Source organism: Pholcus phalangioides, unplaced genomic scaffold, assembly GCF_987345545.1.
Source record: "Pholcus phalangioides strain wild (caught in Gottingen) unplaced genomic scaffold, Ppha-v1.0 ptg000002l_1, whole genome shotgun sequence".
NCBI lineage: Eukaryota > Metazoa > Arthropoda > Arachnida > Araneae > Pholcidae > Pholcus > Pholcus phalangioides.
Window position 1 is genome coordinate 6206410 of NW_028301595.1, and position 144179 is coordinate 6350588.

The 144179-nt window shown below is 40.8% G+C and overlaps 3 protein-coding genes across 3 annotated transcripts; 2 read left to right on the plus strand and 1 right to left on the minus strand.

The window, feature by feature from the left end:
• Positions 1–1591: 1591 nt before the first annotated feature.
• On the plus strand, positions 1592–84699 carry LOC149089142 (prostaglandin E2 receptor EP3 subtype-like). Its single transcript, XM_089237476.1, has 4 exons — positions 1592–2447; positions 72442–72858; positions 80316–80544; positions 82943–84699. Exons 1-4 carry the CDS (start codon positions 1956–1958, stop codon positions 83134–83136), a joined length of 1332 nt encoding a protein of 443 aa, XP_089093602.1. The 5' UTR covers positions 1592–1955; the 3' UTR covers positions 83137–84699.
• An 11949-nt stretch (positions 84700–96648) lies between these two features.
• LOC149089143 (renalase-like) lies at positions 96649–106884 on the minus strand. Its single transcript, XM_089237487.1, has 7 exons — positions 106719–106884; positions 104705–104810; positions 104343–104488; positions 100492–100659; positions 100189–100353; positions 99005–99180; positions 96649–97867 (listed from the first exon to the last, which is right to left on the minus strand). Exons 1-7 carry the CDS (start codon positions 106834–106836, stop codon positions 97712–97714), a joined length of 1035 nt encoding a protein of 344 aa, XP_089093613.1. The 5' UTR covers positions 106837–106884; the 3' UTR covers positions 96649–97711.
• A 418-nt stretch (positions 106885–107302) lies between these two features.
• Positions 107303–111054, plus strand: LOC149089144 (GDP-fucose protein O-fucosyltransferase 4-like). Its single transcript, XM_089237498.1, has 2 exons — positions 107303–108522; positions 110745–111054. The coding sequence occupies exons 1-2, from the start codon at positions 107369–107371 to the stop codon at positions 110881–110883; spliced, it is 1293 nt and encodes a 430-aa protein (XP_089093624.1). The 5' UTR covers positions 107303–107368; the 3' UTR covers positions 110884–111054.
• The last annotated feature ends 33125 nt before the right edge of the window (positions 111055–144179 follow it).

Below are 144179 nucleotides of genomic sequence, written 5' to 3' on the forward strand. Positions count from 1 at the left end.
AAAATAATGAAGGAAATAATTTCAGAATGAAAAAAACAATCAAAAATAATGAAGGAAATAATTTCAGAATGAAAATAATTCAAAAATAATGAAGGAAATAATTTCAGAATGAAAATAATTCAAAAATAATGAAGGAAATAATTTCAGAATGAAAATAATTCAAAAATAATGAAAGAAATAATTCAAAAATAATGAAAGAAATAATTTCAGAATGAAAAAAGATCATAAATAATGAAGGAAATAATTTCAGAATGAAAAAAAATCTGAAATAATGAAAGAAATATTTTCAGAATAAAAAAAATTCAAAATAATGAAAGAAATAGTTTCAGAATGAAAATAATTCAAAAATAATGAAAGAAATAATTTCAGAATGATAAGAAAATTCAGAAAAAAAGATCATAAATAATGAAGGAAATAATTTCAGAATGAAAAAAAAATTTGAAAAACTTTCAGAATGAAAAAAGATCAGAAATAATGAAAGAAATAGTTTCAGAATGAAAAAAAAATTTGAAAAACTTTCAGAATGAAAAAAGATCAGAAATAATGAAGGAAATAATTTCAGAATGAAAAAAAATCAGAAATAATGAAAGAAATATTTTCAGAATAAAAAAGAATTCAAATACAACGCCACAACAGGCAAATTGCCCAACGAGGTGGCTGACTTGAGAACATCATGGATCCCCGAGCCCCTACCTACTACTGCTACACCACACATGCACCCCCCCCCCCAACGAATCGGTACATGCGGGACGTGTAGTGCAACCTGACGTAAAGTTTGTTTTTTGTGTAATGTTTGTTATGTGTAGTGCTGTCATCTGCCCCCAGTTTTACTAACTATGAGTGAAGTGTTATGGTTGAATGATTTACCGTTGTAGGACTGTTGCTCTCTGTGGCGAGACTTTTTAACGGGGAGATCGGCTCGCATTTGCGCCTTGAAGTTGGGAACCACAGAAAACCAACTTCAGCCGACCACCACTGTGGGGTTCGAACCCGGATCCTCGCATCACGAGTCCGGCACTATAACCACTCGACCACCACAGCGGCAATTCAAAATAATGAAAGAAATAGTTTCAGAATGAAAAAAAAAATCCGAAAAAAAAGTTTCAGAATGAAAAATTCGGAATGGAGAAAATTCAGAAATAATGAAAGAAAAACTTTCAGAATGGAAAACAATTCCGAATTAATGAGCACCTTTCAGATAGAAAAAATCCGGCATCGATGAAAAATATACTTTCAGAATGAAAAAATTCGGAATCACGAGAGAGATAATTTCAGAACGAAAAAAAAAAACCTTGATCAATGAAAGAAACGATTTCAGAACGAAAGAGAATTCAGAATTAATGAATTAGAAATGAAATTGACGCGAGAGAGAAAAATGAAAGGATGCCCGAGATCAAAAAGTTCTAAAAGACGCGCCAGAGGAAAGATACCGATTTCGCCCTTTCTCCCCCCCCCCCCCTCTCATCCACATTGAAAATACATTGAACACGGCGCCATCTGGTGGTTTTTTCAAGAAGCCTAGTGATATTTTTATTTCGAGAAACGAGATGAAGTGGTTGCGTGAAGAGAAAGTTATATTGGCGAAGAGATTTCGATGAGACCGCGACGCCTGTTGCTCTCCGGTTCATTCTGTTCCTGGATCTTCTGTTCCTCATCTTAATCCGCAGGATATATCCGTATAATAATTTCCCACGGGATCTCTTTGAAAGCAGAGATGAAATTTATGTGATTGAAAATAGTTTAAATCTTCAGAGAATACTATTTTCTTTAATACATATCTGGAGATAAGTACAAGATCACTAGACCCTAGAAGTTGTTGACCAATAACTCGTGATGGTTCCCCTGGATGTAGCCGTCGTTTAGTATGAGGAACCTACGTGAAGTAATGGATACCTACAACCAAAGAGTCTTCAAGGATACTTAGAGTATCACAACAGAGAGAAAGAAAAACCATCATGGCTTATCCAAACGCGTTGTTCAACACCACCGACATCAGCGGGCTCCTATCAGAAGGAGACATGACCATAGAAGTCGAGCTGAACGGATCCTTGGTGGCTCCTAGTGACGTCATAGCCGACATGCAGGCCAGGGGTGGTTCGACGAGACACGTAGGACTCGGGTTCCAAGCCATAATAACATTCGCGTACCTATTCGGGATCAGCGCCAACATATGTTCGCTGGTGCTACTCGCTAAAGGCGAAACGGTACGCAACAGGAAACAGACTCTCATGGTAAGGTGCTTGGCCTGGAACGATTTGGTCGCCCTGCTGGGGTCGTTCATGCTGATGTACATGCAGCTTTACATGGGCGAACCTTTGGTGAGCAGTCGGTGGTTCTGTGCCATAAGAGTGATCCTGAGGACATTCGGGCTCTCTTCCGGTTGCGTCGCGGTCGTTATGGCCGTCGAGAGATGGATGGCGCTCACTAGGCCGTTCCTCTACCAGAAGGTAAGGTTATATTCATTTCTTACTAATAATACTTAATAATTAATGATTACTTCATAATTAATGATTAATTAATAGTTAAAACTAACGGTGTCTTTATTTATACTTATGTGAAAAATACCCAATACGTGCTGGTCACAGTGTTGCCAATTTTTTAATGAAATTTTTGCTTTGATACACAGAAATTTGTAAGTATTGGTTTTTACATTTATTTATCTCAACGATACAGTTCGTTGAAAAAATACGCCGATGGTTAACTGTGTCGTTTGAAAAAGGAATTTCTGGTTACTGTGCCGTTTTGAAAAACAATTTTCAGTTGCTATGTCATTTGAAAAAGCAATATTTGGTGTTTAAAATCTCTGTTGTTTAAAAAATCGATTGCTAATTACTGCGCCGTTTTTTTTAAAAAAAAAAGATTTTTGGTTACTGTGCCGTTTGGAAAATCGAATTTTTGTTGCAGTCGTTTGAAAAAGCAATTTCTAGTTACTGTGCCGTTTTGAAAATCATTTTTTGGTTATAGCGTCTTTGAAAAAGCAATTTTTTGGTTACTGTGCCGTTTGAAAGAGGTTTAGGTTGGTTACTCTGTCGTTTGGAAAAACGATTGCTAGTTACTGCGTCGTTTAAAAAAGTGATTTTATGTTATATTCAGAAAATCGAATTTTGGTTATTACACAGTTTTAAGAAAAAACAAAAAAATTTTTTGCTAATGTGCCGTTTGAAAAAAGCAATTTCTGGTTGCTATGCCATTTCAAAACAACGACAACAATGTCTGGTTATTGTGCCGTTTTGAGAAAACAACTGTTGGTTAGTGTGTCATTTGTAATCACAATTTTTGGTTCTTGAATTTTTTGAAAATACGATTTCTTGTTGCTGTTCCGTTTCAAAAAACAATTTTTGGTTACCGTGTCTTTCGCGAAAAAAAAATAGTAGTCATTGGTTGCTATGTCGTTTCAAAAGCAATTTGTGGTAACTGTGACGATTTACGAAACGATTTTTGGTTTTTGCGCCATTTGAAAAAGCTGCGAAGAAGCGACTGCTAATTATTGCGTCGCTTAGAGGAGCGATTTTTGGTCACTGTGCTGTTTAAAAGAAAAAAAACTATTGTTGACCACTACTGTTCTGAAATTCGAATTTTTTTTTACAAAAGAAATTTTTGGGTCCTGTATCGTTTGAAAAAACAATTTCTTGTTGCTGCGCTGTTTCCAAAAGACAATTTTTGGTTATCGTACCATTTGGAAAAAAATCGTCGTTGGTTACTGTGTCGTTTGAAGAAGCAATCTCTATAGTTACTGTAGCAATTAAAAACAATTCCTAGTCACTGTGACGTTCAAAACACAGCTGGTGTGAAAAGTGATTTCTGGTTACTCTGCCGTTTGAAGAAACGATTGCTAGTTACTGTGTCGTTTTAAGAAATGATTTTTGATTACTTTGCTGTTTTTGAAAAAAAAAAGAAGAAAGAAACGATGGTTTTAAAAAAAGCAATTTTTCTGGTTACTGTGCTGTTAAAAAAAACAGTTTTTGGACGCTATGCCATTTGAAAAGCAATTATTTGTTTTTCTGAGTTACTGTGCCATTTGTAAAACCGAATTTCGGTTATTGTTCCGTTAAAAAAAAAAATATTGTTGATTACTGCTCCGTTTGATAAAAACAAACAAACAGTTGTTGAGATTACTGTGCCGTTTGAGAAAGAAAACGGTTGGTGATTCCTGTGCCGCTTGAAAAAAGTTGATTACGTGTCGTTCGGGAAAAACGGTTGTTGATTACTGTACCAACGGTTGTTGCCTACTGCCCGCCGTTTGAAACAACAAACGGTTGTTGAGATTACTGTGCCGTTTGAAAAAGAAAACGGTTGGTGATTACTTGAACTACCAGACAGATACCCACGTTAATATTCCTTACGTAAAGGGTATCTGTTGGAAAAGTAGCAACACCTTCCCCAGCCCATCAAATCCATCCACCCTACCCGATCAAACATGAGAACACTTTTTCAAAGTACGTGGGGGGAATTAAAATATATATAGTAACCACAAAGTAATGTGAAAATTAAACATTTGTGGAAGCACAATGCACGTCACAGTCCAGGCACATATGTATGAAAAGGGTGGGGGAAAACATCAGTTATATATGCTATGTATCAGTTATATAACACTGGAAAACACAGAACAATGAAAAATAAACATCTGTGGTAAGCACAATGCAGGTCACAGTCCGAGAGAAAAAAAAAAACGGGGAACAACAGAAATGCAAATATGAAGAACACGAAAATGCAAATATTTACCATATTTGCAAGAAATATTCAAATCTTAAGCATCTGTGGTAAGCACAATGCACGTCACAGTCCGTCCAAGTACATATGTATAAGAGGAATAGAAAATAAACATCAGTCAAATCACTATGGGAAACACAAAAAAAATGTGAAAATTAAACATCTATGGTAAGCACAATGCACGTCACAGTCCGAGAGAAGGAAAAAAAATGTGAACACATTTTTTGATGGTGACACATTTTGGTTGGTGATTGGTTCTTGTACAGTTTGGAAACATAGTTTCTGGTTACTATGCGGTTTGAAAAAAGCCAACTTGTTTACTGTGACGTTTGAAAAAGGCCATCACTAGTTGTTGCGCCATTCGAATGCCCAAATCTTTGTAAAATCATTGGTGAGCTGAGTCAGCTGAGACTAATTCTACAGTTTTCCGTGAATCAGTGAAAAATTCTTGATGAGTGGTAACACAGGGATTCTTAACTATAGGTCCCGACTGAAACTTGATTTTCCCAGAGGCTTTCGAGAAGGGTTGTTTAAGTACACCAACAGCCGGGGTCTCTTGAGATATGGGTCCCCCACTTCTAACTTGATTCGCAGGGGGCTTCCAACGAAGGTCGTACGTTTACAGCCAGGGACTTTTAAATGAGATGTCTCCTCGCATTCACGCCTTGTAGTTGTGAAAACCGTACCGTAGCCCGACCACTATTGTGTGTCAACGGAGTTCAAAGCTGGATCTTCACGATGAGAGTCCACCACAATGCCCACACGACCGCACAGCAGTTTTTGAGCAGTGAATCGCTACTCAATCTTGATCCACAGGGGCTTCTAAAATGGGTCGTACAAATCCATTTACATCCAAGGACTCTTGAGATATAGGGTCCTGACCCAAAATTGATTCACAGGGGGTTTCCGAGATGGGTCGTACAAATCAACTTACAGCCTCCGACTCTTGATCCATATATCACGAGCCAAACTTGATTCGTATGAGCTTCTTAGACGAGTCGTACACTTACAGTCCTGTTGTAAATGCTCTCATTGCGTCACTGGTTTCACTAATTTCGAAGAATAGACAGTCCCACGAGTCGCAAAGCTGATCTTGTTGTTGATTTTGGGTCGCGGCTGAGAAAGTTTAAGAATCTCTTGGTGGGACGATGGTGAATATAAGTTCCTATTTTCATTCCAGCTGGCGGAACCTATGACGTTGGCAGTCGATTGATTTCGACTGCATGAAATTGACCAACGAATGTGACACATGCATTCAGGGAAGGAAAAATTACATACTGTCATCTATCCCTCATAAAAGAAGACAATCAAGTTGCGGATCGTGCCACCCTTATGTGCATTGAAGCCGCGGTCATTTATAATTGATTGGACTTTATTGGAGAATCTTCTTCCGGGGTCTGGTGCGGTCGTAAGAGACGGAATTACATGGGAATTCCTATGATGTTTGTTTTTCTTTATTCCGCAATTAATGATTGCTGAACGAATTCTACCCGTCAGTGCTCGATAGCTACCCCGTTTCAATATAGCAAATACTTAGGATTGCTGACAGGATGGATTAATTGGTTTCAAAGCGTCCGATCGGGCACAAAATACCGAAACCCATCAGACCATTGACCCATCTTCGTAATTGTTTTCGACATTCCGTACTCTCTCCGTACCTCCATACTACTTCAAAGCTGTTTCCCGAAATGTGGGTCGTAGACATCATAAAACTCCCGAAACATTAAAATTTAAATTCGCAGTTATTTTAAATTAGTAATATCACAGAATAGATGAACGAGAGAGAGAGAGAAGTAATTTCAGATTGGATGAAGGAAATAATTTTATAATGAATGAAAACTCTTAATTAATGAAAGAAATATTTCAGAAGGATGTGTGAAAGAAATGATTACGGATTAGATGGAAAAAGAAATAATTTTAGAGTGAATGAAAATTCCGATTTAATGAAAGAGATAATTTCAGGATGGATGAAAAAAATAGTTTTAGAATGGATGAAAATTCGGAATTAGTGAAAGAAATAATTTCTTGATGGATGAAAGAAATAACTTAGAAATAGTTTCAGAATGGATGAACGAAGTAATTTCTTAATGGATGAAAGAAATAATTTAGAGATAGTTTCAGAATGGATGAAAGAAATAATTTAGAGATAGTTTCAGAATGGATGAAAGAAATAATTTAGAGATAGTTTCAGAATGGATGAAAGAAATAATTTAGAGATAGTTTCAGAATGGATGAAAGAAATAATTTAGAGATAGTTTCAGAATGGATGAAAGAAATAATTTAGAGATAGTTTCAGAATGGATGAAAGAAATAATTTCAGTTAGGATGAACGAAATAATTTCTTAATTTGAATTTAATGAAATAATTTCTTAATTTGAATTTAATGAAATAATTTCTTAATTTGAATTTAATGAAATAATTTCTTAATTTGAATTTAATGAAATAATTTCTTAATTTGAATTTAATGAAATAATTTCTTAATTTGAATTTAATGAAATAATTTCTTAATTTGAATTTAATGAAATAATTTCTTAATTTGAATTTAATGAAATAATTTCTTAATTTGAATTTAATGAAATAATTTCTTAATTTGAATTTAATGAAATAATTTCTTAATTTGAATTTAATGAAGTAATTTCAGTTAGAATTGAATGAAATAATTTCAGTTAGAATTGAATGAAATAATTTCGTAATGAATGAAGGAAATAATTTCAGTTAAGATGAAAGAAATAATTTCTTAATGGATGAACGAAGTAATTTCAGTTAAGATGAAAGAAATAATTTCTTAATGGATGAACGAAGTAATTTCAGAACGAATAAAATAAATTTCGGAATGGATAAAAGGAGTTTCAGAATTTGCTAAAAATTGGGTCCCAAAAAGGAAAAGGGGGGGGGGGTGTTTTTTATGCATATTGATATTATTATAGATATACTACCTTAATACGTACAGAAAACTGGCAGCATTGATGTTTCAAGAGAGAAAAATTCATCTCTGTTCTCACGGGAACTCGAACCCCGGTCTCTCGTATGTCGGACGATACGACAGACCGGGGGTCCCCGTGAGGGCAGAGATGAATTTTCCTTTCCTAATATATTCCCGTATATACTGTATATTGTGTTAACAAGGCAGAGGACGTCTTTTTCCACATATAGATACGTATATATTTTTCAACCTTTTTTTCCAAATTTTGAGCCCAAAAAATTAGAGGGGGGCGGGGGGGGGCGGGGTTGTTCATACACGTTAGAATGCGGTAGATTTCGAATCACACAATGAAAAATCGAATTTATTTAGCCATTCATTCGATCGAAAAAATCTCTCCGTCTCTCTTGGACATCTGGTCTAAAGCTCCTTGAAGTTATGAGTGACGATGACATCGTACACTTGCAGTCCAAGAACCCTTTTAGTCTACGGCAAGCGATTCATCAACCTTTATATTATCATAACTGCGCAATTTGTCACCGATATCATCATTTGGTCATCTCGACTCGAAACATGATACGTGGTCGAGTATGGATCATGTTCTCTCTGTTGCGAGACCGGAGTTTCTAAGACACTTTGTAACTTCGGGGGAATGATATTATATTCTAGCGGTTATTATTTTCAATTACGCGCTCTTTTCGACGGATTCCGTTTATTAGCATCGTTACAGATAGTACTTATATGCAATTCGAGAGCTGTTTGGGGCTAAGCGGTTTCGTATACTTCCCGTTCCCAATCATTGCTTGCCCAATGGTCTCACGATGCAATGTCCTTTCATCCTAAGACGGGTAGGGGGGGCTTTAACGGATTGTCCCGTGGGCCACATTTGGCCCTCGGAGCTTTTTTGGCGTTGTCCACCGACCATTTGAAGAAAATGCCTAAAACCATTGAAAGACGATTTTGGCCGGCATTACAATATAAAAGTTTGATAAAATATCGTTTACAAAACTTAAAAAAAAATCCAACCAATAAGCCTATTGGTTACAGGCCGTTCAAGTATTACGTAAGCAAATTTTTAGCCATTTTTGACCCTCTCCCCCCCCCCCCCCTCTGTCAACAAAATTTCGTCATCAGCTCTGCCCCCCTGAATCCTAACGCTTATTGGTGGAATCAGAGACGTACACGGGGAGCATAGGGGCCCGTGCCCCCTCCCCCGGACTATCAAAAATTTATTGTTTTAATGCAAAAAAATATTTTTCAATTGAAATTTCGGAAGAAAATACCTTCATATGTTATTATAATCAATTTCTGTTAATTTCAATGTTATTTGAAGGGCTGTGAACTCAAAATTTATCTTTAATAAATTCATTGCGACCAGGTCCTCTACGCCATATAATGATAAGGCCCATGGACCAAATATGGCCCTGGGGGTTATCTGATGCAGCCTGCCCTCCTCAAACCTAATTTTGTCAAAATCAACTAAGCGGCACATTTACAAATCACTTAAATGACCCGTGGCACAATTCCAGAGCATTTAAGTGGCCCGTGGCACATTTTCAGATCACTGAAGTAGTCCTCAAAGATCACTTAAGTAACCCGCGCTACAGTTCCAAAACACTTAAACGATCCGTGGCACATTTAGAGATCCCTTGAGTGACACGTGGCACAGTTTTAGAGCACTTAAGCGGCCCCCAGTGCGGTTCTACATCCACTGAAGTTACCGTGGCACATTCCCAGATTACTTAAGTGATCCGTGGCACAGTTCCAGAGAACTTAAATGCCACGGACACATTTCCAGAGCACTTGAATTATCCGTGAAACATTTAGAGATCACTAATGTGGCTCTGTAGGGGGCTTATCAATAGGGAGAATGTTAGTTCAGGTGCCCAATAACTATCGACAGGGTTTTTTTTCTCGTTTTTGGCGCACCGAATAAGTTGCCATTAAGAATATTTCATATTTTCATAAAGGATGGTTGATGACGTAAGCATCATCCAACCCCCCCCCCACCATCGATGCTGACGTAATACTTGAATGACCCCCAAACGACACGCCACCGTCTTTCAGACGTCATTCCAAAGACAAGCATTTCGCCCCGACATTTGCATATATACATACACTCGAGACAAATTTTCCGGTAAAATATGGCTTTTCGGAGAGCAACTAATAAGATGGTTGTGGAATAATCAGAGGTGTTTAAAATTAAACCATTTCCTATTTCAAAATAAATGAAACACATTACATCAGAGGAAGAAATGGCTTCGCTGGGAATTGGAATCCGAAATTCGTCGGAATCGGTGGAAATTCATCTCACGACCAACCTTTTAAAAATAGAAAGGATAGACCGAAACACCATCATCCGAGTAGTAGTTACTTTCCAAGAAGACACTCAGCGACACGTGGGCGAGTGACTATATTTCCATGAGGGATTGGATGGTGGGGGATGTCCAAGATGGTCGTGGACATTTCAGGAGGAGGAGGAGGAGGAAGGGGTAACTTCCGAATTCAGGGTGGCGACAGGAAACTTAATGTCATCGCGAGCCGATGATGATGGCACAGGAGAATGTTCCGAGCATGACACGGGACAGGAAAAAAAATATATACTGTGTGTGTGTGTGCAAATATGGGACAGTCGACGATGCAGACGATTCCACGGTGAGATTACATTACCGAGCATCCGAGATTCCGCTTATTCGACGCGATTCTTCCTTGCCCTTTTTCGTTTTATTTCTTTGCAAAGTACCAGAAGCAGCAGCCCATTTGGTTTAAAGTTTCTTAGGATATCGAGTGTCAAAACATATGCCTAATTATGCGCTTGTGAGACCGACCGTCCAGATGTCTCTCGAGATTTATGGCTCGTTTCGTGGCGATTTATATCTCGATGCGTAGCGCAATGAACCGCGAGGTGATTGATCTCGAGAACCAGCACCTATTTTGCATGTCCAGTTGCAGATGACCGGGGGAAAATTGCCGTTATTCACCGACTAGGAAATTGCTGAAGAGAGATTTTCAGATTTTTTGAGCTGAAAATTGTGATGGAACAGTACGTATACAGGGTGATTACTTGGTTCCCCCTTGCCGCATTTTGCCGGGGATCCGTTGATATCAATACGTCATTCACGTTGCAAGGGGTTGTATAGTTATCAAAATAGCCGCTGCGGTGATCGAATGGTCATGTGTCGTTTCGCGAGGATCCGGGTTCGGTCGCCACAGTGGTGGTCGGCTGAAGTTGGTTTACTGCGGTTCCCGCAGTAAACCAACTAACAGTATGGCTAAAGTCTCGCCATAGAGTGAGCAAAGGTACAATTATTCAATCATTGCACTTAACCAGTTCGTTAGATGTTCAGCCGAGGAATGTGTACGAGGGGCGCACGTACGGTTAAGTAGTAGCAGTAGTAGTTATCAAAAATTTAAAAAAAAAAGTTAAAAATTTTTCTATATACGGGTAAACTGTCCTCAAAAACAAAATTAGGAAGTTTCTGCCCGAATTCAATGAAAAAATTCAATGTTTCCAAGTTTTTGAATTTAGTAGATATTGGAATTTAAGAAGAAAAAGGAAAAAGGAAGAAAGTTGGGAAAAAACAGCATTAGAAAAATGAGGGAAAGAAGCAGTTGTCCGTTAGTTTATGCTGTTTTATTTGAATTCAAACATCTCTACGGATATTGCCTTAGAAAAGTGAAGGGTTATTTTGTTGGCCTGAAGAAAGACAAAGCAACAACTTTCTAATTGGATTTTTTAAGATAAGGTGTCCATATGAAAAGTTAATTTTTTTTCTTATTTCGTTAACTATACAGCCTCTTGTAACATGAATGACGTATCTGAAGTCCATACGTTATTTGGATACTTTTTCTAATTGGAAGCATGCCTCTAGAACGAACGGCTCACCGTCAAACCGAAAGATACCCAGGCCACATCGCCATATGGCAATATCGGCTCATTGTCCACACGGACTGGATACCTAGGGCAATTTATTCATAAAAAAGCATACATTACAATCATAACAACTATAAAATCATAATCTAAGTGTGAAATCATAATCTAAGTATAAAATCAATTGCGAGATCACAAATCTACGTATACAATCGGAAATCAAGCATATAATCCTATATATTCCATATTAAATCTTAATTCGAGTTTAATGTCCTAAATCACATATTGAAATCAATAATAAAAATCAGATAAAATTCATAATCGATTTCATCCTCAATTTAAATCGTTCGATTTCCATGACATTATTACTAGTCTTGTGCTATCAGTCAGTCTTCTTTGTAGTTGATCAGTTTCTTTCTCTCTTTGTGAGCGGCGAGGTGGTGCAGTTTGTACTTGTGCCATAGGCTGATAAGGCGTCCGTGGGATCACTTTGTCTTCTATCCATCTAATTATTTTCTTGACTTTATTTATTCTACTTTTGTTTTTAAAAATATCGCATGTACGAAACATCATTGAACTGGAACAGTTGCTGCCACCTATCAAATAAAAAATACAACTGCCGTGTGATTCTTTTTATTGAAATCGATGACCGGTTTTTGATTGATGTGCCTCATAGAAAAATTCAATATAGAATATGATATTGACAAATATTTTTTAAGCAATAATATTACTTGAATTCTACAATTTCCTTCATACGCACTCCTCTTTCCATTCATACGTAGTCCCCGAGGCTGCAGTGTTTAAGCCCGCAGATGGCCAGGCCCAGGAAGAAGAATTTAATTCTGGTCTGGTCTGACTATGTCCGATTTTGGTTCATATTTTTTACGATTATAATTACGAAACGGACGTAACATATGTACAGGAAGATTAGGAAAGTAACCTAGGCCACATTTTACTCAACGGCCTCTATAGAGGTATACTTCGAATTAGAAATAACATTCAAATATCATGTAGACCTCAGGTATGTCATTAATGTTTCACGGGGTTGTATAGTTATTAAAAATTAACTTTTTATACGGACACCGTGTTCTTAAAAACCCAATTAGAAAGCTGTCCTCCTGTATCTCCCGAGGCGAACAAAAAATATTTCACGTTTCCAAGCGCAATATTTGTCGAGATATTTAAATTCAAAAACCTGAGGAGAGTCGGGAAAGAACAGCAAAAAACTAACGGGGAAACGCTTCTTTCCCTTAACTTCATTAACAAAAGAAGCACTATCATTCTACAGTGGAGCCTCCCGCAACGGACACTGCTGTTAGCGGACAACTCCACTGACGGACACCATTTCGAAATTACATCGATGGGATTCGTTGCGTCTTACTATCCATTAACGGACACTTTTCGTTTGCGGACAAGATTTCCGGTCCCATGGGTGTCCGTTATCGAGAGATGAAAAATACCGAAGCGTATGAAAAACATGAACATGTTCCCTATTGATAGAAATTACGAACTTTACATCGTAATTTACATCGAGGACGCGGGTTCAAACCCCACCGTCACCACAGTAGTGGTCGGCTGAAGTTGGTTTTTTGCGGTTCCCAACTTTGAGGCACAAATGTGAGCCGATGTCCCCCGTTAAAAAGTCTCGCTGCAGAAAGCGATAGGCCTACAACGCTTATTCAATCATTACACTTCATGCATAGTTAGAAAAACTGACGGCAGATGACAGCACTACACATAACAAATATTGCACAGAAACAAACTTCCACGGAAGGTTCACTACACGCACACACCCAAACATTCCAATACGTACCGATTCGTTAGAAGTTCCGCAGAAGGAATATGGACGCGGCGCATGTCTAGTTTAGTAGTAAAAGTCCCTTTATATTAACAGGTTGTTGCCTCGAAGTGGCGGCAAACTCAGAGGGAGTGACATTAGGCATCAAGAGGACCAAAAATTGCCCTGGAAGAACATGGTATCGCAAACCACGTTTAGATACTTATGAAGGGTGTGACGTCGAGTGGGACAAAAAAGCCAATAGTAAGTAGAAAAAACATTTACTTGACAGTATGAGTGCAACGCAGCCTGTGCAATGTCAGAAAGTAGACGAAGGGAAATGATTAGGGGTCATTCAAGTATTACGTCAGCATCGGGGGGGGGGGTTTCGGATTTGCTGACTTTTTATGACAGGGGGAGGGGGGGTTTGAAGGTTGCTTACGTCATCAACCACCCCTTTTTGAAGATATGAAATATTTTAAGCTGCTGACGAAATTTTGCTGACGGGGGGAGGGGGGTGTCAGTGTTTTGCTGACTTTTGCTGACAAGGGGAGGGGAGGGGGTCAAAAATGGCTGAAAATATGCTTACGTAATACTTGAATGGCCCCTTACAGGAGTTTTACATATGAAGATGGACGCTTTTTTCTCAGACCAAGATATCAAGGAAACATATTTTCTGGATATTACGCCGACGTGAATTCGGGAAGAAAAGTCATCTCGTCTCCGACGGGACTCGAACCCAGGCGGCCCTCTTGCATACCGGGAAAGCACGCTACCATCTACACCACTGGAGACACGACCCTGCCTTCCTTATTTCACGCAACTGTGGCGTGAGGCGTTGAAGTAGAGACAGTAGTAGTTTCTCGTAATTCCAGTTAAAGTTAAGAGTGTGGTGTAGATGGTAGCATGCCTCCCCGGTATGGTGCGCGCGCGTACGTGCGTGTGTGACATCACACACTTCAACACTTCATAAGTATTTTTGTGATTTTCATCGACTAAACATAGTTCGTGATACCTTCATTCTATGGCAATTTTTGTTCCTCTCGAAAGGGCCGCTACTAGGGGGAGCAGGCGAGTATAGTGCCCCGGGCGCTGAACCGGAAGGGGTCACCGAATTGACCCTTTAACTGCTTCTTCTACATCACAAGGGCCGTCAAATTGTCGACTTGCCCCGGGTGACAAAATATCTTATTGCGGCCCTGCCTCTTGATGCCTAATATCACCCCTCCGAGTTTGTCGCCACTTCGAGACAACACCCTGTATGTAGATTTTAGTTTTTATATAATTGCACTTTTTAATTGTGTGTTGCCGTATTTTATAGAAACATATGGCATCCATATTAGTTATGGGCATCTTTTTTTCCTCGGCCACCTCGTTGGGCATTTTGCCTGTTGTGACCTTGTATTTGTACATGAAAGTGAGCTCCTCGATTGCTATGTTATGACTTCCAAGACGAGGTGCGTGTGTGTTTTCAATTCCCTGCCACCGATTTTTCTTTTTTATCGTTGGAAGGTATCAACGGTGACCTTGTGGAATTGCGCATTTCCCCTGTATTTTCCAGAAGGAAAAAAAATATCCCCCCACTTTGGGAATTTTCCGTTTCCGTCAATTTTCCCCTCTGGTGACAGCCGGCCAACAAATCGGTGATAGTTTGTACGAAATTTATGTCCCTTCCCAATGGGCTCTCTCTCTGTATGGGGTATCCAAGTCGTAAACATTGCGAACACGAAGAGAACATCCGGAGCGTAGTTTCGTGGATCTCGGTATAATAACGAGAGTTTTGGGCGTGGAACCCGCCTTGGTGGTCAATTAGGCAGCTCATCTTTCAACCTTGTATACATAGAGTATGTAGAGCCTTAAAAAAAAAAAACAGGCCTGAAATAAAGCGTCAACTAATTTCAGTAATGGCTCTCGGTTCTCTTCTCTTTTGCCGATTGAATCATCAAACGAGTATATTTGAATGTTAAGGGGGACGCGCGTTAACGTTCCTTCCTCAGCGGGGAAATGATTTTGATTTTACAGTGATTTACGTTCACGGCGGATTTTGTTGAATAATTACACTGCTGGCCGAAATTATAAACCAAAATAGATACTATACTACTTTGTTGGGCCGCATTTAATTGCGAACAACAGCAAATAAGGCTCACAGTAATGGTTTTTATGAGATCACTAGCTGATACCCGGTGACGTTGCCCGCCCCGTAAAAAATTTATACACGTACAGCTTATTAATTATTTCTTAATCGAAAAAATTTCGGCATCAAGTAAGAAAAAATTGCTTTCATTTTTAAATATTTTAATTAAAATCGTTTGTGGATACACAATGTTTTTTGTTTTTCCATCTGGTGTGTAGATGTACAAATTTTTAGGATTACCAACACGTGAACTGTCCGTGTGAAAAACAGGGCTCAAGTACGTTGATACCTTCCACTGCTAACGACTGGCCTTGCGCTTTGTTGATTGTCATGGCAAAAGTTAAACGAATCGGGAACTAACTACAATCGCTTGAAAGCGAATGGCATTTCTTCTGTGATAATTGGGATACGTGGAATGTGAAGACGTCTTCTCCTTTGGCACATCCAGTTAGAATCGTTACTTCAATGATGTAATTGTGCAATTTCTTCGCGTAGAGTCTGGTGCCATTGCAGTCTCGGTGTCTCTAAATTTCTTAAAAGCATTATAGGTGCTCCGACTTTGAGGGTCAAGTTGTGTGGTGGCACACCCGAAATATCTAAAGAGTTCAGAAATTCTGCAGGATAGAGAACTGTCTGCACAGAGTCTGTACATTTCGGAACGTAATCAGTCCAGTGTTTGGGTCTACGGGAATTCTTCCATTGCCAAGTTTGATCAACTGATGTGAAAATGATAGCAGTGCTGAGTCATGTCTGAAACGCATTGTTGGAACCCACGGTAACCAAAGTAAACGTTCCGAAAGTAATTGTTGAGGCCCCAAAACCATTGTTGCCCGACAGTTCTTCGCCGATTTCGGACATTTGCCCAGCTTTGGGTCATTCTTTTGGTCATTAACATTCGTTGTACACAATTTTGGTCACATATGTTTGTATTCGTTATAGCCCACTCTTTTGGTTGTTCAATGACCTGGTCCCTTGCTATCGTGGTCGTTCTTTTGGCCACCCACATGCTTCCATACGTTGTAGGTACCTCCTGCGGGCTATACAAATTTTACTGCGCCCTTCTTCTTCCATTCTATTAGTCTCTTGACCTGCCCATCCGAACTTGCCACCCTGGGGCTATAGTCAGCCGAGCCTCCCCGTGTTAATATGCCTCTGCACGCGCGCACACACACACACACACACTAAAAGAGATTTGAAAGAGATTTGAAAGCAGAATCGTTAAAATAACGGATCCAGAACGAAGTAGAAACGTCCACGAGATACAACATTAGATCAACACAAACACGTCAAATGAAACACGTGTGATATGGAGGAAGGGACGCGTCGGGAAAAACAAACACACAAACACTTTACTGGGAAATGAAATAGATGCTGAAAACAAGACACGTGTTCGTTCGCGGTGTGAAAAAAAAAACAGAATATATATATAAGAGATCTCCATATTCCTATATTTATCAACTTCGCGGATCTTCTTTCTCACAATTTTCTCAAACCGTTATTCAGTTTAAGTGAAATCTGACGAGAGAGAAATGCCCCGTGTGTTTTTCTTACAATAAATCAGCGTCTCCATTGAGGAGAAAAGTGCTCTCTCTCTCTCTCTCTCTCTCTATATATATATATATATATATATATATATATATATATGCGTATGTCTCTGTATGTGTGTGTGTATATAAGATGCGACTTCTCTAAAAAGCCACTTAATAACGTTTCTCTTCCGTGATCTCTCTATTTCTTTCGGCCATTTTAAGAACATCTTGATTGAAGAGTCTTTTGTGAGAGAGAGGAAAAAACTCACCTCAATGAATGGAGGGAGCAACCGCGAGACACCCAGGTTCTTTCGCAAGAAGTAACATAAGCAATTCGACCCCCCAGGTGGACACGGCCGTCTCTCGCAAACCCAGAAGTTGGCGAGGTGTCGAAAGAATACATGCGTAGTGCATCGTTATGAAAACGATGAAAATCGAAGGGAATCGTGTAAAAAAAATCGAAGTGTGCGACGAACATCTATAACAGATAAGTATAGAAAAATGTATAAAAAAACCGACCCAGGCCGCGGATCCCACCGCATACTTTGTGCGTGCGTCTAAGGTATTTATGTCGTCAGAGTTATGCTTGTTTCGTTCTCTTGCTCGTGCTGTCATCTGCCTTTCATATTTTGAAGTGAAGATGGTAAATGCTTTGAGTTTTAAAGCGGAAGAATGACTTTAGGAGAACGCGAATAGACCTTTCCGAAAATGAGACCAAGCATTCTATTCGTTTTTTTGACCACCGCTGAACAAAGTTTAGAAAACCTAAGCCGCTCGTCAATGAGAATTCCCAAATCGGTGACCCTAGTTGCATCCGAGATAGTGACACCATTCAACTCGTAAGAGAACCGTGGGTTGTTGGAATCAAAATGAGCGACCATGCACTTATCAACGCTAAACGTCATGCTCCATTCATTTGCCCATGCTGCAATCCTGTTTAAGTTGGTCTGGAGCGACTCCCTATCGCTTTGATTCTCGATTACCCCCATTAGCTTCACATCATCTGCAAATTTGCTAGTAATCCCATCGATAACCTGATCGAGTTTATCGATAAAAAGTGAAAAAAGTATGGGGACGAGGACACTTCCTTGAGGAACTCCACTTGTGACGTCTGTCCAACCAGAGAATTCCCCGTTCACCATAACTCGTTGCGACCTACCTCTTAACCACTATTCTATACTTGCCGCCAATTCCAATCTCATGTAAATGCTTCAAGAGTTTGCCATGTTGGACCCGATCGAATGCCTTCTGGAAATCAAGGTAAACAACATCTACAGTTTTGCTTTTACCTAAAGCCTTGGTCACGTGATCACAGAAGCAAAGGAGGTTAGTTACACATGATTTCCCCTTTCTGAACACATGATGATTATCCGACAATACATTATTCTCGTCTATCCACTTCACAAACTGCCTTTTGATGATAATTTAAATCCTTAACCAATCTATGTTAATCTCTTATACAAAAAGTGTGACTACAGTTTAAAACATGTCGGGGAATACGGCCCTTGGAGAGTTACAGAGAGATAACAGATGTACAGTACCATGCTTTTTCGCCCTCATCTACGTGCTTTCTTTCTCACTTCCATGTGCAGTATATATTAAATTATTATACATCAACCAAAATCTTTTCAGGATTAGTTCTGAGAAAGACACGTTATATGTGGGAGGGGGGAATGCCGTGGAGAACGAGAAGGGGGAAGAAGCTGAGGGAAACAGATGGGGGGGGGGGGGGGAGGAACACACAACTTTGTTTCATAGGACTACAATAAAGCTTCGCGATGAGTCAAAAAAAGAGGTTGAATAAACAGTCAGCTGGATTGAATTTATTCCACTGGCATTTGGACGCAACATTACGTCCCTGATCATAAAGGGGGTTAAATTGCTCTATTAGCCAAGCACAGAAAAAGACTGCAGGTGATCATCTATTTTGCTGCTCTATTAGCCAAACACAGAAAAAAGACTGCAGGTGATCAACTATTAGGCCCCCTCATGGCCAAGACTAAAAAAAAGACTGCAGGTGATCAGCCACCAAAAGCTGCTCTCTATTAGTTAAGACCAATTTCATTGATTCGCATAAGATAAATATAACAACGGGAGAACGAGATTATGTCACGAGGCTTTGAACACCTAGGGCTGTTACGTTACGACCCTCTTGACGAGAAATAACAAAAAGTGAGGGGGAGAAAAAAAAAACCGCATTTTGTAAATCATTAAAGCCGGGCCGATTTATTTTGCTTCCAGCATCGTCGAAGCATAACGTCTTACTACACTGAAGGGGGGGAAGGAGACCGCGAGGGTATAACCTCTATTTTTAAACACTTATTATCTAAATAGTGTTATTTTATGAGCTCGTGGCATTTTTTCCGACCTCTCACGCACTCAATATACGTAAAACAACCAATTTGTTAGTCAATATAACACTTGAAGGAAAAAGTAAAAAGGAATCCACACAAAGTCTGAGTCATCGGCTGTTCCATTCAAGACCAAGGGAATGGTGAATCCCATTCACAAAAATGCTTCATGAACTTTCGAAGAGTTGCCAGTTTGAAAGTAAAACAGTAAAATACCTCGTTTACACTTAGGCCTATTCAAATTCCTTTCCAATAAACCCAATATTATTACAGTCGACGCTCGTTATAACGACTCCCCCCTTCGTCCCACGGAAAAAGGTCGTTATATCAAACGTTTTCAAAAAAATCGTAAAAATTCCGCTTCTTTGCTTTTCTCCAACCGTTGGAGTTTCCGTTCCCGTGATCGACTTCGCGGAGAAGGAAACCCCCCAACTCTTCTGCTTTCATAATTTGAATCACGGTTTTTTAATTATTGTGAATTCAATGATTTAGCTATTTTGGCTTTCGATGTCATTTTCTAGTCATCTTCCACCGGAAATTTCAATTTGAGGTCTACCGTTCCCCCCCCCCCCCCCACTCTCTCCCTCATTGGCATGCCGCCAAATACGAGGAACCTCTAGATTTTTTAATGTTGGGGGGCGTGGTCCGTTCCCGACACGCCGGAAAAATCGAGGTTACGTGAGGATCACATTTTGCATTCAGCGGTTTCAATTGATTTTTATCATAAAGATATTTAAGAATTTTTCAGAATCTGTGATTCGAATTTCCCGGCATGCCGGGTAATGCGGAGGAATACGGTAAAGCTGTAGCGCTCCGTTTATTTCGGACAGCCATATCGAATGAACAGTTTTCAGAATGGAGAAATAAATTCAGTTACCAGTATATTCTTAAATTGAGAAATTAAGTAAAATTGTGCGAAAAATCAACCATGTGGGAAGTGAGCCACCATGTGAGAAAATTATGTGTATGGTGGGGGGGGGGCATCAACATCATCCAGTCGACTCACCCTGTTTCCAGTGAGAGAGCTACTTAACTACAGGGTATTCTGTGGAAGTGATAATGCCCTTCATTGTTCCCAATCGAAGCATCACAGTTCAAGGTCAAACACGATCAACGACGGATTTCGTCCATTTCTTTGAAAAAAAAAACCAACAAAAACTGGGAGGCTGAGCTGAGATCGGTCGCTATATTGGATAAAAATAACATGGCAGAAATAGGAAAAAATTCGGAACCTGTCGTTACGGTCGTTATAACGAGCGTCGACTGAACTACTTTTAAGTCCTGATAACTTTTTTTAAATCGGTAGACTATTTTTACAGGGTGGTTATACAATTGAACCCCTATTAACGGTCACCCTCTCTTTTACTGAAGGATTTTTTTGTCCCACCGGTGTCCGCAAAAGAAAGGTTTTACTGTAAATAAAACTGACACTACTCAGACGTATGCAGCGCCCATTCTGACGGAGGTATTTTGATGTAACTTGGTGTATAGGATATATCATATCATAATAGTAACGTGGGAGTGTGTCTGATTTTTCCTGGTATAAATAGAATATATGGACCATGGGGGGGGGGGGGGGAAGAACGATTCAATATATATAAAAAAGTGAAATCTTTGACCACCAGGTGAAAAAATGGCATTTTTTTTATTGCAGTTGCCTTTTTGCCATGGCCTAAATAACGTATTGTTCCGGATAACGCCTCTCACAAGCACTCGAGATGAGAAAACACGATGCAATTCCTTGACAGCATAAGAGTGGGAAATGTTCCTTGTGACAGAAAAATTTGGGAAGCGGTTTTCCCAAATTTTGCCATAATCCCCATACCACACGTTTCTGCTAGTAAATTGAGAATTAGCTTAAAATTTTCTTACTGGAATGGAAACGGAGGGAGGAGCGTAGATGGCGGAACACCCCTCCTAAGGGATTCGGGTCACTTGAGCCCCTAAGAATTTCTATGAAATTCCCTCAATAATTCATGATTATACAAAGCAAATGCGCGTATTCTTCCCCGTGTGTTTCATTGAATTCCTCGTATACAGAGAGAAGTCTGGCATCCCTGGTAAAACTTCGTTATTTTGCCTTATCGGAACCCATAAGTAGGAGGGGGAGGGGGTCAATCCGTTGTCCAACTTATGTTTCGAAATTTTGAAATCAATGCGTAATATAAATTTGAAGAACACATAAACATAGTATTTTTCACGGGGTCGGGGGTGTCCATTAGGGTGGAACGAAAAAAAAAATTCGAAATTGTCATCGTAATAGAATTTAAAATATGCCTTTATGTGAAGAAATGCCATTCCTAATTTTTCTCCCCAAAATTCAAACTTCTTGAGGTTCCTCATCGCCCCTAAAGTTTTACGCACGTGTGAAATTCTGTAACATGACAACACGGAGGAGGCTTTCCTATTCCCCTCAACATGTGATTCGTTCACTCAACTGTATGTTTTTCCCTTGTTTTCAGTATTCATCTGCAATCTTACCCCTTAACTGAGAGAGTGCATAGCGGTCAAAATGACGACCAGAAGCTTTTATTGTTGAGACATTTTAGGAAATCCCAAAGTGTTGGATTCTCGGATCTCGTCCACCTATGGCGATGTTATGCTTTGTTATTTGCTGACTCAACGCAATATGAAGGCACAACAATCAAGAAGAGATCCAGCTATTGCAGACATTTTTGACATTATCGTGCCAAAGATAGAAAATATTTGGAAAATTGCTTCAATTCCTACCGTTTCTCACCAACGGATATGCAAAATTTTCAAAGACTTTTACTGTAAATACAAGAATCTTCAGAAAAATATGAAAGCAAGAAAAGATTCTCAAACTTTCAAGTTGAACTTGGAATCTTTTCAGTGCGAATCACGGAAATAATTCGGCATTACAGCATGCAAATGTGATTTTGAAAACTGTAAGTGTGACAAGTTGAGAAAGATCCCAAATTTAGAGCGAGATTTCTTGCAAGATCAAAGAAGTACACGCAAGATGGCCATTGGTCGAGTAGATATCCTAACAACGAAGAAACTGAAAAACAATGAACAAATGAAAATGAAAATGGTATCCCATTTGAAGTCATCTCAAGAAGAAACTGCGGAAACTAGTTCATCAACCACTGAAAACTCATCTATATCCAACGATTCTGAGGAAAGTGATCTATATGAGCCAGAACACAGTTTACCGTTGAAGTTTACATTTCCATCTACCAGTACTAAATCTGGTCCATCACATCAATCGGTGCAGAAGCAAGTACTTCATTTGCTTTTGAAGTTCCACCATCATCCTCTCAGATGAGAACTAAATTACCAAATGTTCCTCTTGCTTGTGAGAGAACTGGTGCGTGTGATGGATCAGCCACAATTATTGCGAATGCTGTGCTGGAAGATGTTGGGTTATTGACGAAAGAGAAGCCAAATATGGCAATAGACCCGATGAAAATAAGGCGTGAGAGAGCATCACAGAGAGTTCTTTTGCAAGGTAAAATTCCTAGAACAAATGTGCGAGGAATATATTTTGATGGTCAAAAAGACAAAACCTTAGCTAATGCCGAAGAAGGTGATTCTTTCCATCGAAAAACCATATCTGAAGAACATATAACCATATTGCAGGAACCCTGGTCAATTTATCTCGGTCACACAACTCCAAGAAGCAGTAGAGCAAGGGATATAAAGTCATCAAATCCTAGACTTTTCGAAGCAAGATTTTGATACGAAGGAACTGATGGCGATCGGATGCGACGGAACTGTTACCAATACTGGTTATAAAAAGTTATAAAAAGATATCGGAAAAAGTTTGGAAAATTGTGAAAGATTACCTATTGTGAAATTTAAACCAATCTCTAATAACCTCCCGATAATGGACAGTGACAACAGTGATTTAAATGCAGATCAGAGATATATTGTGGAAATAGTATGGGCAAAGAACTGGGAAAAAAATAGAATTCTAAAAATTAGAAAAATATGAGGGATTATCAGAAGCAGAAATCCACACATTTTTGATGTTCCGAAAATAAACTTTTCTGCTAAGCACTATTCGGAACTAATTGCGTGGGATCAAGTGCGAGTGATCAAAAAGCTGTTGAACGGTGCGTACGACTCGTAATTGAAGCATCTCTGGCTGTATCAACAACCGAGAGTCGTTCCAGCCAGAATAAAATCAAGGAGTACTCTTCCATCGCTCGTAAAAAAGTTGACTATTTTGCACAAAAGTGAAATGTAATAACAGAGGAAGCAATGGAGGCACCTTCTCCTGACACCTATATCGTCAAACTGTGGTGTTTCTTTTTTATAATTTGGAATATGGTTATAGTTTCGTCTTTACCCCCCCCCCCCCCATCCCACAAAAAGGGTTTATTATATATATATATAATGTTTAAAAAGATTTTCATAATGTGCACTTAGAAAAGTCTTTTTGCTCGATCTTTAGGGTCCGTGAGGAACCTCAAGATATTAAAATATTTTCCCAGGTTTTGGTATAACGTATTAAAACCTTGAAAGGTATCTTTTGAATACTAAGGCAGCATCAATTTCCAAAAAAATGTGAAAAAAACACCCTTTTTCGTTCCACCCTAGAGTCCATGTCTCCCAGAAATGTCATATGATAATATTTCAAGACAGGAAACCCTAATTTTTATGGTACTAGTTTTAATTTAAAAATAAATGCACATTTACAATTTGTATCAGGTATATGTTACTGCCAAAACCCGAAATTGGCTAATTCGCGACGGGGCCGGCCACTTCGCGAATCGCGCAGTTCCGTTAAATATTAATCCGGCCGGTTCACGAAGTTGCCGGCGATCCCTCCTGGCCAAAGTCCGATAACAAGAGACGCGATTCGGGATCATGGTCAGGTTGGCGCATTTTTTCGTGAATAATCATGTCCACGTTAGTTATGGCAACCCATCAAACCGCAGTCACGATGTGGTAATTATTTTTTACTCCAAACATTTTGCAGAAAAATCTATACATTTATATAATTGCTTTTCCTCTATCGTCAGCTAATCCAATACAGCTGCTATATATAGACATGTATCACACGTTGGCGATTTGCTTATTTGGATTTGGCTCGTACCGAGCCGTCTTACGTAAGCGCATCGAGCTCTCGCCAGGAATCTCCTGCCACTTCGCGAAATGGCTGGCCAAAGTCCGAATCATTGCTGCAATTCGAAATTTGGCCAATTCGCGAAATGGCCGCACTTAGGGGGCTTTGGCGGTATCTTAAGCTCTAAGTTCTAGTGTTACAAGTTTTGGAGAGGGGTAAAAAATTGCTATTTCACAATTACAGTCGAATCCCGTTTTAACGAATACCGTTATAGCGAAAATCTCGTTTTAACGAGCACTTTTTTAATCCCCCAAATAAGTTTACATAAGAACAATGCTAGGTAACCTAGAATTCCTTTATAACGAAATTTCGTTTTAACGAAGTGATTCCTCCGGTCTCTTGGCGTTCGTTATAACGGAATTCGACTGTACTTTTTTCAGATAACGCTTGAGTTCGACCGTAGCTGGTGCCTCAACGTCAAGGCTTTCTGGATTGTTCTAGAAATAATAATAAACACTCAATCCGTTCACTGTGAAAGCCCAAAATCTAACAATTAGGAAACTAAGCATCATGAACATTAAAGTGCGGGGGGGGGGTTTTCTTGGCTTCGGGTAATAAATGCATAAATAGGGAGGCTGGAGTAGGGGGAAGGGGCGTCTTCCGAACCTATAATGAAAAAAGGGGATCTTTCTTCGGCAATCCGAGCAATTTTTTTTGTTTCTGTTTTGCACCCGTCGTTGGTCTCCCTCTGGTTTGTGTCAAACGGCAGCATACAATGAACGGACATTGTGTTATGTTATACATAAAATAAATAGCTCTCTCTCTCTCTCGGCTTCTTTTTGTTTTTCCTCCTTCGTAATAAACGAAGAGTCTGACAGAGAGCTCTGCTGTTTAGTTTAGTTAACGCGAACGTATAACTTTCTTCGGTTTTGCTTACTTTCAAGTACCCACCCGTACGAGCTATTACCTCTCATTGGACCAATTATAAGGTCAATACAATAATTGGATTCATCTACATCCTAAATGTATATTATTGTCCTATCTGTATATTATTGATCTTTCAAAGAGGGAATATGAACTTGATACCATTGTGGGGTTTTGAGCTACCGTTGGGCCGCCCAACGCGCCAAATTTTCAACTTGAGAGCGGTAAGTGTTTTTTTTATTCGTGTGTGTGTCACGCCAAAGCGATGCCTCACCCAACGTTACTCGATCATTGAGAACGCATTGTAACTGGATTTCAATGTGACGGAAACGAGATAACTAGCTTACGGGGTGCACAATCTTTTTCGGTCCGCGTGCCACCGCTGTGGAGGTCGAGTGGTCATAGTGACGGACTCGCATCACGAGGACCCGAAACCTATCGGTCGAAAGTGGTGGTCAGCTGAAGTTGGTTTTCTGTCGTTCGAGGAGCGAATGCGAGCCGTCTTCCCATTAAAAAGTCTCGCCACAGAGTGTAACAGGTCTACAATGGTACAAATATTCAATCATTACACCACTCGCTTCACTTCTGAAATATAGATGGCGACACTGAAAAATCAGACACAACACTAGATACGCACTCAGACTGTTAGGTACATACACTCACAGTTCCGGCGCAACTCGGTAGTAAATTGCCCATGGCGATAGACTGGAGTTAAGCTTGGTTTGAAAGAAAGAAAGTACAAATATACGATATTTCGAAAGTTCGCAGGTCAGAAGCTGCTATACAGGGTGATTCAGAAAAGATAGGAAAAACTTTAAGAGGTGATAGTACACACCAATACAAACAAATGCCATGAAAGAATGCATGGGTCTAACATGACACGCAAACGCACTGGCACAGTTCGAAATGGCCGCTCCGCATACGTTAAAACGGCATTCCTGTTGAAAATGTATCGGGAGAAAAAGAACACCATGCATGCAAATGTAACCTGGCTAAGAAAAAGAAACCGTATGCATGTCTGCTTTTTCAATATTACTAAAGTGCGCCATTATCAAGTACGTTACTATTACTAGAACGGTTGCACGCTTGAATAACTTCACAGGGCTGGCGTCCGCGCCTTTTATTCACTGTGACGCAGATTTGCATACGATTTCTTCTTCATCCTCAGGTTACATTTGCATGCATGGTGTTCTTTTTCTCCCGATAAATTCCAACGGGAATGCCGTTTTAACATTTGCGGAGCGCTGTTTCGAAACACGCTAGCGCGTTTGCGTTTGATGTTAGACTATGCATTCTTGCATGAGAATTGCTTGTATTGTAGTGTACTATCACCTCTTAAAGTTTTTCCTCATCTTTTCTAAATCACCCTGTATATGGAGTGACCGTACATGGTGATTCTAAATTCATGGGACAAACTTTGAGAAGTGATATAAGGCACCTAAACAAGCATTTTTGATCATAGAATGTGCTTGCAATAATAAAAAGGCAGTAGAGGGTGTTTTCAGAGAATGTACAACAGCACCTCACCAAAAAAATCAAATATCATATTTGCTGCAATATGTGCTACCAACCATTCGAGGGTGCAGATGCATCTTCGGATTGGACTGGAGTTTGCTTTTTTTATTGGTGCAAGGGCCATCAAGGTTATGCTGCGCCAAACAACGATCAAGCGGTGAAATGACTTGTAGAATTTGCGTTAACCAGGTCGCATCATGAGGAAAGCCTATTGCATTACAGTACTCTGCACACCTTCGGATGGTTGATTTCACTTCCTATTGCGGCAACCCGTCAGAGAAATATGATATTTGCCTTCAGTGAGGTGCTCTCTAGAAACACCCTCTACCACCTAGGACCAAAAGTTCTTCTTAGATAGGGTGACCATACATCCTGCATTTCCCGGGACAGTCCCGTTATTTTTTGTTTTTCTGGCCGTCCCGACTTTTTGACAAATGTGTCCCGGTTTCTTCCGTTTTTTACACGAAGCCTACTTGCATTTTTATTCCTTATTGAAGTCAAAGATTGAAATTATTTTTCAATTCATAAATTATATTATGATAATTACAACTATAAATAAGAATATTAATCTCCCACATTTGTCTTGGTGAACTTTTTTATCGTGGAATTCATTTTCATCCATTGTAATTTGCATTAATGCTTCATTTTCCGCCATTGTGTGATTTTTCCGTAATTTCACAAATATTTGGCAACTTTGTTTAGTGTCGGCGTCATTTTTGGCGATAATTCCCGTATTTTCCCGTATTTGGAGTCCCAATTTCCCGTATTTCAGCCTATTCTTAGGTGACTTATATCACCTCTCAAAGTTTATCCCATGAATTTAGAATCACCCTGTATATGACCCTGTTATTTACGGGATGTTGCTGTAATTTTAGTGACTTGTTTCCAACGGACCGTATTTGAATTTTTATTCTTTTCCGAAATCGAAGATTATTTTCATAACTTATAAATTTTTTGATAATTATGTTTATAGATATAATAATAAATTATACAATACGAAAAAGTAGTAGTTCATAGTGGAGACAATATATTTTGGTCTTGCCTTTTCGAAAGCTCCAATCAAACTCAATTTGAAATTATCAGTTTTCATTGAATCGAATTTGATCAAAATATTGATCCAAATATTTTTCTAAAAAATATTCTGTATATAGAGCAGGCATCTTCAGCCCGTTACTCGCTAGCACCACGGTGCTTTCTGAAATACCCAAAGTGCTCGATGCTCGTGTCCGTTTTTGTGTTCTTGAGCACTTGATCAACGTTCCAATTAAACACATTGTACAAATTGTATTCAAGGATTGACAATCAAATCATCTTGATTGTATGCATTCGTACGCATTCAAACTTGCCATGATGCACCCACCACGGTGCTCTTCTTTTGAGGATTAGTAGTATAGGCAGTGCTCGCGAGACTGGGAAAGGGTTGAGGAACTTTGGTATAGAGCAGTGATTCCCAACGTGGGCATTAACGCCCCCCGGGGGCGGTAGAAGCTACGAGTATAACATAGGATTCTATGGGTTAGATTGCGTTGGGGGCGATGGGAGAAAAACTTTCTGAAGAAGGGGGTAATGGGAGAAAAATGGTATAGAGCAAACTTTGGTATAGAGCATGATTTATAAGACATCTAATCGGTTTTTTCAAACAAATCAAGTCGATTCACAAACTTTTAAAAGCGATTTTAATCGAATCGATCGAGTCGATCAACTCAACTAAACATTTTTAACTGCAATCACCAATCGATCGACTAATCGGACCAACCCTAATAGGAACCAATTACGACCAAAGCCACATAAAGGTGAAAGTCGTGTATAAACGAGGTCCCACCGTATATTGTGCCTCCCCGGTTAGCGGACAAAACTTTTGGTTTTACGGGTGTCCGTTATCGAGAGGTTCTACTGTAGTAGTAGCCAATGATAAATCGATTGTAGACGACTTAATTGTAGCTAAAATAAATTGAATATCCCCGAAGGATGTATTTCTGTTCGCGTGTTGCTCTATTGAATCCTATATTTAAGGCGTCTTCAGAAGGCGGAGCTGGTCGCGAGAATTCCGCTATAAAGAAATAAATAAATGGTGAAAAGGATAGAGAGAGGCCTGTGCGCCCTGTCCACATACACGAGCCTGCGTGTGTGTCTCTTTTAAAACAGTTGTTGTATTTTTAGTGACTGAGCGGAAGAAGCCGTTGTTTATGATCAAGAACTTCCGCTAAAACGAGATTTCGCTTCTTTTTTTCTTTCTCGCTTACAACGTTTTTTTTTTCTTCAAGAAGAAGAATTTATTTATTGCCATTTATAAGTTTTGTGCCTTATCAAAAGACGTTCCACAGACGGACTGTTTTTTTCACAGAGACCGCCACTAACAAAAAACCGAAGGTCGCTATATTTAATCACGATCATGGGTGTGGATGGGTCTCTGACAGAAATTTTTTGGGAGAAAGGTCGTCATAAATTGGTTTCGGACTTGATTTAACCCATCGAAACAGAGGCGTATTTGCAGGAGGAGGCTTTTAGCGGGCTATTACCCAGGGCGGGGAGTTCAGAGAGGCAGAAAACTTGAGGGATGCATCAAGTATTACGTCAGCATCGAGGGGGAGGGGGGGGTTTCGGATTTGCTGACTTTTGATGACAAGGGGGGGGGGAGGGGGGTTCGAAGGTTGCTTACGTCATCAACCACCCTTTTCGAAGACATGAAATATTCTAAGCTGCTGACGAAATTTTGCTGACGGGGGAGGAGGTCAGTGTTTTGCTGACAACGGGGGGGGGGGGGGTCAAAATGGCTGAAAATCTGCTTACGTAATACTTGAATGGCCCCTAACCCTCAATAAATCCGCCTCTGCGCAGACCAGAAGAGTGACCTGGAGAGTTTGTTTGCAAGCCCGTTAACACGGGGGAGATACGGGGTGGGGGCATTGCCCCCCAGCGTCAGAGGTGGAGTCGACTGATCTAATGTACATATCTGAATTGACATCATCATCATCATCGTGCCGCCGCCCCCCCCAGCAATAATGACCGTGCCCCCCCCCCTCCCAGACCTCCAAGTCTATCTCCGCCCATGCCCGTGAATGACCAAAACAATGAAATTGTGTGGCGAGACTATTCAATGACCGTTATAGCGAAAAAATCTCGTTTTAACGAACACTTTTCTAATCACCCCTTATAACGAAGTGATTTCTCCGGTCTCTCTTGGAGTTTGTTACAACAGGATTCAACTGTATTTTGAAAATTTGTGCTTTTGAATTTATTGCCATTTTCATCTTGTGCTTAAACTATTCAGACGGACTACAGTTATGACAGGCAGGGCAGCAACTATATACTTTCTCGGCCGGGGCAAGAACGCATTTTGGCGCCCATATGTAATGTAGAAGAAGCAGTTGAAGGGTGCATTCGGCGCCCCCTTCCATATCGCGCCATGGGCAAAAGACCCGCCTGCGCCCCCCTAGTGGCGGCCCTGACGACAGGCACAAAGCAGCAATTTCTGTACTTCATCAGAGACATCCTTGATAATGCGACAGATTCAATACTACTCGAGTGACCCCCCTTTCCACATCCAAAATCGTCATTGCGGCGAGTTCCGTTGTAACATTAGCCAATAAGACAAGGAAACTAATATACTTTAGTACTGAACCTTTATGGTATCGATCTTCCAAGATTCCCGCCCCCGTGTTGATACAGTACTATCAAGGCAAGTAGGCCCTCCAGCAGAGATGCTCGCTCGAGGAAAGGTTCCCCCATCTGTCGGAGGTCTTCTAAAATAGGAGGCAATTAAAGGAATATTCTGTAGTTCGTGGCTATTCCGGGATTGCCATTCACCTATTATTAGAATGGTTCTCTCTCTCTCTCTCTCCATGGGTGGACACACACACAACGAGATCAATGACCCTGTACCGAAACCCCACCCTGAGCACGATTTTACTTAATGGCGATCGTAACATTAATCACACGATTGGCCGAGGTCGCCATTCCACACTCCTCCCAACACCTTCTTGCACATTTTTGCGCCTGTTGCTTTAACAGGATCGAAAACTCTGGTACGTATTTGTTGAATCTCGGGGCAAGGAAAGAATCGATTCATCAGAACGATGAATGAATGGACGGGAGTAGCGTACACACACACACACACACACACACACACAACGGAACAATTAATAATGCTATTGTCATTGTGCTCGGTCTTGTCGACCACGATTCATGGATTTTCAGAAGAATTTAGTCTCTTTTACCAGTGCATATAAACGACGTTTCCATGAATGGAAATAAGGTTCAACGAACCAATCGGTGACAAAAAAAAAACCTTACAAATTTCACTTTCGATATAAATTCTCTTTGTTTCAAAGCGAGCACAACTCTGGTCTATTGCCAATGGGCAATTTACTATCGATTGAGTTGTGCTGGATGTGTGTATTTGCAGGGCCTCAACTGGGAAGGGGGGGGGTGATGAGCAGACGGGTCTGTGGTACTCCGAGAACCTCTCGATAACGGACACCCATAAAACCAAAAGTTTTGTCCGCTAACCGGGAAGGCACGATATACAGCGGGACCTCGTTTATACACGACTTTCACCTTTATGCGACGCTTAGCTTTGGTCGTAATTGGTTCCTATTAGGGCTGGTTCGATTAATCGATCAATTGCTGATCGCTGTTAAAAAGTTTTAGTTGAGTTAATCGACTCGATCGATACGATTAAAATCGCTTTTAAAAGTTTGGGAATCGACTTGATTTGTCTGAGAAAACCGATTAGATGTCTTATAAATCATTCCCTATACCAAAGTTCTTCAACGTTTTTCCAGTCTCGCTCTAGCATTGCCTATACTAATCCTCAAAAGAAGAGCACCGTGATGGGTGCATCATGGCAAGTTTGACATACGAATGCATACAATCAGGATGATTTTCAATCCTTGAATGCAATTCCGAGAGGGGGAGCAAATTTCCCCCTTTCATCTTCCCCTCAACATTACGGGGGGGGGGCTCCGAAATGCGTGCTTGCCCCATTTGACCAGGCATTTAGTTGCATGTATACCTAACAATCTGACAGAGCCGCCCTAAAGACCGCCACACACTACTCTGGTTGAACGGCAATTTACTACCTAGTGAGTTGTGCCGGAAGTGTGTTTGTGCCTAACAGTCTGAGTGCTATCTAGTGTTGTGTATAATTTTTCAGTGCTGCCATCTATATCTCAGAAGTTAAGTGAGTGATGTGTAGTGACTGAATATTTGTACTGTTTGTAGGACTGCTGTTCTCTGTGGCGAGACTTTTTAACTGGGAGATCGGCTCGCATTTGCACTGCGAATCCGTCACTATGACCACTCGACCACCACAGCGGCGCATTTATAACCCTGTTGGAGAAAAACTCCCTGCGGCACAACAACCTGGAAAAAATTATCCCCTCAATAATGGGAACTGGTGTCCCATTTGAAAGATGGCGTAACAATATTTCTCACGATCCATCATATCAATCCCATTGAAAATCTTAAATACTCCAATCGTATCTCCAAGAGCCTTCGTTGTTCCGAAGAGAAAACACATTAAATTAATCAAAATCTCTCTTCATAGCTCAAGCCTTGCATATGCTAGGCTCTTCTTTACACCCCTTTCAATCAAGTCTACAGCCTTCTGAAGATAGGGTGTCCCTCCAGAACGAGCGCTACATTTGTCTGAGCAGTGGTAGTATTCTGAAACTACTCAGACCTATGTAGCACCCGTTCTGATAGGCATATTCCATTGAAACTTAGTAAACCGTCGTAGGCACCCATCGTTACTTATGGCCAGATATGACTGGTTATAAACAAATTTTGAGATTTTAAGTGTGTGGTAACTGCACGTCATTCGAAATTTTTTTCATAACTGGAAGTATGTTTCCCGAAGTCAACTGTGTTTTCAGAGATATCCGCTGTGCAAACAATTTGGGACAGTGTGTGTGTTGCGGAAATTCGGTTCTGTGTGTGTAGGCGTTCATATTTCGACTAAAGAAAGTAAAATAAATGCCACGTTGAGGTGAACTCGATTTGTTTTCGAACTGTATGAACTTGGAAAATACGATTCTCCTTAAAGATTTTAAAACGGGAATCATCACGAAACGGAATCTCTTCACGGGAACGGAAGGAGATTTTTAATGGAAAGAACATTCTCGAGAACACACGTCAATCGATGGGAAAAATGGAGAGAGATTTCTCAATGATACAACAATAAATCTCCCCATAATGGAGGGGGGTCTAAGAGCTTTACGAACTGGAAAATGAGCCGCGATCTCGGAACAGCAACAATCACATCGAAGTGGGAATCAAAAATCCTAATTCAGAAACTTATACGATATTTTTAACCACCCACCGGCTCGGGTATCCATGAATCCGATTTGTACTCATAATTATTGTTTACAAATCCATCGTAATGGGTTTGAAGGGCCGCGGTGTCGAAACGTTTTGGGGAGTAACATAGACCCTGGGTTTTATCTGTTTTTTGGTTTTTTTTTGAGGAAGGGGGGAAATTGATATATACATGGAGGTCATAACATATAAAGGTGCGTATACATTAGCGCGTGGGTCATGCATGCAATGAAAGCATTCGCAATTGGTTGTTTAGTAATTTGCACGGTGTTGTGAACGATTCTTGAGCTGTTTGAACTAGACCAGTGATTCTCAACGTGGGCGTTAACGCCCCCGGCGATGGAATGTTCCAGGGGGGGCGGTAGAAGCTACGAGTATAACATAGGATTTTACGGGTTAGATTGCGTTTGGGGGCGCTGGGAGAAAAAAATTTCTGAAGAAGGGGGCGATTGGACAAAAAAGGTTGGGAAACTATGAACTAGACCCTGCTGAGATCGGTTTTTTCAACAAACACAAAAGGAAAGAAAGAAAAAAAAAACAAAGTACAAAGAAAGTTTGTGCACCCCCTCGAATAGGGGGGGGGGGCGGAGTCGTACGTTGCAAAATCGGCGCTAATATAACGCGCCTTAACATTGCCGATATTCGAACCCCTAGCGGCCGTATATCGGCAATGTTAAGGAGCATTAATTGTTATCCCCTGGATGAAGTTATCTCGCGAGCACGAAATTGGTCACGAGCATTGAGCACTCTTGATGTTTCCCGGAGCACCATGGTGCCCGTGAGCAACAGGTTGATGACTGGTCTATATGGAGTCGATCAACACCTCGCGAGTACGGAATCAAGTATCAGCATTGCATTACATTGCTCGTGAGCGACGACACATTGAAGATGGCGGCTAATGTAATGGAATCATAGTACTACTGAGAATTACGATTGCAAATGATTGCGCGTTGTGAAGACAAGGATCAAAGGAACGCGTCGTTGTGAACAGGGTGTATAAATACGATACGAAACATGGAATGTCGGGTGAGGTCTTGCACATGCAAGCAGGCATGCTCGACTTATCGTTGGGGAGGAAGTCCTTTTGAAGGAGACCGACCGACCGCCGAAGTCAATGTCGGCGTTTAAGTGCTCTTGGCAGCTTTATCTCTCGTCGTTTCTCATTTGTTTACCGGTGTTATTTTTTTGTGAATAAATGGAATTCCTTCACTGAATCTTCGGGAAAAACTGTGCCAACGTTAAGTCTTGGCGAAAAATGCGTAACACATATACAGGGTGATTCTAAATTCGTTGGACAAACTTGAAGGGGTGATAAAAGCGTTTTCGGTCACAGATTGCGTGGCCGAATCACAATAGCAAAGGCGATAGAAGCACGAACTCGTGACGTCACTGAAGAAGGCCATTTCACCTATTGCAAGCTGACGCATGCGATATCTTTACCTTTTTTTTTTGCAGTATATCCAATGGCTGGAGATGAAACGGTCTTCTTCAGTGACGTCGCAAGCTTCGTGCGGAGGCCTTCTCCTATAAGATGGTGCTTTTATAATGAATGCACGACAGCACTTCAAAGGAAAATATATTTTTCCGACGTATTTGCAGTGATATATGCCATCAGTCATTCGAGGGTGCAGGGGAGTCGTAATGTGGTAGGCCTCCTCGTGGTGGAAACGTGGGTAACGCAAAATTTGGGTAGTTTTGTGTGTAAATCTAGGTAACACAAAATGTAACCTATGTCTATGACAGGGGTGACCTACCTTTTTCCCAAGCCGTGCCACAATCAAGATTATTTTCAAGGAGAGTGCCACGAATTTTAAACACACAGACCATACGTCCCGTTTTTACGGGACACAAGAATTTTTTTCCCCGTTGTTGCAAAATATCGCCCGGCTGTGTCCTGTTATTTTTGTAAAAATGTTCAGTTTATCACTCTCTTGAGGTCTAAATTGTTTTTATTTTCAAGTCATAGATTTGATTATCGCAATGGAGATTGTGTACGTAGGTATATTGGTGAAGTTCACTACACCTTGCTGACATAGACACCGAAACCCCCCCCCCCCATGACTGTCAGGGCACTTAGGTCCCCCAATATACTTTATAAAAGGGCTTACTCCCCCAAAGAATTCATTTAGATATACACTGTAATTTGCATTATACAATGCATGCCCCGCCCCCCATGCAGACGATTCTGGATCTCGTACACACGGTAAGTCCAGCAACTATGCGCAAAGATGAAAAACCGAACAGAAACGTATTGAATAAAGTCATCGCATAATTATTATTTTAAGAGTACCCCTACCACATACTAAATTTTTGTTTGGCAGCCTAAAATCATTCATAAGAAAAGGATTGTCTAGAACAACGATTGTCAACCTATGGTCCTGTCATGGTTTGTCAACCTATGACGTAGATCGGTCCGCAAGCAGACTTGATAAAATTATTCAACCGTTGTAAATTGATGTTAGTACTTAGTAATACCCATATTTTTGGGTTAAAATAAAAGTACATCTTTATACTTAGGTTCTTCACCATCCATCAGCGAGAAGAATGCATTAAATTGCTATTCTGAATTCGGGATACCACTAAATTTCGCCAAAAATAGAAATTTATTGCTTTGAAACGCAATTTGCCAATTACATTCAAATGCTCTGATGACCATATTTCATTGAGAAAAATGGTAAACTTGGTAAACTTGGATATTAAATATTAATCTGCAAAACACCGCCCTTTGAAGACCGGGCACACTCCGCTTCCCATCTCAGACAGACATCGAAGGCGTTCCCGAAGGATGGGTGCATCCGGAAAGTTTTATTGTAAACAACGAAACATTGTCGCCTCAGACGAAGGCAACAAAATATGAAAACAATCGTCAATTCTGAAATCATATGACAGATAATTAAAATCCAAACAACAAACGCCAATCGGCAATCAAAATTATAAACAAGATTATGAGATGATGGCATATAGTCCCTCCCCCATAAAGGATCTAGTAATCGTCAGTTAATCGAATGATTGTCAATAATGACTATAAAATTTTGAATCGCAGTGGATCAGCTAATCACAGTCATCCATGTTTTTACGTTGTCCAGCTTCCACATCAGTTCGATTGTCGGCATCGGTTTTCAGTAGTCATAGGTCCACCGTCGTCTAGGCCGCAATTTGCATGGCCTCGCCTGATTGATGCACTCTCGCGGGGGGCGGGTATGGGGCGTCAGTAACTCCTCTCAGTCTTGACCGCAAGTCGCACTTCCTCACCTGACTGCAGCACTCCCTTAGACGGTACGTACGTCGGGTCGGTGCCTCCTATCGGTTCGCATGCTTCCCCTGGTTTTGTCGTGCATTTTATGCAAGTTGTGCTCCAGAAACCTGACAAGACCTATCAGGCGGCGGAAGTTGGTAGGACTACGAAGGGTCCTTATCTTTCAGGCTAAGGTATGAGACTGGCATCTTACCAAAGTGGAACTGGGCTGTCTTTGGACACTACTACTAAACCAGACATGCATCTCGTCCATATTCCTCTGCGGAACTTCTAATGAATTGGTACATGTTGGAATGTGTGTGTACGTGTAGTGAACCTTCTCCGTCAAGTTTGTTTCTGTGAAATGTTTGTTATGTGTTGGTGCTGCCATCTGCCGTCAATTTTTCTAACTATGCATGAAGTGTAATGATTGAATAGTATACCGTTGCTCTCTCTGTCGCGAGACTTTGGACACTGCGTTGCATAGTGCGAAGGGATCCAGAAGCTCGACAATTACAAGCAGAGTGAGTACAGCACCTAAACCGTTTTAAATACACCGGAAATGGGCCGTGCTCTGTGACCCACCATTATCTTTTCTCTGAGCCAAACATGATGGTGCCACCGGACCCGTCTTTGGACTTTATAGGTGCTTTTGGCCGCATTGGAATTCCAACTACATTGCCACGTCTTTAACAGATCCTCGCGCAATAAGCTTTGGCCAAAGCTCGTTGGCCATGGTTGTTCATCTGGAGTTTGAAGATTTGGCTTTCTTAGCAAGTTGGCCAGCTTGATCGTTGCCAGCTATTCCCAAGTTTGCCTTCACCCAAGCCAGCCGTATTCTTGGATTTCCACAGAGGATGCGGCGAATCTCTCTGACATTGTAATACGATGAACGTGGATTTTTTATTGCCCAAAAACAGACTCGATGCACTACCTGAAAATACGAGCACTGGATATGCTGTTCGGATTGCGCCCATTGTAACCAGAAAATCATTGCCAAAAGTAGGCACGAGCACACCGATCGTAATCAAAATCATTGAAAAATTACGGGAAAAAAAATTTGAACCTGACAAATATGTGAGGTGAATGCTTATATAATTTTTGATATAATTATCATAATATAATTCATATTGCGAAAACGCTGTGTGTATTACGACTTAAAAAACGGGAGAAAACAACCGGAACAACGAAAATTACAGGAATGTCCCGTAAATACGAGACACAAGTGGTCCGTCAAATTGTTTCAGACATTTTACCGATCCTTGTTTTCAGAAAGGTCGAAGGTAACACCGTCGTAATACAATCCTTCGCATTTGGAAATTTTTCGGACGATCCTCGTACTTCACGTCGATCTGGAAGCTGTGGAGGGTAAAGGTGTTAATATAACTGAAAAGTTTAAGCGACGAGTGTGTCCTTGAAATTGACTCGAGACGATATTGATCTTCGATGCGATGACATCGGGCAAATACACGGGTTCGATGACGCAACTTCTACAATAATTTGACGTCACCATGTGCATAGGTAGGAGGTCGAGAGCTTCTGCGAATCAAATCTTTCTGCAGCAACGCGACGATGCCTTTGCCATAATATTTTAACCTTTTGCGGTTCCGACAGGATTTTTTTTTTTTTTTTTTTTTTTTTTTTCAGTTCAATTATACCTAGTGTGACCATACGTCCCGATTTCCTTTGTTTTTCTGGCCGTCCCGACTTTTTTGCAGAAGTGTCCCGGTTTTTCCCGGTTTTTACGTGACGCCTACTTGAATTTTTATTCTTTATTAAAGTCAAAGATTGAAATTATTTTTTAACTCATAAATTATATTAGGATAACTACAACTATAAATAAAAATATCAATCTCCCACATTTGTCTTGAACGTTTTATTTCGTGGAATTCATTTTAATCTACTGCAATTTGCAGTAACGCTTCGCTTCCCGCCATAGCGATTTTTCCCGAAATTTCAGCAATATTTGGCAACTTTGTACACTTTTGGCGTTGTTCTTGGCGATAAGTGGAGATGTCCCGTATTTTATCGTACTTGGAATGTCCATTTCCCGTATTTCTCTCAAGAAAATATGGTCAGCCTAGTTATACCTCGACTTAACAAAAACGCTTCGGTTTCGGAATTTTTCGGCTGACGGAGATTATTTGAAAGTTGAAGGCGTTATATTTTTCTTTCATAACGAGCACAACTCTGGTCTGTCGCCACGGGCAATTTTACTAACGAGTTGTGCCGAAATTGTGAGTGTGTGTACCTAACATTCTGAGTGCGTATATAGTGTTGCGTCTGATTTTTTCAGAATTGAGTGAAGTGTAGTAATTGAATAAGTATACCGTTGTATATATACAGTCGAACCCCGTTGTAACGAACTCCAAGTGACCAGCGAAATCACTTCGTTATAACTAACTGTAATATTATCATACAACGAAATTTCGCTATAAAGGAATTCCAAGTTTTTGATTGTTGCTATGTAAACTTATCCGGGGGAATTAGAAACGTGTTCGTTAAAACGAGATTTTCGCTGTAACGGTATTCGTTAAAACGGGATTCGACTGTATATATGTAGGCAGGGGCAGATCTATAGCTCTGGGAGGGGTTATTGTTTTAATTTTCTTTTTACATTGTGAATAGGGTGACTATACGTGCCGCATTGTCATTGTCCCGTATTTTACGGGATAGTTATAATTTTCTTTTTGTTCCGACTATCTTTTGGTCAAAGTTTCCTTGAATTTGTTATTTAATCAAAAACATTGATACAAATAATTTTTAATGAATTTATTGAATGTAATATTATCATATTCGCATTTTGGGGGGGGGGGTGATTGGGTTGATCTCCCCCTCCCCCCCATAGATCCTCGCCTGGTTGAAGGCCTTTTGCTCTCTGTGCGAGGCTTTTTAACGGGGAGATCGTTCCAGTCACTTAATGATCTGGGAATGTGCCGCGAGTCAATTGAGTGATCTGGGAGTGTGCGACTGGTCACTTAAAAGTGATCTGAAACAGAATTCGGAAAAAAATAAAAAAATAGTGAATTTCACTAAATGGAATTTCGTTATATCGGGATCCGACTATATTTATAAAATTACCTGACAGAGACTCATTTGGGAAATTTTTTGATATTTATCAAATTCATCAGTTACACTATGATATTATGCATAATCACCGGAATATTTCTAGTATTTATCAACGACTTTTGAGTTTTTTGCACTTTCACCAGTTAAAGTGATAACTTATCAATCCCATTACTACTTCACCAAACACCATCTTTGGCCATATCTAAGCTGACCATATTTCTTTGAGAGAAATACGGGAAATTGGGATTCCAAATACGGGAAAATACGTCACATTGCCAATTATCGCCAAAAACGACGCCAAAACCAAACAAGGTTGCCACATATTGTTGAAATTACGGAAAAATCACAATGGCGGGAAATGATGCAAAACTGCAAATTGCAGTGGATTAAAATGTATTCCACAGAATAAAAATTTCGCTAAGGCAAATGTGGGAGATTAATATTCTCATAATAGTTGTAATTATCATAAAATAATTTATGAGTTGAAGAATAATGTCAATCTTTGACTTCAATAAAGAATAAAAGTTCAAGTAGGCTTCGTGTAAAATACGGCAAAAACCGGGATACTTTTGCCAAAAAGTCGGGATGGCCAAAAAAACATAAAATACCGGGACTGTTCTGGGAAATACGGGACGTATGGTCACCTTAGCCAGCCATATCGCTGTATTACAATTTACTGCTATCAATGAGTTGGGTTGGAAATGAAGGTGCCATCTATCGGTTTTCGCCTCAAGCTCGTTAAAGAAAATATCTAAAAATGATATTTTTTTCCAGGGATTTGAACCTGGGTCCGTGACAGCAATCTTCATGGTGGTGGACGAGCATCTTACCACCTCGCCACTCGGGGTGGAAGCGGGGGGTAGCAATACGATTGGTAATTAAGCATAAAGCCAATTTATCACATTTGCCATTTATATGTTACGGTAAATGGGTGAATTCACTTATTATAACCGGTTATTATGCATAGTCGGATAGCATTTTGGTAAGTCTGATAAATTTGCCCTAAATTTATCACTTTTACCAGCGATTATGCATACCCCGCACGCACATAAGCGTCGTTGGTAAATTTATTAATACCTAAAAAATTATCACTTTTACGGCGATTATGCATGAGTACAGTACAATGTAATTCGTACATGTATTGTATCATTATATCGGCGTCCGATCGTAAAATTTGTCGTTATTATATCGGGGTCCGACTGTATTCATCGCACATACTAGACTCATTTGGATTTTTTTTTCATATTTATATCAAATTTCCCAATTACACTTGGGTACTATGCATAATCATAGATAAAGGCGATATATTTCGATAAATTTACGAAACGAAAATGGTTATTATTCGTAATCGCCGTTGAAACTGATACGTTTTTAGTATTTATCAAATTTACCAACGACACTTGGGTATCATGCACATCCGCCAATAAAAGCGATAACTTTATCATAATTAACAAGACGATTGGTAATTACGCACAATAACCAGATATTATGCATAATAACCGATTTATCACATTTCGCGTAACATATGCGCCAGTTCTTTCAGCTTTTATGAATTTTTAAAACTATTTATACGGGAATTTTATTATGGGAAACTCGTATTTTTCCGGAAATATTGAGGAGACGCGACGATGAAGAGGAGGAGGAGGAACATCGCCACACACTCCACTAATGGATACTTGTTGACAAATAATTCTTTTAAGAAAAATAGCAGTTTTCCTGCGGGGGGCATCCATATAAGTTTCAACATCCATCTTGTTCTATAATTGGCAACAAACCAGAAATACAATATGGTTGCAAAAGAACCTTCCGTTTAGGATCAGAGGAAAAATATAAGAACCATTTCTTTTCCAAAAAATATGTCTTGAAAGTCTTTTTATCAGTTCTCTTGGCCAATCACACGCAGTTAACGGAAACTCCGACATTCCGCCCCCTCGACATGTCCCTGAAATTTCACCCCGACATGTCGTGGGCATGCAACATTTAGAGATCATTAAAGGGTCTCTCTAGGAAACTCATCAATAGGGATAGATAGATAGATAGAACCGCTCACAGCCCCGGATTGATGCAAAGCACCTTACTTCCGTTACCTCAAAAGAGGCAGAGTTGTGTCGGAAAAGTTAGCAAAGATTTATAATGGTGGCTCCCCCTGCCCCGTGCTCGCAAGTTTCGAATTACTCGCGTCGTTCTCCCCATGAAGACAGCTATCAAGTCGATGCAACGTACAAGCCATTTGACAAAAATGGGTGACCGAATCCAATGACTAGGGAGAAAAAATTGCACGTGCGCCCAGTGGAACATAAGCGCCGCTGTGGTGGTCGAGTGGTCATAATGACGGGACCCGGGTTCGAGCCCCACAGTCACCACAGTGGTGGTCGGCTGAAGTTGGTTTTCTGTGGTTCCCAACTTCAAGGCGCAAATGCGAGCCGATCTCCCCGTTGAAAAGTCTCGCCACAGAGAGCAACAGGCCGACAAACAGTACAAATATTCAGTCACCACACATCACTCACTTCACTTTTGAGATATAGATGGCAGCACTGAAAAATCATACACAACACTAGATAGCACTCAGACTGTTAGGTACACACACTTACACTTACGGCACAACTCACTAGGTAGTAAATTGCTTATGGCAATAGACCTGAGTTGTGTTCGGTTTGAAAAAAAAAAAGTGGCACATAAGGGCCGGAGACCGCAGCCTGGGATTTCTAAAGAAGGGTAGAAAAGACTTGTGGGCAAGAAAGAAGAAAAAGAAGCTGCATGTTGAATAGGGAGATTGTAGTTCAGGTGCCCACAAACCACAGTTGAGGATGCCATTAAGAATATTTCATATTTTTATAAAGGGTGGTTGATGACGTAAGCATCATCCACCCCCCCCCCTCCCCCACTTGTCATCAAAAGTCAGCAAATCGGAAATCCCTCCCCCGCATCGATGCTGACGTAATACTTTAATGGCCCCTGAACGATTGACGTTTTTTTCATGAAAATAATCGCGGCAGTGTCGGACGCTGCATATTCGTTTTTTGTTTTTGTGTCTACGATCCCTCGGGAAACTAGAGATTAACATTTGAAAACTTTCCAATTGAAGTACGTATGAAAAGGTTTTGGATCATACCCGCTGCGCAAACAGTTTGGGGACACCCTGTATTTTTTGTACGAATCGTGGCCCGGAAGTGAGTGACATTATATCAAAATAAATTGCCGATTCTACACTGGAGGCCAGAGTGTCGTCATCGGTCTCTACCGAGTGTGTATAAAACTGAATCAATAGATCCGCCATCTATCGGAGGAAAACAAAAATATGATAATAAAATAAAAATGGCACACACCTTATCAATCTTAAACATCGTCGGAAGTGGTTTTTTTTTTTTTTTTGGTTCTTTTTCTGGAGAAGAAGTAAACAACGGACGAGATAAGCATCACATGACAGTTAATAAATTCAGTTCGGGAAAAGGAGGCGGCCATGTTTATTTTTCTGGCCTTGGATAGCCAATGGGAATGAAGGGGAAACAAAAACATCAACTTTCAAATACACATCAAGGAAACAAAAAAAATTTTCTTTTTATTATACGTGGAAATGTGTGTTATAACGGAATATATATATTACTGCCAAAGCTCGAAATTCGCCACTTCGCGAATCGGTCAATTTCATTAAATACTGACCTGGCCAATGTCCGAAATGTGGCATTGGCCGGCCAGTTCACGAAGTGGCCGGTGATAACTAAAGACAAAAAAGCCAAAGTCCGATAACAAAAGACATGACTCGGGATCATCGTCAAGTTGGCGTATTTTTTGCGTGATAATTACGTCCACTTTGGTTATGGCGACCCATCAAACCGCAGCCACGATGCGATAATAATTTTTTTTTCTCAAATTTGGTAGAAAGAAACTATATGCTCATGCAGTCGACGCTCGATGTAACGACCCCCCTCCCTTTTTGTCCCATCGAAAAATGACGTTATATTGGGGGGGGGTCGTTATATCGAAAGTGAAACGTTTATGATAGTCGTTCTATGACAAAATTTGGGGTTTATCCTACTGATCGTTGTAATGGAATGTTCGCTATAACGTGGGGTCGTTATAACGAGCGTCGACTGTATAATTATTTTTATGGTTTTATCTCACAAATTTTTCACTTTTTTTTTCTTTCGTCACATGGAGCTAATCCAATATATTTGCTATATATATAGACATGTACCACACGTTGGCGATTAAAAAAAATGGATTTGGCTCCTAATGGGCCGTCTTACATCAGCGCATCGAACTTTGGCCAGGGATCTCTGACCACTTCTCGAAATGCCCAGCCAATGCCCGATTAATTTCTGCAATTCGGACGTTGGCCAAAACTCTTGGCCAATTCGCGAATTGGCCGCACTTCAGACTTTGGCAGTAACATATAAAGTATAAACTTCATGGTGAGTTAATCGGAATGTGTATGTTACTGCCAAAGAGCAAAATGTGGCCAATTCGCGACGGGGCCGGCCACTTCGTGAATTGGCCAATAATTTTAGATGATGTTCGAATTGCAGAAATGATTGGCCGGCCATTTCGCGAAGTGGCTAGAGATCCCTGGCGAAAGCGCGAAGTGCTGATGCAAGACGACCCTGTAGGAGCCAAATCCAGTTTTTTCATCGCCAACGCGTGATACATGCCTATATATAGCAGATGTATTAAACTAACTCCATGTGACGAAAGAAAAAAAAAGGTGAAATTTGAGAGATAAAACCATAAAAATAATTATACAGTCGACGCTCGTTATAACGACCCCACGTTATAGCGACCATTCCATTACAACGATCGGTAGGATAAACCACAAATGTTTTCATAGAACAAATCAAAAATTTACCAATGCCTTTTATTTTTATCTATATCATTTACGCTTGACTTTGGATATAACGACCCTCTCAATATAACGTAATTTTTCTATGGGGTCGTTATATCGAGCGTCGACGGCATGAACATTTAAAAGTTTCAATTCTTAGTTTTTTCCGCCAAATTTGAGAAAAAAAAAATTATTACCGCATCGTGATTGTGCGGTTTGATGGGTTGCCATAACTAACGTAGGACATAATTATCACCAAAAGACGCATCAACTTGACAATGATCCCGAATCCATGTCTTTCGTTATCGGACTTTGGCCGGGTCAATTTCGGAATTTTGCAGTAACATGTATACCAGCCAGGAGTGCGTCGAGGTTCTTCTGATCCGAAATACGTGCCATCGTGGGCATATAGGCCATTAAGAATTTTCTCGGGGGGGGGGGAGTTACTTTATTTGTGCATCAAAACAACACTATAATCTCGGTTGGAGAAGTGGTTGCAACCTCCCCCCCCCCCCTTGCGTACGCCTATGATCGGGGGAGTGTAGCAGAACCAGGAGGAGGAGGAGGCAGGGCCGCAACTAGATGCTTGGTCAGCCTGGGCAAGCACGCATTTTTGCGCACCCTCATAATGTCGAAGGAGAAGTTAGAGTGAAATTTTCGCCCCCCCCCCTTCTAGTCCGGCGCCCGGGGCACCAGATCCGCCTGCACCCCCGTGGTTGCGGCCCTGGGAGGAGGATATGCAATTTACGATTTACGACGAAAGAAAGCAACTTTCCTCCTATATTTGGATGGATGGATGGAAGAAATGGCTAGATGAATCGTATGTAAAAATTCAGGGGCGATGATTCGATCAATGTATATGCTACGGTAAATGCGATAAATCGGTTATTATGCATACTTACCAATCGTCTTGGTAAGTTTGATAAATACGCCACTTTCATCGGCGTGGTGAAATAATACCCACCGTGAATACTGAAAACATTATAACTTTCGCCGGCGATTATGCATAATAACCAAGTGTCGTTGGTAAATTTGATAAATACTTGGAACTTATCGTCTTTATCTGTGATTAGTGGTCGTTCAGCATCAATGGGGGGATGGTGGAGTTTTCGATTTGTTGACTTTTGATGACGGGGGGGGGGGGGAGGTTGGATGATGCTTACGTCATCAACCACCCTTTATAAAAAAAATATGAAATATTTCTAATGGCACCTTACTCGGTGCGCCAATCGCTAGTTTAAGGACACCTAACATTCTCCATACTGATAACTCCCCTATAGAGTCACTTTAGTGATCTCTAAATGTTTCGCGTATCCAAGTAATCTGGAAATGTGTCTGGGTCACTCAAGTGCTCTGGATCTGTACTACGCCTCACTAAAGTGATTCATAATTATTCCGCGGATCACTTACGTCATTTGGGAATGTGCCGCAGGTAACTTGAGTGATGGAGAACCCCACTGTGGGCAGCTCAAGTGATCTAAAAGTGTGCCACATGTCACTCAAGGGATCTCAAAATTCCCCAAGGATCGCTCAAGTGTTTTGGAACTGTGTCGCGGGTCACTCAAATGATTCGTGAATGTGCCACGGGAATACTTGAGTAAACCACCACATGAAATCGTGCCACGGGTGACCTAAATGGTCTGTAAAAATGTGCCGCCTAGTTCATTTTTACAAAATTACGTTTGAGGGGGGCAGGCCACATTACAGCCCCGGACCACATTTGGTCCACGGGCCATGGTTTTACCATACATGGTTTTGAGGGTGGGTCGCAATGAACTTCTTAAAAATAAATTTTGAGTTCTTAGCCTTCAAAACAGCATCGAAACTAACAGAAATTGGTAACAATAACATATAAAGGTATTTTATTTCTAAATTTTAATTTAAAAAAAATTTACTTTAAGAATATAAATTTTTGATTGTCTGGGGGGGGGGGCGCATGAGTCGTCCTTCCTCCCCCCGCGCGTACCCACTAATATACGTTAGGAAGTGGGGGAGGCAGAGATGACGAAATTTTGCTGAGAGGGGGGAGGGGTTAAAAATGGCTAAAATTTTACTGATTGTAATACTTGAACGGCCCCTAAATAAAATTTTGAGGAATCAGAATAAATGTAGTGATGGCCAAATTTCTCTCTGCCTATAGCTATGAAATCCAGTTGAAAGACCGTAGACAGTGACCACAAATCATACAATCACGTGCATAATCCACTGAATGTAAACGAGCTCGTGGCTTTCAAAAAAAGTAAACAAGGAGATACAGTAATATTGATGCAAACACATAAATTTTGGTTTTAATCTCGCTCCAAAAAATAAACAGATAAATTTTCTTATCCGGGAAATTTCTATGCAGATCGGCGATATTTTATCCGGGCGGAATATTCATCGGACGCGTTGCACGAACACTAAAAAACTCGGGGACTAGATCAGGGCCGGATTAGCTTTAGTATAGCTTTAAAGTACAGTTCGTTTCTGACGACAGGAACCCACAGTAGCCCTGTTTATAGTTAGCCATTTGGCGACATAGGGCCTGTGTTACCTACAGAGTAATAATAGTATATCTTTAGTCTATGGTGTGACCCCTTTACAGTTCGCCTCTGGCGACAGGGGCCAGCCTCTGTATAATAAGTGCTGTATCACATCTTGCATTCAAATTTTCAGAAATAAAACAGACTGGAAAATCCTGGAACCGGGTGGCCGGGGCGTGTGGATAGGGACGCCTGCGGCCGAGGAGGAAAACTTCAACCGACAGGGAACAGGGAACCACCTGGAGAGGGTGAGAAACGTAGGGAGGGCAAGCAACAACACTAAGGGGTAACTGGGTAAGACCGAGGGGCGGGGAGGGGGCCGGGGCGAGCACCTAGGGGATGAAATCCCACGGGAGCCCGCCTCGGCTCTCCCGTTCCTCTCCAGCGAGACCCAACCCAATAGGGTAAAGGGCTTATATCCCTCAAGGGACAGAGCCCGGGTGTTGTCTGGACTTCAGGGGCCAGCCTATCCCTCAAGAGACATAGCCCGGGTCTTGTCTGGTACTTCAGGGGCCAGCCCAAACGTAAGGAGATAAGCAACAACACTAAAGCCGGGCTTTCCTAGGAGCAGGTTTCCTGTGCCGCGCGCAACGTGATTCGCCCAGCGCGACACGCCGTCCACTCACCAGTAAGAAAAGCAGCATGACTGTTTTCCTATAGAGTGCAATACGGCTCACTACAGCGCTTTACGTCGGCCGTGATTGGCCGACTGCTTCTGGAGGAGTCAAATGCGTCGTGCGCAGCGTGTTTTGCCGATGTTCTCTTCACTCTCTTGTGTTTTCTTTCCCTTCTCTTCAAATTGGAGCATGAAGACGACAGAGTAGCTGATGCCAAAGCAAGCCATATACTTTATATAGCCGCCCTGATCTGATACGCCTCGATAGAAAAACCCAAACGCATAGCGTGATTATGTAACACGTTTCTTTCGGCGCGAAATAGTCTATTTCGGTTCACGCTGCGCAAAAAAACCTATTCCTAGGAAAACCCGGCTTAAGGGGGTAACTGGGTGAGGCCGAGGGGCGAGCGCCCAGGGGACGAGATCCCGTGTGGGCCCGCCCCGGCTCTCCCGTTCCTCTCCAGCGAGACCCAACACAATAGGGTAAAGGGCTTATACCCCTCAATGCACAGAGCCCAGGTCTTGTCTGGACTTCAGGGGCCAGCCTGGCCCATCGAGCGGGATGGGATGGGAGGGGGGGGGAGCCCTGCCAAAGCCTCCCATCTTCGGCTCTCTCTGAGCCCCGCCCACGAGAGGGGTGATCTTTTGAGTAATCCGTAAATGTGCTGCGGGACACTGCAGCAACCTAACCTATTCCTGTATAACTGTGCTGTGGGTCGGTTAAATAATCTGTAAATGTGCTGCGGCCGCTTGAGTGATCTGTAAATATGCCGCGGGTCTCTCAAATGATATGAAATGATATGCATACATCCCACGGGTCGCAAGCCTGATGAAACTGTTCACTTTATTACTTAGGTGATCTGTAGACATGCTGCGGGTCAATCAAGTGATCTAAAAATGTACTGCAGGTCACTTAAGTCATCTGTAAATATGCCGCGGGTCACTTAAGTGATCTGTAAATGTGCCGCTTAGTTAATTTTCACAAAATTGGGGTTTGAGATCGGGGGCCACATTATATTACTCCGAGGGTCACAAGAGTGGAGCATGTATGCCTTTCAAAAACACACGTATGCTTGAAATCTGCATTAATCGAAATTCTTGCGCGCAATCTTTACAGGAAAGTTGAACAAGTGCTCGTGAGCACACGAAATCTGGCATGTGCACTGAGCACCCCTGGTGCTCGCGTGAAACAAGTTGAAGATGTCTGCCTTAAACATTCAAACGGTTTTTTTTTGTCCCCCCGTCCCCTTTGCCAGGGGTGCACACTGGACCGATACGACAAACGATGTGACCGCGACATCGACATGGATTTATTGAAAATCTCAAATCAAAATCCTTATCGATATCGCGGTCGTATCTGCAGGTCCAAACATACCCTATATACCCTATGGCACGGGTTTCCAACTGGTGGTTCCGCCGAAGTTCCGTAACAGTTTCTTTGGGGGGTTCCGCACGATCAAACGCCACGGAACCCTTAAAAATCCAGGAGAAATTTGTTGTCGCTGATATTCGCGAAGCTATTCTTTGTTTTGCATTTTAACGAGATTGTGTGTGTGCAGCGTTTAAAAAAGAAAAAATCCGGACCACTTGGATGACTAACCAAGAGAATGCGGAAGAATGTGAGTGACCAAAAGATTGACCTTGGTGAGTGAGGGTGTGAACATAGTGCGTCCGTATTTCCGATTCTGGAAACCCGCGTCGCCTCCGATTGGTGGAAAAACCCAAATTTCAAAATTTTTCATCATCGAAAATATATGCCTTTTAGATAATACCTACTGTAGAGTCTCGCTCATCCGACATAAACGGGGAGGCAGAATGTCGGATAATAAGGAAGGTGTTAAGAAAAAGCCTATTAAACGTCAAACTATGTTAAAATTTTACATATTTATGTACGCAATAATCATGTTTTTACAACAAGACAACAGAAAAAATTGACTGATTACAGAAAATTAACAGTTACAGAATAATTCTGAAGTTAAATGCAGTATACTTAAAAAAGTGCAGTCCTTGATGATTTTGAAGAGATTTTCGATCGTAGTCTGCTTTCCTGATGAGTGCGGTCTCTTCGCTGCCAAGTCTTGCCATCTTTGAAGCATTATTATGTCGATTCTCCTGTAGCTTCTTGTTGCTCAATGTATTTAATCGCAGTTTCTCTAGAGCCTTAGTCGTTTTTGTGAAATTCGGAGAGGCTCAAAACGATTGTTGCTTGATCTTGCTCTTCAATTTCGTTGTCATCGCAATTGACAGTAGCGAAAATTTCTTCATCTCTTATTTTATACTCACTCATCATCATAGTCATAGTGTAGACGGGCGCGCCACTGTACAGTCGGGGTAACTAATTAGCTGCGGTATAGAGTCGGGAGCAACAAAAAATAGACTACGCTCAGGCTCGCACCTTGCAGTTTTTGTTGCCTCGAACCCCACCGTCGCCAGAGTGGTGGTCGGCTGAAGTTGGTTTCCCGTGGTTCCCAACTTACTTCGAGGAGCAAATACGAGCCGATCTCCCTATTAAAAAGTCTCGCCTCAGAGAGCGACAGGCCTACAACGATAAATTATTCAATCGTTACACTTCATTCATAGTTAGAAAAACTGGTGGCAGATGGCAGCACTACACATAATAAGCATGACACAGAAACAAACTTCGTCAGGTTTCACTACACGTACACGCACATTCCCGCATGTACCAATTCGTTAGAAGTTCCGCAGAGGAATATGGACGAGGTGCATGTGGGGTTTGGTAGTAGTTCTTGTTGCCGATTGATGCGTTTTTGTGTTGATTTTTTTTGTGGTGGGACGTCGGATACGGAATGTCGGATAACCGGGACTACTGTACAGTGAGTATAATATTGAGAAACATCCTTTAACTATAACCCTTCTGCCACCTGTCAAATAAAAAGCACAACTGTTAATGATCCTTCGAAACAGAATTGATAAAAAATGATGTGTGCATAAGAACACAACACAATATGATATTTATAAATATTTTTTGAGTAATAATATAAATGAAATGAATGAATTTGCAACAAAATTTAAACAGTTAACATTTGAACATCAAGTGATTGACCCAAGCATAGTGACTAAGTACATAGGAGTATACATAGACACTCGCCTAAATTTCAAATATCATGTCGAGCAAGTGATAAAAAAATCCCAAATTGCAATGGAAAGTCTCCTCCGTTTTTGCTACCCAAAGTCACATGTAACAAGAAAATTATGTATGAACAAATTATCAGACCTGTTCTTACATATGGTGCACCGGCTTGGGCTTTCGCTCAGAAATACAATGTTTACAACCTCCAGAAACATCAAAATTATATTCTCAGGAGATTCACAGGTGCTTCAAAATACTTCAGACTAACCGACCTGCACGCTGATTTTCACACAAATTCCCTCCATCTACAAATATATTAAGAAATTGGTCAAAAAGTATTTTGAGAAGCAAGATGCTTCACACAGAAGTGGATGTTATCAGCTCAGCATCCAACTAACCAGCTGAACAGAGATTAGCACAGCTAAGACCAAATTATATTTTGGTTACAAATTTTAGAAAGGAATTATAATTGTCATAGAAAACAAGCAATAATGGTTAATCATACTGAAGTTATGATTGAAAAGACCTTGTATTATTATTAATAATGTACCACAGCATAGTATAGATAAATATTACTATAAATAAATTTCATCAAATTTTTGTGAAATGATGGAAATGTTAATGTTAATTTGCTCCTCACTGAAGGACATTTGCTCCTCACTTGGGGTCACGTTCTTGGAGCTTCCCGCATTTACCGATAGGTGGCTTCGTTCGGATGGGATCCATCTAAATAAGAGAGGGGTCTGGGAGGTTTACGATAGTCTTAGGTCAGGTTTTTTACTCCCAGACCACGTAGTCGGGAATGCGGGTTAGTTAATGATAATCACAACAGTACTGACGGGGAATTACCCACCTCTGACTTGGATGGCTTCTCGATTGACAACAAACCACCGGGCAAATTAAAATGTGTGTTAATAAATGCCAGGAGCTTGGGTAACAAGAAAGATTTTTTAGAAACTATGATAGTTGTGGAGGACTTGGATCTTATAGCCATTACAGAATCTTGGGCAAACGATGGGGATGAATCTTTCTTACACATCTCCGGATACGATACTTTTTTGAGAAATAGATCTGATAGGAAAGGGGGTGGAGTGTTGATATACGTGAAATCATGTTTGAAGGCTAGAGAGTGTAACGTACAGAGAAGTGATATTGAAACCATATGGGTTGAACTTGAGAACAAAAGACGTCATAAGCTTATTGTTGGGGTTTGTTACAATCCACCGAATAGGGATCAAAACTACATCGCCAAAATGCACGATGAAATTTCCTACATGTGTAAGCGAAAGAGGGTTCTCATACTAGGGGATTTCAATTACCCGGGTATTGATTGGGAGAACCTTTCATCTGGAAATCAGTATGAAAGAGACTTTCTTAAGTTGGTGCTCGAAAATTTTTTGTATCAGCATGTATCAGAAGCCACTAGGGGTACTGCTATTTTGGATTTAGTTCTTACTAGTTCTGAGGATCTAGTTGAACATGTTTCGGTGGGGGAAGAGTTTTCTTCCAGTGATCATCGTATCGTCAGATTTCACTGTAACTTTTCCTCGGGTAAGGTTGATAACAAAAGATTGGTTCCTTGTTTTCGGAGAACTAACTTTGATGTTTTGCGAAGAAGGTTAGCGGAAGTTTTCAAAGACCGGTTGGAATCAGTAGGGGTGGTAAGTCAATGGGAAGAATTTAGTACGAAGCTGTCCTCTGTTTTGCACGACGTCATACCCTTTGTTCGAAAAAAGCGTGTTTGTACATCACACCCTCTATGGTTCACGGATAGCGTGCGGAACCTTTATCTTGAAAAGAAAAGAGCATTCAGAGAGTATAAAAGTGGACGAGGTGACCTATCATTGTTTACTGATAAAAGAAGACTGTTGAAGAAAGCGATAAGGGATAGTAAAAAGCAAGTTGAATCTAGGTTGGCAGATAACATTGGCTCTGACCCAAAATCATTTTTTCGATACGTCAATAATGGATGTAAGGGGACAGTTGGCCCCCTCTCGATAGGAGGCTCAAAAGTAGAGAGCAATGTAGGCATGTGTAGTGCTTTCAATGACTTTTTCGCGTCGGTTTTTAATGGAGATAATGATATTCGATATACGGGTGTTGCATGGGGTAATAAAACGCTCAACGATATTCAAGTGGAAGACGTGGAGGTCCTAAATCTTCTAAGAAATGTATGTGCAAGCAAAGCACCAGGACCAGATGATATCTATCCCAGGGTTCTCAGGGAAGGTGCTAATGAATTGTTGGGGCCAGTCGCACAGATATACAGGAGTAGTGTTGCTGAGGGTATCGTCCCGAGAGATTGGAAACTGGCTAACGTTGTTCCGATATTTAAGAAGGGTAGTAGAGAAGTGGTGTCTAATTATCGTCCAGTGAGTTTGACGAGCTCCCTCTCGAAAATTTTGGAAATTATCATCAAAAGGCAGTTTGTGAAGTGGATAGACGAGAATAATGTATTGTCGGATAATCAGCATGGGTTCAGGAAGGGGAAGTCATGTGTAACTAACCTCCTTTGCTTCTATGATTACGTGACTAAGGCTTTGGGTAAGAGCAAAAATGTCGACGTTGTTTACCTTGATTTCCAGAAGGCATTCGATCGGGTCCAACATGGCAAGCTCTTGAAGCGTTTACACGAGATTGGAATAGGGGGCAACTTGCTGAATTGGATAGAATCGTGGTTAAGAGATAGGTCGCAACGAGTTATGGTGAACGGGGAATTCTCTGGTTGGACAGACGTCACAAGTGGAGTTCCTCAGGGAAGTGTCCTTGGCCCCATACTTTTTTCACTTTTTATCGATAAACTCGATCAGGGTATCGATGGAATTACTAGCAAATTCGCAGATGATGTGAAGCTAATGGGGGTAATCGGGAATGAAAGCGATAGGGAGTTGCTCCAGACCAACTTAAACAAGATTGCAGCATGGGCAAATGAATGGAGCATGACGTTTAGCGTAGATAAGTGCATGGTCGCTCATTTTGGTTCGAACAACCAACGGTTCTCTTACGAGTTGAATGGTGTCACTATCCCGGATGCAACTAGAGTCACCGATTTGGGAATTCTCATTGACGAGCGACTTAAGTTTTCTGAACATTGTTCAGCGGTTGTCAAAAAATCGAATAGAATGCTTGGTCTCATTTTCAAAAAGGTCTCTTCGCGTTCTCCTAAAGTCATTCTTCCTCTTTTTCGAGGCTTAGTTCGTCCTGGACTGGAGTATGCTGTAAGGTTTTGGAGACCATACCTACAGAGGGACATAGACTTGGTTGAAGGGGTGCAGAGAAGAGCTACGCGTGTCCTTATTGGCACACAGGGCTTGAGTTATGAAGAAAGACTTCATTTTTTGAATATGTTTACATTGGATGAACGCAGGTGTCGAGGAGATATGATCGAAGTGTTCAAAATTTTCAATGGGATGGATAGGATGGACCATGAACTTTTAGTACACCGCCAATCGACTGCTTTTACAAGGGGACACCAGTATCGATTGGTGAGGGACAATGCAAGGTTATGGTGTCGCAGGGAATTTTTCTCCAATAGGGTTGTTAATAAATGGAATAGCTTACCCCCGGAGGTAGTAAATTGTAACACAATTGACACGTTTAAAAAGAAATACGATAAACACGTTGGGGTAAATCGAGAAGCTATCCATTCTTAGAATAAGACAACCATAAGTAATCTTTATGGGCATCGTATAATATTTTATCATGTGTATATATTGTTTGTAATTTGTGTTAATTGCATTTTTAATTGGGTTGCTGTATTTTTGAAACATATGACAACCATATTTTTATGGGCATCTTTTTATCAGCCACCTCGTTGGGCATTTTGCCTGTTGTGGCGTTGTATTTGTATTTGTATTTGTATTAATCACTACCAATCAATTCCATTTTTAGCATTGGTGGAGTGAGAACAGTTTATGTAAATACAGTCATTCGTAAAATTAAATATTAATTGATAATGTATATGATATGAACGCTTTGTGAATTATATAACCATTTGTTATGTGACCTAATCAGCATAGATTTTTTAATCTAATATAATTGTCAAATGTTCAAAAGTTACGTAATATGATTCTGATGGGACTATGAGGAGTGTATTAATGCTCTGTAAATTCTAATGACCATTTGTAACCTTCTACTCTATTTTTCTATTTTATGATTATTTATTTTTAAATATGTTTGTGTCAAATGTTTAGAAATCACATTGAATGGTTTTGGTGACATTGTTGGCGTTTTCATGTATATACACATATCATGTTTTGTCTAAATGGAAATATGGCATGGACTATATGATTCTGATGGGACGGGAGCTCTGCTCTGATGATTACAATCAAAGCTCTTGATTCACGAATATACCTTCCAATAGCGAAATGACGAAAGGGTACAGACACTCAGAAATGACAAAAGGGTACATAGAAAATTGAAGGATCGGACACACCCACGACCACCTAGGTTATATAGGAGGTCGTGACACACCCCACTTCCCATCTCAGAGAGATATCGAAGCTTTCCCGGCAGATGGGTGCATCCGGAAATTTATTCATTTATGAGAAAATAACAAACAACGATATTTCATATATACATATATATACAATAAAGAATCTGGAATAAAAATTGTGATCATAACATCATCCACAGAAAATCAGACCGTAATCATAACACTGTCCTTATGTAGATAATCGGACAATAATCTTGTCTCGTATATAAAAGGGTACCTTGTCAAAAGGGTACATACAGACACTCAGAAAAGACAAAAGGAACAGACGCTCAGAAAAATTCAAAAAGGTACAGGCGCTCAGAAATGACAAAACGTTACATTCAGAAAGAGCCAAAAGAGTACAGAAATTGAGAAAAAGACAAAAGGATGGAGTGTTCAGAGAAGCTGATGGAGTGTTGCAAAAGACATGGCGGCAAATTGAGGCGAAATCAGAGCAAAAATTCAGAATGAGTTGAGATTGAAATGAATGACTTCCATGTATATTATCACGTTTTTGTTGGTCAAATCCCAACATAAAACAACAGGGACTCCTCGGCGTCCCTGCTTGGGCTTTTCAACAACGACATTTTTTCCTACAAGGTATGCGTCCCGAGAATCGACGGCTAGAAACAAAAACGGATCCTCTCTCTCTCTCGCTCTATTATAACGAAGATGGGCCTTAGTTAGCAGCACTTGACACTGGGAAAGTTGGTGACTTAAATAGGACACTTGACTCTCGCTCTCTCGCGCCTATGCGTTTTCTTTCCTCCCCCTCATCCCTTTTTTTGCATTTCATTTGCTAGACGCTAAATTTCAAGAAGAAATGACGCCATTGAAATGATAGCCATGAAATGATTCTTCTTTCTGGTGGAACAGTTCCGCATAATCTTTTCGTAATCGACAATTGGAGTAGAACCTAAGTAGGACACTCCATCGAAATCTGATCAAGTTAGGCACCCACGATTCCGTTTAAATCTGACCGAGTTGAATGCCTATTATTATTATATAAAAAATCTGACCAAGTTGGGTGCCTGTGATCCTATTAAAACCTGGCCAACTTGGATTGAACGATTATAGTACTCCGATAAAACCTGCGCAACTTGGACGCCTTTACCAACGACCCTTGAGGGTACTATGCACATGGGCGTACGCAGAATTTTCTCGAGTGGGGGGTTCCAAATTTTTTTTTTCCTTCTGGGGTGGGGGGGTTACGTTTTTTTCCTGAAAAATAATATTATAATCTTGGCTCAAGGGGGGGTTAGGACCCCAAAACCAGGCCCGTCATTTGGGGGGGGGGCGGTGCCTCCCGGCTTTTGAAAATACACTAAAAATGGTATATATATATATATATACATATATATATATACAAATATATACATATACATACACTTTGAGAATACACCCTGTATAAATTATGAATGTTTTTGTATATACAATTTCATAGTATGATGGTGGTTTAGTAACCTTGAATATTTGTATGAGCTCATTATGGCATTTTTTCCAATATATGTGTCGTGCATAGTAATGTTTATGTGTATCAACAATTATTATAAAAAGGGAAATTTATATTATATAATTAGCGTATATTATGTAAATACAGTATATTATGTAAATATGTGTGGGTAATTCAAATGTGATCGCTGCCACCCAGCACTGTGAACGGGGGCTGTGTTTGATTGTTCCCGCCGCACTTTTATGGTATGATAGTAATTTTGTAGTTGAATATTTGTATGAGCTCATGGTGATATTTGTACCCAATACTACCTTCATAGTAATGTTTATGTGCATTCCCAATAGTATAAAAAAGGGAAATTTTTGTAAAGTAAATAATGTATGCATGTAATTCAAATGTGAATGCCCAGCACTGTCAACGGAGGCTCTGTTTGATTGTTCCCGTCGCAGTGCGGGCTATGTGTGTATTCTGTGTGTGTATATATTGCATGTCCTGTAAGGGGAAGAGCGAGCAGAACACACTGCTCAGCGCTGTGGACGGAGGCTTTGTTTCTTCATTTCCCGTCACAGTCGAGGCGCTGTATATATGTAATTTGTATGCATTGTGTATTTAGACCATTCTCAAATCTCTCCCACTTCAACATGCCAGCTTCTTTTTCTTCTTTCTTGTCCACAAGTCTTTTCCACCCTTCTTTTGAAATCCCAGGCTGCGGTCTCCGGCCCTTAGGCCCCTTTCACACGGAGCGGATGCGGATGCGGACGCGGGTCCGCATACCCTTTCAAACGAGCGCTGAAGATGCGGACGAATCGCCCGCATCTTTAGTTCGAAATTCGTGCATAAAAACTGTTTTTTCGCAATTTTTGTAATTATTTTTCTCCTTCACCCCTGATTCAGTGCCCATAGGCAGCCTAGAGGCATTCTTTGTTGGTTTTTATCATTGAGCCTAAAGATGCCTCCATTCCGATCCTCACAAGTAGTCGATGGGAGAAAATATCTTAAAATATTTTAAAAAAATTTTGAAAAAAAATCTGTCTTTTCGGAAAAATATGAAAGAAAATTCCAAAAACACATCCAATGTTCGAAAAATCCAATCCAAAAACATCCAAAACATTCGATGTTCCAAAAAAAAAAAAAAAAAAAAAATTCAGCAAATATCAAAAAATTTGCAAGTATAAAAAAAAGGGAGGGGTTGGGACTTTCAAAATGTCTGTGCTTAGAAATATTCACATCACAATTCTGTCTTAGGCCGGGATTAAACTATAAAAGTTTTGTAAAAGCTCTTTGATAAAACGTGAAAAATTCAACCATTAAGATCACCGGTTGCATTTGTTTGAATGCAACCGATGCGCCTATTGGTTGAATTTTTTAACTTTTATAAAAGATCTTTTACAAAACTTTATAGTATAATCCCGGCCTCAAGTACGGATTACACTATAAAAATTTTATAATAATTCTTTTAAAAAAGCAACTAATAAATTTATCGGTTGCACTTGCAATTTATTAGTTGCTTTTTTCAAGTTTTATAAAATAACTTTCATAAACCTTTTAGAGTGAAATCCCATCCTTAGATTAGTCACTTCTGAAATATAAAATTTCATTTTTTTAAGTTTATAGTCAAAATATTGAGTAAAATATACTTGTAGGTATCGGGGAACCACCAAAAATATTCAAGTGCTAGGGTCTTCAAACGGTCCTGAGTGAACAAACCGTACGTGGATAACGTTGTTTAATAAAAGTATTTTTTTTAAAGTTTAAAAAAATTAATAGATTAAAAATTTAAAAAAATAACAAATATTTAAAATAATATTTCAGATATTTATATTTTTAAATAATTTTAAATATTTATAAAGAAAAAAATTGAAATTTTTTTAATTAAATTTAAAAGTTATTAAAGTATTTAGTCAATTAAATATTCGTAATGAACAGAACGGCTTATAATTTTGGTCCCGTCAGTGGCCGTTATTGGCAGGTTTTATTATGTAAAATTGTGAAATATGGACAAAAGGCAGTTAAAGTTGCTATATCTCAATCTCAGAAGGAAACAAAGGGATAGACGTAGGTGGGTACATCGTATTTGATGAACAGGGACCCTCATATGGTGTTTTTAAGGGTATTTATGGCAAATAATTAAAAACATTCCGTGCAAAATCACCTTCAAAAAGTAGCCAAAGATGCGGACGAATTCGCTCCGCATCCGCATCGTCTGAATAGCTCCGAATAAACCTATTGTCAAAACTTCTATGTGCGGATGCGGAGCCCGCACTTAGGTTTTGACACATGCGGACGACGTCCGGACCCGCATGAACATTTCCTAGGTACGGAGATTTTTCGGCTCGTCTGAAAGGCGCAGTATATTCCAATTGTTAAAACTTCTTCCGGACCCGCGTCCGCATCCGCTCCGTGTGAAAGGGCCCTTATGTGCCACTGGACGCACGTGCAATTTTTCTCCCTAGTCATTGGATTCGGTCACCCATTTTTGTCAAATGGCTTGTACGTTGCATCGAGTTGATGGCTGTCTTCATGGGGAGAACGACGCGAGAAATTCGAAACTTGCGAGCACGGGGCAAGGGGAGCCACCACTATAAATCTTTGCTAACTTTTCCGACACAACTCTGCCTCTTTTGAGGTAACGGAAGTAAGGTGCTTTGCATCAGTCCGGGGTTGTGTGAGCGGTTTATCTTTCTATCTACATACTTTGAGTACATGTTCTTTGCCCCCTCCTCCCTGGAAAAAGTTGAAATGACGGCCCTGCCCAAAACCCCCCTTTGCGTACGCCAATGTATGCATAATAGCCGGTAAAAGTGATAAATTTACGGAAATTTATCAAACTTACCAAAATGCTCGCCGATTACGCATAATAACCGGTAATTAAGTATAACATCCGGGTTTATCACATTTACCGTAACGTGTGTACGTTCACGTAAACTACATTACGCATGGCAAATCAAGACTAAATGCCACTTACAACACGACCGTATAATATATATATATTCGTATATTTCTCCTAGAAAAAGGTTTTTTTCCTTTCGTACGTCGTTGATACGGACGTTGACCCGTTGCCACGTGGCACAGACATAACCATAAGAAGGGAACCGTAATGGCTCGAAACCAACGTGGGTGGTCGTCGACAAGACACCGATACGCTCTTTATGTTGCTGGATCCACGATTTTATGGACCCCAAACGGTGGGAGGCTACGGATTGGCCATGACATGGAGACGTCTTACAACGCATTCACGAGGGGGGAGGGGGGGGGCGCCCAGAAATATGATGTGGTGTCTTGGACGTATATTTCCGATCGCGATGTGTAGTAAAACAAGCCGCAGTTGGCCTTAACCCATGGAGGTTAGAAAACTGCCCAGTTTCACTAGTTCAAATTTTGAAATAATTTACAAATAATTTTGGTGACTGTTCAAATTCTGTCCACAGAGGGCGCTGTTCGAAAGCAAATCGCAATGTACAAAAATCAGAGTCCTATAGAATGTAGGGAGGACATTTCTGAATTTGCCCTGTTAACTGGCGCTTGTATAAGGTTTTAATCGCGATGTTGACATTCGTGAATAAAGCACTATTGATGAAGTTGTTCTACTTCAGCCACGAATCACCGGCTGAAGCTTTACGAACGTTTCGGACACAGTAGACATTGGAGAAAGATTCAGGTTCAATTACTCAGGCTGGACGGAGCGAGAAGACTGAGGCGGAACAGCGGGAGAGAGAACTTCTAAAAGCATTCCAGAATGTTCTTCTCCGCAACCTTTCACGGATAAAATAAGGAAATATATGGCTTTCAATATTCCATTTTTTCGATATATTTGTTTGTTTTTCCCCCTTGTTAACGGAATATTTTGGTGCCTGTCACGTTCAGAGGAGCATTTCTGGTTTTTTGGCGCCCTTCTCCCCCTGCCCCCAGTCTAATTTTCTTGACTACCCTTTTCATTGAATTCGCCCCCCGCCCCACTTGGCCTCTCCTGCAAGCACAAATATGACTCTTTTCAAGTCACTCTTTTGGTCACTCACATTTCTGCACAAGCTATAGGCTACTCTTTTTGTAGCTCACTGACATGATTACTTACTTTATGTCATTCTTTTGATCATTTACACGTTTACACATGCTCTAGGTCATTCTTTTGGTCACTTACATGCTTGTAAGCGCTCTGAGTCACTCACTGACATGATTACTTGCTTTATGAGTTATTCTTTTGATCATTCACAAGTTTACTAGGGTGATCTGTCGATGAAAATTTGAACTAAATTTTTAATATGGGGAATCACCCTTCGTGAGAATAACTTGCTTCAGCAAACAGCATTCAAATATGCCAATTTATTCAAATTTTACGAATTTTTTTTTTTTTTTTACTATTTACAAATTTGTGGGGCACCCTGTACATCGCATCAAAAACCAAACTTATTAGAATTTAAATTGATTTCTAGAGCTAAAGATTGTGACTCCGTCATTATTATAATCATCAAATTCATCGCAAATGCTTGTCAAAATCATGCGGGGTTTTTTTTTTTTTGTTTTTTTTGGTGAATTACATTTTTATCCATTGCGACATGCAGTAGCCATCATTTTCGCCATTGACGATTTTTCACCAGTTAGAGCGATATTTGGCAACCCTTTTGCCTTTGACAATTTTATTGTCTTCAATTGCGAACTATACTCGCCTTTGACAATTTGTTTGGTTGTAAATTGACAATACTTTTTGGCTGTAATTGACAACTTTACCTGCCTTTGACAATTTCTTGGTTGTAATTGTCGAGTGGCCGCTGTGGTGGTCGAGTGGTTATAGTGCCGGACTCGTGATTCGAACCCCACAGTGGTGGTCGGCTGAAGTTGGTTTTCTGTGGTTCCCAACTTCAAGGCGTAAATGCGAGCCGATCTCCCCGTTAAAAAGTCTCGCCACAGAGAGCAACAGTCCTACAAACAGTGCAAATATTCAGTCACCACACATCACTCATAGTTAGAAAAACTGGGGGCAGATGACAGCACTACACATAACAAGCATTACACAGAAACAAATTTTACGTCAGGTTGCACTACACGTACACGCACATTCCCGCATGTATCGATTCGTTGGGGGTTCGTTGGGGGGTTCCGCGGGGGGGGGGGGGGTGCATGTGGGGTGTAGCAGTAGTAGGTAGCGCCTCCAAAAAATGGCTCGGGATCCATGATGTTCTTGAGTCAGCCACCTCGTTGGGCAATTTGCCTGTTGTGGCGTTGTATTTGTATTTGTAATTGATAACTTTACTGGCCTTTGACAATTTTTTGGCTGTAAATTGACAACTTTACTGGCCTTTGACAATTCTTTTCGGCTGTGATTGACAATTTTACTCGCCTTCGATGATTTTTTTTTTTTGTCTGTGAAGTGGTGACTTTTTTTTTTTACAATTTTGTGCCTATAATTGGCAATTTCACTTTGCATTTGACAATCGATTTGGTGATTGGCGATACCTCGTACGGATTCCGATTTCCCGTATTTTTATGAAGGAAATGTGATCGGCTTAAGTATTTATCACGTTGTGTGTGTATAGATATTTTTCGTGGACCCCCCCTTAAGGGGCCGCATTTGTCCCGCGGGCCGGCCGAAGGTCGTGCATCCGTGCTGTAGCTCATAATCCCCTCGGCCGAAGTGCCAGCTTAAACCATTTCATTTTCCGATATCGAAACAGCGTCCCATCCATGTCGGTACGATGTCGTAACATTTCCTTCCTATGTTTAAAGAAGCATTCATTACGGCATGGAAAGTGGTGTTGGTTGTCTCGTATCTGGCCCATAAATAACAACAAGAATCTCAAACTGTGCGCCAACCCGAAGTTTTTATTGGGCTGGAGAAGAATCTCGATCAAGTTTCTCTTCGGCAACCGATCGGGAGGACTATAAGTGACACTTCCGCCCCTCGTGGATATCTTCCACGTCCGAGATAAGACAAGTCGCTAAAATAGAATGGAAATATTATACGTACACACACACGCGCGAGGTTCGAGATACGGCGGAAGAGCGAGAACTTCTAAAAGCATTCCAGAATGTTCTTCGCCGCAACCTTTCACGGATAAAATAAGGAAATATATGGCTTTCAATATTCCATTTTTCTGTATATTTGTTTGTTTTTCCCCCCTTGTTAACGGAATATTTTGGTGCCTGTCACGTTCAGAGGAGCATTTCTGGTTTTTTGGCTCCCTTCTCCCCCTGCCCCCAGTCTAATTTTCTTGACTACTCTTTTCATTGAATTCGGCCCCCCCCCCACGCTTGGCCTCTCCTGCAAGCACAAATATGACTCTAAGTCACTCTTTTGGTCCCTCACACACTTGCACAAGCTCTGGAGTACTCTTTTGGTAACACTCACTGACACGATTCTTTGCTTTATGTCACTCTTTTTATCATTTAGACGTTTACACATGCTCTAGGTCATTCTTTTGGTCATTTACATGCTCGTAAGCGCTCTGAGTCACTCACTAACATGATTACTTGCTTTATAAGTTATTCTTTTGATCATTCACAGTTTACAAATGTTCTCTAGATCATTCTTTCGGTAATTCACATGCTTGTAAGAGCTCTAAACCAGTCTTTTGGTCATTCACGTGCTTGCAAGTGCCCTGAGTCACTCACTGACATGACTACTTGCTTTATAAGTCACTCTTTTGATCATTTACAGATCATTACATCTCAAGTTTACACATGTTCTCTAGGTCATTCACATACTTGTAAGCACTCTAGGTCACTGTTTCCGTCATTCGCAAGCTTGCACACGCTCTAGATCACTCTTTTGGTCATTCACGTGCTTGCAAGCGCTCTGAGTCACTCGCTGATACGATTACTTGCTTTTTAAGTCATTTCATTCTTTTGATCATTTGCAAGTTTACAAATGTTCTCTAAATCATTCCTTTGGTCATTCACATGCCTGTAAGTGCTCTAGATCAGTCTTTTGGTCATTCACGTGCTTGCAAGCGCTTTGAGTCACTCACTGACATGATTCGTTGCTTTATAAGTCACTCTTTTTGATCATTTACAAGTTTACACATGTTCTCTAGGTCATTCACATGCTTGTAAGCACTCTAGGTCACTGTTTCCGTCATCCACATGCTTGTAAGCACTCTAGGTCACTGTTCCAATCATTCACAAGCTTGCACACGCTCTAGATCACTCTTTTGGCCATTCACGAGCTTCCAAGCTCTCTAGGTCAATCAGACCTAGATGAGTAACCTCAGAACTTAGTCACTTTCTGTCTGGGCAGAGGCGGCTTCATTCAGATTGAAACGAATTTTGCCGCGCTTCCCCCATTCTACTAACTTTCTTGGCCACTCGTTCCTCAAATTTGCCACCCCTCTGAACTTGCTGCCCTGGGCTATAGCCCGTTAAGCCCCTCCGTAAATATGCCACTGCCTGTCGCGTTCAGAAAAGGATTTATGGTTCCGCCGCCAAACAGTGGACTACACGAATTTTGCCGGCCTCTTCGCATTTTGCTCTGATTTCTTTATCACTGATTCCTCGAATTCGTCTCCCTGTGATACATCCGTTTGCAGCCCCCCCCCCGTATAAATACGCCTGTGTCTCCAAAGCCGAGCACATAGTGCGGTGAGCAAGAGGTACGGGAGTGCATAATAGAGACCTGGTGACTAAAACAATTGTATTGTTTTGTTCTACACCGCACACACACACTGGAGGAGGCGAAAGAGGGAGAGTCCACTCAACGAGGTGCGCGATTTGGAGAACCCTGTTTGCTTTCACCTCGATCTGAGGATTTTCGCTGTATGTGCTTATTGGTCCATATCTCCGTTTTTTTTTCCTTTCATCATCGTCATCGTCATACCTTTACATTTCAGCTCCGGTCATTCTCTCTATCCTCTTCCCCTTTCACTATGTGCGTGCGGACATCTCTTCCACCACCTCTATGCATTTCTTTCTTCCTAGTCGCGATTTTTGTAACTAGTACCCCTTCGCTCCTCTATGAGCGCAGCCTAAAGGGGATCCGGAAATTCTGCTTCTGACTTTCCGTTCCGGATGTTTCACCTCCCCTAGTTTCGTCCCCGTTACATTTCGCTCTCGGAAATTTCGCCTAGCCTGAAAATATGATTGACCGAGTGATTGGGTGAGTGATAGTGTGAATGACCGAATGATTAGTCTCCCATGAGTGATTAAGTGATTGAGTGAGTGATTGTGTGAGTGAATGAGCGAGTGAGTGGCCGTGATCAAGTGAGTATGAGTGAATGAGCGAGTGAGTGGCCGTGATCAAGTGAGTGTGAGTGATTTTGTGAGTGACCAAGTGATTGAATGAGTGATTGCGTGATTGAATGAGTGATTGCGTGAGTGAATGAGCGAGTGAGTGGCCGTGATCGAGTGGCCGTGATCAAGTGAGTGTGAATGACTTTATGAGTGAATGAGTGGCCGTATAAAATCGTTATGTCATGTATAATCAATGACGTATCGTTATATAGTGATTTCGCTGTTACTCATAGCCATGGTCACTCATACGGTCACTACTTGATCATTCATACGGTCACTAATTTGATCACCCATACTGTCGCCCATACAATCACCCCCTTGGTCACTCTCATAGTCACACACTTGCTTTCTCACGGTCACTCACCCAGTCACTCCGTCACTCACAGAGTCAAGGCCGTTGCCCAGTGGCGTGGTGCTAAGATGCTCATATACCACCGTGATTGTTGTCGTCTTGGTCCCAGGTTCAAACCCGGGGAGAATATAGCTATTTTCCTATATAAACGAGCTTGAGCTAACCCCCGATAGATGGTGCCTTCGTTTCCAATTCATTAATGACAGTAAATTACATCAAACTTCGACGAAACGTGTCAGAGGCGAAATTTCCATAAACCGGCTCTAAGACACTTTTTTCAGTCGCTTACGTGCACATTCCCATATGCTCACTCACTCTCTGGGGGTCCAGGGTGCTCAACCTTTAAGACAGTGCGGGCCTCTTCATTGGTATGGAAATTGTCGTGGCCCCCCCTTAATTAGGTGAACTTGAACAGCGTCGCACAGCATCATTTAAGTGATCTGTGAATGTGTAGCCGGCCGTTTGAGTTATCTGGAACTGTACCACGGGTCATTTAAATGACCTGTAAATGTACTACGGGGTCATTCAAGTGACCCGTGAATGTGCCACGAGCAACTTGAGTAAGTAGAACGCACCGCGGGTTACGCAAGTGATCTGAAAACGCACCATGGACAGCTTAATTGTTCTGAAACGACGCACTGTTCTGTGACGCACGTTACTCAAGTCGTGTAATTGTGCTGCTGGTCATTTAAGTGATCTGAAAATGGGCCGCGGATCACTTAAGTGGCCTCAAAACACACCACGGGCACTTTAAATTGCTCTGGAATTGTGCCGCACGTTACTCAAGCGGCACGTAAATGTGCTTGATGACTTAAGTGATTTACGAATATGCCACGGACCATTCAAGTGGTGTGGAACAGCAGGTCACTTAAGTAATCTCTTTATATGTGTCGCTTAGTTCAGTTTTTACAAAATTAGATTTGTGTTCGCGGGCCACATCAGATGACTCCGACAACCACACATGTGGCCAGAATTCAGAGCGCCATCCAGAAACAAACAAAATCGTTGAAACAACACTCGATATCCGATAATTAATAAATGCCCTCCCTTGGAAAGCACCGTTTTAAAAACGTATACATATTAAAAGCGGTTCTGTTTTGGTTGAAAAACTATTGTCATTCATTCTCGGTGTAGTGGCGCCTTCTGTTGTAAACATGTGCAAGGAACATAGCCAAAGCTGGGTGCGCATGCGTTCTCATGTCCAAGTTTAGGAATTTATATCTCGTAACCCTACTTCAACGCTTTCTTTCGCATATTTTCACTAAGTAAATAATAACATCGTTACGTTGGAACTCTGCTGCCATCGATTAAATACTAAACATCAGCCTACTTAACCCGGCCGAGATGAATAAAAATATATATTTCGGTGGTAATAAAAAAAACCAATTACGATAGTATACGAGTGATCCTTTTTTTCCGAAAAGGGGGGGTCACTCCCACTTTTGCTTCACCTGCACTGACCTGTTGTTTTTCTACGCGCAGAATTTCGATGTCGGTGAGAGATGGCAAAATAAAATGCTACCTTATACAATATGGGAAATTTTTCTCTGCTCAGCAAAAAACTCTGTTTACACGGAAGAGCTCATTCTCGGTCATTCTCAGACTCTAAAACGTCCACATTTTGTAAACTCATTCCCCATGAAAAAAAAATGGTGCCACTCTCAGTTAATTTCTTTTTTGTTCATGATCAATAAACGGGTAAAAATAGAATTTTATCAGTAAAAATGTGCCTTCTAGAAAATATTGAAAACAATTACACAGTGCGGTATTATATTACATGTGAGAAACATCAATGAACTGGAACCTCTTCTGCCATCAATCAAACAAGATTGCTATAATTCTTCTATAGATATTGGTGACCGGTTTCTGATTAATGTGCCCACATAGAAAAAAATCGATATAGTACGATATTAACAAATATTTTATGAGCGATAATATTAATTAAATTGTCGCATTTGCTTTAAAATTTTAACAGTTGCTGTTTGTGGAAGGTAAATTAATATAAGTAAAATGTGCAGAAAGTTTTATCCCCAGAATCGAACTGGTTCTGGCATATAAGGATTGCTAGTTGATGGGAAGTACTGAGCTGGCTGTTTTTAAGCAACCATTGACTGATCAATAGTTGCTTAAAAACAGCCACCGGTAATTTTTTTTTAATTATATATAACCCTTTATACCTTACTTTCAAAAATAAATCTCGTCGATTGCAAATATTCTCAATATCTACCATATTAAACAAATCAGTTTCACAAAGGGATGAACACAACATAAGTTTACAGCATATTGTGCAATATATTTCCATTTAGACAAAACATGATATGTGTATATACATGAAAACTCCAACAATGTCACCAAAACCATTCAATGTGATTTCTAAACATTTGACACAAACATATTTAAAAATAAATAATCATAAAATATAAAAATAGAGTAGAAGGTTACAAATGGTCATTAGAATTTACAGAACATTAATACACTCCTCATAGTCCCATCAGAATCATATGATGTAACTTTTGAACATTTGACAATTATATTAAATTAAAAAATGTATGCTGATTAGGTCACATAACAAATGGTTATATAATTCACAAAGCGTTCATATCATATACCTTTCAATTAATATTTAATTTTACGAATGACTGTATTTACATAAACTATTCTCACTCTACCAATATTAAAAATGGAATTGATTGGTAGTGATTAACATTTCCATCATTTCACAAAAATTTGATGAAATTTATTTATAGTAATATTTATCTATACTACGCTGTGGTAGATTATTAATAAAAATACAAGGTCTTTTCAATCATAACTTCAGTATGATTAACCATTATTGCTTGTTTTCTATGACAATTATAATTCTTTTCTAAAATTTGTAACCAAAATATTCTTTGGTCTTAGCTGTGCTAATTTCTGCTCAGCTGGGCGCTGAGCTGATAACATCCACTTCTGAAGCATCTTGCTTCTCAAAATACTTTATGACCAATTTCTTAATGTATTTGTACACGGATGGAATTTGAAAATCAGCGTGTTACAAAAATAATTTTGCGCATTTACTAATGTTAATTTACCGTAAACAAACAGCAACTGCTAAAATTTTGAAGCAAATGTGACAATTTAATTAATGTTATTGCTTATAAAATATAAATTTGCTATATAAATAAAATATAAATAAAATAATATAAATATAAATAAAATTTGCTAATATCATAGTAAATTGATTTTTTCTTTGCGGCAATCGTCTTCGCCGTCGTTGGGAACGGACGTGCTATTATCGCGCTCCGCTCACCGACACGCCATTTTGTGTCTTTCTTTGTGTTTTTCTTCGTTCTCGTGAGTTTTACTTAGCGTGTTGTTTATTGTTGGGTCATATTCTGCGGTGATTTTTCTTTTTTTTTAGCGCACGTTGGATTGTGAGATAAGTGGTTTTTTTTTTTTTTTTTTTTTTTTTATATTGCTCTCATTTTTTTTTAAATTTTCGTTGTGTATTTTCGATCGACTTATATTTATTTTTCTCGTTCGCATTTAACATGTTTCGGTGGGGGAAGAGTTTTCTTCCAGTGATCATCGTATCGTCAGATTTCTCTGTAACTTTTCCTCGGGTAAGGTTGATAACAAAAGATTGGTTCCTTGTTTTCGGAGAACTAACTTTGATGTTTTGCGAAGAAGGTTAGCGGAAGTTTTCAAAGACCGGTTGGAATCAGTAGGGGTGGTAAGTCAATGGGAAGAATTTAGTACGAAGCTGTCCTCTGTTTTGCACGACGTCATACCCTTTGTTCGAAAAAAGCGTGTTTGTACATCACACCCTCTATGGTTCACGGATAGCGTGCGGAACCTTTATCTTGAAAAGAAAAGAGCATTCAGAGAGTATAAAAGTGGACGAGGTGACCTATCATTGTTTACTGATAAAAGAAGACTGTTGAAGAAAGCGATAAGGGATAGTAAAAAGCAAGTTGAATCTAGGTTGGCAGATAACATTGGCTCTGACCCAAAATCATTTTTTCGATACGTCAATAATGGATGTAAGGGGACAGTTGGCCCCCTCTCGATAGGAGGCTCAAAAGTAGAGAGCAATGTAGGCATGTGTAGTGCTTTCAATGACTTTTTCGCGTCGGTTTTTAATGGAGATAATGATATTCGATATACGGGTGTTGCATGGGGTAATAAAACGCTCAACGATATTCAAGTGGAAGACGTGGAGGTCCTAAATCTTCTAAGAAATGTATGTGCAAGCAAAGCACCAGGACCAGATGATATCTATCCCAGGGTTCTCAGGGAAGGTGCTAATGAATTGTTGGGGCCAGTCGCACAGATATACAGGAGTAGTGTTGCTGAGGGTATCGTCCCGAGAGATTGGAAACTGGCTAACGTTGTTCCGATATTTAAGAAGGGTAGTAGAGAAGTGGTGTCTAATTATCGTCCAGTGAGTTTGACGAGCTCCCTCTCGAAAATTTTGGAAATTATCATCAAAAGGCAGTTTGTGAAGTGGATAGACGAGAATAATGTATTGTCGGATAATCAGCATGGGTTCAGGAAGGAGAAGTCATGTGTAACTAACCTCCTTTGCTTCTATGATTACGTGACTAAGGCTTTGGGTAAGAGCAAAAATGTCGACGTTGTTTACCTTGATTTCCAGAAGGCATTCGATCGGGTCCAACATGGCAAACTCTTGAAGCGTTTACACGAGATTGGAATAGGGGGCAACTTGCTGAATTGGATAGAATCGTGGTTAAGAGACAGGTCGCAACGAGTTATGGTGAACGGGGAATTCTCTGGTTGGACAGACGTCACAAGTGGAGTTCCTCAGGGAAGTGTCCTTGGCCCCATACTTTTTTCACTTTTTATCGATAAACTCGATCAGGGTATCGATGGAATTACTAGCAAATTCGCAGATGATGTGAAGCTAATGAGGGTAATCGGGAATGAAAGCGATAGGGAGTTGCTCCAGACCAACTTAAACAAGATTGCAGCATGGGCAAATGAATGGAGCATGACGTTTAGCGTAGATAAGTGCATGGTCGCTCATTTTGGTTCGAACAACCCACGGTTCTCTTACGAGTTGAATGGTGTCACTATCCCGGATGCAACTAGAGTCACCGATTTGGGAATTCTCATTGACGAACGACTTAAGTTTTCTGAACATTGTTCAGCGGTGGTCAAAAAAGCGAATAGAATGCTTGGTCTCATTTTCAAAAAAGTCTCTTCGCGTTCTCCTAAAGTCATTCTTCCGCTTTTTCGAGGCTTAGTTCGTCCTGGACTAGAGTATGCTGTAAGGTTTTGGAGACCATACCTACAGAGGGACATAGACTTGGTTGAAGGGGTGCAGAGAAGAGCTACGCGTGTCCTTATTGGCACACAGGGCTTGAGTTATGAAGAAAGACTTCATTTTTTGAATATGTTTACATTGGATGAACGCAGGTGTCGAGGAGATATGATCGAAGTGTTCAAAATTTTCAATGGGATGGATAGGATGGACCATGAACTTTTAGTACACCGCCAATCGACTGCTTTTACAAGGGGACACCAGTATCGATTGGTGAGGGACAATGCAAGGTTATGGTGTCGCAGGGAATTTTTCTCCAATAGGGTTGTTAATAAATGGAATAGCTTACCCCCGGAGGTAGTAAATTGTAACACAATTGACACGTTTAAAAAGAAATACGATAAACATGTTGGGGTAAATCGAGAAGCTATCCATTCTTAGAATAAGACAACCATAAGTATTCTTTATGGGCATTGTATAATATTTTATCATGTGTATATATTGTTTGTAATTTGTGTTAATTGCATTTTTAATTGGGTTGCTGTATTTTTGAAACATATGACAACCATATTTTTATGGGCATCTTTTTATCAGCCGCCTCGTTGGGCATTTTGCCTGTTGTGGCGTTGTATTTGTATTTGTATTTGTATAAACCGGTCACCAATATCGATCGAGGAATTATAACAATTTTGTTTGACAGGTGGCAGAAGAGGTTCCACTTCATCGATGTTTCTCACATGCAATATAATACCGCACTGTGTAATTGTTTTCAATATTTTCTAGCAAGCACATTTTTAATGATAAAATTTTATTTACACTCGTTTGGCCGCCCGGCACCTCAGAGCTAAACCCTGACTGTGCAGGTCTGGGGTCGAATCCCGGTTCGAGCATGGACGGTTCCAAGCTCTCCGGGTAATTTTCTAGGCAATTTACATGCTTGCACGCGCTCTAAGGTCACTCTTTTATTCACTCGCTAACACTAAACAAGTTCCCTGGACGGATAATGCTGATCCCTTGGGAGCACGTGAGAATCACGTTATCATTATAAATATATATATTGGGGTTATGGAAAGAGAAATAATGAAGAAAGGCACTATTTTTTCATAATGGATAAGTTTACAAAATATGGACGTTTAGGGTCTGAGAATGCTTCCGTGTACAGAGATTGTTTTTTCGCTGGGCAGAAAGAAAAATTCCTTACATTGTACATATAAGGTAGCGTGTTATTTTGTCATTACGCACAGATTGTGTGCTCAGAAAAACAACAGGTCTGTGCAGGTGAAATAAAACAGAATGTGCCCATCATCTAAAAAAATAAGTTTGAGGGCACATTTCATGTTGAAATAGAAATTTTCCTTTTTCTCCGAGCATCTCGTTACTCCCTAGGTCACTCTTTTGATTACTCACTGACTTGATCCTTCATTCTCTAGGTAACTCTTTCGGTCATTCACATGTTTTCACGCGCTCTTTTGGTCGCTCACTGACCTGGTTCCAAGCTCTACGGGGAATTTTCTAGGCAATTTACATGCTTGCACACGTTCTAGGTCTTCTCTTATTCACTCACTGACGTGGTCCCCTTCGATCTTTAGGTTACTCTTTTGTTAACTCATTACATATTTACAGATTACTTGAGTGACCCGCCGCATAATTCTCGAGCACTTAATCGGCTCGCGACGCGTTTGCAGATCACTGAAGTGACTCGCGGGGCATATTTACAGATTACTTGAATAACCCCGCGACACAGTTAAAGAGTACTTAATCGATCAGGGGTGCAATTCCAGATCGGAGCTGCAGGCACATTTACAGATCACTTAAATGACTTACGACCTATTTACAGATCAATTAAGTTAATTAGTAACAGCAATGAATTAAGTTAACCTGCGGCACAGTTTCAGAGCATTTAAGCGGTCCTTGCTGCAGTTTCACATCGCTTATGTTGCCCGGGGCACAGTTCCAGGTCACTTGAGTGGCTCGGCGGCACATTTACAGATCATTCAAGTGATTTATGGCACATTTACAGATTGCGTAAGTGACCACTGGTGCTGTTCCAAATCACTTAAGTGGCCCGTGACACATTTTCAAACTAATAAAGTGGCCCGCACTCTCTTAAATGTTGAGCACCCTTGGGCTCTAATAATCAAGCTATGGTCAGGCGATGTGATCAATGAATTATTATAGAGATGTGCATGTGTGTTGACATGATTTTTGATTTTGTTTTAATGATTTCTTGTTCCTGATTTCAGCACGTGACTTACAAATTGATCAAGAGGGCCGTTTTCACGTTGTGGATAGTGGCGCTGTTTCTGGTCTGCCTGCCGTTCACGGGCTTCGGGCTCTACTACGACGTCCAGCCTCCAAACGGGACGCAGTGCAAGTGCCTGCGCTACCGAGTCGGAACGAGCCCGGTGGACGTGGCCTACGCCTTCCTCATGTTCGGTTTCGGTTGCCTGCTGTGCCTGGTCATCGTGTGCTGCAACCTGGCCGTGGTCCAGGCGCTGTGCCGCATGGGAAAGAACAGCGTGGCCCACTGCGGGAGGACCACAGTCCGGAAGGACAGCAAGGAGCTCAGCTTCAACCACACCACTGCGGAGGAGCTGTCCTTCGCCAAACTCATGATCGTCCTGTGCATCTTCTTCGTGATATGCTGGGTGCCGCAAATGGTGAGTTGAAAACGGTCTACGGAAAATTCAAATTCAAAACTTGAGAAAATTCACCGACAACAGTTCGATACGAGTTAGTGAGCCAGTAAATGAGCGAGGAATGATCGAGTGAGTGACCGAGTAAATGATACAGTAGTTAATGAGTGAGTGACGGAGTGGTTAGTGTTGGTGAGTGAGCATACGAGTGAGCGAGCTTTCGAGAGATAGAGTAAGTGGCCTAGTGAGTGAATGCCATGATGAGCGACAAAGTGGTAGACTGAAGGATCTAGTGAGTGAGTGACACAATGAGCGACCAAGTCAGGAAGTGCGTGATCTGGTGATTGAGTGTGTGAAAGAGTGGGTGTCCTAGTCAGGAGTAACAGAGTGAGAAACCTACTTAGGGAGTAAGCGAGTTAGAGTGAGCGACCTAGTTGATGAGTGACCGAGTGTATGACTTGGTGAGTTAGTGATAGAATGAGCGACCTAGTCAAAGAGTAACAGAGTGAGTGACTTACCGACAGAGTGAGCGAATTCACCGACAACAGTTCGACACGAGTTAGTGAGCCAGTAAGTGAGCGAGGAGTGACCGAGTAAATGATACAGTAGTTAATGAGTGAGTGACAGAGTGGTTAGTGTTGGTGAGTGAGTGACAGAGTGGGGTTAGCGTTGGTGAGTGAGTGAGTGACAGAGTGGCTAAGTGATGGTGAGTGAGTGAGTTACAGAGTGGTTAGTGTTGTTGAGTGAGCGACCGAGAGATAGAGTAAGTGACCTAGTGACCTGAGTGAATGTCATGATGAACGACAAAGTGGTAGACTGAGGGATCTAGTGAGTGAGCGAGTGACAGAATGAGTGACCTAATGAGTAACTTAATGAGTAAGTGCGTGGTCTAGTGATTGAGTGCGTGGCATAGTGAGCGACGTAGTCAGTAAGTGAACGACCTGATGATTGATTGCCTGTGACAGAGTGAGCAACCTAATTATCGAGTGAGTGTTTGAATGAGCGTCTAGTCAGGGAGTAAGCGAGTGAGAGACCTAGTTAGGGAGTGAGCTAGTAACAGAGAGTGAGCGACCAGGTGATTGAGTGTATATATAACTGAGTGAACAACCTAGTGAGTGAATGAAAAAGTGAGCGACCCAGTGAGTAACCTAGAGATCAAGTGAGTGGCCGGATCAGGGTCTAGGTCAATTCGTCGCGCTCAACTTGTCGCGCGACAATTCGTCGCAATCAATTTGTCGCAGCGTCAATTCGTCGTGCTACAAACTCGTCGCGGTACAAATTTGTCGCAGAGTCAGTTCGTCGCGGTACAAATTTGTCGCAGAGTCAGTTCGTCGCGGTACAAATTTGTCGCAGAGTCAGTTCGTCGCGGTACAAATTTGTCGCAGACTCATTTCGTCGCGGTACAAATTTGTCGCAGAGTCAGTTCGTCGCGGTGCAAATTTGTCGCAGACTCATTTCGTCGCGGTACAAATTTGTCGCAGAGTCAGTTCGTCGCGGTGCAAATTTGTCGCAGAGTCAGTTCGTCGCGGTGCAAATTTGTCGCAGACTCATTTCGTCGCGGTACAAATTTGTCGCAGAATCAGTTCGTCGCGGTACAAATTTGTCGCAGAGTCAGTTCGTCGCGGTACAAATTTGTCGCAGAATCAGTTCGTCGCGGTACAAATTTGTCGCAGAATCAGTTCGTCGCGTTACAAATTTGTCGCAGAGTCAGTACGTCGATCAAATAAATTTTCAAAATTCAGTTTTCATGGTATTCATGCCACACTTCCCGCTTTCTGGCGGGATCTCCATTTCTCGCAGCGAGGGGCGTTGGGCGAACACACCAAGATGATAAATTACGATAAAACAAATTTTTAAAATTCAATTTTCACCGTATAAGCCGCACTCCCGCTTTCTGGCGGGATCTCCATTTCTCGCAGCGAGGGGTGTTGCGGGAACACACCAAGATGATAAATTAGGATCAATGCCCATCCCAAAGCACAATTTGCCTAAGGGGTCATTCAAGTATTACGTCAGGATCGGGGAAGGAGTTTCGGATTTGTTGACTTTTGATGGCGGGGGGGGGGGTTGAAGGTCGCTTACGTCATCAACCACCCCTTTTTGAAGATATGAAATATTCTAAGCTGCTGGTGAAATTTTGCTGACAGGGGAGGGGATGGGGGTCAGTGTTTTTCTGATTTTTGCTGACAAGGGGGAGGGTGTCAAAAATGGCTGAAAATCTGCTTACGTAATACTTGAATGGCCCTAATTCACTATTGAATATGTATCTGCCATGTAGAGAATACATCTTTGAGGAATTTTTTACCGACAATATATCTAAGGCCAGCATTACACTATGAAAGTGTTCTAAAAGTCCTTTTGTAAAACTTGAAAAATTCAACCAATAAGATTATCGGTTGCATTTGCTCGAATGTAACCTATGAACTTTATTGGTTGGATTTTTTGAGTTTTTAACTTGAGCAACTTATCCGGTGCAAATAAAATTTTGGAAATGTATGTGATCGCAATTTATCATCTCGGTGTGCGCCCCAACTCCCCTCGCTACGAGTAATGGAAATCTCGAGAGAAAGCGACAAGTGTGGCTTATCCGGTGAAAATGAAATATTAATTAAATTAAATTATTAATTATTTCAGGTTCTTGTGGAGATACTGTAGTGGTTAATGTTGGTGGGAGTCTCGATTCCACATGGGACAGATACAAGTTTACACTTAAAGAGAGCCTCCGCTGTACTGTAATTTGGGGAATATCATAAACACCGACATTTTTGTACAGAATTTTAAAATTTTATCATAGAAAAAATGATTTTTTTAACATTTACAATAATTGAATATTTATACAAAAATTGCCACGTTTTCAAGACAAATAAATTCAATTGGTCGAATGGTCGACGCGTTTCGGCTCTTCAATGGAGAGCCGTCATCAGGACTTCGTGGTCAGAATTCACACGAATGAGTCGTGGAAGAGTGATGTTTACGTCTGGTCGTCCGAAGAGTTCGCCTTTGTATTTGCTGCGTCCGAGTGGTCTTTGGATGCGAATTGGGGAGCCATCTGTTGTAAAGTGTTGAAAGTTTTGTCACGACTGAGGTTAATAAAGCCTGTCCAAGCTGACGAAATAGGTGGTGTGTTTCTTCCATCATTAACTAGGAAATTCTGGCATGTTCTGATGAAGTATCCCTCGAGAAAATTCAATTCAGAATTGTGTGTCGCTTTTTTAAAAACAAACGCTTTATCAAAATAATGTGAACGTTGCCAACAGTGTTGGGCAATAGCCGAATTATCCGTCCGTCCCTTCTCAACATGCTTTCGGTGTTCGAGAACTCGAATATTTAGATTTCTTCTAGTTTGGCCAATATATCCATTTTCACAATTCTTGCATGGGATGAAGTAGATACCAGATTCTTTGGAGGGTGAGATAGGATCTTTCAGATGGGAAAAGGTGAGTATATTCGTTGGCTGGAATATTGTATGGAAGTCAAATTTCTTGAAGATAGAAGAGATCATGAAACTTGAAGAAACGAATGGAAGAACAACGGTATTAGAAAACTGTTTTGAGTCAGCTGGGAGCAGGTTCGTGGTGCATGTCTGGGTCATTTTTCTGAGGACCTTGTCGATGATAAAAGGTGAAAAACCCCGATTAGAAGCGATGTCACGAAGGATATTGAGTTCATTCTGGAGGGAGGCTGAATCACTGCAAAGTTTTAGTGCTCGATGAACAAAAGAAGAAAATGCCGAAAGTTTCTGATTGGGAGGATGAAAGGATTTTGCATGAGGTGGCATGGAGATAGCGAATGGCTTACGGTACACATATATATGGATTTTTTCGAAACAAAACTTTTGGAAACCCACCACTTCAAACTTTGGATCAGGTATGTTGATGACACATTCACTTTAGTTGATGAGACTGATGTTAATGTCACTGAGTTATTCAATTTTATGAATTCTATTGACCCACATATTGAATTCACCTATGAAGTGGAAAAAAATAATATGCTACGTTTTCTCGACGTGCTCATTAAAAAGACAGACACTGAATTTTATACATCTGTGTACCGTAAGCCATTCGCTATCTCCATACCACCTCATGCAAAATCGTTTCATCCTCCCAATCAGAAACTTTCGGCATTTTCTTCTTTTGTTCATCGAGCACTAAAACTTTGCAGTGATTCAGCCTCCCTCCAGAATGAACTCAATATCCTTCGTGACATCGCTTCTAATCGGGGTTTTTCACCTTTTATCATCGACAAGGTCCTCAGAAAAATGACCCAGACATGCACCACGAACCTGCTCCCAGCTGACTCAAAACAGTTTTCTAATACCGTTGTTCTTCCATTCGTTTCTTCAAGTTTCATGATCTCTTCTATCTTCAAGAAATTTGACTTCCATACAATATTCCAGCCAACGAATATACTCACCTTTTCCCATCTGAAAGATCCTATCTCACCCTCCAAAGAATCTGGTATCTACTTCATCCCATGCAAGAATTGTGAAAATGGATATATTGGCCAAACTAGAAGAAATCTAAATATTCGAGTTCTCGAACACCGAAAGCATGTCGAGAAGGGACGGACGGATAATTCGGCTATTGCCCAACACTGTTGGCAACGTTCACATTATTTTGATAAAGCGTTTGTTTTTAAAAAAGCAACACACAATTCTGAATTGAATTTTCTCGAGGGATACTTCATCAGAACATGCCAGAATTTCCTCGTTAATGATGGAAGAAACACACCACCTATTTCGTCAGCTTGGACAGGCTTTATTAACCTCAGTCGTGACAAAACTTTCAACACTTTACAACAGATGGCTCCCCAATTCGCATCCAAAGACCACTCGGACGCAGCAAATACAAAGGCGAACTCTTCGGACGACCAGACGTAAACATCACTCTTCATTCGTGTGAGTTCTGACCACGAGGTCCTGATGACGGCTCTCCATTGAAGAGCCGAAACGCGTCGACCATTCGACCAATTGAATTTATTTGTCTTAAAAACGTGGCAATTTTTGTATAAATTAAAACCAGGCAAAGTTACTCATTTTTTGTGATAATAATTGAATAATAAAACATTAATATCAATTGTAATTTTAATTTCGATGTAATTTCGATGATTTTTTTCGAAATGACAAAAAAAAAAAAAATTAGTAAACTGTGTGCATTTCTTGATGGAAAAAAACTTTTCTTCATGTTTATTTTTTCACGTATGAGACAAAAAACTTACATACAGATCGCGTGACGAGTTGACTCTGCGATAAATTGACGTCCCGACGAATTGGTTACACGACAAATTGTCACTGCGACGAATTTGTACCGCGACGAATTGGCTCTGCGACGAATTTGTACCGCGACGAATTGGATCTGCGACGAATTTGTACCGCGACGAATTGGCTCTGCGACGAATTTGTACCGCGACGAATTGGCTCTGCGACGAATTTGTACCGCGACGAATTGGCACTGCGACGAATTTGTACCGCGACGAATTGGCTCTGCGACGATTTGTACCGCGACGAATTGGCTCTGCGACGAATTTGTACCGCGACGAATTGGCACTGCGACGAATTTGTACCGCGACGAATTGGCACTGCGACGAATTGGCTCTGCGACGAATTTGTACCGCGACGAATTGGCTCTGCGACGAATTTGTACCACGACGATTTGTACCGCGACGAATTTGTACCGCGACGAATTGGATCTGCGACGAATTTGTACCGCGACGAATTGGCTCTGCGACGAATTTGTACCACGACGATTTGTACCGCGACGAATTTGTACCGCGACGAATTGGCACTGCGACGAATTGGCTCTGCGACGAATTTGTACCGCGACGAATTTGTATCGCGACGAATTGGCTCTGCGACGAATTTGTACCACGACGATTTGTACCGCGACGAATTTGTATCGCGACGAATTTGTATCGCGACGAATTGGCACTGCGACGAATTGGCTCTGCGACGAATTTGTACCGCGACGAATTGGCTCTGCGACGAATTTGTACCGCGACGAATTGGCACTGCGACAAATTGATGCGCGACGAGTTGAGCGCGACAAGTTGAGTGCGACAAATTGACCGGCTACGGCCGGATCACTGAGAGAGTGATTGAGTGACATAGTGAGCGACATTGTAAGTGAGTGACCTGGTAGGCAAATGAGTTACCTAGGGAGTAAGTGAGTGACCTAGTGAGTGAAATGAGTGATATAATGTGAACCCTAGTGAGTGAAGTGAGTGATATAATGTGAACCCTAGTGAGTGAAGTGAGTGATATAATGTGAACCCTAGTGAGTGATATAATGTGAACCCTAGTGAGTGAAGTGAGTGATATAATGTGAACCCTAGTGAGTGAATGATATAATGAGTGACTTGTAGTGATTAAGTAACAGAGGGAGCAATCCAGTGAGTACGTGATAGAATGAGCTATCTAGTGATTGACTGAGTGACCTTGCGAGTCAGTCAGCAAGAATGAGCTAGCTCTAGTGACTGGCCGGTTTCGCTCATTCATTCACGCAACCACTCATTCACCCGTTCAATCACTCATATCGAACTGATGCAGGTGAATTTTCCCGGCGGTGAAATGCACGGTGGTGAATTTTCCAGAAACGGTTGAAAACATGGTTCCCACAAGGGTAGGAATGATAGGGTCCCAGTCCTGGGACGCGGGACAAACCTCATTATTAATTTTTTTTGCACCTTAAATTAACTGTAGAGGGGGAGGGGCATCAAAGATATCCGCCTAGGGGGCCCGGATCTAAGATGTGGGGGGGGGGTATGGTTGACTTATCTCGTATAGTGGTATTAAACAAAAAAATAACCGATGAGGGAAAGTCAGATACTTTAGCACAGGGGATCTTAACATGGGTCGCGGCCCAAACTTGGGATCCAAGGGTTTCCGAGATGGGTCGTTCAAATCGACTAACAGTCGATTTACGGAAAATTCATCAACGACAGTGCGTCACCAGTGAGTGAATGATCGAGTGATCGAGCGATCTAAATTCTTTAACCAAGTTAGCAATTGAGTAACCTTATGAGTGAATCAGTAAATGGGTGAGTCAGCAATAGAGTGACCGTATGAGTGGATAGGTAAATGGGTGGGTGAGCGATTGAGTGAGTCAGTGACCGCATCAATGACTGACTGAGCCAGTGAGTGGGTAAGTACCAAGTGAGTGAGTGATTGCAAGAGTGACCGTACGAGTGACTCACTTACTATGCATATCTGCTCACTCACTCATCTGCAAGTACAGTCGAATCCCGTTATAACGAACTCCAAGAGACCAAAGAAATCACAACGCTATAACGAAATTTCGTGTCATAAAGTAATTCCAGCTTTTTTGCATCGTTCCTATGAAAACTTACCTGGGGGATTAGAAAATGTTCGTCGAAAAGAGATTTTCGCTATAACGGTATTCGTTAAAACGGGATTCGACTGTACAGCCCGTGTATTTTGAATTATCTGATCAGATGTCTTTTTTTCTCTCTCTCTCTCTCTGTAGGTGACCATAGTGACGTCACAAGCCCGAGCGACCGCAGTGAGATACACTTCCTCGAACACCTACTACAGGCTGGCGGACATTTGCATGGCCTTCAACTTCACCTTCGACCCGGTCGTTTACGTACTGTCCAGGAAGCCGCACAGGAAAGGCCTGAGGAAGCTGCTCAAGCCACTGTGCCAACTTTGCTGGCCCCACGCCAATCGATCGTCGTCTTTGAGATCTTCCCTCGGTAAATACGACATTTGAGTGAAATTCTCATTAAGAGGGGGGCGGGGTTGGTGCCAGCGCCGTCTTAAGAGCATCATGGGCACCCCCCCCCCCCGGGCCCAAGTGATTCCACTGTGAGGCCCTATATATTAAATTATGAAAAAATTCAAGCACTTCTCATTTTTCTGAGGCCCCTCTTCTCTTGAGGCCTCCGGGCCGTGCCCGGGTGGGCCCATGCGGTATATTTCACTGCCAAAAACTGCCCTCTCGTAAGCTCGTTTATTTTATATAATTTATGGAATGTGTCACTGACTTTTGGCCCACCCTGTACAACCGAATCGGATGCATCAGATATTGACATGTTCGAAAGTGATGACGCAGAACAGAAATTTCAAATCAATAAACTCACGGCCCATGCATTCTGGATCCCTTAAACTGGACTCTTTGGTGCATTTCCCGGATTGCAACTCCCCGGTCCAGGATTTTCCACGGCCTTTTTTAATTATACGCTTATAAACTAGCGTGAGAAAACAAAACCAGTGAGATTCATGACGAGCTCCCAGGTCAGGGGCCTGTCAGACCCCTCCCCCCTTTCCACAATATGGGCAGAGCCGTATTGACAACATTATGGGAATCTCGGCTGAGCAACCCAATGAGCCCCATTCAATTATCTTATAATATATGGTAATTGCTACGAAAGGTCAGCAGAGGCTCCCCTCAGGCACCAAAAAGTCAAGTCCCCAGGCCATGTCCTAGTGAGCCTATGCACTGACGGGCTCTTTGACAGCTTTCTGATGCAAAGATAAATCCAGAAAAGAAAAATGCAACTGGTCTCGCAGGGAATCGAACCCACGTCCTCCTACTTGCCGGGTGAGCGCCCAAGACCATTAGACTAGAAAGTTATTCCTCTAGTCTAGTTAAAATCCTCTTTTCCTTAGAGCTCGTATGCGCTCAACTGAACGGGGCCGTACATGGACAGCCAGACCTGACTCTGCCACCAGATGGCGACATATCCGTGCAGCGCACAAGAGCTCTAAGGAAAGAGGATTCGTTGGCTGTGTAGTGTAACCCCCACCGTCGCCACAGTGGTGGTCGGCTGAAGTTGGTTTACTATGGTTCCCAATTTCGAGGCTCAAATGCGGGCCGATCTCCCCGTTAAAAAGCCTCGCTACAGAGAGCAACAGGCCTACAGCGATACGATTATTCAATCATCACACTTCAGTCATAGTTAGAAAATAAGATGCATATGGCAGCACTATACATAAAATCCCACGTTGTCTAGTGGTTAGGATACCTGGCTCTCACCAAGATCCCGGCGTGGGAATTCTTTTTTACCAATTCGTTAGAAGTTCCTCAGAGGAATATGGACGAGACATTATGTCTAGTAGCACTATACATAACAAAAGCATTACACAGAAACAAACTTCATTAGGTTTACAACACGTAATTCGTTAGAAGTACCACAGAGGTATATGGACGAGTCGTATCTGTGGTTTAGTAGTAGTAGTCTAGTGGGTCTAGAGCAGAGGTTCTCAAATTGTGCACCGCTGCGCCCTGGTGAGCCTCCAACCTTTGTCAGGGGCGTCACTGAGCGGTCACCCTGACAAAGGTTTTTCGAAAATATTCTTTGTTAAACATCTCTGGGGATCCGCCGAAGCTCGCGGATAAGCATTGAATAAGGGAAAGCGGCGCCGTGGGCGGAAAAAGTTTGAGAACCCCCTGGTCTAAGGCCCTCACCCGGCAAGTGAGAAAACTAGGATTCGATTCTCCGCAAAGCCAGTTGAATTTTCTTTCCTGGATCTATCCTCGCATCGGGCGGCTGTCGAAACCTTCGTAATAATAGCGGAGAGTGACATCATCTTCGCACGTTCTCTTTGTCAACCATTGTTTCCAATGAAAGAAACTGTATAACAGAGGCTCTCAACGAATGGCCCTCGGAGATATTTGCGTGGCCCGCCAACGAAAAATCGTACGCAATTACTAGAATGCTGGCAAACACTTTAATGAAAGAAATAATTTCCGAATCAATGAAAATTCATTGAATACGTCTACTGCTTGTAGGAACATGAATTTATTTGTCTCCCCCTTTTTTGAACGGTAACGTCACGTGATCAAAAGGCGCCATTTTGAATGATGACGTCACGTGATCAAAAGGCGGCCATCTTCAATGATGACGTCACGTGATCAAAAGGCGGCCATCTTGAATGACGACGTCACGTGACATCGCGACATCGTCGAACAACATGAGAGGGAAGACCATCCTTTGATACACTATACTACTGCCTATACTACTCATATCGTTGTGTGATGAGTGAGCTTTTGCTTAAAAAACCGGTCTACAATGTTATAATGACTCGAAAAGTATTTACATTAGTATTGGCAGATTAATTACTGGAAAAATTAATTTTTGTTTCTTACAGAGATGAGCAAAGTCACCCGTGAGGATAACGAGAACAGCGTCAGCAGCAGTTCCCACAAAGAGTGCATTGTTCATGACTTACTTAAGGGCGGTGTCCAGAGGGGTATCGCTCGGATAATAGTATCCAAAGACAAGAAGCCAGAAAATGACACCTTGGATGCCGAGCAGCAACGGCAAGTCTCAGAAGAAACTTGAAAAATCGAATTCGTCGATCCAAACTTTACGCAAATTCCAACAACGTGTCATCGCAGCATGGATGACATCGTCGTCAACTGATACTGAAACCGCTGAATAACAGTGGACTGAAATTTCATCGCCAACAACTCACCAAAAGGAAAATTTACCGCTGGGAGAATCCACCGCCACGCAATGAATGCAACGACATGACAATTCACCACTTGGAAAATTCACTGATTCATCGCCAAGTGGCATAGAGTTAGTATATGAGCAGGTGTGAGTGAGTAAGTAACCAAGTGAGTGATTAATGAGTCAGGGAGTTGGTGTGCAAATAAGTCAACGTGGCAGTTAGTGACTGAGCAAGTGGGTGGAGGAATAAGAAAGTGAGTGAGCGAATTATTGGGTGAGCAAGTGAGTAGGTGAATGAGTAAGCAAACAACCAGCCATAGGCGCCAGAACCTAAAGACTGAGGCCATTTGAGCACCCTTCCCCCCTCAATAATTTTCGAAAAAAACAATGCGATGCACCTCTCCTCTCCTGCATACGCGATTGAGTCCCGTATATGCGGGACGACGAGCAACTTTTAGTCCCTCCAATATCTTGTTCATGTCGGCGCCTCTGCAACACCAGATGAGCTAGTGAGTGAAGGAATTGATGAGTGAGTATGTGATTGTGCAAAGTGTGATTGTGCCAGCAGATGAGCAAATAAATGAGTGGCCGGTCACTCACTCAATAGATTATTCACTCGCTCACTAGCTTATTCTCTAGCTCATTCGCCAACTCATTCTGTCACTCATTCGCTCACACATTCACTTATTTGCTCAATTACTCAGTCACTCACTCACTGGTGATGAACTGTTGTCGGTGAATTTTCCCCAGCAGTGACTTTTTCCGTCCGTGAATTTTCCCAACAGTGATCTTTTTCCGTCGATGAATTCTCCTATCTGCGAATTGCATGGCAGTTTTACGCAAGTCCTGAATGACAGATTCAAAGTGTTCAGGGAGTGAAAATGACCACAACCAATATAGTTTCTGTCTTTCTGAGCCAATAACACGTCCCACAGTATTTCCACCACGAGACTATTTTTGTAATAAAGCCATTACTTCGACGTTTCCCTGACATTTTGGTGTCAGATGAGACAACTTAGGCCTCCGGCATCGTTCTTTGTTTTTCAAATCAAGCTACGGTGTTCAATGTTCTGCTTTGATGTCTCTTTACATTGGAATTGTCAGCGAAAAACACACAAAAATGAAGATTCTTTTCTCATTTTATGGAACTTATGACAATAATATTCGTTCAAATGAGACTCTCGTTATTAGAGCTTTTCCAGCAGCTCCTTTTTTATACGTATAAATAATCTCAAATACATTTTCCTTTCATGTTAATAATCATGAACATGAGCCAGAATTTTGACTGGTTATTGATTGCATGTGATTTCCAGAGAAGGCATACGTGTAAATACAAACTGCCCGAGTGTGCTTTGATAATATAATGTAGATTACCATCATCTCAAGTGTACAATATTAAGTGTATATATTTGTTTTTCCCCTTCTTTTTAAATGTGTATCTAAATTTGATGAAAAAAGGGATCTATTTCTAATAAAAATCTTTCTTTTCAATAAATATTTATTAGTTTCTTACTTTCTTTTTGTACTGAGATACCATCGAACCACAAAAAATTATTAGGAATGAAAACAATTGGCTACTTATTACCTCTCCCGCTACTTCTTGGCGATATCTGTGAAGCACTTCTTTTCACCATAAAACACTTTTATAAACAGTTCTTTTATAAAACTTAAAAAATGCAGCCAATAAACGCATTGGTTACATTGGAGCGAATGTAATTGATACGATTATTGGTTGTTTTTTTTCAAGTTTTGTAAAACATATTTTATCAAACTTTTATAGTGTAAGGCCGGGATTATATATATATACACATACACACACACACACACAACAAGTTTTTCGTTTTAAAACGCCATCAGTGAGTAAAATTTGAACTTTATTTATAAAAAAAGAGTTCTAGGCCACGATAAGTTATACGAGTGCAAACCTCACATCTTTCGATTGGTTTGATTTGATATGAATATTAGTTTGATACGTATTCATTCACGGCTTGATATTTATACCTTTTTGAGATGCGTGACGTCATTTTACACTCGACAGGATAATGGAGAATTCAATGGAATCCATTGAACGAAAGAGTTTCCAAAAGAGAAAGAACAGGTTTCCGTAGTTTTTCACGATTCCCGCCGTAGTTCCGTGTTTTATGGTAGAAATCCGTCCAGCTTATCATACTGTTTTAGTGGAGAGGGAGCCGCTGCGACGGCATCAACATCGAATGCAAGGAAATCACGTGACTCGTTGAATAACACAATTCCTGCCTGGAATTCAGTTTCCCCATTGGAATGTACAGTTCGGTCTCTAAATATTGCGTTTTAAAGATTAAAAGAAAATGATAGAGAACTAACTCATCTAAAGATAAAAAAAATACTAAATTATTTCTTTCTCATTAATTCTGGAATAATTTCTTACGTTGTGCCTCCCTCTGGTTGGGGGGGGGGGGGACGTCTGAGGCATGGCTGTATCAATATCATCAGTTCCCGGGCAAATTGATGTTTTGGGCAGAGGCAGATTTAACGGCGGGTGCACTGGGCCCCGACTGCTAAACGGCCAACGAAAAACCAAAAATTCACACTTTTTTCCTAACTTAAGGAGCCCAATATTTTCTTTTGAGCTCGGGGCCTCGACAGACTTTGATCCGCCACTGGTTCTTAGGGGCTCCATATTTAACTGAAAGTATCATCTTACATCATACATGCTCAACCCGCTGGCCAAATGTAGCCCTCGGAACAGGGCCATCTTAAGAGTGGCATGTGCCCCTGGGTCAAGTGATTTTTCTGAGGCCATACCAGGCAAGTTTACATGCTTACTCTCGGAAATTTCAACCAGGTCTCATTTTTGTGAGGCCTCTCTTCTCTTGAGGGTGGGCCCATGCGTTAAGATGGTACTGCCTCGGAATCATCTGATGTGGCTCACGATGTCAAACCTAGTTTTGTAAAAAAATGAACTAAGTGGCACATTTCTCCAGCACTACATATTGCCAGACCAATTGAATGACCCGCGGCACATTTACAATATGACATATTAACGATATGTGACAGACCAAAAGTCCAGGTCAATGAAGCAGCCACTGAGCAGCCAAAAAGAGTATCCGAAGATAGTTTGCGACCAAAAATGATGTGCAAGCACGTGAATGACTATAAAAGTTATGCCATCACATGCTCACGCGCTGTTTTGGTCGCTCAAATGTTTTTTCATACTCTAGGTCCCTCTTTTGATTACTCACTATCTTGGTTCCTCACTCTCTACGCCACTCTTATATTCACTCCATGCTCACTTACGGTTTTAGTCACTTCCATGCTTGCACACTGTTTTGGTCACTTACATGCTTGCACCCGCTCTAGATCACTCTTTTTGGTCACTCATCATCTTGGTTTCTCACTCTATAGGTCACTCTCTTCGTCCCTCACATGATGCACATTTTCTTGGTCACTCTTTCGGTCACTTACTAGGCTGGTCCTTCGCTCTCTAAGTCACTCCTTTGCTTACTAACGTAGTCCCTGGTTCTCTACTCCTGTTTCTCACTCTTTTGATCATTCAGATGCTTGCAAACCGTTTGGTCACTCTTTTGATCACTAACTTACCTATATTCTCTTGATATCCAGGTCACTCCTTTTGCTCAGACACGCTCTAGGTCAATCTTTCAGTCGGTCACTGACCTCGTTCCTCGCTCTCCAAGTCACTGTTTAGGTCGCTTACTGACGTGCTTACTCCCTGAATCTCTATAGAGTTATAAGTCACTCTTTTTGTCATTTGCATGTTTACAAACTGTTTGGTCACTATTTTGATTACTCACTGGTCACTTGATATCCAGGTCACTCCTCGGGTTCAGAAAGTCTTCAGGTCCCTCTTTCTCTAGGTCAGTCTTTTGGTCACTCATTCACAGATTCTTTGCTGTCTTGGTCACTCTTTTGATCCCTCGCGTGCTTGCATGCTAATTATTTTTTACTCACGTGCTTGTAAACCCTGTAGGTCACTCGTTTGATCACTCACTGACCTAGTGTCTCGTTCTCTATACGGTGGCAGACTTATTATAGTTGTGCAGCTTGTGGGAAGATATTAAACTTTTTTTATACCACACACTTCTCCCATTATAATAATTTTCTTTACAACTCATTCCTCAAATTTGCCTCCCCTCCGACCTTTCCGCCTTAGGCTATAACTATAGCCTGCTGAGAAACAACCCCCCCCCCCTCGTAAATACGCATCTGATTTACAGTACTTTGAAAAGACTAACAGTCAATGAGAGCAGGAAGAGGGGTCCCCACTAAAATAAATCGGGGGAAAAAAAACGTGTAATTCAATAATTTCGGGCGCATTTGTTTGGTACGGACACGGGCACTATTATTGGACACCTTGCTATATAATGTTACTGACTCGGAGTTAGCCCCCCCCCCTCTCCCCCAGATTCCTAAAAATATATAAAAGTGGACACCCCGCCCCCATACATGATATTTTAGAGATTAATTTACACATACGTGATTTCATTAAAAATAAATCAGAATGCCGCTGCTGCTATCTGTCGATGGAAATGAACAAGTTTGATTTAATATTGGATTTATGTCACACATCCAATGTGACATAATATACCTGTTGGTGTGTGTACGGCCATCTAGCGATGAGTTGATGAACTTGCAGACGGGTTACTAAATATCAAAAACGTGAATGAACTATAGGTTCTTTGTTTTTAGACGTCTCCTTATTTCTCGAAGAAAGAACTGAACTTGCCATTTAGTTCAGTTTATGGGCTTCGCTCGTAAGGAACTGTACAGAACGAAAAGTTTCTGATGTCGTCTGCTTTCTCCCAGGTTTTTTGTTTTGGACGTGTCCTCATGCCCCGAAGAAAGAACTGAACTTGCTTCCAGTTCAGTTTGTGGGCTTTGCACATAGGGAGCCATACGGAATGAAAATTTCTGCTTCTCAATCCCAATATTATCATCACCGCTTGAGTCGTCTTCAATTTCAAAACTAGATGGCAGCACAAATATTATGAATCAACTCGTGGAAATTCGCACTTCATTTGTGCTAGGGTTACCAGACGTCCTCTTTCAGGAGGGCATGCCCTCCTTTTAGATGTCAATTCAAGGATCCTCCTACGTACCCGAAAATTCGTCCTCTTCAGGGGTTTCCAGAATTTTTTTTTTCTCGCTTTGCAACGGGTTCCGTTCACAATCCCGACAGACGAAATCCCGACAAGTCACAATCCCGACAGACGAAATCCCGACAGGTCAAAATCCCGACAGGGTCGAAATCCCGACAGGTCAAAATCCCGACAGGGTCGAAATCCTGACAGGTCAAAATCCCGACAGGGTCGAAATCCCGACAAGTCAAAATCCCGACACGGTCGAAATCCCGACACTGTCCAATTTAAAAATTCAATTTCGCCGTATAAGCCGCACTTCGTGATTTCTGTCGGGATTTGAATTTCTTGCGGCAAGGGGCGTTGGGGTGACGATGAGAATGATAAATTGCGATGAAATAAATTTTTCAAATTTTAATTTCGCCGTATAAGCCGCACTTCGCGATTTCTGTCGGGATTTGAATTTCTCGCGATGAAGGGCGTTGGGGTGACGATGAGAATAATAAATTGCTATCAAATAAATTTTAAAATTTCAATTTCGCCGTATAAGCCGCACTTCGCGATTTCTGTCGGGATTTGAATTTCTCGCGATGAAGGCCGTTGGGGTGACGATGAGAATGATAAATTGCTATCAAATAAATTTTCAAATTTTAATTTCGCCGTATAAGCCGCACTTCGCGATTTCTGTCGGGATTTGAATTTCTTGCGGCAAGGGGCGTTGGGGTGACGATGAGAATGATAAATTGCTATCAAATAAATTTTCAAATTTCAATTTCGCCGTATAAGCCGCACTTCGTGATTTCTGTCGGGATTTGAATTTCTTGCGGCAAGGGGCGTTGGGGTGACGATGAGAATGATAAATTGCGATGAAATAAATTTTTCAAATTTTAATTTCGCCGTATAAGCCGCACTTCGCGATTTCTGTCGGGATTTGAATTTCTCGCGACGAGGGGCGTTGGGGCGCCGATGAGAATGATAAATTGCGATGAAATAAATTTTCAAATTTTAATTTCGCCGTATAAGCCGCGGTTCGGGATTTGAATTTCTTGCGGTGAGGGGCGTGGGGGCGCCGATGAGAATGATAAATTGTGATCAAATAAATTTTCAAATTTTAATTTCGCCGTATAAGCCGCACTTCGTGATTCCAGAGGCCTGAGTTAGGTCCGACCGTTCATCGCATACAAGTTCCAAGGAAAAATTGATATTCTTTGCCTTTGTAGTCTAGTGGGCTCACCCAGAAAGCTCGAGAACGTGGGTTTGATTCCTAGCAAGAGCACAGGTGAATTTTTCCTTCCTAACTTCATCTCGCATCAGCCAACCGTTGAAACCTTCGTATAGATAGCGGAAAGTGATATCATCCTCGGAAAATACAGTGTGTGTGGCTCAAAACAAAAAAATCTAAATTTTTCTTTGATTTCCCGTCCTTTAACTTCCAATTTGAAAGTTGTTGCATTGTCTCTCCTGATGCCAACAGAAAAATTGCATGTTTCTCAGTGCAATATTCGCTAAGATATTTGAATTCGAAAACTGGAGAAAAGTTATGAAAAGACAGCAAAAACTAATCGACAACGCTCCTTCCCCAAATTTATGCTGTCCTTTCCACCTTTCCTTCGAATTTTGAATTCAAATATCTCGGCGAACATTGTACTTATCAACTTAGATTTTTTTTGTTGGTCTCAGGAGATACGGTGCAGTCACTTTATAATTAGAAGTTTTAAAAATTTATATTTTTTTATTTTGTTACACACTGTGTTTTCACTCTCAAAACTGGTACAGGGTAATTTTTGAACGCCTTTTGAGCATTTTTTCAAACTGAAATCATCTCTACCACGGATGGTTGAGAAGACAATGGCCGTACTAACTCTTAAAGGACACCCTGTATGCAACTACACTACCACACAATTTGCATACTCTCTTCAAAGCCTTAAGACCAACTTAGAGATAGAATTTTAAGAAATTTTTTTGGGAGTCTCAACAGTATAAAATAAAACTATTGACAGAATTTTATGTTTATAGCTTCGTAGTGAGAAGGGGGGAATTGGGGATCCGGTCCCTTCGAAATGAGAGAAAATGATTGAAATAAGGTAAAACATGGCCAAATATATTATTTGACCACCTTGTCCCCCCCCCCCCCCCGCATGGAATTTCTAGATACGGGCCTGACCTTCAGTGGTTGCGGCTCGGCGATGAATCAGTGAATTAAGCTGTCAAGACATGTAATTTTATACATATGAATAAAAATATTTCTCTACTATTACATTGCTTTCGAAAACCTTGAAAATTTTAAATTAAGATCTTCATGAAACGGTCTAACTTTGTGCAATATCATTTGACATTTTAAGTCTATTTGAAACTTGAGCGAGAAAGAATTTCGAAAAATTCTCAAAGAAAATAATAAGGAACAGCAGTGTTTGTGGAGGATAGAAAAATCGATAAATGCCAGAAAAAGGCAACCCTGAATCCTTTGCTTTTCGCCAAGTTGGAAAAGTAAATGAATTTCCAAATTATTGATCTCCATTGATCATGGTATGCGCCACAAACCACTTGCAGCGACAAACGGAAATCCCGACAGAAATCGCGAAGTGCGGCTTATACGGCGAAATTAAAGTTAGAAAATTTATTTGATAGCAATTCATCATTCTCATCGTCGCCCCAACGCCCTTAATCGCGAGAAAGTCAAATCCCGACAGAAATCACGAAGTGCGGCTTATACGGCGAAATTAAAATTTGAAAATTTATTTGATAGCAATTTATCATTCTCATCGTCACCCCAACGCCCTTCATCGCGAGAAATTCAAATCCCGACAAAAATCGCGAAGTGCGGCTTATACGGCGAAATTAAAATTTAAAAAATTTATTTGATCGCAATTTATCATTCTCATCGTCACCCCAAGGCCCCTTGCCGCAAGAAATTCAAATCCCGACAGAAATCGCGAAGTGCGGCTTATACGGCGAAATTAAAATTTGAAAAATTTATTTCATCGCAATTTATCATTCTCATCGTCACCCCAAGGCCCCTTGCCGCAAGAAATTCAAATCCCGACAGAAATCGCGAAGTGCGGCTTATACGGCGAAATTAAAATTTGAAAAATTTATTTCATCGCAATTTATCATTCTCATCGTCACCCCAACGCCCCTTGCCGCAAGAAATTCAAATCCCGACAGAAATCGCGAAGTGCGGCTTATACGGCGAAATTAAAATTTGAAAAATTTATTTCATCGCAATTTATCATTCTCATCGTCACCCCAACGCCCCTTGCCGTAAGAAATTCAAATCCCGACAGAAATCGCGAAGTGCGGCTTATACGGCGAAATTAAAATTTAAAAAATTTATTTGATCGCAATTTATCATTCTCATCGGCGCCCCAACGCCCCTTGCCGTAAGAAATTCAAATCCCGACAGAAATCGCGAAGTGCGGCGATTATACGGCGAAATTGAATTTTTAAATTCGACCGTGTCGGGATTTTGACCGTGTCGGGAATTTGACCCTGTCGGGATTTCGACTTTTCGGGATTTTGACCTGTCGGGATTTCGACCCTGTCGGGATTCTGACCGTGTCGGGATTTTGACTTGTCGGGATTTCGACCCTGTCGGGATTTTGACCTGTCGGGATTTCGTCTGTCGGGATTGTGACTTGTCGGGATTTCGTCTGTCGGGATTATGACCCACACCCCTTTGCAACACCGCCTAATTTCTTCATTGATATGAGTGTTTCGTGCCATACTGTTACAAAGAGAGAAAGAGAGTTGGAAAAAACTATTGTTATGGTTGGTTTTATTTGTCACAATTGTGGCGTCATCTGTTGTGGAAATTAAAAAAAGTGACTGAAAGTAAGAGTGAAAGCGCAGGAGTCACTCCTTAAGCTGGGTTTTCCTAGGAATAGGTGAACCGAATTAGACCATTTCGCGCCGGCAGAAACGTGTTACATAATTACGCTACGCATTTGTGTTTTCCTAGCGGGGCGCATCAAATCAGGACGGCTAATGGCCTTGGCATCACTTACTCAGTGTCGTCTGCATGCTCCGGTTTGAAGGGAAGGGAAAGAAACACACAAGAGTGAAGAGAATATCGGCAAAACCGTTGCCACGACACATCTGACTCCTCCAGAAGCAGTCGGCCAATCACGCCCGACGTAAAGCGCTGTCGTGAGGCGTATTACGCTCTGTAGGAAAACAGTCATGTTGTTTTTCTTATTGATGAGTGGACGGCGTGGCACGCTGGATGAATCACGTTGCTCGCGGCAGAGGAAACCTGCTCCTAGGAAAACCCGGCTTTAATTTTCAAAACCCTAATTCGTCCTCTGTTCCCTCCCCTTGTTCTTCGTTTTGGACGGCTCCTTATGTGCTAAATGAAGAAATCAGCCACCTCGCTGGGCATTTTGCCTGTTGTGGCGTTGTATTTGTAAATGATTTTTTTTTTTTTTATCCAGCTCAATTTGTGAGTTTTGCTCACAAGGAACCGTAGTGAATGAAAAATTCTACTCCTTGACCTGATCACTGTAGTAGTCACCTCTAATTTTGAGCATAGATGGCAGCACCAACTATATCAATCAAACAGTTGAAATACCCATTCAAATGGGGTTAGCTAATACCTAAGAGCATAGTTTCCCAAAATTTCGCCGACTTCTCCAGAATTTTTTTTCTCTCATCACCCCCCAACTCAAGTAAACCCATAGGATCCTATGCTAAATCCGTAGCTTCTATCGTTCCCCCTGGACCATTCCATCGCCCCCCAGGAGGCGATATTGCCCATTTGGGAAACACTGACGTAGAGCAATGAAAACCAAGCAACCAAGACTCGAAAACAGAAAGGAAGACACTTGCACACGCACTTTTAGTGAGCAACTATGCTTTAGCAACTTACACAATTTTTCACATTAGATGGCGCCACTTCTGATCAATGAAACCTCCCAATTGTAGAAAAAAACTGCTTTTAAAGCAGAAACAGAAAAAGTTCTGGGAATTCTGACGGCTATTGATGAATGTGTGTGGGAAAAAACACACAAAAACACTTATATGAACACTTCAATGAAGAAAGATGTTTCAAAGTGGGGAAAACATTTCTTTTGAAGAAAAGAAAAATAACTCAAAAACTTTAAAAGGAGGACAGAAGGTCAAATTTTCCGAAATGTGTTGGAGGAAGCTTGAAAGGACGACACGTCCTTCTAAAGAGGAAGAGTAGAATGGGAGAAGGGAGGAAAAATTTCTATAATGACCCACACAGGCGGGAAAATCATCAATACGGGCATACTCGGGGACAGTCAGTGAGCAACAAAACAAGTGACCCATAGAGTTTGCAAGCAGTGACCAAAAGAATGGCCTTACAGAGCGATGGAATAGGTGAGTGACCTACCAAAAGAAAGACCTAGGGTTTTTGCGAGAATGTGAGAGACCAAAGGAGTGATCTAGAGAGGGAAGGAACAGATGTGTGAGCGGCAAAAAAGAGAGATTACAGATGTGTGCAGGCATGTTAGTAACCAAAAGAAAAACCTAGAGAGTGTTTGAGCAGGGGAGTGACATAGAAGGTGAGGGAACCGGTCAATGAGCGCCAAAAGAGTGATCTACAGAGTGAGATACTAGGTCGGTGAATGACCTAAAGAATGAGGGGCACTGTCTGTGAGTGACTTTTCATGCTGTACACCGGTTTAAAACCAATAACCAATCTTACATCAGGATTTACCAATTTGCTGATTTTAATTAAGAATTATTACAAATTGTTACATTTTTGATTTGATGGGTGGCAGCAGAGGTCTAAGATTGTTTAATATTAGGGGTTTTTTTTTACACTGGAACCATAGCTGCTATCTGCAAAAAATAAAAGAAATGTACATAGCAAAATTAGCCATTACTTCCAACCCTGTTTTGGTCATTAACTCGCTTGCACAACATTTTTGGTCACTTGCATACTCTCTAGACTAGGGGTCTTCAACCCGTGGCCCGCCATCTCTATTTTGGTGGCCTGCCAAAACATTTCGATCAATTGATGCAATATCATTCAAAAATAGGGTAAAACGAAGATTTCGAGAAAGAAAAAAGTCACCCAGCTTCATATAGACATAACAAGGACAGGCTGATCAGTTGATAGTATTTACCTTCTTAACACTTAAACGACTGCTCACAAGATTTCTCGTGTTTCAATGCTGAGACGTAAAAGACCAGCAACGAGATTTCTCAATTTTTAATTTCCTATATGTATTTGTTTTTCATTTCCAAACGAGAAAATATCACCGGTCTTAGTAAGCCAACGAGAAATAACACGCTGTCATTTAAGTGTTAACAAGGCCTTTAACACAAAAGAAACCACACCATACCTTTTTTCAACATAAATAACTGACTACATCCTATCCTCTTTAAGTGGGAGAAAGCAGAAATGAACAGAACTTCCACGGTATCACATTTCTTGGGTGCATGGTTAGGAAAGGAGCGGGTGGATGTATGCATCTTGATTGGTTGGAAGAAGGGATTTGTACAATATTGGTACAGTTAGTTTGTGTTTTTGGTCTTTGAAGCCTTTGATCAGAAGCCTTTTAGTCTTTAAATGCATGATGGCGAACCGAACCGTGATAGCAAAAAAATAAAAGTTGAAGAAAAAGTGAGATTTTTTTTCAAGTGGTCATCCCTTTTTTTCGTTGAATACAAGGCTAAAGCAGCTTGTCTCATTTGCAATGACAGCATAGCCATGATGAAAGAATACAATATTAAGAGACATTACGATACCAAGCATAGTGTGAAGTATATGGATTGGAGGGACATTTCCGAAAGGAAAAAGTCAATGAACTGAAATCGAAGCTGAACTGTCAACAATCATTATTCTTTGGAAGAAATGACAGTCTGAAGATTGTGTTCATGTTAGTTATATAATAGCAGAAAAAATTGCGAAACGTGGGAAGCCCTTCATTGATGGAGAATTCGTTAAAGAACGCCTTCAGTCTGCAGTTCATGTGCTTTGCCCTTCACAGGCTCAAGCTGTTTCGAACATTATTTCGAGCTGTTTTGTCTGATATGACAGTAGCAAGGCACATGGAGGATCTGTCAGCAGATATATTCAAGACCTTCAAATCCAAATGTGAGGAATTTTTGTTTTACTCGGTAGCTATGGATGAATTGACGGTCATAGACAACAGATACCGCATAAGCAGCTATTTTCATTCGTGGTATTGACAAAAACTTCAAAATTGTTGAGGAGTTAGCTAGTGTCATTGCACTTAAGGATACCACACAAAGTTTCAACTTATATTCAAGTTTGGCAGAAACATTGGCTAAATGTGAGTTGAACTTAGGCAACATATCTGCCATAACTACAAATGGTGCTCATTCTATGACCGGTCAGAAGACAGGGGTGATCACTCAGATGACGAAAAGTGTGCAAATATGAAGGTAATGGCTTTCCACTGCATCATACACCAGGAAAACTTGTAAAAAAAGTTTTTCTCCAACTTTGAACATGTAATGTCTGTTGTAGTGAAAGCAGTTAACTTCATTTGATCCAAAGGACTTGACCATAGACAGTTTCAAAAATTCGTAGAGGATTTGGAAACTGACCATGGCAACGTTATTTATTATACAGAAGTATGCTGGTTGAGCCGGGGAAAGATGTTTCAGCGCCTGTTTTCCTTGAAGGAGGAAGTTGATAAATTCATGAAATATTGGAGAGATTGACTTATTGGAGAGATTTTGCATTTCTTGTCGATATCACTGGTCATCTGAATGATCTAAACTACCGCTTACTGGGAAAATACCTACTTGTCCATAATCTTTATGCCAACGTGAAAGCATTCAAAACTAAATTAGTCCTTTGGGAACGTCAACTACAAAACAAAAACTGCATACATTTTCCTAAATTATTGGAGTTGGTAAATAGATCTACAACTTAGAAACCGGACGATTATGTACAGTGCATTTCAAATCTGAGAACAGAATTAAGAAGCAGGTTTTCTGACTTCTGTGAGAACGAAATTTCTATGAAAATGTTTTCCTCACCATTCTTGGTCAATATCGAAAGTGTTTTCGATATCGACCGAAAACACTTTCAATAAAACAGAGCTGCAATTAGAATTTGCAGATTTGCAATGTGACTCTGCAGTAAAATGCAAGTTTTTTGAAATTCCTTCATTAATTGATTTTTATTCTAAGTATGTGTCCGAAGAAAAGTATCCAGAAACACACAAACATGCATTGTTCATGTCTTCTATATTAGGCAGCACTTACATATGTGAACAGTTATTTAGTCGAATGAAGAATACAAAATCAAAAACTAGAACACGTCTGACTGATCGGCATTTGGAGGATACTTTACGAATAGCAACAACACAAATTTTAACTAACATTGAAGCTTTAGTCAAGTCAAAGACTTTTTCTTTTATTTGGTACATAATTAATTCAACATATACATATATAACAAAAATCATCCATTTTCATTCTGTTTCATACAATATAAAAAATACCTAAAATAATTGATCTTACCCCCCCCCCCCAAATTCAGTTTCATTTTTTAAAACGAAAATGCTACATAAGGGGTCATTCAAGTATTATGTCAGCATTGGTGAGGGGTTTCGGATTTACTGACTTTTGATGACAAGGGAGAGGGGGTTTGAAGGTTTCTTACGTCATGAACCATCCCTTTTTTTGGGTATGAAATATTCTAAGCTGCTGACGAAATTTTGCTGACTGGGGGGAGGGTCAGTGTTTTGCTGACAAGGGAGGGGGGGGGTCAAAAATGGCTGAAAATCTGCTTACTTAATACTTGAATGGCTCCTAATGCAATCATAAAATATGTAGTACGCATTACATTTTAATTTATCGTATCTGAGTGTACGTAGGATCAACCTTTGGCAGGGGGTGGGATACACTGAGATTGATTGGAGGCACAAGGAATCTGAGAAAAATTTAGATTTACCAACTTCCAAAAGTATTTTCAAATAACAGAAATGTATTAATATAGTAAAAAAGGCATTTCTCGACACTATAATTTGAAAAAAAAATTTTAATTATTCAAAATTAATATTTGTTAAAATTAATTGAATTGAATGTTTAAATTTTTAAAAATATTTTGAAATATATTTAGTTTGTGATCATTTTTGGGGGGCACACTCTACGCTGTTAATGAGTGGCCCACGAAACGAGACAAATTTTGTATGTGCCCCTTGAGCGTAAAACATTGAAGACCCCTACTCTAGGCCATGATGATAAGTTTTTTGTGCAAACCACATTTTTATGTCAATTGGTTGATTTGTTATTAATTTTTTAAATGTGTCCAGGACTTCTCGCTCACCCTGTATAACTTAGTTTAAAAAGCCTTATGATGAAATTTATTCAGACATCACAACAGAAATTACTAGTCTTTTGTCACATCCAATCACGCCATTTTGTGATACCCCCAATGGATTAAATCAACTTAAGTGACTCGTAACTGCCTCTGTTAATTTTTCTGCAGAAAAAATGCAACCTTCAAAATTAGATTTAGAAAAACCATCACCTCCACACACAAGCAAAGGATTTTCGGAAAGCAGGACATAGCCTGGTTCACCTGGAAATGGCACTTCAACCTAGAATAGATTGCAGTAAAAAATCTGTGATTTATAATGCAAGAAATTTCAAGCACTTTTATTAGACAAAATATATCACTAATTTTCAGTCAAATAAGTCATATGAAAAAATTAGAATGCATATTCATGTCCTATTGTGCAATTCAAAATCAGGACCCTGTCGTAGCAAGTCAAGGGACTTATTTGGAGAGTTCAAGTCAGCGTTTATACAACATACAGAAATACAGAAAAGAACCTGCCCTACTAACTATTCAATTCTTTTAGGTAAAACAACTGCATCAACAATAGCTCATCAGTGACTAAGACTCTAAGCTTTCACGCTAGTCCTTCTGGGAAAGAATAGCATAACTCCGACCCCCCCCCCCCCCGCCACCAAAAAAAATAAAAAAACATGTCCTGAAAATACCCCCTAATCAACTCAAATTAGTTTTCTACAGTTTCTCAATTTTGAAGAATGAATAAGAGTCATTTTTCTAACCTCCAAGCATTCCTCCTGTATTTTTTGGGAAATTTGTCACAGAGCTTGTTTTTAAAATCACAATTTTGGGGACTTGTAGCACTTGGCCTAAGTTAATTTTTATTTCAGAAAACAAAATTGGCAAGAAATTTAATATGAAAATTAACATTTAATTCAAACATCAACTAATTTATAGCAAGTATTAAAAATTGATTCTGAGTAATTTGTAAGCATTTTTTCACAAGTATTTGCCTATAGAATAAACAGAAGCTGTGATAACATGAAAGTTAAATTTCATCCTGGAAGGATTTGAGGGGGGATACACTGATGAAGTGCTAGAAATTTTAGCTTTTTTTCTTCTGACTGCAGCACTTATGCACATTTGATCAATAGGATAAGAAATATGGTAATTAACCCTAGAATGGTACCTAAAAAAAATCTATGCTTTTAATACCTATACAAAACTATGTCTCTTAGATGTATAGGTACCATTCTAGGGTTTAAAAAAAACAATTCATGTTTGGATGATGCCGGTCATGAATAATATTAATGATGAACGTGTAGATAAAGCTTTCCTTTGTTTTTTACGTGCAAATTTACCAAAGCCAAACTGATGCATTTCACTCTTGCTCTGAGAAGCAAAGTGAAATAAAATTTGTCTGTTTTCACTGAAAACTCACCTGAGAATACCTCCACTTAATAACTTTTGAACCATTAGAAGTAGGTAAATCCGGTAAAAGTAGCTTGATGTCGTTTTCCAGCAAAGGAAGTACTTCTTCAGATGTTTCTTTAAGGTGTGTTTCACCAAATTCTTTCGTAGAATGAACAACCACAGATGGTGCAATGGCATTTCCACCTTTGATTTTGAGAAGAAAAGGAAAGTTTTTTTTTAACATTATGAAAAAAGGAAAAAAAATATTTTGCAATTTTTGTCACACCATGATCACAAAATACATAGTTTAGAGCTGATTCTAAATGATGTTTCCTTATCATGTCTCTCACAGACATGACTAACTGCTCAATGCGCCCTATTGCCTTCGTCCTATTTCAATTCCACAAGTAGAAGTAACATAGTGCCTCTGTGTCGAAAAAGATTCTGATGAAGACTGAGCAAGTTTCTTGTGAAACCTGAAAACATTCTCTGGTACTGGAGAGGTCCTCACAGTGGAGAAAATAAAACAGAATGGTAAGCAAATTTTCCAGTGATGGCGCTAGTTAACCACCGGGTTTGCTGTAGGAGTTATGACACTCCAACTTTTAACCATTTATGTTTCTCACCCTTTCTTCTTCAAGCATCAAAGGTGAAGTTCAAACACACAAAACAACAGATTTTTTCCATTTCTTTAAAAAAGAATGGGGGACAGAGAGAGTTGTATTCGGTCGTTATAATGATTTGAACGACATTTATCCGTTGTTGTATTGGATAAAAGATAACACGGTAGAAATAGGGTACCTGTTGTACTGGTCTTATAATTAAAGGGTCGCTATAATGGACAGTTATTAATAACGAGCATCGATTGCAGTAGGTTTGAATGACACACATGTGTTTGAATTACGCCTCGTTCGGTTTTTAGTGACTCAGATTGATTTTGTTTTCTATCGCTGAAATTTACTGATAAAAGACAGTTTGTTTTTTTTCTCAGGAAAATGAACTAATATATGATTAAATTTTCAAGGTAAAAAAAATAAGAAAAGATGGAATAAATGAGAGAATCACTTATTAAACTAGCAATGATAGAAACTGTTGTATAGTACAAATAGCACATATAGTAAAAATAGCACAGACATAAACCTCAGAAAAATTAAAAGACTAATTTTCACTGATTATTTGAAAACTTGAATTGAAATGATTATGTATACATACCTCTTTTAGCATGATCAAAACTGATGAATCTCACTGATGGACTGTCTTTGAAGTACTTGGCGACAAATTGATAATTATTCAACTTTTGTTTATCACTAAAAAAGTATCCCAGAGCATATCGTGAATTATATCTAACTGTCCTAAGCTTATCGACTTGGCCAGCACCTAAACAGGGAGTAAATAAGATTTTCAGCTCAATAGTCGTGATACTCCGAATCTAAAAAAAAACTAATAACAATTAAACTAAGTAGATATAAGTACCAAAGCATTTATAATACTAACAAAAAAATCTGTACCTGTTACCTATAGAATTTTTTGCGTGAATTTTGATTTGCAGCACTTGAGGAACAGGAATGGTGATGATAACACTGTCAAATGTTTTCTCGCTTGAATTTTCCATTTTGATTTTCCATTTCTTATCATCGGTTTCTATCAATTCAGCTACTCTATGGCCGAAGCATACCTCAGCACCTAAAAGCAGGAAAAAAATATTAATTTTGCAATTTTTATATTCATATCCACAAAATATGAATAGAAATATGTTCAGTGATACTTGGGCTAATCAAAAAGGGTGAAAAAGGGGATATCAAGAATTATCGACCAATCAGGCTCTTATCAATAATTTGTAAAATCTTCACCAAAGTGCTGACATACAGGCTTGAATCCAAATCAGACGAAGCCCAACCAAAAGAACAAGTAGGATTTCGAAGTTGATTTAATACAATGTATCACATCCAAACAATCAGGGAACTCAGAAAGAGACACAAGGAATACATATTACCATTGTGTATGGCCTTTAATGATTTTGAGAAGTCTTCGCATCTGCTGTTGTTAAAGCTCTAGATGTAATTGGAGTAGAGAAGACTTACATCAATATTATCAAGAAAATATATGACAAAACAACTGCAATGATTCGTTTGGATAAAGGAAAAGCAATGATTAAACTTGGAAAAGGAGTCAGACAGAGTGATACTATCTCACAAAAACTCTTGACCACTGTTTTAGAAGTATTCAGAAAACTGGATTGGGATGAAAAAGGAATTAAAATAAATGGAGAATTTCTCAACCATTTGCGTGTTGCAGACAGCATTGTTGTTATCAGCAGTAATCCACACAAACTAAAAGAAATGATACAAGAACTTTCGAAGGCAAGTATTCAGGTGGGTTTGAAAATGAATCTGCAAAAGACCAAAGTGATATTCAACCACTTTGCGTTGAAGAGGAAAATCTTGCTCAACAACACAAAGATAGAAGAAGTAGAAAGCTATGTATGCCTGGGACAAGAAATTACCATGGACAGTGGAATCATTAATGAAATAAACAGAAGGATTAGGATTGGATCGAGAACTTTTGGCAAAAACTATGTAATTCTGAAGAGCCACATGCCATTATGCCTGAAAATAAAAGTGTTTAACTAGTGTGTGCTACCAGCACTGACTTATGGAGCTGAAACATGGGCACTCACAAGCAAGACGATACAAAGGCTACAGACAACACAAAGGTATATGATATCATTGAAAGAATTCAATGTGTAAAATGGAAATGGGCTGGACATATTGCAAGACAGGACAACAGATGGACCACAAGTATTCTAGATTCTAGATTGGTACCCCGTGGTGTTAAACGTCCAAAAAGACGTCCCCACATAAGATGGATCAATGACATCAGACAGAGCAAAATGGAAAAATTTAGAGGAGAATTTCATCCAGCAGTGGATTGAAAATGGTTGATGATGACGACCTAGGCTAATGAAGAAAATTTGTTCTGGAATCCCATTTGTTAGCTGAAATGTGATTTCCAATAGGTTTCTATTGAAAATTGTTTAAATTGTTTCAGACACGACTGAAAATTAAACCGACCGATAAGTTAAAAAAAACACTAAAGAAGCACTGCAAAAAATACAAATAGTAACCGAAGGCTGAGATAAGTAACTTCACAATTGGATGAAGGAGAATTTAGAAGATGATGCGGTACTGAATATCTTTTTATGTCACACTATGTAGTTGGGTTCGTGAGCCATAGAGAAAAAAAAGTATATGAGATGGTGTATTTATGTGTGGTACAGGCATTTCATTTTTTCTCTCTCTCTCTCGCATGATAAACATGATCTCTCTCAAAAGATAAGTTTCTAGAATCAGGGGCCAGGCTTAGTTATTTAACAGCCTGGTGCAAGAACAGTTTTGAAGCGCTCTTCAATATTATGAGAGAGATGTGATAGAGGGCTAGGCCCAGAAATAAACAAATTTTTGGGTCTATATATACCAATTTGGGGGGCACTAAACGGCTTGGACTTCGGATCTGTCAAAAAAAAAACTTTCCGAGGAGATTCCAGAAAACCGGGCTGTTTAAACAAATGGGCATACTAGAGCAAGTGTTTAAGGAGCCTAGCATTAACGAAACATATGCAAAACAAAATAATGTTTAATACATGATATAAGATTTTGAGTTTGAAAGGGTGATGAGCACAGAAAGTCTTCCCCCCCCCCCCTCCTGAGGACTCGTGGAACTATTGGGACCATGGCCTCCCATGGAAAAGACTTAAAGGGCTCTCAGGGCCTTAGCTTTGGATTTTAACAACTTTGGAGTGTATATATGTGTTGAAAGGCACCGTACATGGACGGTGTCAACAATCAACTAATAGCTCATGAATGACATACGCCACCCAGATGGCCACACATGCATTTAGAAAAGTCCTCTCCACTTGTAAATACAAGATTCATCGAAAGACTGGTTATTTGTGGAGATGAAGATTACAAGGAATAAAATTCATCACTGCCCCCACGGTGCCTTCCAACATATATATACACTCCAAGGTTGAAATATTCTATCTGCTTCCATAGCTTAGATGGTAGAGCACTCGTCAGGCAAGCGAGAGACTGGGGTTCGAGTCCCCGTGGGTGCAGTGATGAATTTTCTTCCTTGTTATCTTCATCTCCACAAATAACCAGTCTTTCGATGAATCTTGTATTTCTAGTAATGCCCACCAAAGCAACTGAAGAAGAAGCAACCAGAATGAATATGCAAAAACTACCATCTGGAAAGTTTCAGGTATCCATCAGATGTGACTGTGAAAGCCTTTGATAATGCTGATACTTGCTTATGAAATAGATCAAAACAAAAATTAAGTCAAGATAAGACAAAAAAGGTGGGATTTTGACATAAAACTGATCTATCTTTCTTGTTGTGACACTCGTCTCAAAAAATACATTATCTAAAAAAAGCTATTTTTTCATTGTTCTGCAACAAGCTGACTAAAACTATTCTGCAATAAAAAATCCCATAATTTCACTTTCTACGCTTTCTCACAGTTTTTTTTTTTCTACTTGTATTTTCTGAGATTGTTTAGCGGCATGCATCACAGTTTTTGGTATATTCTGTTTTCGGAAGGCCCCCATTCTCAGAAGTGGTGATTGTGAGCTGAAAAACTACTCTTTCATATCCAAGGATGATGTCATTCTTCCCTATCCATACGAAAATTTTTAACAGCTGGCTGATGTGAAAGTGAATTTAGGAAAGAAATAAAATTCAACTGTCCTTGCAGGGGAATTGCACTTACGTCTTCTCACTTGTTGGGTGAGTACATTACACTGGCAACGATTCTCAATCTTTCTCTAGAGCCTTTTCCCTCTTTCCTAAATTCCTCTTCGCATCAGCCAGCTGTTGAAAACCTTTGCATGGATAACAAAGAGTGGCATCATCCTTGAATAAGTCACTATCTGATCACAGTGTCAACAATTATGAGCTTTGCCCTGAGTTAGGTCCAACCATCGACGAACGGTCCTGTTCAGCACACACAAGCTTTAAGGAAAGAATAAGAATTGTTGCCTTTGTAGTCTAGGGTGCTCACTCGACAAGTGAGAGGATGCGGGTTCGATTCTCCTCACGGGCAGTTGAATTTTCTCTTGTTCCTAAATTCATCTTTGCATCAGCCAGCTGTTGAAAATCTTCATATAACTCTTTCATATGTTTGATGGTTACCAAAATTTTTATTTTGTAATGGAAAGACATTTTCATGGCAGAATCAATGTATATGTGTACGTAATGCATATATCATCATTTGCATATGACCTATTTTGTCTGACCTATATACATCAGGTCAGACTTAGGCTTTATTGATGGTAACACATTTATATACACATTTCATTTTCACTTACCAGATCGATCAAGAAAATATTTGGGTATCGAACCAGAACCTTGAGGGCATATGAAGTGCTCAACTGGATCTTTGAAGGTATGCATTCCATCAACAGCGCTGTTCAGAGGCCTCAGTAATTGCGCTTTCATGAGACTGTCATAACAACTGCAAAATAAAGAATTTTTCTCTTTTAAATATTAACTTTTTTCTTTAGCTTTGAAAATTCAATTTGCGCAATATCTCATTAATTGCTCACAGACGATTAGCAATTAAACGGTTAAGCTTTCTGAAATATTTATGCATGAAAGAAATAAACTTCGTTGGACAAGAACACAGGGCAGTCAGTTTAAAAAAAAATAAAAAAAACAGTAGATACACAACCTTTGTTGAATTTCTGACAAGTTTTCTGTTTTCGTTATGTACTGAGCACCGAGGTCAACTGTACAAGAGCTATCTTCATTACTCCTAGAAGTACACATTCGTCCACCTACAAATAAATGAGATACAGAATCAATTCTTGGTCAGCATTGTGCATGTGGTCATGTCAATTTCCGCCAAGATTAATCATAACAAGCTACAGTGAAATCACCAGAAATCCAAGGGATTGACGGTGTAATTTTTTTAACACTATAAATCCAGCAGAAGTGGGGGGGGGGGGTTTCCTTACCCAAAAACTGAGCCTATACAGGGTGTTGCCTTGAAGTTGCAACAAACTCAGAGGGGTGATATTAGGTATCAAAAGGAACAAAAAGTGCCAAAAAAAAGAACATGGTATTGCAAACCACGTTTAGTCAGCGTCATCTTAACATATGGGCACACCCAGGCACGGTCCAGGGGTCTCAAGAGAAGAGGGCCTCACAAAAATGAGATCCAGTTGAAATTTTCTAGGATTTAGGGGCCGTTCAAGTATTACGTCATCATCGATAGGGGAGGGGGGGTTCCGATTTGCTGACTTTTGATGACAAGGGGGGGAGGGGGGGTTTGAATAATGCTTATGTCATCAACCAACCTTTACGACAATATGAAATATTTTTAATGGCATCTTACTCTGTGCGCCAAAAATGAGAAAAACCTTTCGATAGTTTGTGGGCACTTCTTGAAGTAACATCTCACCCTATTGATAAGTGCCCTACAAAGCCACTTTAGTGATCTCTAAATGTTTCACAGATCCAAGTGATCTGGAAATGTGTCCAGGCAGTTAACTGCTCTGGAAATGTGTACTGGCAGCTCAAGTTCTCTGGATCTGTGCCACGCATCACTCAAGTGATCCGTAATTATATGCCGTGGATCACTTAAATAAGCTGAGAATGTGCCACAGGTAACTTGAGTGATGTAGAACCAAACTGTGGGCCACGTAAGTGCTCTAAAACTACGTCACATGTCACTCAAGGGTGTGTCTAAATGTGTCACAGATCACTTAAATGTTCTGGAACTGTGACCCCCCCCCCCTGCATTTAAGTGATCTGAAAATGTGCCATGGGCCACTTAAATGTTCTGGAATTGTACCACAGGACACTTAAGCGATCTGTAAATGTGCCACTTAGTTCATTTTTACAAAATTAGGTTTGAGGTGGGCAGGCCGCATCAGATAACCCCCAGGACCATATTTGGTCCATGGGCCAAGAGCCTTTATGCAATTTATCATTATACGGCTTTAGAGGGTGGGTCGCAATGAATTTATTAAAGATAAATTTTCAGAAACTGATTATAATAACATATAAAGGTATTGTCTTCCGAAATTTCAAATTGATAAAAAATATTTTTTGATCGGATCCCACCAATATGCGTTAGAATTCAGAGGAGCGGAGCTGATGACGAAATTTTGCTGACAAGGGGGGGGGGGATAAAAATGTCTAAAAATTTGCTTACGTAATACTTGAATGGCCCCTTAGGGGTCATTAAAGTATTATGTCAGCATCAAGAGGGGGGGGGAGGGGGTTTCAGATTTGCTGACTTTTGATGACGGGGGGGGGGTCAGTGTCTTGCTGAAAAAGGGGTGGGGGCGGTCAAAAATGGCTGAAAACCTGCTTACGTAATACTTGAATGGCCCCTTACCAGATAGGGCCTCCGAAAAACCACTTGGCCCGGGGCCCATGATACTCTTAAGACGGCCCTGCGTTTAGTCAGTGAAAATAACAAAAGTACTTGCGAAGGGTATGACATCGAGTGGAACAAAAGGACCAATAATAAATAGAAAAACATTGATTCGACAGCATGATTACAACACAGCTTTTGTTGCACAAAATACAATACAATAACAAGTACAAAATAATCGCCAAAACATCGCCAGAAAGGGATTATACTACAGCTGTTCCCAAAAAAAGCCTCAAAATTGTCTCAAATATGGTATTATACTCTGCATATGGTGTGTAAATTGATTATATTTATACCTCACCTGAACCCCTAGCTTTGTCTAGAACGGTTATTTTTACTTGAGGGAGACGAAGCTTCAACAAATACGCCGAAGCTGCTCCAGTAATTCCGCTGCCGACAATCGCCAGTTGCTTCATCATCTCTCTCTCTATCTCGCCGAGGTAAGCGGAAAAAGTTTTTGAAAACTTAGATGTAAATATGGACGGCTTTGACTCAAACATAAATCTATTTTTTTTCAATTCATAGATTGATCCATAACATTACCAAACAAATGTCACACGTTTCTCATAAAAAAGTTTATATTCATTAAAATTTACTAAAATACCTTTTAAAACGATTTAATGAAAAAAAAAAATCTTTGAAGAACGAAGTCAAAGCCGTTTCGATGCAAGAAATCATTTCAAAAACTTATAGACGGCCTTAACTTCTACGTAGTTTTTTTTTTTGTTTTTAATTCACGGATGGACGAATAGCTAAAAAACATATATCACATATATTTGTCTATAAATTATTAATACATACTCAAATTCATCAGAATTTCTTTCGAAATGATTTATACAAAAAACAGAAAAACAACTGTTTTTTTTTAAAATAGCAGTCGAAGTTATAGCCGACCGTGGTACGCCGCAATTTGTTTACAAGATGATTAAATGTCTTCAATGAATTTTAATAATGGGTTCAAGACTCGATTTTACGATATTGTTGTTGTTATTAATAACTGTTGTTTCTTGCGGCTCGTCGAAGGATGAATATACACCCACTATTATATGGTGGACAGGGTTGTTGTTTCCCCACGTGGAGGACACCACAACAATCGAGTGTGCTGGATCAAAGTGTTTATCGACTCATAAAAAAAAACTCGCGAAATCCATCAGTAATGTGGCGTTTGTGTTTTACGGAACTGATTTCGACCCGGAAAAGTTACCGCTTCCCCGAAGCTCTAGTCACATTTGGGCATTATTGCACGAAGAAAGTCCCATGAATAACTATGTGCTCTCACACTCCTCAGGGATCCGGTTGTTCAACTACACTTCCACCTTTTCAAGACACTCAGACTACCCTTTAACCACGCAGTCCATTCCTAGCTTGGACTATATCACATCGCGAAAACCAGCGTCCATCCAGGATAAAAACAAGCTCAGGTCCTTCGGGTACGCTCCTATAATTTATGTGCAATCTCATTGTAATGTAGCTTCCGATAGAGACAGATATGTGAAAGAGCTTATGAAACACATTAATATAGATTCCTATGGTACGTGTTTACACAATAAAGATCTTCCATCGAATCTTAACACCACAGACATGTATGAAGATCTGGAATTTTTCAATTTTATTTCCAAGTATAAATTCTCGTTAGCCTTCGAGAATGCTATTTGTGATGATTATATAACCGAAAAGTTGTTGCGACCACTTCATGTTGGTTCAGTGCCTATATACAGAGGTTCGCCGTCGATAAAATATTGGGCGCCATCACCTAACTCCATCATAATAGTCGATGAATTTGAGAGTCCTCAAGCATTGGCTGATTTTATCAACATGTTAGACAAAAATGATGAGTTGTATCAGAGTTATCTGTCGTACAAAGACGGTATCAACAATGAACTCTTGAAACAAGAATTATCAAAACGGGATTGGGGTGTTCGTGATGAGGAAAAATTGGATTTCATCAGAGGCTTTGAATGTTATATCTGTGATAATATGCATAAGAACAGACAGTCAATGTTAAATAGCCATGAAAATCTGTCAAAGATTGCCAATAAAAAACACATGAATTGCCATCAACCCCATCCTTCGTTGGATGTAGGAATATTATCACCTAGAGATGAGTAAGTGTTATTAAAAAGCGACTCGTTTTAAGTGGGGTCTAACTGAATAAATTATTGAAATTTTTTATTTTCTTCACTTTTTATATTCCATAACAATTTTGTCGCAAAAAGAATTGCAGTAAAGGACTTCAGAAATGACAAGATAAGTTACGTAAATCAAGAATTTCAATCACATATGTCAATGGGTGAATTTATTTTGGTAAAGTAGAAGTCGAAATTGTACTAATTGGCAATTATATGATTTGGCGTTGTTTATAAATTTAAATGCTTATATTTTCAGTAATGATCATTTTTTGGAAAGTTGAAGTGACTCCCAAAAAAATAGTTTTTTCCCGATCATTTTCCTTTTTTTTTTCCTTGCAAATTTATATTCCTTTGAGACACTCTTGGTGAAACAATTGGCACTTAAGCAGACGTCACAGATGCAAAATTCATACTTTTTTAGGTTTTTTAGCCAAGTTTTTCCTTTCGATGTTTCGTTCACACAGGTGACAAACATTTTTAAGTAATCTTAAGTAACGGCAGGAAAAAAAGGCTGCTAGTAAGGCCTATGTCTTTTCCCTGCTTGAGTCACACTGCTTCATTAAGGTTGGTCAGTTGTGCAAGATTTTCCTTCATTGGCTGAAGTTGCTTCGAAGGGCTCTGGATAATGTGTAGGTTTGACCAATGAACTGATGCGACTCAAGCATGAATGAATGCCAGGACTCTGCCACCGGACTTATCCTGTTCCAGAGATCATATTCTTGGCAGGGATCTCTCCAAGCCAGCTTTATATCAGAGTCTGGAACAAAGTGTGTGTACCCAACAGTTTTGGTGCACATCACGTGTTATCAATGCCGTCTTAACGCATAGGCCCACCCAGGCCTCAAGAGAATAGGGGCCTCAGAAAAATTAGAAATAGTTGAAATTTAGGAAATTTTCCAGGTAGGGCCTCAGAAAAATCACTTGGCCCGGGGGCCCCATCATGCTCTTAAGATGGCCCTGCGTGTTATGTGTGAATTTTCAGTGCCACCATCTATATTTCAAATTGTGAATGAAGTACAATGATTGAATATTTGTACCATTGTAGGCCTTTTGCTCTGTATGGCAAGACTTTTTTATGAGGGAGATCGGCTCGCATTAGTGCCTCAAAGTTTGAAACCACAGAAAACCAACTTCAGCCGACCACCACTGTGGCACCCATGGGGTTTGAACCTGGATTTCACAATGCAAGTCCATCATAATCACCACTGTTGCAACTCAAGCAGGGAGACAAAACATAAATAGTAGCCTTTTTTTCACCATTACCCAAGATTTCTTGAGAATATTTGCCACCCATGCAAACAAAGCGTCAACAGGTAAAAACTTTCCATCACTTTGGCTTAAAACCATTAATTTTGACTTACATGATGGCTACAAAAGTCTTGTTTGTTTTAGAAGTCGCCTTTTAGTCCAGTTTTAAGATTTCGTCGATTTAAACTTTTGAGTCTTTATGAAAAATAGGAAAAAATATTTTAAAGATTTTTAACTCCTACAGTAGATTTGCCATGAGCAGAGATACGGGTTGGGGGGGGGGGGGGTATTGCTCCCCCAGCATCAAATGTGGAGCCAATTGACCTAATGTATATGCATATATATGAATGAATTATAATTATAATGAAATATAATTGAGATGATCATCATCATCATGCTCCCAAATTTTCACGTCTATCTCCGTCTATGAGATTTACTGATGTTTGATTACTGGGTCGTGGTTCATAACTGTTCATATCATAAAATAATTAATTCTAATCAACTGCAAAAGCTGTCAAAAGCTTTTTGACAGCCTTTTTGCTTGAAAGCCGACGATATACAGAAACGATCACAAATTTTCTTTCAGAAGTTCATCTAGGTATCCAGTTGTTTGTACTAGGCATTATCCATACTCTTTTCTTTTTTTTTTCAACAGAAAAAAATTTTGGACTTTTTCAAAATAGCAGAAATATACAGTGTGTACCAGAGACTGACGAATCCAAGGTGCTGGGTCACCATGACGACTAAAAAATTGATATTGGCACCCAAAATTTTCTGTGTGTGATTGATTAGCTGGGGAGAAAAAATCATAAAATATTTGGTTGGCATCTAGATTCTTTCCTATATTTGTCAAGCGCTGATCTATGCATATTTGAAAGGGGGAAATATTGGTAAATTGGAAACAAATAAATACAAATGATAAGAAAGTGATTTTTTTTTATTTCATTCAGGTGGATGAGAGAAGACTGGATAGAGAGCTACTGGTATGGCTTGGACCAAGCGAAGGTGATTCACGACATGATCCAAAATAATGAGAGCGATTCTTCGAATTTCTTCAAATATATGGCAAAATATAAGTACAAAAACTGAGGTAATATGCTGTTTGTAACGATTTTGAAAAAAAAAATTCAGTTGGCGGCTTTGATTTACAAGAGCTAAGCATTTGCGATATGAAATATGCATTTATATTTGAGTTGTTACTATTTGTCAGTTGTTGAATGTTTAAGTTTCGAAACATGCCCTTTTCTATATTTTTGAATTTGAAAGAAAAAAAAAATAGAAAAATGTCGTTGTTTGTCTTGTTGTGATACTTAAAAAAATGTCCTTTTCGCACAAAACCAAATGAGATCAGTAGAACCTTGTTATAATGGACTACTAAGGAAGGGGGAGGGAGTTCAGGGTTGTCCATTGTAATTGAAAGTCTGCTTTATAACAAATATTTCTTATAGGGGTGTAATGCAATAAGGTGTACATCAATGAAAATACAGTAGTTAGCTATAAAAAGTGTTTATTGTACATCAAATAAAAAACAGTCTTCAACATAGGTTGAATCGAAAAAAGATGCGAACGTATATACTACATTAATCTTAATTTTTTTCTTGCTGGCAAGTGGCAGCACATCAAGGTTTACCCAAAACAAAACAATAATCTATGCTTAATCGCTTGCTTGGGAATGCTTTTTAAACAAGTTAAAACTTTTTTAAATACTTAAAGTGAGTTTTAAACTTGTCAGTTAAAACTTTTAAAATTTTTTTATCTGTCCGTTATAGTGAGGTTCTACTGTATTTCAATTGGATCAAAGAGTCTGAAAAAAAACATTTCGCCTACACAGCACAAGCATATAATTGATCAAGAAAAATCTTCACTTCGAGAAATTTGTGCATCAACTTCTTTCTGTGAGACGTTGCAAAGAAAAGCTTTTCGGAATAAGTATTTCCTCATCCGATCACGCTTTATGTAACAAAAAAATTGTTTGTTCCTTGGCGGACATTGTTATTTCTGTGTTTGCTTAGCCTGCTGAATAATTATGAAAATCATGATTATTTCCTTGCAAATTTTGTAGTAAGGGTATCAATATTTGTGATCATTTGCCATTAGCTAATTGGGTAACTAATAAGATTTTTTTTGCTCTGATTAATCATTTTAAAAACTGCAAATAACTTTATATTTGCACAGGGCTGTATAAAACTGAAATTTTTTAAACTATATCTGCTTTGAAAAGCCAGAAGTTCTGCCGATTTATTCATAAAAAATATGTAGATTTACTAACAGACTTACATAGGCTTATCACAGTGGATCAGATCAGTGCGCCCCCCCCCCACGTCATCCTTGAATGAGGCCTTGATTTTTAGCAGGATCCCAGGTTAAGATTTTTATCTGACTCCGTATATTGATATTCAAGAAAATTTATAGTTTTGAATATTGGAAAAATATAATACTGATACCTCTAAGGTCCCAGACACTGCTCGGGGCCTCACAAAAATTCAATCTAATTAAAGTTTTCGAGATTAAGAGTGTAAATTGGTAGGCGGGCATTTTTGGCCAAGTAGGGCCACCCCAAAACAATCCTTACGCCCCCCCCCCCAAAGGCCCGTAATGCTCTTGAGACGGCCAGAGCCTTGTCAGCCTTTCAACTGAGGGTGGTGTGCCATGGTCTTAACAGCACCATGAGCCGTAGGGAAAAAATTTTCTCTGAGCACGTCTCTCCATCAGACTGAGGTGCCATTTTCAAAATATTTTTCCCCACCTGAAGCGCCTATGCGTTAAGACGGCCCTGCACTCTGGAACCTCTTCGAAAAAAGTTTTGTGACTGACCCGAATTCCGAGTCTTTTAGGAGGCTCCATAAATTGTTTTTTAGGTGATTATGTAACCAAAAAAGGAGTTGATCTTTAAGCCTAATCTCCCTATCTGAGCTGGGTCATTCAAATCCCCGGGGGTTATGCCGAGAGGTATGTATATGAATAATACACACATATAACACCAGTGCTCCCAACACACAGGGTCGAGGTACCCGGAGGGATTGCACGTATACCTTCATGGGAAAGTTAAAAGGGTTCATTTCCAGGGGCTCTTGATGGATCTCGTTGTTGTCTTGCTGCTTGCAAATTTTTTAATGTTATTAAAAAATTTGCAGAAGCCCAAAATATATCCAGTCTGGGGGGGGGGGGGGGGGGTCCCGTAAAATTTGCGAATTCGGTCACGGGTAATTGAGGGGGGGGGCCTGGATTTTATTCGTTGGTAAAATGAATACAAATGAACATTTGCCGTGGCACTCACAGGGGGATGTCCGGCAAGCTTCCGAGTCAGGGGCCCGTTTCATTTTGGGGGCCCTGGATGAATCTCATTCTTTTCTGTTATTTAAATTGTAGAATTTGCAACAGCGAAAACCCGAGATAAAGCCAATCTGGGGGGGCCCCACTAAAAGTATGCGAATTGGTGTCCCCGCTACTGGATGTGGGGCCCTGGATTTTATTCGTTGTAAAATTGATAAAAATGAAAATTTTTCGTGGTCCCTCACCGTGGTGGGGGGGGGAATGTCCGATAAGCCTCCATGTCGGTGCCCCATGGAAATGTTGACAGGTTTCATTTCAGATGTCCCAAGGGCAAAAATCACCGTTACATGTAAGAGGATTTTTACCGCAGAACATTTTCAGTCAGCTGAGGGTTCGTCGTAGAACTGTGCTAAACATTCTGCTTTGGGGGAAGGGGGGGGGGAACTAAGCAGGCTATACAGCTGAGGGCAAATTTGAGGAATGAGTGGTCAAGAAAATTTGACTAGAATGGGAGAAGGACGACAAAAATACTTTTGCCCCACAGGCGGAAAAACCATAAAACCAGTCTCTGCATAGTACTAAATCAGGCACAAGTATCGAGCAATCTTGAGTGCTTCAGTGTGGTATAACTTTTTGGTACTTATTAGCCCCGTTAACATGGGGAAATAGAAAAAGCGGGTTTAAAGCCCGTTGAAGAATTTTCACCAATGACTGCTCTTCATTTCTTTCCTTACAAAAGCCATCAAGCGGGTGCTAGAACTCCTAATGCGACCGCAATATTTGCACATGTGAACGGGGATGTCATGTGATGTCATTATCATGGAAACTCATCTTTGACCTTGACAACTCTTTGCCATGAGCTCTTCACGTACAAGGTTTTCGCAACAAATTTGGATTATCTTGTTTGACGAATCGGTGATAAATCTGGTAACCTTGCACGTAATCGCACGTTAGGAAAAGCAAGAAGGGGGGGGGGGAAGCAAAAAAAATATAAAAGGAAAAAGCAAATTAGATAAGGCAGATAAGAAGGGTTTGTTTAGAGTCTCTTTTCACCCTCACCTTACTTCTTCTCTTTCGCTCTTATGTAGTATACAGTAAAAAGATACATTATATGTATGAAAAAAGTCATTAAGAGGAGTATACAAATGAAGCAGGGAAAGGAAAAGCAACTTCAGTTGAGATAGGGCGTATTGTGAAGAGAGAGAGGAAAAAAAAACACAGAGAACTTGTTTGAATTTATTCCACTGGTGTTTGGACGTGATATTACGCCCGTGATCGTAAAGAGATTGAATTGCCACAGAAATTTGAAAAAAAACCACAATTTTATTAACAAAAAAGACACAGTAGTTCATTGACAAAAAATGTAAAAATGATAATGGTTTCCCCCCTGTGGTCCCCCGAAACCTAAATGTTTTTCCATCCGAGTGCTCCCATTGAACTCTCTCTTTGGCGTTTGTTGTAGTAGGAATAAGTGTCGCTGGCGAGAGCTGGTGCTAGAGTTCAAATGGACGATGGTTTCACTGGAGGAGACTGTTTCTTTAGCGGTAGGGGCTTCACCGATTTCAGAGCTTTGATCACAGACGCTATGTCTTTCTTGATGCCGTCCCTTCCTTTCGGTGGACCTTTGGTGGTGGTGCCAGAGTAGTCGATGACTATGACTTTCTTGTTCTTGCCGTTGAGCGTTGGCCCCAGAGGTCCTACGGCTTTGTTTCCTTTGGTATCGAACACTAGTATCCTCTTGGTGCTGGCGCTTTTCTTACTTCCTTTGGGTTGGACTCGGCTTCCTCCTCTTCTTCTTTTCATCGCCGTGGGCCGCCAGTTGCTGTAGACGGCGTTGCCGTCGTTCGTCCAAGTACCACCTGTACCCGCCAATCCGTCCACCCATTTCCATTGTCCTTCGCCGTTTCCGACCGTTGCGTTCCATTGCCAACCGCTCCTCCCGGTGGCAACGTTGGCCCATGGATTAGCCAGCTGGCGATTTCCACCCCTGTTCTTAGCACCGGTTTTAGACTTCCCTCTCCTCTTACCCTTCCTCCGGGCACTGCTGGCGGCTACCCAAGGATTAGCCCGGGCCGCGGTCTGGTCGGCGGTCGATGGTGTTTCACCCTCGGGAGCTTTTATGATGATTATGTAAGGCATGTTTTGCTGACCGGCTTGTGGCCATCCGTTGGCGACACCGTCCTTGGTTGACGGGCCCGAATTTCTCGGCTCAGACTGCCATCCGTTGCTCGTGGCGTCCTGTTGCCATGCCGCTGCTGTTCCCGTACCCGCCGAGGGCCAGGAGGCTGCGTCGCTGGTGCTCTGCCAAGGGCCGTTCACCGAGCCAGCGTCTGGAATACTGATTGGGCGAGAGGTAGATGATGGCCTCTTCGTTTTCCTGCTTCCCGATGGTTTCTTTCGGGGCCAAGATGGTGATTTTGCGCGGTTTCCTTCGACTGGGGTTTGCTGCCACGATGTGGGTCTCCCACCAGAACTGCCGGCTGCGGGTTTCGGCTGCCACGACGCTGGCCTTGCACCACTTCCACGAGGTCCCTTTGGCCTTGACCCCGTGACTAGAGTTTGCCAACTGACGGTCTTGACGCCACTATTTGGTGACTTCCATTTTCCCCGTCCACTTCCGGCTCCACTGGGCCCCCATTGTGTTCCTTGGTTTGATTTAGCCGGACCGGGTCTTGTTCGCTTACCTCCTTTGTTTCTGTTGGGTCTGTTTCCGGTCCAACTGGCATCTCCAGGAATATCTGCAGCCGCAGGAGCAGTTTTGACCCATCCGTTGTTACCAGCGTTAGTAGATGGTCTGTTTCTCGGACGTCCAGGTCCTTTCCTGGGTCTCTTGGTGTTCTTTGGAGGTTGTTTCACCCTCTGGTTACCGGCACTATCATCCCAACCTGCTGCCGGTTGAGTTTGCCAAGAACCGACTCCAACAGGATTCGTTGACGGTCGCCTTCTTCGCCCACCTCCTCCGGTGTTCTTCTTCTTCGGAGTCCCTCTTCCCTGTTGTTTTCCGGTCGGCCCCCAGCTGCTAGTGAAAGATGGGCCCCAGCTCGAATCATCTTTGGTGTTCGAGGTGCTGCTGCTGTCGTCTTCGGGATTCGAAGCATCCCATCCGCCTGCATCATCCGCTGCATTGCTACTGGTGTCTGAGCCGGAGGACGGTTCGTTTTTCCACCAGCTGTTATCGCCTCCGATGGACCAGACTTCTGGTTCGCCACTGCCTCCATAGAATCTGGCTTCGCCCTTGCCGTCATCCGAGAACTTCCATATTATGTACTTCTTCCCTTTCTCGTCGTCCCATCCTCCGGCGTCGGTGGTTCCGTTCCCTGCTGCAGGTAGTGCAACCGCTTTCGAGGCATTCGTTTTGGCCGGGCCGTCATCGGGTGCCGGTTTCTTTGCGGGAGTCGAAGAGCTATTTCCCGCCACTTTACCAGCTATATCGTCTCCGGTGCTGACTCTCCATTCGCCATCGACGTTCTCGATCTTCCATTCTATGTTCCCCTGCGTGTCTATCAGTTTCCACCCACCGTTGTTTCCGTCATCGACCACTTTCCATCCGGTCGAATCCTCTATGTCGTCCATGGTCTGAGTGTCTTCGTTATAGACCTTCCATTTCACATCGTCTCCGACGCCGGTACCGACACCGCCGACGTTACTCGCAGGTGCCCAACCGGCGTTCGCTCCAGCTCCACCAGCGGCGTCCCATCCTGTAGAGCCCGCACCTCCTGAAGGCTGGTCGTTCCAGTCGTCGAAACCGCCGGCAGTGCTGCCACCCTGTTGTCCACCACCACCTGTTGGACCCCAACCTTCGACTTCGCCACTTTCATCGTCATAATCCTCACCACCTTCACTACCGGGTTCGTCATCCCAGCCTCCAGCTGCACCACCACCACCATTAGTCCAACCTCCAGGGCAGTTGTCACCGCAGGCCGCTGATCCTCCGCTCGGCTGTTCAGCGTTTCCGCCATTTTTCCAGGCCACGTTCCATTTATTACCTACATTCGCGGCTGGTGCTGCGCCGGCCCACCCGTTCTGACCTTGATTCCTATTACCGCTGGGCCAGAAACTCGCTTGTCCCCCGTCACCAACTGTGCCATCGGCATTCTCCGGGAAATTTTCTTCGTAATCTGCATCTTCCGTCCAGTCTTCCGTTTCTTCGCCGCTTGGAGATTGTGCCTGAACTGGCCAAGCTGCCGGGGTTCCCGTGGGGCCAGCAGGAGCAGCAGGTTGCGACGATTGCTGTCCATTGGTCCAAGTACCAGTATTGGTCCCTCCACCGAGTTGGACTGACCAGGGCTGCATGTTGATGCTCGTCGGCCATAGTTCAGGAGTCCCTGCCATGTTTCCCAGACTCCAAGAATTGGTTTTTCCACCTTGACCCATAGTCCATAAAATAAAAGCATTCGGATTCGGCTTATTTGTGCCGGTACCGGCATCTTCACTTTTGCCACTGTCCGCATCCGCAGGTTCCTGTGCGGTGTTCTTGCTACTCTTCGTTGATTCGTCTTTTTTCCAGAACGGATAGACGTTGTTGTTGTTGTTGTTGTTACCCGTTGGCGTTCTCACGGACCAGCTGTCCTGGCCGGTCCCCCTGCTGAAAGGCCAAGTGGGTCTTTCTCCAGTATTTTTCGATTCGGTGGGGCCCGGAACCAGCTCTATTCCAGGTTTCAGCTGAGGGCTCGTTCTCGTCGATTCGAACCTGTAATTCCGGCTGATGATGCCGTCGGATCCACCCGTGTTTGGCGTCTCTGTGGTGCTCTCGGTGGCCCGGACCATGCTGGCGTCCATGTCGTCCGCCGTCGAGCCAAGTGTACTAAGCACCGGTGGCGCGATAGTGGTCTGAGTTTCACCGGACCCATCGACGTCGGTGGCTTTGGTGTCTGTGGCTGTGGTCGTTTGAGCGTTCACGGCCGAATATAGAACTGCCAAGAAGTAAACGAACCTCAGGACGTGGTCCATTGGAATATTCTGTAAAATATGAAATAAATAATGAAATGACTTATGGAATGACGTAGTGGTTGAGTTATTCATGCAATGATTATAGCATTTGTATACAGGGTGAATCGCGAATGATCTGCCAAGCTAAAATGGGTGATAGACGAGACCATGTGGAACACGAAACACCCTACCAACTCGTCCGATCTCGAACCGTTTTCGGGTTATGAGGGATAATGGAAGAAAAATGCGTTATGTCTGAAAAAAACACGTATTTGTGCAAACTAAGCATGTATTTGGAGAGAGTAGGAAAAAATCCTATGGGGTGCCACCATTTTTCATCACAGCTACAATCAAAATTGAAGGATGAAGGACGGACACACCTCACTCAGAGAGATGTCGAAGCGTTCCCGGAGGATTCGTGTATCCAGAAATTTATTTATTTATGTGAAAATAACAAACATCACAGCTACAAGCGCTGAAAGATTGGCGAAGTTCAAAATCGGACCGTCCTCTAATTCCGTAACCGCCGATTCCGCAAACACCCTCCTAGGTACAATCGGTCAAATTTATTAAAAACTATTGTTATGTCTTACCTATTTTAAGAGCTTTGGAAAGAGCTTTCAATAAACCCTATCGGTGTTTCGATTCAGGAAAAGTTTAGCCTTTTGTTCGCAATACAATCATTGAAATCAGCTTGCCGAAGTACAGTAGGTATTAGAAACCGTAGGTATTTGAGTTGGCGGTTATAGATTCTGGCGAAAATTTGATTTTACAGGAAAAAATCCTACAAGGTGACACCATCTCTATCAGGATATCTGGATTTAATTGCGAGCTACAAGTGCTGAGAGATTGGCGAAGTGCAAAATCGAATTGTCACCAAAATCTACTGAAACGTCCACTTCGACAAACCCTGATTTCAGTGATACATTGCGAACAAAGGGCTGAATTTCTCCTGAATCAAAACACGGGTATGGTTTGTTGTAAGCTCCTGAAATAGGCTTTAATAAATTATAGAGGATTAATTTATGAAGAGAATTATAGAAGAGTTTAATAAATTTGACCGATTGTAGCTAGAAGGGTGTTTGCGGAGTTGGCGGCTGCAGAATTTGACGACAGTTCGATTTTGAATTTCGCCAATATTTCAGTGCTTCATTTCACGCGTCACGTGATTCCGCGCGACCACCTAGGACAAGTCTATTCCACGGTACGTGTTGCCTTCCTTTCCTCCCTCTACACAAATTCACTCATACAAAAATAAACTAAATTATAACAACTGTTCCGTTTTTATTTGATACACCCTTTATATTTTAATATGAAAAAAAGTAGTAGTGATTATAATAATTATAAGTCACTATAATTATTACATGGCAAGTGAAACAAACGAGCGTTGATTCGGTACCGTATTTCCGTTAGAGAAGAAAAGTACTAGGCCAGAAGTAAGCCAGAACTGGACAAATACAGTAATAGGTGCCAGGTCTCCACGGCGACTAAAAAATGTGTATTGGCGCCTAAAATTGTTTTTGTGTAGTTACTAAATTGCAGGCTGAGAGCAGCGCAAAATGCTTGGAATTTATGGTAGCATATCTGCCAACATGAGAGAGGTCACTATGCCCTGAAAACGTCAAAAGAAGCATTATTTTGGATATTTTCCTTCAAGTAAAAATTTTTTCTGGCGCCTAGATTTTTTTTTTTGCGATTTGTCAAGCCCTGGTCTAAGCATCTATCATCGGCTTTTTTTAAAGCTGTGATTTTGTTCAAAGTCCGTTGATTTGCCACGATAAGGTAAAAAAGTTCAAGAATTTTCCACCAGGTGGCATTTTGGCTGTTATTATCGTGTAGTGTGCATGCCCAATTTAGTGGACCTAGATATTTCTTCCATCGCTCTGTCTTCGTCCATTCAAAAGTTATGACCACTTAAAGATCTCGTATACAGTGACACATGCGCTTCCTCTTACAACCTCTAAGAATCACTTTGGGATGCCCGGGAGCAAAAACGGATAAGCATCTTGGAGAAACAAAGGACATTAGAAATTTCACATAATCTTGAATAACTCCTGAAATATGGCAGATAGAATCATGGAAGTAGCGCAGTTGTATAGCAATACGAATACTCGCAAAATAAGAAAGTTTACAACGCCACCTGGTGGTAAATCTAGGAACTTTTGTGTTATATTGAAATCTAGGCAAGATAGACTAAAAGTTTCAACAACTAGGTCGTGAAAAGGTATTTAGTTAATAAGAAACCATACTTGCAGAAAATTTTGTCAAAAATGCTTGCAGGAAGTAGTTGGAAAAGATAGAAAAGTGCAGTGATACTAATAGGGTGAAATGCTTTGAAAAAAATGTGGAATTTCTCTGAATACATACACAAAATTTAAAAGAGAAGAAATTAGTCTATGTTTGGAGAAGCACCTACAAGTGTTTTAGCTGAATAAACCTATGTCGTATTTGTCTTGCTAGTTGACAAAGTTTAGATGAAAATTGGCTATTCGGGCTTGAAGGCCATCGTTTGTTTGAGTTTGACCTCAACGTTTCTTTAACACTGGGGAATGGTTGGCATTCTCAGTAAAATTGGCATTACTGGCAAAAAGTCAATTCCAGGGTCTCCGATTACATTTATACCTTCAAGTGACTTGGCTTGAGATATTTTTTTGGTTGTATTGTTACACTAGCTGCTTTGGCTTGCCTATTTTAGGTATGTGATTCATTTTACTGGGTCGTATACAGTAGTGGTTCTAAGCCATGGGAAGCCCACGGCCCGGTTGATTTCTTTTTTTGTGGGTAGAAGGCCCGGTCATACACATGATTAATGAGGAAAAATGAAATAGAGTGAATCACTCACGGGCTGGTTCGACTAATGTGAAGTACCGGGCCACGGCCTGACGGTTGAGAAACACTAGTATAGATATTGCCCCAAATTGTTTGCACAGCGAGAAGTGCGGTGTTAGAGCAAGTCTGCAATGATTCCACAGAGTTAGAATAATACCTTATATCTTTAGTCTATGAGTGATTCAAATTGAATTTCGCGGAAAAAAATTTAAACATGGCGTCTTGCAAATATGCAACATTAATGTTCTTATTTACAGTCATTTTGTTTTAAAATGGTTAATAAATATTATGCAAATTATCTTCGTCTCTAATCTTAGCGAAGATTATGAATTGTGCGAGCGTTGTTGGAAAGACGGGGACATTGAACACACAAAGAAAAGTCGGGATGGGCAAAATTGCGAAGTGTCCCGTATACGTGTCATATTATCACCCTAATTATTATAAGTAGTAATGCAGAATAACGACGGAAAATGTGTCGTTATATCCGAGGTATATTGCACTTTCATCGACGTTATAAGCAAGGTTTAAGTGTAAGGAATAGAGAATAATGTTAATACATTATTCTCTATTCCCCACGGGAATCGGCCGAAACCGCCAATTATTGACGTTATATTCCGAGCTCGCGTTATAACCGAGTCCAACTGCATTTCATTGCTTTTAAATGAATACATTAAAAATACGTCTGATAAGGTGTACGATAATACGTATCTGACAAACGAATTCCATCTGCTTAGAAGGTAAACAACGAAAAATGCAAATAAAAAGGAAAAACCATGAAGTTTTTCTTCTCCGAATGTTTCACTAGAAATTTTTATTTGTGATTTTCGTGTTCAACGATTAAAAATCTTTCAAAATAATATTTTACAAAGATTTTTTTCAACAATCTTTGAACAAAATTTTCTGTCTTTTTCGTTGGTTCTTTCTGAGATCAATTTATTTGTCAAAAGAGTATTTACTCTCTTCCTGTGAATCCGGTTTATAAGCATTTGGAGCGGGAGTCATTCAACCTTTCAGACATCGCGGGCCACAATGAAACTCCTCACGAAGTCCGCGGGCCACCAGTGCATATTGTCGTGTTTAGAATTCTAAGGTGGAATCCAGATCATACCTTGACAGACGAACCACAGGGGGTTTCCAGTTAAACAGGGAGACCAAAATAATTGAAGTCCTTATTTGTTTAGAAATTAGAGTCGACGTTCACCCCCCACACGTTACAGCAACTATTCCTTACAGTGACCCATTACGCGTTACTGCAACTATTCCATTACAACGGTAGGATAAGTCCCAAATGTTTTCATAGAACGACTATCATACGATCTTACCAATGTAACGTCCATTTTCGACGGGACGAACGGGGTCGTTGTATCGAATGTCGACTGTATTTTTTCTGTTATCAATTGTGATTACTATTAAAATCACATTTTTTTACCAATTCTGAAAAAAGTTTCGCTCCCAACACTTCTAATTATTCTAAAATTACTGGTTCGATGATAAGGGATTTTCCACAAATTGGTATTTCGATTATTTCACGTTATTTGATTATTTCGCCCAGTTTCTTCATTTCGACATCATACACGTGTGCTATGTTCAAGCATTTCTCTTGCCTAGCATCAGACACGTGTCTTCGCTTATCCGCATAAGGGTATTATTATAAGCTTATTTTCTAAACAATCAAATGGCATGAAATAATCGAAACACCAATTTGTGGAAAATCCCTTATCACCCACGTACTCTCAGCCAGTAACATAAATTACTGCTCACGATATCACGTATATATTTCTGAGTTTTCACGACATTCAACTGAAATTTTTATTTAAGTTGCATTGTACATCTGGCAACACCAAATTACGAAAAAGAAATAAAATCGATATTTTCTGCGCATGCGCGATTAAAAATCATTTACTAAAAATGTTCATATCTCCTATTGAATAAGAAATTATCAAATTTTAAATTCTCATACACACACACACACACAGGGTGTCTCACGCATAGGCGTACGCAAAATTTTCTCCGGAGGGGGGGAGGTTTCAAAAAGAATTTTCTTCTGAAGGGGGGAGGGTTACGTTTTTTCCTGCAAAATAACACTATAATCTCGGCTTAGGGCAGGCATCTTCAACTTGTTGCTCACGAGCACCATGGTGCTGCCTGAAGCATTCAGAGAGCTTGATGCTTGTGCCCGATTTCGTGCTCGCGAGCACTTGATCAAAGTCCCAATTAAATACCTAGTACAAATTGCATTCAAGGATTAAAATCATCCTGATTTCATGCATACGCATGTCAATCTTGCCGTAAGAGTGCTCTTCTTTTGATGATGGGTACAGGCAGCTCGCGACTAGAAAAAGGTTGAAGACCCCCCCCCCCACCCCGGCTTAGGTGGTTAGAGCCCCAACTCCCCCCCCCCCCCTCCCCTTTGCGTACGCCAACGGTCTCCACCAATTTTTCTTTAAATTTCATAAAAATTTGGTTGAAAACTCAGCATGTTATAATCGAAAAACACATGCGATGAGAAAACTGGTATTTTTATAGATTTACATCTTCGTGAATATATACTTGCTATTCTCACGAAAATTTACACAAGGTATTGCAAAAAGTTAGTACAATATTTTGTAAATGTTACAAATCATATGCAGTTTTTTTTATCATACAGGGTTGATCGAAAAAAAACGCAATTTTTTTGTCGGTCATCCTAAATGTACTCGTGACAAAATTTTTACTGGGAATTATGAGTGAAAGCATAGGGTTCACGTCAAGGGCGTAGCGGGGGGAGGGACACTCTTGGGGGTCTGGTTTCTCCCCCCCCCCCCGAACGAAATTTCTGGCTACGCCCCTGGTTCACGTGACACCAAAGTTTCAGAATGATTTGCCCAGTATTTTTCGAGAAATTCTGAGAGAAAATGTCTAAACTCCAAAAGGGGCATTTAATGTATTTAGATATAATTTTCTTCTATATATATATAATAACTTGAAATAACTTCTAAAAATATTTTTCTATTACTTTCTACTACTTTCTACTAATTCTGCTTCTAAATATTTTTCTTTATAGTAGATTTTTAATTCTAATAAATCTCTGAAAATTACTTCTTCCAATTATTTATTATCAATTATGAAATTATTACTTTCACTAATTTAAAAATTATTTCTTTTATCGATTCTCAAGTTATTTCTATCACGAATTCTAAAATTATTTGTTTCACAAATTCTGGAAATATTCTTCCATTACTAAGAAATTTCTGTGAATTATAATTTAAATAATGCACTGAAATTATCTTTCTCATTAATTTCGAAATTATTTCTCTTAAAAATTCTGAATTTTTTTACGTGTTTTTCCAGCATTTCTGTAGATTCTGTTAACATGTCTCTTTGGATGCCGACATTTGCTGTCCTAAATTATGTGGGATCAGGGGGCCCAAAAAGTTGTTCGTGCTTCGGGATCCCCCGAAACAAGTTCAGTGGCCTGCGGGCTTTATCAAATAATTTTTTTGATATTTAATCGCCTTTCAATCTTTTTAGAAATTTTTTTTAAGTATTTCGTGGGCCACGGCACAAAGCTCCGAGGGCCACACGTAGCCCGTGGGCCATGCGTTGAATGAAAACCCCTGATTTTGTGGGAGTTGTAAAATTGAAGAAGTGATCGGAAACACTTACCACAGAGGATTTGAGCACCATTTCTCTGACGCTGGAGAGAATAAAAGACTTGCGGCACTTTCTACTTGATTAGTTAATTAATTCCTAGACAATATCTCTCTAGTCCAAACCCGCATGCACATCACTGAAAACAAACGCACTTGTGAGGAGAAAGTCCCGTATATACGGTACGCTCACCGTCTTGAAGAGATATAACGTTCCTTTTCCTTTTTATAACCTTATTGTTTTATTCAGAGAAAGTCCGGCTCTGATTCAGACACGCGTGGAAAACATCACCGAAGAGATCTTTTTTTTTTCTCGAGGAAATGGAAAGTGTTGTTGTGGACGGTCTGGGCATCGAGGTGGACGGTTTTATGTAGTATCCCGTCCGAAAAGGCGCGTGTGTGGGGGGGAGGGATGGAAGTAAGACGCGCAAAACCCCAAAAAGACGGGACGAGTTATTTATGATGGTCGCGCACGAATTGTCAATTTATGCGTGAAATTCCGTCCCATGGCCTACATATCGGACGGACGGACAATACGGTTTCCCAATGGGGCGAAAAGAAGAAGAGGTTATGAAATTTTAAATTTTTCTTGTCGGAGACATCTTCGGTTATGATAATAATAATAATGATAATAATAAGTTACTTTCGCTTCGTGCTCAATAGTCTGGCGCATCTTTTTCTTTTTTTTTTCTTGATCTGGATCTGGGACGTGAGATTTCGTCACCGATATCCAATAAAATATCATTTTTTGGATAGAAATTGGCCGCAAATAAATTTTTATGGAGATGTTTTTTTTTTGTTTTGTGTTTGAATGTCATGTAGCAGTGGTTCGCGAAAGGTGGTCCGCGTGGGGCCCCCCTTGGAGTGAACACCTGGGAGGGGGGGGGCAAATGTCCTATGATAAAGGCGTGGCTCACCGAGGAATTCCATCCGGCCTCGCGAAACGTGTTTATGTGGAAAAGCATCAATACATTCCATCGTGAATTGTTGGCGGTGAATTTTCCGTGAATCGATACGTTGGTATGTATTGATACTTTCCTGCCGGAAAACACGTTTCGCCCCGGGCTGGATGACCAAAGGTAAAAAATCTTCCTCACCAAATCCCCCTCTCTTATCGGGCCACATTTGTCCCGCGGGAGAGGTTGTGCACCCCTGCTATTGGACATTTTCTCCCCCTGGTCTCCACTCCAAGGGGGTGGGGGGGGAGGGTCTACGTGGACTACGTTTCACAAACCTCTGCTGTATGATTTATGAAAGAAATTCACCTCCAACAATTCACCCCCGGAAAATTCACCTATAGGAAAACTCTTCGCCACGCAATTCACTGATAGGAATATTCACCGTTGGGAAAATTCACCGACAACAGTTCGTAGCTAGTGATTGAGTGATCGAGTGCGGAGCAAGTGCATGAATACTACGAGCAAATGCGAGTGACCGAGCGAGTTGATGAATGAGCTATCAAAAGAGTTAGTGAGTGAGTGTCAGTACGAATGGCCGTCTCGCCACAGAGAGCAACAGGCCTACAACGATACAATTATTAAATCATTGCACTTCACTCATAGTTAGGGAAATTGACGGCAGATGGCAGCACTACACATAACAAGCATTACACAGGAACAGACTTCACACATTAGGTTTACAACACATACGTGCGTTGCTTAGAGCATGGGCCCAGGTCTTCTTGGACCACGACAGAGCGACGGGCCGTGATCTCGTTAGAAGAACGAGTATGAATGATCGAGTGAGTGAGCGAGTAACCATATGAGCATGGCCCACCACATGGGCAGGGCTTATAGGGCCAACAGCACAGGGGCCTGGGACAATCATCGTTATTTTTTTCTTTTTATGCTATAAATTCACTGTAGAAGGGCCCGTGAAAAGTCGAGTTTGGGGGCCCACCGAAGATCCCAGCCGAGGGGCCGTGTACTAAGATGTGGGGGGGCCATTCGTACGAGTGGCCGAGTGAGTGATCAGCTAAGCGAGTCGGTGATCATATGAGTGACCAAGTGAGAGTGTTATTGACAGCATCACCCCCACAAAGGGGGGGGGCTGACAGGGCTCTAGTCTTGGGGCCCGGGACAGTTCTCATCATTTTTTGCTTTTTCACGCTATAAATTAACTACAGAAGGGCCCGGTGAAAAATCTAACCGGGGCCCCCGGGAAAGATCCTAGCCTAGGGGCCCGCTCCAGGATGTGGAGGCCATGATTGACAGAGTTGGTGAGCGACAGTATGGATGACCGTGTGAGTGGCAGTATGAATGACAGAGTGAATAGGTGAATTCCCACTCACTTGCTCACCTGCTCACTTACACGTCCATCTACTCACTCACCAACTCCCTGATTCACTTGTTCAACCTTTCTTTCTTTCTTTCAAATCGAGCACAACTCAGGTCTATCACCATTTATGGGCGATTTACTACCTAGTGAGTTGTTCCGGAGGTGTAACTGTGTGTGTACCTAACAGTCTGAGTGCATATGTAGTGTTGTGTTTGGCTTTTCGGTTCTGCCATCTATATTTCAGAAGTGAAGTGAGTGATGTCTTATGATTTAATTTGTGCTGTTTGTAGGTCTTTTGCTCTCTGTGGCGAGACCACTTGTTCAACCATTTACTCACCTGTTTATGCACTTTGTTGATGAATTGCTTATTTTCACTTTCTGGCAGCGAAATACATACCACGATTAATAAATACACAGGTTTGTTTTTACCATATTTCCTTCAAAAAATACGGGAAATCGGTATCCGTACGAGATATCGCCAAAGACAGGCAAAATTGTTAAAGATTTTCAAAGGCAAGTGAAATTGCCAATTATAGCCAAACAAAATCATCAAAAGCAATCAGAGTTGCCAATCATAGCTAAACAAATTGTCAAAACCTTTTCTAGTTGCCAACTATCGCTAAACTTTCTGGAAAAATCCGCCAATGACGGGAAATAGAGGGTTACCACAAGTCACGAGGAATTAAAATGTAATTCACCGGAAAAAAAGCGCAAATGTTTGACACATATGCGACATGAATACGTAATTATCATAATATAATTTATGTCGTGAAAATAAGCTTAACTCTTGATTTCAGTAAAGATTATACTTAAATTCAAGCCAAAGCCTCTTTGAAAATACGAGGCAAATATAAAAATATGACAAATAATTTTTATTAACACATTTCTGAGAGACATTAGGAGCTTATAATACTAATTTATACAAAAAATTACATTACAAATAAATACAGGGTGGGCAAAAATTTTGTGTAGAAACTTTTGAAAATTCATAAAAACCGGAAAAATAACCGAAACAAAAAACGGTTTGCAGGGTTAGCATCGCTAGGTCACAGGAATGTTTTCAAGACAGGAAAAAAAAACCCCAAAAACAGCCGATAGGTAGCGCTGAAGTACACAAGTCAAAGAAAAGATGCGCAAATAACGAACAGAATACCTCCAAATCGTTTATTACAGCAGTATGTGTCCCACATGACCCACCACCACCACAGGGGATAACACATTGCAGGCGAGTCACAAATCCAGCAACGGCAGGGGGATGCAGCAGGTCCACATACACGGTAATAACGGTGAACTGGTTGTGCATTAGGAGCGTAAGTTCTTACATCCGTCTCATTTGCATATTTCCACCGAAGTCGCGCGTACCGGTGCCACCTATCGACTATTTTGGCAGTTATTTTTTCGTGTGTGTATATATATATATATATCAACATTTAGAAAAGTCAAGTATTTAAATTGCAATTATTTTTTGCATTAATTTCGCAATTATTTCAAATTAAACGTGAATTTTTAATTAGTTCTCTAAATATCGTAACTGTGAAATATCTTTCAATAATTCTGGAAATATTTTCCATCGATTCTGAATTTATTTTTTCATTAAATGTGAATCTTCATTAATTCTGGAAATTGCAGATTTGTCAAAATTTTCCTCTTTTACACATGCACTAAATTACACACATACTCTCTTGTCTTTCCCTTCACACGTAGTCCCCGAGGCTACAATTTGTAAGCCCGCAGATGGCCCACAAGGGCCAGGGCCGGGAAAATAAATTTCATTCTGGTCTGGGTCCGGAAACTATTTCTTGCAACAATTCTGGAATGCATTTTCTTCACCGACAATTTTTTTTTTTTTCAGCATTTCTATGAGTTCTGTAACCGTGTGAGCTTTTTCGTCAGCGGGATACTGCAAAAAAAAGCTTCGAGGGCGACATATGGTCGGCGGGTCATGCGTAGAAGCCCCCCCCCCCTGTTCTAAGGGCTTTTGGTTCCTCTCAAGGGCTTCCCGGGACAACATATGTAACAGCAACTGTAGCGACACTGATATGGGTCAGAACAAAGCTGGTTTGGTCAACATTTGGCGCCCTTCCTATATAACGCGGACAGAAATAAATTTCCCAAACATTTTTGGCAAAATAGAAAAAAAAATTTGCTCTCTCTCAGCTCGGATTTGGCGCCCCTCCCAGAGAGTGGACCTTTCTTTGTAGTACTTTCAAACAAAGTACTGTGCAGCTCTGGTCTATCGCCATGGGCAATTATCTAGTGCGGACCGACATCACTAATAATTTTTGGTTAATAAAAAATGTTTTTCGCACCCTTTTGCCTCTGATTTGGCGCCCTTCCTGGAGCGAACAGAAACAATTTTCCCTAATATTTTATGGTCAATAAATGTTTTTTTGCCTCTTCACTTCAGATTTTTGTTCCTCGTGAGCAGTGGCCACGTAGGCAAAGAGCCGTCCCTGGACCCGGCGAGAGAATCGGGGTTGATGAAATCCAATTCTCGAGAATCTGATTGAAAATGAATAAATTCCATTATCGTTCCCAGATTTATGTTTTTCCCAATTATCGATCTTCCGGTTATTATATAAAGCCATAAACTAGAGGCCCCGGAAAAACGTAAAAATTGCTCTCATAACAACAACAAATATGGCTACGCAATGTTACGCCGTTTAATAATCGTTAGTTACATAAAGGAAAACAAACTCGTATATTTTTATGGCGGCGGAGGTCATTTGTCGTCTCTCATGAAATATTCAACGCTTTCTATTTCCGTCGGAACGTGAATGGATGGATCCGGAGCATGGACCTGTCTCGGGAGGAAGCGAATCGAATGGCAGATGATGTCTCCTATCGACACACTTTCAACTATTCTATAATTAATTGCAATTATAACTGTTTGAGATGCCGTAATGAAAAGTGTCGAAAAGTGCAATATTTGTGCGAGTTACGTTTCTGTCCTAATGACTTGATATGCGGCAACCACTGGCAGAAAATACGATGGGACCCACGAGATTTTCGGAGGTGTTCCGTCGGTGGTTTTGCAACGTCGGATCCTGTAAAGTAGCCCTACGTTCCCGCAGAATGGCTCACGGCTCTTTTGCACGTCGTGATGCAACGAAAGTACAATATTCTGCAGGCAATTTGCCAGCGGATCCTGTAGAGAGAGAGAGCAGGGGAGTCTTCAATTTTTTTCCAGTCGTGAGCACTACCTGCACCCATCATCAAAAGAAGAGCACCCTTACAGCAAGTTCGACACACTGCTACATGAAATTCAATCCTTGAAAGCGATTTGTACAAGGTGTTTAATTGGAGCAGTGGCCAAGTGCTCACGATCACGAAACCGGACACGAACATCGAGCACTCTGGTTTGCGTCATTGAGTACCGTGGTGCTCGCGAGTAACGGGTTGAAGATGCCTGCTGTAGAGTGACCCTCGGCTCTGTTGCGTCAGCTTGCCAACGGATCGTGCAGAGTGGCCCGACGATTCTGTTGCATTTTGTGGTGGTGGTTTCCGAAAGAAGACTAGACGATTTGCCATGCCAGTCGATCCTGAAAACCGGTCCACTGCTCTGTTTCGTTTTGTGGTGATGGGTTTCGGAAGTATATTCTGAACAATTTTCCGTGGGGGGGGGGGGGGGAGTTCTTGTAGGTTCCATTGTCCCGTCACGTTTTGTGGTGTTTTTAGCATGGTATGGCTGTTGACAGAATTGATTTCGTTTGTTTTCCATTAAGTTTGTGGTGCGGGGATTAAGTATTCAGTTGGAAACTTGCCAGCCAATCTTGTAGGGTGACTCAAGGTTCTGTTGCGTTTTATGGTTTTGGATTTTGGAATTATTCTGTTGGAAATTTCATTGAGTAAAATTATAATTTCAACAATGGATGTTTGTTTGTCCCCACAACGAATTTATCAACGAAATTTTCGCAGCGATGGTTTTTTTTTTGTTAATAATAATCTCACGCAAAAGAACAACAATGTTTATGTGAACGATACTGTGGAAAAATTATTAAGATAACGATATCAGGTGTAGGTTTTCGTCGTCGTGTGATTCGTTGTCCACCGGAAATCCCAAATGGTGTCCAAATGCAAATTAATTCAATAATAAGAGAAAAAGAATGCGCATAAAAAAGACAACACCGAATGATGCGCACGAGAAAACAGAATTATTAGAGCCTGAATAATGAGGGATTCCGGCAATTTTTTATAGCGTCGTAAGAGACGCCATTAAACAAAACTAAAAGGATACCTCGTTAATGTACCGTGGGACAATATCAAAGACTTGATTGGTGTTGCTCAAACAGACTTTTCTTTTTGCCGAGCAGGCTTCACGTTCCGGCTGACTGTCATCTTGTTAGAGGACATTGGCGAGAGACCATATACTGCGCTTACTTAATTCATTATTCCCACGCGTGGGTATTCGAGGAAAAAACAAAGCACCACCGGCTTGACACGCTGCACTTCCCACGATCGTGAAGTTGCCACTTGTTTTGTCAGAGGCCACTGACCAATGGTTATGTATGACTCGCGACGGATCGTGATTTATCATTGCTATCTTCTTTTTTTTTGCAAATAGATTCTGGATAATGAGGCGATAGAGTGTGACTGATATTAGCTGTCGATTTAAGCAGTCGTTTTGCGTACACGAATCGTCATCACTTCGTGGAGAGGACGTTAGTAGAATAATTCTTAAACGGAAGGAGGAACTTTTCTCCTCCATCATATACTGTCAGTATTGTCAGTCGATACGTCAGTCAGTCAAATCACCTCTTTATAATAAGTCACAGGGATCCAATGGTGGCTTCGACTTCGAAAACCGAACCTAACCTCGATGTGTCACAGAGTGATATCTGCCGTAAAAATGTATTCAGAGAATTTTTTTTTTCCTTTAAATATTGCAATATTTTCCAATATTATTCAAGTATTACATTGGAAGCTTGGTGATGTGGTTCCGATATTTAAGAAGGGTAATAGAGAAGCTGTGTCCAATTATCGTCCAGTGAGTTTGACGAGCTCCCTCTCGAGAATTTTGGAAATTATTATCAAAAGTGCGATTGGTGAAGTAGACCGACGAGAATAATGTATTGTCGGAAAAGCAGCATGGGTTCAGGAAGGGGAAAGTATGCGTAACCAACCACCTTTACTTCTATGATCACATGAATAAGGCTTTGGGAAAAGGCACAAATGTAGATGTTTTTTATCTTGATTTCCCAAAGGCATTCGATCGGGTCCAGCATGGTAAACTCTTGAAGCGTTTACACGAGATTGGGGGTGGGCAACTTGCTGAATTGGTTATAGTGAACTATGATTGGACAAGCGTCCCAAGTGGAGTTCCTCAATTTTTCTCTTTTTCTTTTTAATTTTTTATCGATATACTCAGTATCGATGGGATTGTTGGTAAATTCGCAGATGACGTGAAGGTAATGGGGCTAGTTGGGAATCAAAGCGATAGGGAGTTGCTCCAGACCAACCTGAACAGGATTGCAGCATGGGCAAATGAATGGAGCATGACGTTTAGCGTTGACAAGTGCATGGTCGCTCATTTTGGTTTGAACAACCCCCATTTCTCTTACGAGTTGAATGGTGTCGCTATCCCGGATTCAACTAGGATCAACCGATTTAGAAATTCTCATTGACGAACGGCTTAGGTTTTCTGAACACTGTTCAGTGGTGGTCAAAAATCGAATAGAATTCTCGGGGTTTCATTCTCAAAAAGGTCTCATCGTGTTCTCTGGTCTGGGGCTTAGTTCGTCCTAGGCTAGAATATGCCATAAGGTTTCGAAGACCATACCTACAGGGACATGGGGGGGGGGGGGAGAAGCACCCCCTCCAGAAAACTTAAACCGTTGGTCAATGAAAATTCCGAGCGGTTACCCTAGTTGCAAAAACCGGGATAGTATCATTCAGATCGTAAGTGGAACGTGTGTTGTTCGAAGAAAAATGAGCGACCATGCACTTACCAACACTAAAGATTATGCTCCATTCATTAGCCCTTTAATCATATTCAAGTTCGTCTGGAGCATCTCCCTGCCACTTGGATCTTGGATTCCCGACTGCCCCCCCCCCCCCCCATTAGCTTAGCTTCACATCATCTGCGAATTTGCTAACAATCCCATAGATACACTGATCTGGTTAATCGATAAAAAAGTGAAAAAAGAATGGGGCCCAAGGACACTTCCTCTAGGGACTCTACTCTTAGCATCTGTCCAATGAGATAATTCCCTGTTCATCATAACCGGTTGTGACCTATCTGTCAACCACAATTCTATCCAATGACAAAGTTGTCCCCTGCATAACATTGTTTTGCACAATATTGCATTCCATTCTCATGGAATGTAAATGTCGAAAGTTGACGGATCTCCTTCGCAATAATTGCAAGCCAATCAAACAAAGATGATAAAGACTTTTCGTTACACTTTTCGTTATTCGATCATGAATGGAATGTTCTGGAAGTAACTTTATTTTGACTGGAACGAGAATTCGGCGGGAAAAAGAGAAGGAAAGAAAAAAAAAATGGCGCTTCCCCGAATATTCCGCCATTTTGAATAGCCGCTTAGGAAAACAAAAAAATTTAAAGTCATTGTTGAGACACCACGTGCTCACAAAGATTATTGTTATTATGAGAGAGGAAATGATCTGGACAAAGGGACGATTATTAATCCGTGAAATATGGCTGATGTGACATCTTAATAAATCGTATCTCGTTTATATGGATGATGGCGGCCAACGAGTTTTTCGTGTTGGTGTCACGGAAGTCCGTGGGGAAACCCTTTGGATACCAGGTCATGAATAACTCGATCTCATCTCTTAATCCGTTTTGTTTCTACTAAATTCTTCTTCGCAGCAATAATAACGATTGGAGGAAAAGGGAGGCGAAAAGAAAAAAAAACGAGCTTCTCTTCTTTATGGAATGGCAGACATTTCTTAAAACTGAATTGTGGGAAAATCGAAGGTTTTTTCCGAAGGAAAACTGCTTTCTCACTCGCTCACATCTTTGAATGATAGCTCCAAGGTTACGAAACAGCCTAGTCTAGTGGCTCTCATCGGGGCTTCCGGGAGGGTGTCGCATGGAGCCGAGGATATTGATTTGTGAACCTACATAGTGATTAGTGGGCACTTTCTTTCTTTCAAACCGAGCACAACTCAGATCTATCGCCATGTGCAATTTACTACCTAGTGAGTTGTGCCGGAAGTGTAAGTGTGTGTACCTAACTACCTAACAGTCTGAGTGCGTATCGTGTCTGATTTTTCAGTGCTACCATCTATGTTTCAGAAGTTAAGTGAGTGAATACTTGTTATTTCCGTCATTGTTATTAACGGCAAAAAATCACCAAAACAAGAAAGCTGTCAGTTTCTGATCCCATGTAGCCAAGAGGAAAAGAATTTGATCCCAGGGCAAGGGATCCACCAAGAGGAAAGAAGATACAAACCCTGGGCAAGGGAGCAGCTATGTTATGATCTTGGGGCCAAGCCAGGGCCAGATTAAGATGTTTGAAGGCCCTACGCACTTAGATGATTTTGGTGCCCCCCTCCCTTATACGTATATTTTACACAATGTTGAATCTATCAATGGAAAAAAAAACATTGAATGAAACTGTATTTCAGAAGTAACTAATCTAAGACCAGCAGTAGATCCAGAAGTAGGGGGGTGATTACCCCCCCCCCCTCCCAAAATCCGGATAATGTGATAAAACTTGGCTTGTCCCGTAAAATACAGGACAATCCTACAATCATACATCTTTACTCATCGCTGTGGATCCGTGACTGTTTTTAAGGTTGAATATTATGATCTGGATATTTCTGAGCACTCACTTTATTTATCTAAAAGCTTTCTCCTACTTCTTTCTAGCTCAAAGTCTTTGATAACATCTTTAAAACTAATGCTACTTTTACCACATTCGTGTCTACACTTAGTAGAGATGAGCCATCACATATTTTTACATACTTTAATCAAGGAAATGGATCCTCAAACAAAAAGCTTTTTCCCCCACATTATTTGCTTCTTATCTCAACGCATCTTAAATTTTTCTTTCAGTGTTTTGATTCTGGCTTTGAAATTACGATGTTCAATTTTATTGGTTTTTCCATCCCCAAACATATTCAGCTTCATCTGTATACTTTTCTTGATTACAAATTCCTATGAAAAATTTATTAAAAGAGTAATTTTTAGAATTATGCAAGATAGAGACATGCGTGACTTTTTTTTTGAATTGCCAAAATGCACGTTTTCGAACTTTTTTTTCATTTTTTAGATAGACCATGGATTTACTACTATATATGGTGGCCTCTGTTAATTCGCCCTTCATCTCACTCATCAACTATTTGTCGTAGAGGTATGGTTCCAATTTGAATAATGCTAAAAATGTGTCCAGAAACCACTCTGTTTCAGTTTTGAGAATGGAAATACAGTGTGTCACAAAATAAAAAAAAATTGATTTTACATGGACATCCTGTTCTAAAAAACCCAACTAGAAAGTTGTTGCAAATACAAAAATCTGCGAAAAGTTGGGAAAGAACATCGTAAACTAAGGGACAACGCCTCTTTCCCTCATTTATGCTGTTCTTTCCCAACTTGTCTCCGATCAGGACCGGAATCAGGGGAAGGGTCGGTCGGAAAGGTGCGGTCGCACCGGGCCGCAAAATTTCAGGGGCCACAATTTTTTCAAAAAATACCTTTTCTTTTCTCGCCAGATGCTTTGGAAAATTTTTTGATTGAAATTTAATTTTTTCTCATTAAACTATTATTGATTGTGAAAGGAGGCTTTCAGTTTAAAGCCCCAACAATATTATTTTTAGCGTTATTAGGTATGGCAGTAGCTTATTTCTAAAAGAAAAAAGTGTATGTTATGCAGGTGATCGCATTCTTTATCCCTGAAAAAAGTCTGGCCTTTCTTTCTGCTGTTAAACAGAACGGCTATATTAACAACCAAAAAAAAAACATGCTTAGAGCATCAAACGAAAAGGGATACTAGAAAAGATATGTAGCAATTTTTTCCGCTTGAAAACCTCCCCTCTCGTTGGAGTTACCATCTGGTCTGCAGGTACCAATAGTGCGCGCAAGGTGGATGTTCGTAGTTTCATTCAGCGATGCTTCCACTATTGATGTTCCGCAGTAGACTGTGGCATGGATATCTGTATATGACGATTGCCCTGGGGCGAGGCAACATCGACTGTCGTTCGGAGCGTTAAATGCATGCCTTCCTAAGAACCTCTGAACTGTCATGCCGTGATGTTTTCCCAGGGATGCTTAAGAACGTTTCATTCTTAAACACCACCCCATCTCCGGATCATTCTCTCATATATTCAGAAGACGAACATACAATGTATAAATTCTAAATTTTGATCATTTTTACTACTGAACTTCCGAAAAAGGGTAAGACTTTTCTCTCTGATTTGTTTTCTCAATCTAATTATTCACCTAGTACAGTACCAGCATCAGAGATATTTTGTTTCATGAACGGAGCCGGTTCTTGAATTCAGCGAACTACGCGGCCGCAAAAGGCGCCAACTGAAAGGGGTGATTTTTTTTTATAACCAAAACATCTTTCGCTTACACTTGAAAAATGTCCAGAACCGACCCTGTTCATGAATAGAGTTCATGCTCATGTTTAAAAACATTTAAGAGCACAAACTTCTGAACATTTAAGATGTAGGCTACGTTGCTTACAGCCGTGCTTGTAGTTCATTGCCGACTGTTAAATAAATTATATCTGAGGTTTAGGCTGATTGCAGCTAGTGTTGTTAATATTCGACTCTGGAATAACTATTCCAGAGCGTCTTTTTGAATTTGAGTATTCAAATATTGAAATTGCAATTTTGGATTTCGTTTGTGGCAAGAAACTTTTGGTTTTGAACAAGTAATAACATTGGAGAGCTCATATACAGCGAATCCCACTTATAGCGTTTTCCAAAAACTCATGAAAAACGTTGTTGGTGGGAAAACGTTTTAAACGGGAAATTTCAACGTGTTAGAAAAAGTTAGGAGATCACGAAAAAATAAATCGTACTAAGCGAGAAAACTTTTTAAAGTGGGAACGTTAAAAAAAAAAAAGCGCGGAATAAGCTGTAGTAATTTTAAATTAATCTGCATTTTCAAATGTAGCTCTAACGTGTTTCTGAATGTTTTTCTTTATTTTTGTGAATTCCACATCCCTCTCCCTACATCCTGGAGCAGGGCCCCTACGCTGAGATCTTCAGAGAGCCCCAAGCCAGACTTTTCACGGGCCCTTCCGTAATTAATTTATTGCGTGGAAAAAAAGATATGGTTATTGTCCCGGATCCCAGGGCTGGAGCACTGTCAGCGGTGCCGTCTTAACGCATGGATCCCCACGAGAACAGCCCGTGGGACCTCAAGAGAAAGGGGCCTCACAAAAATGAGATATAGTTGAAATTTTCGAGGAGCATACATGTAAAGTAATAGGTTGGGCCTCAGAAAAATCACTTTACTCGGGGCCCATGGTGCTCTTAAGACGGCCGTGGCACCCGAACAAAGTGATATGTCTGAGCACCTCACCCCCTTCTGGCTGAAAATGCTCACCTAATAATTTGCAAGAAAAATGCTCCGAAAAAAAGTTTACCAAATCCCATTATTCTCAGCCCCCCGGGTGTACCCTGGTCCGTAAAAGGGCTGGGGCAACCAGAGTCCTGCTTTGAGCAAATAAGGGGCTTACAAAAAATATACACTTATATATATTTTGCATGATAATAAATCTTTTCAAGAAGCCCCTAGAAAGTCTGCCCCGGGGCCCCCGAGAAGGCACGCTATGTCCCTGGGTGGACCCCCATAGGCTTTTTCCCACGAGCAGGGTCGCAACAGGGTCGATGCTTGGTCAGCCAAGCAAGATCACATTTGTGCGCCCTTTGTATTGTTTGTTGCCCTCTCTGGTCCGGTGCCCACCCCCACTAGTTGCGACACTTCCCACAAGAGTAGGCAGGACTGCAACGACTGCAACTATATAGATGCTTAGTCAGCCGGGGCAAGGACGCATTTTGGTGACCACCCCCTCTGATCACAAGACACGCTGCTCCCGAGGGCTGCAGACAAGGGACGATAATTATAATTTTTTGTGTATTTTCCCACATTATAAACTTACTACAGTGGGGGGGGGGGCATGAAAAGTTTGGCCTGGAGCCGTACCAGAGATTCTAGCCTAGGAGCCATGCTGTAGGATATGGGTTCCATGGTTTTTTTATAAATTCATTACGGAGTAATGAATATCCTGTAAAAAAATCTGACACAGCGGCCCTGCTTCTGGAGGGTGCCCTGATGCACCAATATGCGTTAAGAACAGGGGTGACTCGAGAAGAAATCTGTACTTGTGCGGAACCTATTTTTGGTGTCCCCTGCCCACGTGTTTTTTATTTTTTTTTGTCGACAAAGCTTCTCACTTTTTCAACTCGAATTTCGAGAGAATGCGAGAGACTCGAATTTTCTTCTTAGAGCAGTGTCCAAGTGCGAATCCAGACGGGGAGCGATCGCCCCTCCCAAGAGCTGAATAATATGGGAGAAATTTGTCTGTCCCGTGAAATACGGGTGATCTAATGCCCTACACACTCCATTCGAAGCTGAAGATGTCTGTCACGGCTTTATTCGCAGCTAAAGATATCTGTCTCGGCTTCATTAGCAGCTGAAGATACCTGCCTTCGTTCCATTCGCAGCTGATCTCTGCCTCTGCTTTATTCGCATCTGAAGATGCCTGTAAATCCGCTCCGTTCGGAGCTATATTTCTGCCTCCACTCATTTCGCAGTTTAAGATGTCTGTCTCAGCTTCGTTCCCAGCTGAATATTTCTGCCTCTGCTCCATTCGCAGCTGAAGATATTCACCTCTACTCCATACGCAGCAGCCGAATATATCTGCCTTCACTCAGGAACGGATCCAGGGGTGGGGGCGATAGGTAAGAACCGAATAATATTGGAAAATTTTCCTGTCCCGTAAAATACGGGACGATCCAACGAACTTACTCAATTCGCTTCTTCTGATACATTGACCTGGATTCGCACATGGCGGTGCCTATACAGCCGCGCAGGTCGCACGGCCAAAGAACCGTCCCTAGTTAAGAACACCGATTATGGTTTCTTTTCTGAATTGTTTCCACAACTCTGCTTCAACATTACAAGAGGGTGCCAAAATGCTTGCTTGACGCGGCTGACCAAACCTCTAGTTGTGGCCCCGGGTCTACGATGGTCTTAAGGTGGCCTTGCTGTACAAATGGGTAGGGGCAGAAAATAGAAGGGAGGAATCTCTGCCGTGCGGGATCTATTTTTGGTGCCCCCGATGACGTTTCTCAGCTCAACAATTTTGTTTTACCTTCCAACTCGGATTTGGCATAGGGTGACCATATTTCCTCGAGAGAAATACGGGAAATTGGGATGCCAAATACGAGAATGTACGGGACATCGCCAATTATCGCCAAAAATGACGCCAAAACCGAACAAAATCGCCAAATATTGTTGAAATAAAGGAAGAATCACAATGACGGGAAATGCAGCGTTACTGCTAATTGCAATGGATTAAAGTGAATTCCACGAAAAAAAAAAAGTTCACTAAGACAAATGTGGGAGATTAATATTCTCATTTATAGTTGTATAATTATCATAATATAATTTATAAGTTAAAAAATAATTTCAATCTTTGAATAAATAAAGAATAAAAATTCAAGTAGGCTTCGTGGAAAATACGGGAAAAACCGGGACACTTTTGCCAAAAAGTCGGGACAGCCAAAAAAACAGAAAATACCAGGACTGTTCCGGGAAATACGGGACGTATGGTCACCCTAATTTGGCACCCTTTCCTAGAGAGGTGCCCCATGTGGCTGGCTGCACAGGTCGCATGGCCTCTGTGGGAGCTGAAAGGCTTCAGCCTAGTTTCTTATAATTTTTTTTTTTTTTTTCATACTATAAATTCTTTATCGAGGGACCAGTGAAAAATTTGGCCTCTAAGGCCCCAACAAAGATCCCAGCCTAGCGACCCCTGCTGCAGGACGTGGGTGCGATAAATGCATCCAGTCTTCCTGCTAGGCCAGTACGTCCTATAGATATTGTTTCTAGGAAGTAATGAGTCACGTATATACCGGGTGACGCCGTCCGCCAATAGCAGTTTTTCTTCTTTTATTTTGCCTTGTGGAATTTGCCACGAATTCACAATGGCACTAACAATTTTAAGGGAATTAAAATTAATTCAATACTCTAGAATACTTTAAATTCATTTTTAAAAATATTGTTGGTGCTGCTATCTACTTTCAAAATTAGAAGCGCCTTATGTGGTGATGACGAAGCTTAGGTATAAAAAACTAAATTCTTCATTCAGCTTTGCTCCTTATAAACAAAGCTTATAAACCGACCTGAAAGATCAAACTTCAAGTTCAGTAATTTTTTCAAGACCCAAGAAGACATCCAAAACAAAGGACCTCCAAACAAGCAGACGACAGGTAAGATCGTAATAAGTGAATTTTTCCACACTCCACTTTATAGTAATGTGCTGCCATCTAATCTCAAATTTAAAAGTGAGACATGTGGTGATGATGAAGTTTAAAGTAAAAAACTATATTCTTTATTCCGCTCAGTTCCTTATAAACAAAGCTCATAAACTGAACTGGAAATTTAAACTGAAAGTTCAGTTATTTTATTTGAGCATAAGGAGACGTCCAAAACAAAGGACCTCTTAATGAGCAGACGACTGACAAGAAGTCGGTTTGTTCAGTTCCCTACAAGCTACGCTCACAAACAGAACTGGAAGTTTGAACTGCCAGTTCAGTAATTTTTTGCAGGACACGAGGAGACGTCGAAGGCAAGTGACCTGGAGAGAAGAAGACGACAGAGATTCTGAGGCTTGCATCGAGCTTATACAATATCTCCTAGATAGCTTATATAGCTAGACGTAGTACCTAGGAGGTATTGGCTTAAGCCGGGTTTTCATAGGTATTTTGCGCCTCGTGAACCGAACAGTATAATTTCGCGTCGGCAGCAACGTGTTACATAATCACGCTATGCGTTTGTGTTTTCCTAGCGGGGCGCATCAGATCATGGCGGCTATATTATAGTATATGGCCTAATAGCAGATACAGTAGCAGCAGTATAGTATATGGACAGAGTACAGCTACTCTGTCGTCTGCATGCTCCGGTTTGAAGAGAAGGGAAAGAAAACACACAAGAGTGAAGAGAACATCGGCAAAGCGCGCGGCGCAGGACGCATTTGACTCCTTCAGAAGCAGTCAGCCAATCACGCCCGACGTAAAGCGCTGTCATTAGGCGTATTGCGCTCTGTAGGAAAACAGTCATGCTGCTTTTCGTATTGGTGACTGGACGGCGTGTCGCGCTGGACGAATCACGTTGAGCGCGACACAGGAAACCTGCTCCTAGGAAAACCAGGCTTTATATCGGAGGGAGCAATCCCGCCGCCGCGACGGCAGAGACATAAAATGCAAGGAAATCACGTGATATATATATTATACGTGAAAAATTACCCCAAAAATTACGTGAAAAGAGAGGAAATGTCCCGGAAAATACGGGACATACAGTCATCATATTTTCAGTGCGTTAACGGCTCCGTCCTTGCACCAAAAATACCGCCCAAGTTACGTAAAAAAAAAATGCAGGTACGGATATTTACACAAAAAAAACGGCCATCCCTTTGAGATTCGGTTATTACGAAATTCATTTCATGTGTCTTTATACAACGTATGCACTGAAAAAAATATAGCGTTTAAAAACGGGAATCTCGTACACATAAAAGACATTACGTTGTAAGAGAGAATGATCTAATAAAACACTGTAAGAAGAAAAGGTCCTCGGAAAAAGGACCCGGTACTATATATATATATTTTTTGGTCATTTAACAAGAAATATAGGGAAAGTGTCCCGATTCGGGTCACTTGTCTTAAAGTTATTCCCATGAAACGGGCGTTTTTCTTCGTAATACGCTTACAGCAATGAATATATAATAATAACTTATGTATGCGTATGATATGTAAGCGAAACCCTTACGATATCGCAAATCAAGTCGGTATTCGGAAAAAATATTTTTGCGGTCAGATTTTGCCCTTTTTTTTTGTTATTATTTTTATGCTTTGTATTGTCGAGTAGAGTTTATATGGCCCGCTAGATGTCATTGTATATTTCTTTTACGATTTTTTTGGAAATTGAGATATCTTCGAAGAAGAGAGGAAGTAAGACATCAGATGTCCAAAGACATCGTGGAAAAAAAAAAATCACATCATCGCAATAAAGTGATTGCTTGTACTACGAGGAGGGTTATTCATGAAGTTATTATGTAACAAGCGTGGACAAAGGAAGCTGGGAAAAGGTAGAGAGAATGTTTACCCTCCTTCAGCGAAGGGTTTGGGTAGGCTCATGGCCCCACATCCTGGAGCAGGGCCCCTAGGCTGGGATCTTTTGCGGCCGCCCCCCCCCCCCCGACCAGACTTTTACTTGTCCCTTTATGATGAATTTATAGCGTGAAAAAGCAAAAAAATGGGGAAAATCGTCCCGGGCCCCAGGGCTGGAGCTTTGTCAGCCCACCCCTTGTGGGTAGCGTGAAAGGTGGAGTCATCTGATCTAATGTATATTTTGTGTATATATACTACTACTTTACCGCACACCAACTCCGGTAATATATCGCCAAACGGCAATTTCCAACCAGAGGATTTAGATGGGAAATGAAGGCTCCATCCATCGGTGCTCGCCCCAGGCTCGGCAGGTAAAGAATTTGCCTCTAACATTCTATCCCCGGATTCGCAATGTGCAAGCTTCAGAGAACAGAGAAGACGCGAACACGCCACTTCATCCGGAATCTGACGGGATGGTTGAGAGATTCAACAAAACCATCATGCACCACCTCTCCCTCTTCGTGTTGCAGAAACGAACCAATAAGATTGGGACTCAAAGTTACCGCTTTTCCTGCTGGCCTTCTGAACTGCCGTCTATTTTTACCGGATTTAGCACCGTCGCAGATGCTCATGGGACGAGATCTTCGGCAGCCAGGTGACCTGCTGTTCGGGTGACCGCCAGATCCTCCTCTTCCATCGGAAGAATACGTCGAAGGACTTCAGGAGCGCCTCGAGGATGTGCATCGAATCGCCCGAGACAGGATCAAAATCGGCTCCGAAAAGATGAAGAACTGCTACGATGCGAAAGCTACGTCTCACGACTTCAAGGAAAAAGACCTCGTCTGGCTCTGGAACCCGAAGCGCTGGAAAGGACTTTGCCCGGAAACTCTAGACATCTTGGGAAGGACCCTACAGAGTCATGAAGAAATTGAATGATGTGGTAATTCGGATTCAAAAGACCCCATCGTCATGATGCAAGGTGGTCCATCTGCACAGACTGGCTCCTTACGTGAATGCCAAAGTGCGACCCACCGACTTAAAGATTGAATTGTCGGTGCGAACAATTTTAAAGAAGGGGGCGGTGTTACGAAAATAAGGTCTTTCCGCAATTTTTGAAGAACCCCTCGGGACAGTAATTTCATGTTGCTAAACTGAAAGTGTAAAGATAAACACTCGAATCGTGTGGAAAGATCCAGAAGGTCTTCGTTTACCTCCAGACGGTGACGCTGCCAGACTGGTACTACGGTAGAATTTCTGGAAAATTCGATGTGTCTTAAAAAACGATGGGAGGAATAGAGAGAGGAGTCAGAGTTGTTGTTGCTTTATCCTCCGTGCGAGATTTCTATTTGTGAAAAATTGTAAATAGCTGTCTTCTATGAATAAATTTGTGACGTCCTGAAGATTGATTCATCCTCTGATCAAGGACTTGTGAGAAATTATCCGGAACAATACATTCTCTGGTTACTTTGCGCTTGCGCGAACAGTTTAATTTGCATAATTCGAGTCAACACATTTGTTTGAAACAGTGATCGATCACTTTTTTTCCTCAAAACTGAGGTGATTGAATTTCATTTTTTCTCAGGTTTCACAAGTTTATGAATTGATTTTCATGGTCAAATTGCAATAAATTTATGATGCTTTTCATTTATTCCGAATTCAGAGAATGAATGATTTTAACAAAAATTTTCATTCGAAAAAAAAAAAATTTTAATTTTTGTTTTTTGCGTTTTAAACTTAACATCGCTAGTGTTTTTGTAGGTGAACGAACACTTTCTGCCAGAGGTAGTAAATACCCTCCGTTAAAAAAGCCCCCCCCCCCCTCTAAAAAGAAAAATGCAAAATGCAGTATTAAAGTGGTTTTGTTTTGGTTGGAAAACAATTGCTTATAGAGTGCGTCATCTGTTGTAAACATGTATGTGTAAGTGACATGGACAAGAGTGCGAGTGTCCTCTTTTTTGGGTTTCTGGAATCTGATAACCTTACCTCGGTACTGTCATATCGAATACGATTTATAAGTATAATCTTATATATAAATGTGAAAGTATGTATGTATGTATGTATGTATGTATGTATGCTCTTTATACAAATCTACAGTTTTAGACCGATCGTCGCCAGATTTTGCATATATACCAAACA

What these genes read in the sequence shown, in the direction of transcription:
- LOC149089142 (XM_089237476.1), top strand. Translation starts at nt 1,956, where the DNA reads ATGGCTTATCCAAACGCGTTGTTCAACACCACCGACATCAGCGGGCTC. An exon ending in TATGCTGGGTGCCGCAAATG is followed by an intron (nt 72,859 to 80,315) that starts GTGAGTTGAAAA and finishes CTCTCTCTGTAG; the next exon opens with GTGACCATAGTGACGTCACA. An exon ending in GTCTTTGAGATCTTCCCTCG is followed by an intron (nt 80,545 to 82,942) that starts GTAAATACGACA and finishes TGTTTCTTACAG; the next exon opens with AGATGAGCAAAGTCACCCGT.
- LOC149089143 (XM_089237487.1), bottom strand. Translation starts at nt 106,836, where the DNA reads ATGATGAAGCAACTGGCGATTGTCGGCAGCGGAATTACTGGAGCAGCT. An exon ending in TTGTCAGAAATTCAACAAAG is followed by an intron (nt 104,489 to 104,704) that starts GTTGTGTATCTA and finishes TTTATTTTGCAG; the next exon opens with TTGTTATGACAGTCTCATGA. An exon ending in TCACGCAAAAAATTCTATAG is followed by an intron (nt 100,354 to 100,491) that starts GTAACAGGTACA and finishes CTCCCTGTTTAG; the next exon opens with GTGCTGGCCAAGTCGATAAG.
- LOC149089144 (XM_089237498.1), top strand. Translation starts at nt 107,369, where the DNA reads ATGGGTTCAAGACTCGATTTTACGATATTGTTGTTGTTATTAATAACT. An exon ending in ATATTATCACCTAGAGATGA is followed by an intron (nt 108,523 to 110,744) that starts GTAAGTGTTATT and finishes TATTTCATTCAG; the next exon opens with GTGGATGAGAGAAGACTGGA.